We start from the raw sequence: 144,179 nt of genomic DNA, 5'->3' as shown, positions 1-144,179 counted from the left end.
GAGATAAGATTCATCCTTTCGCTCTAGGAATCCCAGCCTACCTTCTGCTTCCCAGCCTGGGATTCTTGGACACGAGGAAGGAGGTGTTTAATTTTACCCTACATCATTTGAGAATGTCAGTAGCGTTCCTTCAGAAGACTAAAAGGTAGGTGACAGAGCCTTATGAAAAGGCTGATGTATCTGATCATGCACCTTGTGTGTTAATTCCCTGTGTATTCTATTTAACTGCTGGGAGAGAGCTTGAGGATGGATGAGGAAGCTAAATGAGAACAAAAGGCGGAAAGACCATGAATGTTAGGGAAGAGATGCCTCTGCAAGCCGTCATGCATGGTCAAGGAAAGGAGGTCTGGGATGCACTGCACTCCAGCTTTGAGGCTGGGAGGTTGTTGTGGGTAACAGTACTCTAACAAAGATGCCAGCTTGATTTTTTTGAGAGCTGATAGTATGAAGAGACCTCCATGGACCTCCATGGACCATGTGACCTCCATGTACCTCCATGAAATCTTTCAGCTGAGTTATCCCTAATGAATTTAGCCCATTAACAAAAATAATGGGTTGCACATTGATGCTTAAATTAAAAACCAAATGATTAAACAGAAACTTGGAATTGGCTCCGTGGTCGGGCCCAGAGGGTGGTGGTTGATGGAATTCAATCGTCGTGGTGCCTTGTGACCAGTGGGGTCCCTCAAGGCTCTGTCCTTGGACCTATATTGTTCAACATCTTCATTAATGATGTGGACATTGGAATCAGAAGTGGACTGACCAAGTTCACTGATGATACCAAACTTTGGGGTAAAGCATCCACACCTGAGGACCGGGGGGGCAATCCAGGCTCAGGAAATGGGTGGATGAGAACCTGATGGTGTTTAGCACCAAAAAAAATGCAAGGTTCTCCACCTTGGGGGGAAAAACCCACAGCATGCTTATAGGCTCAGCAGTGCTAAGCTGGCTAGCACTACAGACTAGAGGGACTTGGGGGTCAGGATTGACCACAATATGAACATGAGCCTTCAGTGTGATGCTGTGGCTAGTAAAGTGAGCAAAACCCTGGCTTGCATCCATAAATGCTTCTCAAGCAAATCCCAGGACATCATTCTCCTGCTGTACTTGGCTTTGGTGAGGCCGCAGCTGGAGTATTGCATCCAGTTTTGGGCTCCACAATTAAAAAAGGATGTGGAGAAGCTTGAGAGAGTGCAGAGGAGAGCCACGTGCATGATCAGAGGTCAGGAAAACAGACCTTATGATGAGAGACTAAGAGCTATGGGACTCTTCAGCCTGGAAAAGTGCAGGTTCACGAGCAATCTGATGGCTACCTATAAGTTTATAAGGGGTGTTCACCAGGATCTGGGGGAACGTTTGTTCACCAGAGTGCCCCAAAGGATGACAAGGTTGAATGGTTATAAACTCCTCCATGACTGTTTCAGGCTGGACATAAGGAAGAACTTCTTTACAGTCTGAGCCCCCAAGGTCTGGAATAGCCTGCTGCCGGAAGTGGTTCAAGCACCTACTTTGAATGCCTTTAGGAGAAATCTGGATGTTTTTCTTGCAGGGATCCTATGACCCCAGCTGACTTCCTGCCTCTGGGGCAGGGGGCTGGACTCGATGATCTTCCAAGGTCCCTTCCAGCCCTAATGTTTATGAAATCTATGAAACAGGATGTAAACTGGAGACCAAGGCATCTGAGGTAGGGCCAACCTGATGAATGTTGTCTGCTGCTTGCAATCCTGCCTTAATAGTTGCCAGTGTTGCTTGTAGTTCTGCATTCTGTCTTTCTAGCCAGGCTGTCTTAGGAGATGAGCTGGGAAGTCAATGGTGGTGATAAGGCTCTTACGTGAGTGGAATTCCCTGATGACAGGTATATGATGATAGAGCAGATACCTTTGGGTCTGTGGGTTAGCGGTGCATTCTACATGACTGACCACTGAGCTTCTAATATTCAAGGGAGATTGGGCTGCTCATGATGCTTCTATAGTGTTCATTCAACATTGGGTCAGTCCTTTTTGGCTGTCCAGATTTCTCCCGTACTCTGTTGCTGAATAGCAGAGTTCCTGTATAGTTGACCGTAGTATGGATTCATTCACTCCCTATCTGGAGCTGGCCTGTTCTTGGATGGAATGTCACACTCATTTGTACCCTGTTTTTCTTTATATGTTGTATGTCAAGGTAACAAGGATGTGAGTGGTGGGTCAATCTTGTACCATTCTGTTTGACATTGAATTCTCATTTTGCACCTACATTCCGACACTCCACTCCAGGGCCCAGCTTAGAGTGCTGGTTGGGTTGGCTTCTGGTTGGTTTTCCTCATAGTATGTTGATGGTTACTGAAGTCACCATCAGGATTGTTGCAACACAGTGAGAAGTCCTTGCCTTGACCTGTCACACAAATATCATCCTCATAAATTAAACTTCTGATCCCCAGGTGACTTGACTCACCATTGATGTATTTATTAAACAGTGATGACACCAAGCTCCTGCTTTGTGGAAGGTTAGTTCTCTGTTGGTGCCAAGAGCTTCACTTTCCATCTAATTCTACAAAGATCCATTGAATTCCTGGCCTTCAGTGGGTCTTTACTTGGTCTGAGCACCTCTGCTGAGGTCAGTTTTCAAAGTTTTGGAATGTCTTGTGTAGCCACACAGACATACATGGATGATGAAAGCTAGTCCCAGGTTTTTTATATCAAGTGCTTGATTTGTTCTGTCCAGATGTCATCCAGGGCTGCTGCTTTACCATTCTTCAGTGATTTGATACCATCTTCTAGACCTCCTATTATTTGGTGAACCTGGGTACTGGGCTTGGTTAAGGTGAAGTTTTGGTTGCCTAGTCTGCCCCCATTCAGGATCAACTGTTGGGGCCACTTGGTTTGTGGTGATGTTGCTTTGCTTTTGTTGGATCATGTATTTTATCCCATGCCTTCTTGCAGTTATGTGCCATATTAATGTATTCAGTCAGCAAAATTCTCAGCATTCCTTTATGAGGGTCATCATCAACGTTTCTCCTATCAACGTTTCTCTTAGTGCAGAGGCATCCTCTGGAAAGGGATTTAAATCAAACTTGTAGTCGTATGACTCATAGAACTGCATCTTCTATGTTGGGCCAAGTGCTGTTTATTCTATAGCCTTAAGGGGTGGTTTTCTTTAATGGTGGTCACACAACACTGATGACCTGGTCCTAATCTTGAGCCAGTTTTTCTCAGATTGATTATTGTACTGAGTCCACCTTTTTTGAAGTTAAACCAAAGGCAGCGTAGGGTGCATAACATGGTGAAGGCTCCTGCCTCTCAGAACCAGTTAGTCTCTTGGGGCCACCCTGCCCTACCTTCTGCCTAACTTCAGCCTAGTATGGCTAACCACCTCTCTAGTTTTTGAAGTTGAAACAGTGATGACATAGCACAGTTTGCAGGGATATTTCTAGATTAAACCAGTTACAAAAGAGGTGTAATACCTAGTCACAATGGCCACTGAGCAGTGGAGGGCCACAAAGACGGATACAAAACCAGACCAACTTAGGTGTGAAGCGAAGTAGCATAAAATAATACCATATTTTCTCACATATACTACATTCCTAAATAAAGATATGCACCTTTGTTTTTGAAAGGCAGAATGAAGGCCAAAAGAACTTTCTTTAAAAATACAGGTAAGTAGCAATATGTAACCAAGTAGCAGCTTCTGAAGTAAGTGGGAAGACCTGAAGGAAGAGCAAGCAGGTGGGGGCAATGGGTGGGGGCAACATTTTTCATACTTTCTGAGAAATCAGGGCAATCGATTAGTTACCTCGGGTGCCTGTACACAAATGCACAGAGCCTGGAAAAAAAGCAGAAAGAATTGGACATCCTCACACAATCACAGAAATATGACGCAATTGGAATAACAGAGACCTGGTGGCAGCTCACATGACTGGAGCACCGTCATGGTTGGGTATCAACTGTTGAGGAAGGACAGGCAGGGAAGAAGAGGAGGAGTTGCTCTTTATATAAAAGAGCTGTATGATTGCTCAGAGCTCCAGTATGAAGCTGGAGACAGGCCTGTTGAGAGTCTCTGGGTTAGGGTCAGAGAGGAGAGCAACAAGGGTGATGTTGTGATGGGGTCTGCTGTAGACCAGGAGGAAGTGGTGGATGAGGCTTTCCACAAGCAGCTAATGGAAGTTTCTCTATCACAGGCCCTGGTTCTCATGGGGGACTTCAGTCATCCTGACATCTGCTGGGAGGGTAATACAGCAGTGTGCAGGCAACCCAGAAAGATTTTGGAGAGTGTTGGGGACAATGTCCTGGTGCAAGAGCTGGAGTGGCCAACTAGGGACCATGCTCTTCTTGACCTGCTGTTCACAAACAGGGATGAATTGGTGGGGGGTATAGTAGTGGATGACAGCTTGGGCAGAAGTGAGCATGAGATGATTGAGTTCAGGATCCTGAGAAAAGGGAAGATGGAAAGCAGCAGAGTAAGGACCCTGGACTTCAGAAAAGCAGACTTTGACTCGCTCAGGGAACTCATGGGCAGAATTCTCTGGGAAGCCAGTCTGAGGGGGAGAGGAGTCCAGGACAGCTGGCTGTATGTTCAAGAAGCCTTACTGGGGGTGCAGGAACAAACCATCCCGATGCGCAGGAAAACTAGCAAGTATGACAGAAGACCAGCTTGGCTTAGTAGGGAACTCTTCAGTAAACTAAATCACAAAAAGGAAGCTTATAAGAAGTGGAAATTTGGACAAATAACTAGGGAAGAATACAAGAGGCATTGCTCAGGCATACAGGGATGAAATCAGGAAGGCCAAAATGCAATTGGAGTTGCAGCTAGTAAGGGATATGAAGGGTAACAAGAAGGGTTTCTACAAGTATGTTGGCAACAAGAGGAGGATCAGAGAGAGTGTCAGTCCCTTACTGATTGGGGAAGGCAACCTTGTGACAGAGGATGCAGAAAAGGCTGAAGTGCTCAGACTTTTGTTGCCTCCATCTTCACAGGCAAGGTCAGCTCCCAGACTACTGCACTGGGCAGCACAGTTTGGGGAGGTGGTGAGCAGCCAATCCTGGTGAAAGAACAGGTTAGGTGCTATTTAGAAAAGCTGGATGTGTACAAGTCCATGGGGCCAAATGGGATCCACCCAAGGGTGCTGAGGGAGTTGGCTGATGTGATTGCAGAGGCATTGGCCATCAACTTTGAAAACTCATGGCAATCAGGAGAGGTCCTGGATGATTGGAAAAGGGCAAACATAGTGCCCATATTTAAGAAAAGGAAAAAGGAGCATCCAAGGAACTACAGACCAGTCAACCTCACCATGTGGAAAAATCATGGAGCAGATCCTCAAGGAATCCATTTCTAAGCACTTGGAGGAGAAGGAGGTGATTAGGAAAGTCAGCATGGATTTATCAAGGCAAGTCAGGCCTGACCAACCTGATTGCCTTCTATGATGAGGTGACTGGCTCCATGGATGTGAGGAGCAGCATTCCCTCTAAGATGTGTGGCGTGCACGGCCATACAGGCACACTTGACAGCATGGCACATGCATGCCTGCGTGGCCACGCACGCTGCACAGCTTAGAGGGAACATTGGTGGGGAGACCAGTGGATGTGGTTTACCTTGATTTTTAGCAAGGGTTTCGATATGGTCTCTCGTAGCATTCTCACAGGCAATCTAAGGAACCATGGGCTGGATGAATGGACTGTTAGGTGGATAAAAAACTGGTTGGAACATCAGGCTTAGAGAGCAGTAATCAATGGCTTAATGTCTAGATGGCAGCCAGTATCAAGTGGAGTGCCCCGGGGTCAGTCCTGGGGCCATTTTTGTTCAATGTCTTCATCAATGACCTGGAAGATGGCACAGAGTGCACCCTCAGCAAGTTTGCAGATGACACCAAGCTACGGGGAGTAGTAGATAGGCTGGAGGCTAGGGCTAGGATTCAGAGTGACCTAGGCAAATTGGAGGAGTGGGCCAAAGGGAACCTCATGTGGTTCAACAAGGACAAGTGCAAAGTCCTGCACTTAGGACAGAACAATCCCATGCACCGGTACAGGCTGGGGGCTGACTGGCTGGGCAGCAGCTCTGCAGAGAAGGACCTGGGGGTTACAGTGGACAATAAGCTGAATATGAGCCAGCAGTGTGTCCTTGTTGCCAAGAAGGCTAACAGCATACTGGGCTGCACTGGTATGTGTGTTGCCAGTAGGTCAAGGGAAGTGATTATTCCCCTCTATTCAACACTGGTGAGGCCACATCTGGAGTACTGTGTTCAGTTTTGGGCCCCCCGCTACAGAAAGGATGTGGACAAATTGGAAACAGTCCAGAGGAAGGCAACAAAAATGGTGACAGGGCTGAAGAACATGACCTATGAGGAAAGACTGAGGGAAGTGGGCTTATTTATTCTAGAGAAGAGAAGACTATGGGGGGGGGATGTAATAGTAGCCTTCAACTGCCTGAAGAGGGGTTTGAAAGAAGGTGAAACTGGACTGTTCTCAGTGGTGGCAGATGACAGAACAAGGAGCAATGCTCTCCAGTTGCAGCAAGGACAATTTAGGTTAGATATTAGGAAAAACTCTCTCACTAGGAAGGCAGTAAGCCACTAGAACAGGTTACCCAGAGAGGTTGTGGAATTTAGAGATTTTCAAGACTCAACTAAACAAGGCCTTGGCTGGGATGAATAGTTGAGGATGGTCCTGCTTTGAGCAGGGGGGTGGTCTAGATGACCTCCTGGGGTCCCTTGCAATCATTGTCTATGATTCTATCTAAGGGACCACTTTTTCCCTTATGCCCCATCATGATCCTTGGTTGCCTAGAGAGGTGGTGGAACAGGTTACCCAGAGAGGTGGTGGAATCTCCATCCTTGGAGGTTTTCAAAACCCGGCACAACAAAGCCTTGGCTGGGATGATCTAGTTGGGGCTGATCCTGCTTTGAGCAGGGGGTTGGACTAGATGACCTCCTGAGATCCCTTCCAGCCCTAACTTCTATGATTCTGCAGCATGAGCATCTGCTGGGAAGAAAGAAGGTGTGCACAGCGAGCAGCTAGGGAGCCCCACATGTTCATTGTCCTGCCCCCTGTGCAGTAAATACAACTTTACTTTTGCTTTGTCCCGGCAGAAGCAGAAGCTGCCATTACCATATTTCCCTGCTTATTATGTGTCTCCAATTTGTAGCAGCTGAATTTTGAAGAAAAAGGTATGTGTTGTATGCGAAAATATAAGGCAATTGGAGGACTGCCAAAAGTAGAAGAGTTAGAACAGGTCTTACAGTAAATAATTTTGCCAAAAGGTGGAGTTCCTCCTGTTTGAAGAAGGATTACTTACTGAAACAGAAGCCTCCAAATAGTTCAGTTAAAAACAGCTTCTATGTGGACTTGTGGCACTTTAAGACAAGATAGCTAACATCCTTGTGTATATAAGGCTTTAAGTTATTTCTTCACTTCCATTCACTGTTCATGATGTGTATTGGATCCTGTAGGTCACAGGGTGTTTCTCATCCTATGTTGGATAACTGTAACCTACAAAATAAGACGATTACAAATAATGGATAGACTTACTTTCTAGTAGAGCTGGTCTGAGTTCTCCAGCTGATGGAAGTCAGTTTCTGATGCAAATCCAGACCTTGCCTTTTTAGACCAATTTAAACACAATTTGCAAATTCAAAGCAGAAGTTAAAAATGTAAACTTTTAAAGTCACTAACTTGTTTGTGAATAAATCAGCAGACACTGGAATCTTTGCACATAATGATTCATGTGGGCCCAAAATCGGGGCTAATATTGATAATACTTATAATCCTGTTCTCAAATCTGACACTCGTTGCATAGAATCATTTACCTTTTACTATCTTCCTTTTACTACAAGTTGGCTCAAGGAGAAGAAGTGTGAACCAGATTCTCAGCTGCTTTAAATCAACCGCGCTCCATTGAAGCCAAGGGAGTTTATATCAGTTTACATCAACTCAGAAAATGCTCCTTTACAACTGTCAGCATGTAAAATTACACCTTCTTGATGCTTTGTGCACAATAATTGGCAATATTTCAGAGTTTTTTGTATGTGTTTTAAGGTCCTCGATTTCCAAGTAAACTAATTGTAATTCATATTCTAATGAGCTGCTCATTATGGGGTTGATAACCTAAATTATTTTGTGGCATTCTCACTATTAGCAGCTTGATGTTAAATGGTTTTAATTTGTTTTGATGCACTTCTGTTGACTTAACTCTCAGGAAAGTAAATAGTTTTCTGCAGATTTGATGGGGGTTGAATTTGGGATATTACTTCAGAATTTTAAATGAAGGGAGCCACCCTCCCACGACTTGCTCTCTTTCAATTTGCCTTATTAAGACTTTCCTTAGATACTGGAGGGTGTATTTTTCCAATATGGTGCACCCACAAAGCTGGTGTGCTAGCGTGGTAATTGGTGTCATGCTGCGCTAATCTGGCCTCCTGTTTTCAAAGCGTCTCCCTAGGTGTTCAGTTCATGGAGTGAATTGATATGGGCACCTATAAAAGGAGAGAAATCTGAAAAGAAACCTGAATAAGGGAGGAGGAGGAGCTGTTCCCAGGGCTTTCATACATAGCTTCTGTTGCTATGGAAATCACTTTGTCTGTACGTGTTCAGAGCAACAGCTTCACTGTGAGTTTTGCATTCAGGCAATTTAGGTCCTTCTGCTTTGGAGTCTGGAGGGGAAAATGAATTGGGAATTTTTCTCCCAAGGAAAAAAAAAAAAGTGTGTGCGCGCATATGTGTGCATCTGAGAGAGCGAGCGAGTGATCATTTCCCTTTGATTAGGGGCCTGCTTCCTGGTCCAAGGAGCTCAGATGTCTTTGTACAGCACCCAGCACAATGATGCCTTCCTCTCAGCTGGCTCTGCGAGGTACTGTGTAATACAGAGTGATAATCAGACCGAGGTTCGGGGAGGCAAGAACAAAAGGCAGCTGCTACCCAGACTCGGATATCTGTGGAGATGTCAGGGAGTGTGTTTCACATCCCAAACTTGCTCGTCTGTACTCAAGGGCTGCAAGGTTGGAAGTGTTCTTTTTGTTACTCGCAGGCTACGTCCTCGGCAAAAGACAGTCCCAGTCAGATTAGTTATGGCAGGAAAATCACAGCAAATAGACATGAAACCAGATCCTATTCCACCCTGCTGGAGTCCCTGGGAAAACATTAATGGAAAAGGTCAATGTGTCCTCCTTCTCATTGTGACTTAAGACTAAGATGGTGGCATGTCACAGGAATGGATGCTTTTGTAGATTTTCAAGGACTTAAATGGGGTGGCATAAGATCACACCTAGGCATCTAAAACCACTTTGATACCTAGTAAGTGGAGTAGGTTTGGGTCTTGGGAAAGCAGAAGATCAAATCACCAGAAACTTTTTATATTCATCTGAGGCCTGATCCTGATGAATTAGGACAGTTTTCTCACTCCACAACATGATCCAGTGAATGTTTTTATTGCTCTAGCACAGATTCAACCCAGCCCTTATTAACACTGACCATCTTGTGCCTTTGTGAAGACAGAATTTGGAAGAAGCTTCCTTTCCAGCACAGAGGTGTCCTGTGTACTGCTTGGGTTATTGCTGTCTTATCTCCAGTGCCTCATGTATTTTATATAATAATAAAGGATGTTATTAAACAGTTGGTGATGCCACAGAAGGTGCTTCTTCCAGTCCAGGATTTGAGAAAATGCTCTGTTTTTTTCATGAGACTCTTTCCTCCTTTTTATATGATTTCAGGGAACCTTGTATTCATTCTTAGCTTGCTGCAGTACAAAAAAACCCCTGAGGGGTTGATTTTTAAGCTCTTCCATCAAACAAGACATGTCCTGTTTAAAAAAGTACACTCTCTGATGTACTGTTTTCCAAGTGCTAGAATTTAAGCTCTGGATGGATTGATGCTATTGCTAAATTCAGCTGGATTAACTCTTCATAAGAAAAGTGGGTCTTGGCACAATTCAGAGCAAAAAAACACGGATAATCCCTGTTGTGTGTTTGCTTTGCGTGTGTTCTCTGAGCTGGTTTTGGTACGGAACAGATTTGATGCCCAAAGGGTTAAATGCAATTGTCATTACAAGGATTTAAATTAGGCAATACATATCTGAGCATAAATCACCCTTCAAATGTGGTCTTAACTAATTGGAAGTGCTTAGAGTTTCAATCTGCACTTCCTCTTTTATGTCACTGCCTCTTTCAGACCCTCTCTTTTTTTTCTTTTATAAAGCTGAACAGTGTAAGCCATGTGCTTGATAAAGTGTTCAGCTTGTGGGACTGCAGACATTTGGCTTCAAACTACAGCTTTACTCCAAGTCAGCCTCATAGATGTCATTCAGAACCAGTAGCCTTTGGACACTCATTGGCATCTGCGTGTGGTCTGTAGGAAACTGCTCCTTTTCACTCTCCCTCTTCCTGTCTGCCAGCATGTTCTGTGATATGCTTGCCTCTGAGCCCGGTTTTGTGCGGGAAAGATTAGTAGGCGTTGTGGGTCTTCTCTCTGATTGCTGGATCCATCCAATATCTTCAGGACAGCAGGATACAGGCAGCTCACAGACATCAAGGAAAAAGGTAGAGGAGGAGTCGTTCCATAAAGCTCTTATGGGCAGTACATTTTCCCCATTGTTTTTAACGATCCCAATTAAACAAATGCGCTGCTCCCCTATCTGCCTCCACACTACATGTGTGTGAAGTTGTATGCCCTCTTTGACTAGAGTAGCCTGCAATCAGAGTTTCCTTTTAAGAAAAATCTCATTTTTTCCAAAGGGCTCCCTTTCACTCTGGAAACCTGCAGATAAGGAAGTGCAGATTAGGTCTGCACTGTGAGGCTGTTTGCATTGGAAAGGACAATAAAATTGATAGTAAGGTCCAAGTGCATGAGACTGAAATGGCAGGATGGAAAATTACTAGTGCGTTATATGTTGTCTTATCTTGGGTAAATGTGATTCCTAGTCCAATATGATATGTATGATATTAGCAGGTTTCATCCTAATGCATGTGAGAGAATTGCTGGCATGACCCAAGTAACACCCTTGCTGGTGTTCCTTTCCACACATGTAGTACAAGAGAGAGGGTGGCTCAGATGGCTGAGGCATGACTAGGGACACGGAAAGGTAGGTTTGAGTCTCTGCTCTATATACTCGTGTGAGGTTGGGCAGGGTACTAAGGTCCTACTCCTGAAAGGTATTTAGAGGAAACCTATCGGTGCATACCTTTTGAGGATGCAAATCTCAGTGGCTTCATCTCCAGTGTTTAAAAATTTAAGTTTTAAAAGAAAGGAATAACAGCACTTCCCAGGCTACAGGGCTGTTGTATAGGAAAATAGCAAAGAATGAAGCAATTACACTCCACACTCTTACATTACAGTCATTTGTGCTCGTTTAACAGAGTAGAGAATCAAGTCTCTCCATCTCTCTCTGTCTGTTCCACCCTCTTCCTCCCCCCACCCCCAGCACATGCTCGTCCTTCCCTCTTTAAACAAAACACACCACTTTCCCATCCTCTGAAATACTGAGGCATTCCAAGTCATTGCCTGGTGCAAATGTGAACCTCTCAGTCTGACTGGGCTAAACAGCAAATTGCATATGCATTGTTTAGGAAGCCTACTCTATGGCAGAAGGAATTCAGTTTTAAAGATCAATAAAAATGGAACAACACACGATATAACCAAACTGGAATTAGGGCAGAGTGTTTCTCATCCCTTTATTTTGTCCCCACTTAGACAAGAATAGGCAAAGGCTGAAGGACAGAAGGAATGAAACCAGCTAGCATTGGAGTGAATAAGTTTGAAGCACGTATCCTTGAGCATTTCGTCATGCATTCCTTTAGAGTTGCAATCTGTGTGCATGTGGTACCCAGTTTTTGCTCCTGATTACAATCCTCTTTCTCTGCTGCCCAGCTTCCAAAATTGTGCTGGGGGAGCAGTCAGCGCTTCATTTCAACCCAGAACATTGCTTTTTTTTTCTTCCAATACCCATTTTCCAGTTGTTCATTTTGTTCACGACTACAACCTCACCATGCTTTCTCACAGTGATTCACTGGAAATAATTTGATCTTAATGAGATAGCTAGTCGCTGAAAACTGGGTTGGTAGAGAAGGAGAAAAAATGTGGGTCGTATTTATTCCTGACTTAAATCTACTGCGATCATCAGAAATGGGCTTGAGCCACTGCCTTTGCTTAGTGCAGGGGCGGAAGGCCGCTTCCTGAGTTTTGTCAAGCCATCGAGGGCTGCATGACAGGCAGCCGGGGGCTGATAAATATGAATTTTCTAAATTTTTTAGGGGCCCCACAGGTCGGATGGAATGGCCTGGCGGACCGCATCTTGCCCACCCCTGGCTTAGTGGAATGACTGTCCTTTTTACAGTACAAGTCTCCCTCTCGTGTGCACACATGCGTATACATGCCACATGCTCCACTCATGCACACAGAGCAGGTTTTTCAGAAGTGATGAGTGATTTGGGAGGGTTTATTATTTTGGTTCCAAACTCAAACCTAAGGCCTGAGTTTCACCGAGTGCTAACCACCTTCTCTCTGAAACATCAGGGCACCTGAAAGGCGTCTGAGGCATCTGAAAGTGCTGGTTATTTAGCCGTTTCTTTCCCAGGTGCTCGCTCTTTAGCAGCCTGGAAGCTGGTAAGGTGGAAAAGCACATTCCCATACCTTGTTCCAATGTTAACTGGCAGGGTGAAATCCAGTACTAGCTTATATCCTTTGCAATTCTATGTACTTTAATTAATCAGCCCAGATATGGATGTCCTGAGTCCAGTTCCTACATATATGGTCCCATTAGTCTAACACTTCTGCTTCTGTTCCCTGCTAACCTGCAAGCTTTAACCCTGGCTAAAGAGTCTCACACAACTTTAACATAGATGTTGTTAGTCATTTCCCGGGGGCATGTTCCCAGACAGCTGTCTGAATGTGTATCTGTTGTTGGTGTTAGTGGTATCAACAGGAGGGCCAGCTTTAGACACCATCTCGAGCTCCCAGGAGCCCTCCTAGCAACAAATTGCCTGCTTGAATCAGCTGACTCAAGTTATCTGATATTAGCCCATCCTCCCCATGTCTTGTGGTTTGCACTGGCTAGCACCAGGCTCCAGACTAGACTAGCAGTTTCATGTACCCACAGTGTTTCTGTGTTGCACTCCCAGACACTTCCTAGAGATCTGCAACTTGGCAGGTAGTGATCATGATATGATAGCATTCCAGATCCTGAGATTAGGATAGCATGAGGTCAGCAAAACTAGGGCACTAGATCTCCAAAAAGCAGATTTCACCCAACTCATGGAGCTAATAGGCATTGTGCAGTGGGAAGATGGACTGAAGGATTAAGGGCCCCAGGAGGGCTGGAAGCTTCAGAAGGGCACAGGATTGGAAGCCCAACAAGAAACTTCTCTGACGCAATGGAAGCACAAGAAGCATGACAAATCACTCATTGCTTCTGAAAATCCTTCTCTGTGTGCATGTGTAGATTGTGTGTGTGTGTATGAGAGAGAGAAAAAAGCCATAGAATCTCTAAAATCTAACCACCAAATAGTAATAAAACCAGCAGATAAAGGAGGAGCCATAGTCATCCTAAACTGTGAGGATTACATAAAGGAAGCCAACAGACAGCTCTCTGACACCACCTAGTACAAAGAACTACAAGAAGATCCAACTCCCCTTTTCACCAAAAAACTCAACGATACCATCAAATCATTTCCAGCAAGACTACAAGAAAAACTACAGACCTTGATCCCCCCGCTACCTAACCCAGGGACTTTTTACATGCTCCCTAAAATCCACAAACAAGGGACCCTGGCAGACCTATCATATCCAACCATGGGACCCTAACCGAGGAAATATCAGGTTTCGTTGAATCAATCCTAAAACTGCTCATCACCCACAGAGCAAGTTTTATACAAGACACTACAGACTTTCTACGGAAACTTAAAAACATAGACCACCTTCCCAGCAACACACTCCTAGCCACCATGGACATTACCAGCCTATACACCAACATCCCACACCAGGATGGCATCCAAGCCTGCCTTACATATCTACAGGAACAAGATTACAACCCAGAATAAAGACCCAAAGATATTACTGACCTTATACACTTCATCCTCACACACAACAATTTCACCTTTAATAATCAACACTTCCTCCAAATGATGGGAACAGCTATGGGCACTAAAATGGCCCCACAGTATGCCAACCTTTTTATGAGCCACCTGGAAGAAGACTTCCTTAAGAACTGCACCATCAAACCCTTGCTGTACTTATGATATATCAATGACATCTTCATCATTTGGAGTGAGAACCAGGAATCTCTAATTGAGTTCCACCAGAAATTCAACAGTCACCATCCCTCCATCCGACTTTCTCTAGAATACTCCAGCACCAACATCCCCTTTTTAGACACGATGATCAGCATCCAGAAGGGTAAAATACAGACCACAGTATACAAGAAACCCACAGACCAACATACATATCTGCACAGAACCAGCAATCACCCTAAACACACCAAAAAAGCTGTGATATACAGCCAAGCCCTCAGATGCCACTGCATCTGTACTGAAGAGAACACCCGGGATCGCCACCTCACCAATCTTAAAAAGACTTTCACCCAGCAAGGACACTGCTCCAGAGAGGTAGATCGCACGTTTGAAAGAGCCACCTGGATACCACGTGAAAAACTGCTGCAGTACAGAAGAAAACCACCCACAAATCGCACACTGCTGGTTATGACGTATCACCCATCCCTTGAACCTGTACGGAAAATCTTCAAAAAATTGCAACCCATACTAGACAGAGACCCTATTCTTAAAAAGTTCTTCCCAGAGCCACCCATCCTAGCCTTCAAACAAGCACCGAACCTCGCCAACCTCATCACCAGAAGCAAACTTCCTCAAGCCCAGAACACACCAAAAGGATCCAGACCGTGCCATGACAAGAAATGCAAAACCTGCCCCCACATCTCCACCACCCCCACTCTTACTACACCCCACAACAGAGCCATCAGCATCCCAGGATCTTACAGCTGCACCTCCAGGAATGTAGTATACCTCATCCAATGCACCAAATGCCCTGATGGAAGATATGTAGGAGAGACCAGACAACAACTGCGCACCAGAATGAACGCACACCGGAAATCCATCAAAGACAGAAATACCCAATTACTGGTGGGGGCACATTTCTCACAGGAGGGCCACTCTCTCTCCAATCTCTCAGTCCTGATCCTCAAGGGAAACTTACACAACACATCCCAGAGACGAGCCTACGAGCTCCATTTCATCAACCTGTTGGATACTAGAGATCAGGGACTAAACCTAGACGGTGGATTTTTGATACATTATAATCTGCCGGGCAACTGACTGCCCAGCCAAGCCCAGCCCAGCCCAGCCCCTGGCTTCTTCACTTTTCATTCCATCCAGGAAGAGCACGCACCAACTGCTGCAGCTTCCTTAGCCTGACGAAGGGTTTTTGAACCCGAAAGCTTGCTTAATAACTTTTCTCCAACTATTTGGGTTGGTCTAATAAAAGATATCAAATTCACCCAAGGAACCTTGTCTGCCTATGAGAGAGAGAAACACTTTTTTCTTACTGTAGAAGGACAGTCATTCCACTAAGCATCAGAGACGATGGCTCAAGCCCATTCATGGTGACCACAGTAGATTTATATCAGGTATGAGTTTAATCTACATTTTTCCCCCTTCCCTACTGCCCCAGTTTATGCCACGCATATCCTTAGGAAGTCCATTTGAAAGCATCTGAAGGGTTGATCACAAGCACCCACCATGGATTTTCTAAGAAAAAAACATGTCAAACAAACTTGGTCTCTTTCTCTGACAAAATAACTACTTGGGTGGATGAAGGGAATGATGTGGAGCTAGTGTATCTGGACTTCAGCAAGGCTTTTGACAGGGTCCTACATAAACAAATTGGAGAAATGTGGTCTGGACAAAACAACTATAAGGTGGATAGAAAACTAGCTAAATAGCCACAAGAAGGGAAATTATAAATGGATCCATGTCAGAACCGCAGGAGGTTTCAAGTGGAGAGTCCCACAGGGGTCTGTCCTGGGCCTGGTGCAGTTCAATGTGTATATTAATTAGTTGGATGCTGGCATAGGAAGCTTCTTGAGCAAGTTTGCAAATGACACAAAACAGGAAAGGGTTATGAACATGTTGGAGTATGGGACCACAATTCAGAAGGATCTTGACAGATTGGAAAACTGGGTTGAAACTAACAGGATGAAGTTCAGTGGTGACAAATGCCAGGTGCTACATCTGAGGAAGAAAAATCAAACACACAAGACAAAAAGGGGGACCTGGGAGTCTTGGTAGATCACAGGCTCAATATGAATCTTCATAGATTGTAAGGGGCTGGAAGGGACCTTGCAAGATCATCGGGTCCAGCACCCTGCACCAGGCAGGAAAGACAACTGGGGTCCGGTGACCCCAGTGAGGTGACCGTCCAGGCTCCTCTTGAAGATTTCCAGGGTAGGTGATTGCACCACCTCTGCAGGGAGTTTATTCCATAGTCTGGACACCCTGACTTTGAAGAAGTTTTTCCTAGTGTTAAGCCTGAAATAGTCTTCCAGGAGTTTGTGCTCATTACTCCTAGTTTTCTCCAAGGGTGCCCTGGTGAACAGTTGTTCACTGAGCCCCTAATGTATTCCCCTGATGTAGCAATAAGCTGCTACCAAGTCCTCTCTCAGCCTTCTCTTTTTTTAAGCTGAAGAGGCCCAACTCCTTCAGCCTTTCCTCGTATAGCTTGCCTTGCAAGTCTCTGATCATACAGGTGGCTCTTCTCTGGACTCTCTCAAGCTTTTCCACATCCTTGTTAAAGTACAGCACCCAGAACTGGATGCAGTACTCACCAATGCTGAGTAAAGTGGAAGAATCACTTCCTTGAGATCATCGGTTGATGCATGCCAAAGTATTGTTTGCCCTGCTGGCTACCGCATCGCACTGACAGCTCATGTTCATACTGTGGTCTATTATTACCCCCAGTTCCCTTTTAGTCATGGTGCTAGTCAGTTTGGTACCACCAAGCCTGTAAGTATGTTGGGGATTGTTTGTCTCCAGATGGAGCACTTTACACTTCTCAATGTTGAGCTTCATCTGGTTCTCATCCGCCCAACTTGCTAGCCTGTGTAGGTCTGCCTGTATCTGCAGCCTATCTTCAAGCGTGACCAAACTCCCCCATAACTTGGTGTCATCCGTGAATTTGGCCAGTGAGCTCTTCACTCCCACATCCAAATAATTGATAAAGACATTGAAAAGCACTGGTCCAAGCACCGACCTCCATGAGGCACCACTGGCCACTTCTCACCAGGATGACACAGATCTGTTCATGAGATTTCTGGGTCCTACCCCACAGCCAGCTTCCTACCCACCTAACTGTTGAGCAGTTAAGCCCACAATCCTCCAATTTTCCCATGAGAGCATCATGGGATACCAGATCAAAGGCCTTTTGGAAGTCTAGGTATACAATGTCAACCTCCTCTCTCTTATCTAGGTGGCAAGTTACCTGGTCATAGACGGAGATAAGATTGGTAAGACAAGACCTGCTCATGACAAAGTCATGCTGGCTGTCATTCAGAATCCTACCTTCTGCAAGCGTATTCCACAGACTCCTTGATTAATTTTTTCAGGATTTTCCCTGGGATAGAAGTTAGGCTAATTGACCTATAGTTACCCAGGTCCTCCCTTTCTTGAAGATGGGCACAACATTGGCCCTCTTCCAGTCTTCAGGGACCTCCCCCAAGCACCACGAGTTTTGGAAGAGTTTCACCAGAGGCCCTGCAATGACTTCAGCCACCTCCTTCAGCACTCTTGGATGAAGTTCATCTGGTCCTGCTGACTTACAGATGTCCAAGTTTCCTAACTGATCACATATGGGCTCAACATCAACAATAGGAAGGCGGTCATTCCCACCATGCCCATTCTGAACATTATCTAGTATGATTTTCCCCTTAGTCCAGTGAAATACCAAATCAAAGTAGTCATTCAGGAGTTCAGGTTTCTCCTGTGTGTTGGTATTCAGCTGTTCCAAGTACTTAAGCAATGGCCCCACACTTCCATTTGTTTTCCTCCTATTCCCTACATATCTAAAGAAGGACTTCTTATTGTCCTTGATTTCTGTAGCTAGTTTAAATTCAGTCTTCGCCTTAGGCTTTCTAATCTTCTCCCTACAAGTGTGGGCTGTTGTTGTATAGTCCTCCTTGGGGACTGTTCCAAGCTTCCATTGTTTATATGTCTCTTCCTTCTTTGTCAAGAGGACCATGATATCTCCATTAAGCCAAGAGGGATTACCAGCTCTTCTGCTACCTTTCCTCCACGTGGGCATGGACTTCTTTTGGGCTTCGAGGATCATGTCCTTGAAGAACAGCGCAACTTCAGTGTGATGATGCTGCACAAAAGGCAAATGCAGTTTTGGTCTGCATCACTTAGATGCATTAGGTACAAGACAAAGGAGATGATATGCCTCTCTACTCAGCACTGGTTAGGCTCATCCAGAGTATTGTATACTGTTTTGGGCTCCAAATTTTAAAAAGCACATGGAGAAGTTAGAGAGGGTCCAGAGGCAAGCAACAAAGATGATCAAGGGCTTGGAAAGTGAGTTATATGAGGAAGGGCTGAAAGAGCTAGGCATGTTCAGCTTGTGGAGAAAGCACTGAAGAGGGGACATGATAGCAGTCTTCAAGTACTTGAAGGGCTGCCATAAAGAAGAGCGAAAACACTTTTTTTTTCTCTTGCTGCAGAATAGAGCACACACCAATGGCTTGAAGTTGCACCAAAGTAGCTTTAGATCAAATATCAGGAAGAACTTTACTGCTAGAACTGTGAGACAGTGCAACAGCCGGCCTAGGGAAGTTGTGGGCTCTCCATCACTGGAGGTGTTCAAGAAGAGGTGATCTAGGCATAGCAATGCCTGTGTTCTACTATAGGTATTTCTCATGCTTCTGGGCTTTGCTGGTTGCCACATGGAGCTTGGAGGGAATTCCCTGATTCTTCCGACACCTCTGGTACATTGGGGTTTTTTGTAAGCCTTCCTCAGAGGCATTGGGTGTTTCCTGCAATCAAAGCTGGGGAGTTTGACGGGACTGTGCCAGTGCTTCTGCTGAGATTTAAACCCAGAGGTTCCTGGCTAAAGGGTCTTGCCCCTCCACTCAGGGTCAGAACGATCACCAGAAGCAATTTACCCCATGGTCAGATTGGTGCAGACTGCAGGGGTTTTTGCCTTCCTCTGTACAGGGGGCCATGGCCCTCTGCCTGGGATTTCTTCAGTGTAGACTACCAACTTTACAGAAGAAGGATATTGGCTGCCATAGTCCCGCACTGTTTTACCTGTGGCAGGTTAGGGTGTTGTCTCAGAGTTGACCGTGGCCAGACACTGGATTTGTATAGGATAGTGTTGCTAGGGATGATCCTGCCTCAGGCAGGGGCTTGGACTAGATGACCTCTGGAGGTCCCTTCCAGTCCAACTTCTCTGATTTTGTGTAGCTGGCAGAACTCCTGCAGCAAGCCCGGCTGGAAGCTCATACCCTTACACACTTCAGAATTTGCCCCTGATTGCGTTAACCATTTCTTGCCACAGTTTTTGTCCCCTTCCATGCATCCCTCCATTGCTGGCATTAGTGGGCCCCTGCTCTGCTGCTTTGGCTATGTCTGTTGCTACTGAACCTGCAGCAGCTGCCAAAGGACAGCCTAGGTCTGCTGTTGCCAGTGATCTCCTTGATAGGAAAGTGTCCTTATTCTAATAGGAGGGACCCACCAGACAGTCTTGCTGCTACCATCTTCTTCCTTTGCTATGGGCTCAGTTTCTCAGCTGCTTATCACCTCCACCACATGCAAGTTGCTGGCCTGGTTCAAAAAAGACTAATACCACACCAGAGGCTAGCCTAAGCCTTCTTTTGGGACCCCATTTATCCTTCAAACATAAAATAAAGCTATTCTTCTGACCTGAGCAGGTTGCAGAAGCCAAGCAGCCAGCCCCAGGGAAATATGTTACATGCCCCTTCCTTCAACTCCTTGCTGCATCGTGTGGCAAGCAGACAAGTATCCCTCAATCCTTTCCTAGGTGGTCCACCCTGTTGCACCAGGGCATTCAAAAGGCATTAATAAAGGACACTGCCATTGATCAAGACAAGGAGCAAGATGGCGGGGGCTCTTAGCATTTGGTCTCACACCTCAAACGATCTTTCATCAGAAGTAAGTCTTTATGAGATAATGAGTTTAGAGGTACCATAGCTATTCTATCTACTCTCACCCAATCATCCCGTAATGCCATATCCTAATTTCTCTTCCTGTTTAATGTCCCATATTGTGACTTTTTTTTAATCTGAAAATCGATTTGTTTTTAAATAAAATTGTGTGGGCTGGAGTCTCAGCTGGTACAAATATGCACAGCACAATCAGCTAGCATAAATGTGAAGTTGCAGCCCAGCATGTCTAATGATGAAAACCGTTTTAGGAAAGCATTGTTGGTAGCCTGGGGTAGTGTTAAGCCACAGAGCAAACTGACAAATAAATCACAGAAAATACTCTACCCACTGAATGCAGTGGCATAAAGTTTGCACAGATTTCCAGTGCTTCAATCCATAATCATTTCTGCCCATAATTCCTGGTGCATTGCTTGCTCATAATCCATTTGTAGTAGTCAGCATTTGAAATTTGAAGAAAGGAACAACTTTTTGATTGGATATGTAGGTCGCATAGGGTTGCTTCTGTCTTCTGATTGGACGAGTATAATTAGAATGAGGGTTTCAGATGCAAATGGTCTCATTCAAGAATTCCGCGGCGATCGCTTTCTGCAAATATTCCTGCTGATGACTTAAAATTCACTGTTACCGCAGATGTTCATGCTGGTGACCTTATGGACTGCAGTATTTGCAGAAAGGGAAATAGGGATTTGAGCACAGCTGATTCAAAATGTATTGTTCTGCTGTTGATCAGCTGAAAATCAAGAGAATACTCTCTGCAACCATCAAGGATTTGATGCGTAGGAGTTGTAAAATTCATAGGAATGTCTTGGATTCAAGCAAAGGACGTGGTAGAGGAAATCATGTCATTCCTTGTTTTGGTATTAGTGATGTCACTTTTACAGCCCTCCTGCCCTTTCTCTTGGGCAGGCTTCTAGAGGTAAAGTCATGACTGACAGCTTTGGTTAGGCAACCAGACATGACGTGCAAGCAGGCAATTTATTCTCTGTTTGTCAGCAAGAAAGAGATTTATTTGCTGTAGGTACATCCGGCGTTGACTTCTTTGTGATGCTCTTTTGTTTGCGCAAAATGCTGGCTGGGGACAGAAGGGTCAAGATCTACATTCAGAATAGGAAATCGGTGCTTGTAAGTAGCAGCTCTGCGAGTTCAGCAGACAAAGGTTCCTCTGCAGCAAAGTTCTTCCTAGCAAAGGGACACAAAAGTTACGGTTTTCACCACATGCAACTTCATGCTTCTGCACTGCAAGGTCAAGCTGCACAGCCATGCAATCAAGTAACTTTGGCACATATATGGGGAGGCAATCCGTTTCATGGACGAGTATTGACAGCTCTATTTTAACAAAATAAATAAAAAGCCCAAGTGTCAGAAAACTTGTAAAACACTGCCAGGTTTTAACTATAATGTCCAGAGCTTTGAGAACTAGAGGTTTTACAGGCGACAGAGTAACCTCTAGCAATCCCTACCAGGAGCCCATGTCCCCTTATTTGAAACTGTACAACTCAGAACAAAATTGTGATGTCTACCAAAACACACATACAACCTAAGTATCATCTATTAAAGTGTCAATCTTATCTTGATGTAACTCCTAACTGCTGCTATATGATAGAGACCTACTGTTTCTTTGACAAGTGATTCCTGACTCTGTTCTGCTATCCTGACTGGCTGAGAGCTCAGTTGGTTTCATAACCAATTTTTCTTTTCTTTTTTTTAAAGTGAAAGTGATTGATGTCCTAGATGCAATAAACCTTTCAGGCAGCCCCACAAACATCAACAGACCTGCATGCATGTTTTGCAGAGTTCAGTAACTCTGTTGGTTTCCCTGTGCTGCCACCTATATGCAAGCTATAGGTAATGCACCAGACTTATGCCCAACTCCAGAACCAGTGCTGGGGAAAAAAAAACTCCATACCCTTGCCTTTAGGACTGGGATGGGCAAAATATGGCCTGCCGGCTGGATCCAACTGACCAAGGTATTTTATCTGGCCCAGGGCCAGTTGCTTGGCCATGCTCGACTTGGGCACGGGGGCAGCCTGAGCCAGGTTGTGAGGCTGGTCCTGCCACCCTCGGGTGTGTAGCGGGGTAGGGACAGCATAGCAGCCATACTCCGCTGCCTGGCATACTCTCTGCAGCAGCGGCTTCTTCTGATTCCTGCCGCTAGCATCTCCGTTGCTGCTGGATCCAGCCCTGCTGCCTGGGCATCCCAGCCTATCCACCCCACGCCTACCAGCCGATGAAGCAGGCAGCCAGGGGCTCCATGGAGACTGGCCCAGGACCACCGTGGGCAGGGTGCGCTTGGCCAGGTAGATGGGATGGGGCCATGGGCAGGCAGGGAGTGGCACTTGGGAGTGAGATAGGCACGCAGGGGCCTAGGCTGGGATCACTGGGCAGTGACAGCCCGGCAGTCCTGGCCACAGCCCTGGCCCCCACCTGCCCACTTCCCCCCACCCCCGACCCGCCCACCTGCCCTTCCCCACGTGCCTGTGGCCCCAACCCATTTGCCTGGCCAAGTGCGTCCTATCTGCGGGGGTCCCAGCCATGGGCACTTGGTCCAGCACCCCCAGCAGTGGGTGTAGGGTTGGACAGGCCTGGGCTGGATAGGATCAATTGCATCTCCCCTCTCCACCATGGTCAGCAGCACCCCTTCCCCCTTCCCTCTGGATTGCAACAGCTCACCAACTCTTCTAAAGTGGCCCTCCAACCAAAATGATTGACTGCTTTAGGGCCATCTGTACAGTGACTCCTTCAGAGTCGACAGATAAGAACCAGCTGTAGCTGGGTCAGCTAGTTTTCCTGCTCTCTTCCTACACCATTTGCAAACTTATTACTCTAGATCATTCCAGCCAGGGCTTTGTTGAGCTGGGCCTTCAAAACCTCCAAGGATGGAGACTCCACCACCTCTCTAGGTAACCCGTTCTAGTCCTTTACTACCCTCCTAGTGAGGGAGTTTTTCTTAATATCCAACCTAAACCTCCCTTGCTGTAACCAGAGACCATTTGCTCCTTGTTCTGTCAATGATAGAGGCACTAGCAGAGAAAGGGTACCAGAGCTTGTGGTTTCTACCACAGGATTACTCAGACATATTCTCTATAGAGTTATACGACACAGTGCTACGTGCATGCTATTGTCCCTGTCATTGCTATACTAGTGGAGCCATGAAATACCGGGGGACAACCCAAAACAGGGGTCTATAAAGGCAGCCATAGTATTTCGGAATCTGGTCTGATAAAAGGAAATCCCTGCAGAAAGTTTTTCCTAGACTGAGTTTAGGAGCCAAAAGGGCTGGTTCCAGTGTCTGTCTCCTGGATGATTTTTCCGTGATACTTGTGATAGTGTAGGCTATCGAGCTGTCCATGTCTTCTTTAATAGTTCAGTTTTGGGGGGATTAGGATGAGGACCATGGTCACTGAATACCTCTGAAAGAAGGAGGAGGAAGCATGCAATCATTTGACATCAAGAGTTCCTTGAAGAGTGAGCGCTAGGGAAATGTCAGGAATAAAAATATAACCGAAAGCTAGGTAATGCCATGAAAACGGCTTGAACCGTGGAAAGGAAACTGGGAAAGTATTTAGTTGGAGGGTCTGTGGCTGTTGAATTATTTCTGAAGCCATGTGAGTGTGCCTGAGTGCTGTACTGAGCTGTAAAACCACTTACCCCGCCACTGAACATCTTATAATCTAAAGTCCCAACCCTCAGACTCGTATATGGGGACTTGTTGATGTCCAATGCATCAACCATTGAGGCTTGGGAAATCTGGGTTCTCTTCCCAACACCTGCAACTCATCTGCTGTGTAACCTCAGGCAAGTCTGTGCTTGTTTTCCTTACCCATAAAAAGGGGAAAAGCTATTACTTGTTTTTGTACAGTGCTCTGAGAGCTATAGATGAAAAGTCCTGTGTGGGCTAAGCCACCCTTTCTCTATTGACTTCAATAGGCTTCAGGTCAGGAGTGAAGAGCTAAGTGCTGCTGACTGTGATGAGCACAGGCATAAACATTGTCCTGTAATTGTTTTGCAGGGCTGGGGCCCGTCTGTCTAAGGGGAAATGTTCTTAGGAGATCAGCCTGAAAATAGGCCTTCGAGGCTGCAGAAGATTTCATTGAGCTGTGTCTGGAACCTCCCGTAGACAGACAGGAATTTTTTTGTGACAGAACTGAAGAAAGCAGACTGAGCATGCATTAATTTGTAACATTACTAACATTTTGAGAAAATGTGATCTGGCCTGGCTGCTCCTTGGTTCTCTGTATGAAACTCTACCCTTGGTGACTCCCTTGAGGTTAAAAATAAATGCTGTCTTTCTATATGTGTCACAAGCGGCTGAAGATGGAAAATCTGGATACGAACAGGATGACCAGGCCTGGGGAGGGCATAAGTAGTGCAGAAATGCTAGGGTGGCTGTTCCTTATTTTGAACCAGGGACTAGTCTGCCGGAGGTCCTTTCCCCGAGGGGGTGAGGCAGGTAGCACTCTAGTGTGATGGCCTTCTTCATTTAGTTTATTCACTGAGGATGGCAAGAAAGGCCAAGGACTTGTAGAAGGTGAGTGGTTAAGGGTGTAGGTAGGAAAGACTAAGCTACGAACACAAAAAACGTTTTCAGAGGGGAAAAATAAATATGGGGAGACTGTAACCAGCACTGCCCATGCTCACCAATAGTTCTTCAGTCCTCTGGTGAATGGGAGGCCTACCAGGGTGATCGTGTTGGGGTGCTCTTCTCAGGTCTAGGGGATTTGGGCCTCTTAGAGCGGAGGTGCTCAACCCCTGGCCCACAGACCCATGTCATCCAGGCTGTGGGTTCCCGATTTGTCTGGAAATTCAGGAGCGGGGGAGCAGTAGCAGATAATTGCTGTTCCCCTGCTGCCAAATTTCCAGACCTGTGGGGAGCCTGCAGGCTGGATAGCATGACCCTGTGCTCTACATCAGGCCAATCAGAGAAGTGCAGGGCTGAACCAGGAGCTCATGGGACCAATCTGGGTGGTACAGAGTGGCATGGGGCTGACTGGGGCAGCATGGGGGCCCAATCCTGCCATGCAGGGCCCAACCCGGTCTATGGATTGTCCCCATGCCACTCATCCAGCCCACGGGGCTGAAAGGTTGAGTGTCACTGCGTTAAACCAACCAGGGGATGCACCGTATCTAGTAAATGCCGGTGTAACAGGGGGAGCAAAAATGCCACTGGGGGATGGGTGTGTGTGTGTTCTGGCTTTCCATTGTGGCATGGCTTTAAGCTGGTAAAAAGCAGGGAGCAACTAGGAGTTATTGAGATTTATATGTTTGCTCTGCTGTTTACTTAAGAAAAGTAACCACACAACAGAACAGATGCTACCTGTCCTAACTCTAGATCCTGGGATCAGCTGTGGTGCATAGTTTTCACTCACTCTGGGGCTGATCTAAGCTTGCCAAGGCAAGTGTGACAAAGAAGTACGCCACAGCGTTCCCAGCATGTTTCTGCAGCTCTTTCTTGTGAGAGGGAGGTGGTCAATGCACAGCAACTCAGATGCCTGCATCTGGGCACATGGCTCCAGCCATGTCACTCTATGTGCATTACTTTGCTTGCTCTTTTCTTCCAGGTTGTACCTAGCTCTGATACTCTCATTTTGATAGGGGGTTTTCCTCCCCTTTATTTCCTGAAGTCCTTGCTGGGTGGTTTTGAAGAGGCTTCTGACATGGGTAACCTCCTCAGGAGGGGTCATTTTTGCTTGTCTGCAAGCTTTGGAGGAGCAATGCTGTTTTCTAAGCTTTTTGGGAGAGCGCTTTGAGTCTTTGCTGTTAGGAAAGCAGGGTTTTATATCCAGGAAGAAGAGGATTTGATCAGGTGTTTCCTTATGCTGCTGCTGACAACGTCCATGTGCCATGTATTAGATCAAAACTTACCCCTGTGATGTGGTTGAATGTTATTCTCAGGGTGTGAAGCGCACATCTGTGCAAAGCCTGCACATGGGCCACCAAACCCTCTGCCACCATGTTTAAGTCTTGCACTGGTCCTTGGCACAGGGTTGTAACTCACCAAAAAAGAACCACATGAAACGCTATTCTGGCCCAGGCCTTCTCCTTACTTTTGACTGCCCCCGGGATCCTCCGTAATGACTGCTCGGTCCAGGCCCTAGGACCTCTGTCTTTGGACAGTCACTTCCACCTCCCTTTATTCCTAAAGGAGATTATAAAATACCGGCAGCCGTGAGTCAGCACAATGCACTATCTCCCCAGTAGTAGGATTGCCTGCAAACAGGATAGGGGTTTTAAGTAAGCACTGACAGCCTGTTACAGAGAGGTGCTTGGGTTTGTTTTAAGAATGTGGGATTGATGAGCTGTTAATATAACACACAACAATCCTGTGACTTCTTGTGCCTGCAGAAGCCTGTAGGAAAAATTGCTCCCAGGTGGAGAGAAGTTGCTGATCCCTTTCCTTAGGGAAAGCATCCATGTTGAGCTGCTGCCCTCTGCTGATACGCAAAGCTAATCGAGTCAGATAATCAGGGTGTGTATCCATTTCCTGCAAAGTTGCTGTGACTTGAGAGACTTTTGCAGGCTATTTAATTGCAGAATCGCTGGAGTCTCCCAGTCTGCTCAGTCTAACAGGAAAGCTTAGCCTGGGTCTGCATGCTACTGAAGGAAACACATTTGTTCCCATTGTCGTGTATTTCTATTGATGGGATATATGGCACATAAGGTGGCAACTGTAGTTCATTAAGGAAAAGGTCATTCTTTTAAGAACTAATTATCTCTTGCAATATTTTGTTGGCCTGACCTGAGCCAAAATGGGGCTCAGATTGGTGAGAAGCGCTACACTAAGAGAAGCACTTCCAATCATTGACAGATCAAGGAGTGCACTTCACTGGAACTTGATCCTTGTCCAACAGCCACCTGCACAGGAGTGAACTCCATTGTTTCATGGTTTCATAGTTTCATAGTAGTTAGGGGTCAGAAGGGACCCGAATAGATCATCTAGTCTAACCCCCTGCCACTGGTTGGAGCACACGCTGGGATCACATGACCCCAAACAGGTGTTCATCCAACCTCTTCTTGAATTTACCCAAGGTAGGAGCAAGGACCACTTCCCTAGGAAGTTGGTTCCAGATCTTAGCCACTCTAACAGTGAAATAGTGCCTCCTAATCTCCAACCTGAACCTATTCTCTAGCAGCTTCTGGCCAGTGTTCCTCATCACCCCAGGTGCTGCTGGGGAGAATAGGACCCTTCCTATTTGCTGCTGATCTCCCCTAACGAGTTTGTAAGCAGCCACCAAATCCCCCCCATAGCCTCCGCTTGCTGAGGCTGAACAGGTTCAGGTCCCTCAGCCTCTCCTCATAGGGCCTGCCCGGCTGCCCTCCAACCAAGCGAAAGAGTTATGCGGGGAAATTACATACACGAACATCTTGTAAACAAGATGCCACATTTGACATATCTCACCCCTAAGTTCCTTTGGCTCTGCTGACCAGTGACCAAAAAGCTGAAAATGCTAAGTTCTCTAGTAGGAGCAATAAGCAAGTAGGAGCAGTAGAGTGGGCAAGGAAGTGAGCAATGGGCACCTAAAGGCACAGCCAGGAGTGACAATTTTTGCCTGATCTGGTCCCTGAAAGTGCTCTACAGCCATAACCTAACACAAATGCACAGCTGCAGAGTGCTTTAGAAGGGGCCAATCCTGCAATCTGAAACCTCATTACAAGAAAGTTCAGATGAAAGTGCTCCAAAGCAGAGTGCCTTAATTAACATCTGAGAGCACATGGTGGGAACAGGGAGGTGTGGCTCCAATGCACCTGCCCCATCCTCCAATGCCAGCTGGGCAACCCCCAGAATGAGCTCCCACCACTCTCTTTCCCTTCTCCCATTCTGAAAACAGCACCTGAGCTGGGAGAGGGGATGGCCTGGGCTAGGGGAGAGTGGCTGCAGACTCACAGCCACTCTAAACTGCAGCTAAATCCTCCAGTTCCCGGGACCCAACAGTGAATGTCTTTTGGGCCTGGGGGAACGCTGTAACTCGTGGCACTTCCTGCAAAGAGCCATGGGTTACAGCCAAGAGCTGCACTTCTGCCTGCATCCTATAATAAATACTCCACTTCTGTCGAGGGGCCTCTTTGGGGCCACTCTTTGGATGCATGGCTGTTCAGATGCCACTAAGAAAGCCATTTCAGTGGTGGAGATGTTTCAGGTAGAGGTAATGATGTCAAGGTCTAGACTGTGGTTTATTATTTTTTTACTATAACCTCCCCAAGTCAGCTCATAGTGGTGCTGCCCCCAAAGCATAACTCCTTTCCCAGCTCCCTCCCCCACACCTTTCAGTGGTATGAAGTAATTTGGGCTTCACTTATTTTTGGTGTGGATTATTCAACCCTTTCCATGACACCTCTAGCTGTGCTGGCTGGCACACAGGAAGTGGTGTATGGAGTTGAGAATTGGCACATTTATGGTCTGCCTCCCATCCATCTGTACTGTATGGGGAGTAGCACTTCCAAGGATGCTCAGTATTCCTCCCTGCTGACCACAGTCTGCCATGTGAACAGCCTGTGCAGGGTAGTCTGTGGGTCCTTTACACCTCTTGTTTCCATGTGTGGTTAGGTAACCCAGGTCACATTGTGTCTTAAGGTCAACAAAGTTACTGTACTATTTCACACCTATCGAAGCCCATTGAAAAAATGGAATATTCATTCTGATCCTGTGTTTTTCCTTGTATCCATTTGTCTTGTCAAGGAGTTTCCATCCAGTGAAAATGTTGGCTGAAAAGTTTCACTTCACTAGATTTGTTTTACAAAGTGGAAAGTTTCAGGAAATGTGTAGATTATATGGGTAAAAATTACTGCTGTATGCTATATCAGTCCATCAGATTATGGGAAAATACAGGATAATAGCTATGGCAAAAACCATGTAAACACAGATTTAAAAAATATAACATGATGTTTCTTAAAATTAGATACAAATTCACAAACTTGAAAGCATCTTTATATAAAATGGAGTTAAATGTCTATAATGCACAATATCAGTGATTACCCATAAGAAAGGTTACAAAATTGGTAGATTTCATGCATAGAATTAGGCTTTTTGTTCCTGAACCAGTGCATCTCAGACATAAAATTATTAGAAAAAGTCAAAATGTTAATGTTTTTGTTAGAATGAAACTTATTCTATGGCACAGCTAGTGGCAACCATTTTAACTCACTGTGTATAACAAGAAATCTAACTTTTGGAGTGTGAAGTAGCAGCATCTTGATTTAAGGGCTCTACTTTGGCAGATTAATGCTGCACTGGTAATCTACACCTTCTGATGGCAAGCTGAGGGACAAGACATCTGCCTGTCAAGAGAACTGTGACATCATGCACAATGGGGAACATTTTTTTATTTTTAAATGTACGAGGAAAAGCTGGAATGAATTTGCAAAAAGCACTTATTGATTTACTGTATCTTGGAATCAATACACAATATAGTTCAGAGAAGGTAATCAGAACAATGTGTTGTAGGACAAAAGACATTAGTTCAGGGACTGTGGAGTGCAGGCTGAAGCCACACCAAATTGGGCATAAGCACAAAGGTGCACAGCCTAGAATTTGACTCCATCTGAAAATGTCAGACTGGGAATCCAGGTTTAAATCCTGACTGATGAGCTGAGCAGATCCTACGGGTGTGTGGGGCCCAGGACATATCAGCCTGTGTGGGGCCTGTGGGGGGATGACAGCGGGATGGTGAGCGGCCAGAGCGTGAAGTCGGTGGTGCACGGTGGCTGCGCAGAGTGGCGGTGCCCTTGGTACATGCCAGTGGTGCTGTCCGTGGAGCCTGTACAGCACTGTCCATGGGGCCCTGCAAAGCACGGGGACCCGGGGTGGTCACCCCAATTCGTGCCCCCCCCTCCAAGGGACAGCTTTGCTGATGAGATGTCTCTCAGTATGCAGGATCTTTGCAGCATGGGTGTGCTTCTAAACTGTGATCAGTGGTTGTCTCAAGCCTGAGGCTAAGCTTATGCACTCCTTACTTTATACCACTTTTATATCACTCCTTAGCCCCAAATGAAGGATGTATTTGTTATCTGTGCTACTAACCCAGAAACGTGTACTCAGCACCGTGCAGAGGAACCCTCATCTGCTATATACTTTCCTGTAGCTGCTGGGTAAAGTGGAGAGGGCTGAGTGCACGACTAATCCCCCAGTTTTGTATCGTGGACTGCTTTGCACTGAAATACTCTGTTGAAGCTGCTACCGAGACTCTTTCAGTTCAGCAGCTTGTAGTCTGCTCTGACAGCAATCGCTCACCTGAGGAGTTCTCCCAACTGTAACGGTCCCGGGCGCGCTCTGCCGTCAGCCACTTGTTTACGCCTCCCTCTGCCACACAATCAAGCACCTTGGGGAGGTCAAGCTGCAAGCCCAAACTTGCCGAGGCTAACACCAGCTGCTATAAAACCTGAATCTTTGGCTCGTAAAGCCACGGTTGAGACACTCTGTACCTGCACATTGACTGGCTTCAGTGATCAGGTCTCTAATCCAAAATCCGGACTCTGTTTTTTGTTTGGGTCGCTCCTTGATCAGTTAGCAGGCTTCCCAATGGGATGTCGCATTATGCTATCTCTATTTGTACAGCACCTATCTGTAGATGCCACAGTGCTGCCTCTGGGTTCAGGTGAAAACAGGAGCTGGTTTAAAGGGACAGCAGCCAACTAGCAGGCAAGTCCCTTAATTTCCAATATCTTCAGGAGTAACCCACTGGCCGTCTCTCGGGGGATGTGTCCTCGTGAGGCGGAAACAAGATAAGCCTGTTTCCTCCCATGTACATTGGACCAGACTCATCCCCAAAGCACAAGCAGAAGTGATTTGTGTGCTGTAATAGAGAAAGGATCCACCTTTTTGGAGTGGACAGGGCTGGACTTCTGCCAAGGAAAAGCAGTTTTTAATACAGCAGGGACTCCCTGCCTGGGACAAGTGCACTGCTGAATTGGCACAAATTCCAGGCTGCTTGGCTCTGCCCACATCAGAGTTGGCTCTGCCTACTTTTTGTGATGTCCCAGTGAAAGTGCTACTCTCTCTTGCTTCTAGTTTTGAGAGATGAGCTGGTGATAGCAGTGCCCCTCTGACAAAGTACTCTTATGAAAGGGCAATTCTCCATCCTTCAACTATGTATAACAAAATTGGGCCAAGTAGACCAGAAAATCCACCCCTCTGAGTGTGTCTCATGTTGGGCACTTTGTCTATAACTTACTATAATATCAAACAGGCACTTTTAATGACTTAGGAAATATTATACAAAACTCTTCTGGATATTGTATGCTAAGAGTTTACCATGTATTGTCCTAAAGTGGTATAGTATTGCATGTTGGCTGATATGCAGAAATCTAACAATGTGACCCTAGGCTGTATTGTACAACTCTCCAGAGCTGAACAGTAATGTTATGTGAAGCTAATGAACTTATAAGAGATGATCCCAAATACTGATAGAGGCTGTACTGTAGTTGTCAGGACACAGAGGATTAGACTCCATTGGTGCTCTAGCAAAGATGGCTTAATGGCATGAGAACAAATTTTAGAGCCTGGGCTTATGACTTGGCATAACCCAGATCATATGTGCCAACATTGTATGTGGGAACGATAGGGTTTGTGCTCAAAGAACACCATTTGCACATGTAAACTGGGTACAGACAAGTTCTGTAAATGCAGAATATGTGTACATATGAAAGTGATTGCACAAATAGAGGCCAGTATAAGGCTTCTTTGAAAAAGTGGCCCCAAGCTATTCATTATTATGTACTGCATTATGCATTGTACTGTACAGTAAGTGGAAAAAGTGCAGTAGCCAGCTCCCAAAACACACTGATCCACTTTAATCAACTTACAGCAAGCTGGTAAAGTTTTACATTTCTTGGTTTGGACAAGAAACATGCTGGTTTGGGGATGCTGTGCGTCATGTTCTTTCACCGTGTCAGGTTTGGCAGCATTTCTAAGGATGAGAAGTGGCAGAACAAAGGGGCACGGTCTCTTGAGGACCATTCTAACCATTGTAAGTTTGGCCTGAGGTCAATGCGAAGAATAAGGAAGCAGAGAAGTGGCTTCCAGGCACTTCTGCTGCTACACTCAGCTGGACTTGGGGATTTGGCTTGGAAATGTACCTACATGGTGAAACAACTATCAAAAATTGTCTTTGTTCAAATCACAGTTGCTGGGATTTGCCATTTAGTGATGAAAGAGATGTATGTAAAGAAATTTGGGTAGGGAACGAAATATGAGTCATTCTGAAAGATGCCTGAGAAAAGGGAAGTTGTTCTAAATAAATTGCCTGTGTGCATCTCTCTGCAAACCTTATTACGCTTCCGGATTAGGCAATCTAACAGTGAGGGGGAATTCTCTTGTTCCATCTGATGCCTTATTGTCCTTCCTGTGTTAATGGATTTGTGGGATTCTCTGTTCCTAGATAATGACTTGATCAAGTAGCCTGGGGACAAAGCCTTAATTTGTATGACAAGAACCCACCAGATTCATTATATTGCATCTTAACGAGGCCAACCACAGGAATAAATTAAATAAGGTCTTGTCTTGTTACTTCCTTATTTTTAATTGCATCCTAGACAGTTCATTTGAATGAAGATGGTTGCATTAGCAGGTTCTGAATGTCCCAAACTGAAGATGTCCTGTTACTGTGACATTTTTAGGGTATTGATTTTGAGGCGGCTGCAGCATGCATTCGTCCATGAGCGCTGCCCTTTACTTCTGGTGAACTTTTGAACAGTTTCTTATGCAAACCTGGCACAGAAGAGCTTGTTGGCAAATGCATAGCTGGCAACTTTGCCTCTTTACTTGCCCAACAGGAAGTTTGCCCTGGGGTCTGGAGGCACGCATGTCTGGTCCAGGGCAGGCATAGCAAAATACAAAGGGCCGTGCTGACTGGGTTCTGAGGAAATCAGTGCCCTCCTGCCCCCTGTAGTTCTGGGATACTGGAGGGGCAGAGTCAGTGCCAGACTCGGGACCAGTGCACAGAGTAATCTAATCCTTTATATAAGGGAAAGTATGTGTTAAATGGAGAAATACTGTAGAATAGCTGTTGCTTCTCCTACTAGAATAGGTCCCTCCCTGCCATAGTATGTAGGAGACCCTGTTTTGCTCCAAGTGTGCATAGTTTGTGTGGGTGTATAGTTCACTTTGCTTAACAAAATTTAACTGAGGGGACCAGTTCCAACTAGTCTGCAGTTTTATTATTTGCAAAAGTCCTTACCCTCATGTGATGTTTTACGTAACAGCCTTATGCATCTGCAAACTATGCAAAGCATTTCCAGCATCAAAGAAAGGCAAAATTTTGAAAAGTATGGTATATGCCAGGAGCTCGTTTATGATGACCTTTTAGCCTCCAATGTGCAGCATAACAGACAGGCTCATAGATATCCTCTCTAGGGAAGGATTTCCCTTGACTTCTATGGAAGATTTTAAAAAAATCAGCTGTTCCATAATTACAAACTCCCATGCCCAGTCATGGGTGCAGTCCAGAAATTAAATTCAACAGTGAGATGCAGTAAGTAGGTATACAAACAGCAGGACACTGGGAGAGTATCCTGGTCTTGGGAAGAAACAATGGTTCCAGAAGGAGCATAGCATTAAGAAATGGGTGGAGAGAGCACTGGAAATAGAAAAGGTGTTAAGGCTGGGTACAATGCGCTGCTACTAAACAGAAAGTAAAGCTTTCCCTATTTCCTGACTGACCTGCCAGAAAACCTGTTGAATGAGCCTGCTTCTTATTTAATACTTTATTTCACTATCCTGTAGTGCAAATATATGAAAATACACAGGGGTTTATCTATGTACATGCATGTATGCAAGTATACATGTGTGTCACTCTGTAGAGAGGCAGAAATCTGGCAGGTACCTCTAGAGTTACTGAACGTGTCCAGAACTATGAATGTGTCCAGAACTATAAAACTATGAAACTACTCAGGTGCAAAATGTTATGAATTTGTTTGTGCAGTTTCTTGTCCAGTCTGCCCGAAGAGACCCACATCACAGTGGGGGGGAAAAAGGAATTGTAGGAAGCATAAAAACAGAGTAGCATCTTTCTGGAACTTGGCATTGCCTCACAGCCCACTCAGGGTGAAGCAACGGGAAGGGACTAAAGGTGAATCACTGAATGATGCCAAGACAGTTGGAGTTGCATAGGGCTGTTGCAAAGTAAGAGATGACCTGTCATTGTGCTGCTTTTCTTTTGAGGTATCGCTTAAGACAAGATCAAACCCCACTACAGAATCCAACACTGCCTTGTTCAACCTATGGCTGCATTTATCATTGTGCCAGCTATGAAATGTTGTTACAGACTCTAGCATTATTCCCCATTTTAAAATGGATAATAGCTACCAACATACAAGGAACTTGAGTGTAACCAATGTAGATGGGCCTTCTGAGTCTCTAAGCTCAGGACCTGATCAGCCAAGTGGTTAACTGCCCAAAATCGGCCCATAATATTATCTATGTTGTTGACCTAATAGTTGGCCTTTGTATCATGAAGTCCTTCAGTGCATCTCTGTGCTCATTTCTGCTGCTTTATACTCTTAAATCAGGTCCAAAGTACCACACAGTAAGCCTTTTTCTCAATACTTTGCTCTCTGATCCCAGACAGGCCAGAAAGGTAAAGAAAGCTAATATGAAAACTCATGGAAAGGTGCCTTTATTTGTACCTCTGAATGCAGTGAGTTTCAGCTCAGATTTAGTTTCAGGCCATGGTTGACAGCAATTTAAACTTTACCCATATCAATTCAGTTAGTCCTATCTGTAACCCTTCTGTTAGGTATTCTTTGTCCCTGTTCCAAAGTCGGCAAAAAGAATCCGTGATGTGCACCCATGTACCATGCTCCTAATACAGTCTTCTCCCTTTCCTGTGTCAGAAGGGCTTAGTGTGCTGGCATAGCAGGGGAAAGGGGGGGATCAGCAGGGGTAGCACAGCTCATCAGTAAACCATGCTGTCAAGGAAGCAGACCAGAAGGTATGCACTATGTAGAGCTGCTTCATGCAGTAAGAAGTCATTCCTCCTGCCTTTGTCACAAAGTCCCTACCCCTCCTCGCCACCCTGAAGAGAAGCTCCACTGCCTTTTCCACACAGTGGGAGAGGGAAGTGGGAGGAAAGTGGAACATTGATTATTTTTCCTTTCCTGTGGTTTTCGCTCTGGGAGGCAGCCTTCAGCCATTGACCGTGTTCAACAAGCCAATGGGCACTTGTATAGTTGCCACTGTGGCTTTGCTTTCGTTCTCCTTGTACCACCATTGTCATGTTCACCATTTGTGGCAGGAGAGAAGTGTGGCCAGGATTCTTTCCTTTTCCTAACTTTTGGGTGGCTTTGTTTCTCTTTACCTCTTTCATTCTCTCCTCCTTTGCTTTTCTGTCCCTTGCAGCCCCCCTGCTGTATTACAGTGTCCAATGTACAATGTCAGTGCAGGTATAGCACGTGGTGAGCCATGAATGAGCAAGCCATGCCTGTTTTCTCATGTCAAAGACCTTTTTGAGTAATCCTTGCCATCCACAGGAATGCATCTTGGTAATGAATGGGGTGGTTCATTCCATTTCTCATGTTTTTAAAGTCTTTACTATCCACTTTGGCCATAGCTTCACTCAGAGAAGGCACGAAGAGGACTGTTCTTGCCTTCTGGGGACAACAGATACCTCCTCTTATGTGGCCAGATTTGGTGACCTTCTTAGTTTCTCACAGCATGCACTGCACATTTGTTCTCTGGAGGGACAACAATCCATGAGCACTGCTGTCCTGGGACCCTTGTCCACAACCACGATGTATGCTCACTTGTGTAGTATAGTCTGTTCTTAGTTCCAGTAAATTATGAATTTTCTCATCTTCCAGCTGTGATGGCAAGCTGTATTTGTACTTCTAGTTAATAGCATTCATCAGCTTGTTATTATGAGCCAATTTCTGCTGCCCCTCCTTGACCATGGTAGGATGTCATTCAGAGCACTCTCAACTAGCAGGGGCCAAGAACCCACCTGTGATATACTGGAAAGTTTCACTGGTGGGGCCATGAAACCTACCCATATTGGGCAGGGTGCCTTTCAAGATACATATTCATTGCCATAGTCTGGTTCTGGATGGTGTGCGCACTTCCCCCTGCTTTATCATAGAGTTTTTGGTGTCTCTGCTGAACAGTTAAATGCTGGTCTATGGGGAGCCCAGAAGACACCTGGCTGAGCAGCGCCTTCTGCTGCCATTCCTCCCTCCATCCCTGAGCCGGTCCCTTCTGTTCTGTTTCTGGCACATCTCTTCCCAAAGAAATCCTGATCAGTACAGTAAAACAGTGAATCCTTACTTCTCCATTTCCTTGTGCCTCCTTGTGCCTTGCATCACTTTTTTTCTATCGGACAGTTTTATTCTGCTGCCCATCAGTATGGTATTTGAGCATCTCCTGCATAAAATCGGGGCAGTTACAAAGTGCCTGTCAGACAGCATGGAGTCTCTGATGCCTCTTTTTGGTTTTTGTTCATATGATATAATGTAAAAGGCCCTCATTTTACCAGGTAAAGTGCAAGTACCTAGTGAGAGGCTGCCCTTCCTTTGAAGGCTCTGCAGTCTAAATGCAGACAGATGGGGACTAGAGATGCAGAGGCACTGACGTGCTTAGGCCACAAAGCCATCTTCCTGGCCTCTTTGTCTCCTCCCTCTGCAGCATGAGAGCGGAGTGAGAAATTAGAGCTCCATCATACTCTCGAAACACCAAGAAAACAAGTTGATTTCTTTCCTTTCTGCCCCAGCATTGCCTTTTCCTCCATTTTTGCAGTAGCCATGTCCCAACATGATCACACTGTAACTGATTAAGCTTCCAGAAATGTTTTGCATGGAGCAGAATTTACTGTTTGACCTTCAGGTCATGCCCTCCCCCATTGTGCATACATTTTATGCTTCCATAAAGCAAATGGAAGCTGTTGTTGGTTGAAGCTCTAAAGGCAAAATCTTGCTCCCAAGGTGAAAGAGGATTTTTCCCCCTCTTCCTTTTTTTGTAAAGCTGGCAAAAAGCCAAACTGCTGATTTTACTTTCTTTTTTCATGTGTGAAATTTTTTTGCACAGCCCTAAAGGAAAAGGATCCCTCAGTCTTAACATCCTGTTCACTTCTGCATACTTTTGAAAGCTTGTTATTAAAAGCTATCTATTTATACATGGGAACAAAGCACATTCCAGTAACCCCTTGTGGCATAACTCTGGATACTGACCATTAAGCCATAGAAAGGTGAATCAAATATATGACAGAGACCTTTTTATAGGGGTTGAATACCCACCGTACATTGACATAGTAATACTTTTTTACAATTTTCTTTGCTACCGCATCTTTGGAAATAAGAAAGGAAATGCTTTCAACAACCTCATTCCATCTGACTCTAATCTTGATTGTGTTGAGAGGGAGTGGGTGCCAGAGAGCTGTATCAGTGGAATTAGAGATAAGCAAGCTGTGCATACCATAAACAATTATATCACCACAATGGTTTTCATGGCCAGATGCAGCGACAAGAACAGGACAGCAATACCAGTGTGACTAGTTCATTTACCTGCCTGGTATGCTTCCAAAAAGATCAAGTTGCTTTTCGTTACAGGATAATGCACAGAGAAGATTCCTAAGGATGTGAACTGGAAATGAGAACAAACCCAGTTACCTAAACATGCGCTATCTGGCAATGCAATGCAATTATATATCCATTAAGGGGAGGTTAATTCAAGGGATGTCTTGCTGTGTCTCAGCGTGGACTGTGGTTGAAAACTAGATGTTAAAGCATTCTGTCTAAACTAAAGAACAAAAGTGTCCTATAGTAGGTTCCAGGTATATCTCCACTTGGCAGATCTTAGGCCAAAAGTTTGTTGTCCAATGTTAAGTCATCACTTTGCTTTAATATCCTCCCAACAGCCTTTTGTGTTCTCATCAAAGGATGGGCCCTTCAGTCTTGGCTTGGCTCATCAGTTTCAGAGCTCAGTGGATCTCACCTTTTAACCTGGATGAGCCCTTCTTCCATGGGATGGTAATGAAAATTCTTTGCCACGGGCATGGCTAGTTTTTAGTCGCAACGCAATTTGCAACTCAATCTCAATTGGTGGTGCTTTCCCCTACCTTGGAGGCATTTAGAAAGAGCTTAGACAAGCACCTGGCTGTGGTTACCTGACCCCAGCACTGTTTCCTGCCCAGAGCAGGGGGTCGGACTTGATCTAATAGGTCCCTTCCAACCCTAGAAATCTATTAAATCTATGGTGACCTGAATGTTTGGTTTGCTTGTTTGGAAAGCAAATCTGTGTCAAAGAACAGCCTTGCATATGGGTCACTTGGTATCCCACTCAGTATCTTTTGTGCTTTGTAGAGTTGTAAAGACTTCATACACGTGAGTTGTCAAATCCTGTAATGCTATAAAATGATTGTTTGTTTGTGGAGAAGCAACATATTTTTCATATTTAACTAGAAGAGATTCATTATTCAGAGGATGTGCAAACATCCTGTTTGCCAGTTCATTCACAGCATCTGATGAAGTAGGCTGTAGCTTATGAGAGTTTATGCCTCTCTCAGTGAGTTAGTCTACAAAGTGCCACATCACCCTGCCTTTATTCTGTATCCTGTTAATACCGAGGAAGATGAGATGATTTAGCAAGATACAAGGTGACAGAACAAGAAGTATAACTGGGGATGTCTACACTATATAGAGATATGTTCAAGCTACCAATTAGCTACACTGAATAATGACAACAGTCCGGCTGTATTGCATGGAGGTCAGAAGGGGACTACTGCCTTAATAGTTACCTAGTTTCTCAGGAGAGTCCGGCAGCTGCCGAAGACTTCCATGCGGCTGTGACTACACTGCTTATTGCACCTCGGCGAGCTGATTCAAGCTAGCTCAAGTATCTCTGCACAAGCTTCAGTTACAGCAGTGACGGTGGTGTCAACATACACTACGCTGCCGTGAATACTCGGTGCTGCACTCTCCTCATTGCTGTCATTCAGCACAATGCTAGAATTAGACACTTGGAAAGTTTCTCTGCTACACTTCATTACACCACCCCATCTTAGCGTGCTCTTGGACTGCAGAGACCCCTCACCACTCCACCCTTCCTACCTCGGGCGATCTGGGTTTGCCTTACGAGCCCAGAATCGCTGCAGCACACCTTCGACACCCACCAGACACCATCTCTCTCCAGTGTGCTCCCCAGGCTGGGGGTGGCAATGGGATATGGAAGACAGCTTCATCGCTTCCTTCCGCAATGTCTGAATAGAGGGAACCAACCCCTGGAAAGAGCATCTAGGGATCTTGTGTGTAGCTCTGTCTCTTTACAGGGAACAAAGCAGTGAGTGGTAGTGGGTAAGGAAACATCCCAAGGTGGCTGTGAAAGCTATTCTTTCTTCTATCCCAGCATGACTTCTGCAGATTGTTATCCATACACATTTCATCTTGCTGTTAACAGCACTCTTTTCCTAGCCATCCCCCCCTCTCCCACCTGCTTTACATCCTTTTTAACCAGGATATGCTGCTGCAAGCTGTTTCAGAAAGCTCTGGTGAGAGAGGAAAAAGTAGCCCCCTTCTTAACCCAGTTTACTTGGCAGTTTCCATAACAACTTGACACCGCTATTTATATAGTTAGAGAATATCATTTGCTTTTCATCATTTTTAGAACTTTTGTTGCCATATCAACCTAAATCCTTTATAATAGAGCACTTTTCCCCTCCATTCAGTCATTGTTTTTCTTCAGGGGGGTGGGGGGAGAAAGAAAAAACACCTTTTCTCTCAATGAAATGCAGCTCTGAGCCAACACCCACATGAGGCCTTTGCTAACATCTTGCCTGAGTTCTGATTTGAATGAGCCTAAAATGGCAGGTCTAGCTCTTGTGTTGGCTGTCCACAGAGGGGTGAAGTTCACTGACTGTGCTGGACAGAAGGAGCTGAAAGGAGAGATGAATAACCAGAGGGATTTAGCAGTTATGGACTATTTCTGTCTGCATGGTGGAGATGTCAAAACTCATTTCAGAACGTCACTGTTAAAGATCTGACCTGGATATTAGTTGGTCGGCACTTTTCTTAGACTAGGGGTTGGGCCGGGGGAATTTTAGGAAAGAGCAGAGTTGGGACAAAGTGAGAAACAGAGATATGAAGGAAAGTCAGGGGAAAAAAACTCCTAATGGAGAAATGGCTACATTATTTACACTAGGAAGGGGGCAGCCAGTGTCTGATACGGTCATTTTGGTGCTTGTAAGTTCTCCTTTAAGATGATCTACATGCCTCCTGGTTGTGTTTACTTCTCTCTCAAGTTTCTGTGCTTTTTTCTTCATGCAGAACTTTTTTTTGCTTGTTCAGCACTAACTCAATGACTGATTCCCTTGCAAGCTGCTTGGGGGTTCAAGTCATGCTCTTCTACTGGCTTTCCCCAGATCAGATCACCTTCTATGTAGACCTTAGTATCTTCACCATAAAAAATGGTTTTATTTTCCATGGAAACATCACTGCCTCTGAACTCAACCCAAATGGCTATCAGAGGAAACTGTGTCCCCCCAAGGGTGGTGATTGAATGTACATAATATGTGCTTGGTTTTTCACTAAGGACATCTGCCAGACCCTTGGTGCTCAAGCCTGGAAAATGACTTGGCAGCCATTGCTCCAAAAAAATTCCCTTTATAGGTAGTGGGAAATATTTCCTTTTACATATTGATTTCCTTCTTTTGGGTCTATACATAAGCAAATGGCTCTGTCCCCCTGTGCCCACCCCCACACCATTCAATGACCAGTGACCCACTGTTTTGGTGTCCCGTCTCTCCCGGAGTGACTTGCTCTAGTCCTACTCTCCGAGTCCTAAGAATGGGAGGTGGGGAGTAGAAAGACTCCTTCAGCTCTTTTCTGTACCCTCAGAGGGTCCCTCTTTCATGGAAAACCTTCTTGAACTCATCCTCGGTTTTGGTTCTTTGCCTCTCTTGAAGCGTGCACCTTCTTGGTGAAAGCCAAGGCTTGATATACCTTTATCCACAGAATGGATGCCCATTTCCCTGGCACTGTTGCAATTTGTACTTTCTCCATGGTATTACATGGACTGAAGCAGGGATTGTGATAGCTATGCCCACACTGTGGAGGCTGCTGCTGCTTCAACGGTGGTGGCACGCAGCAGCACCCGCTGAGGTGGTCCTGGCTCAGCCAGCAAAGTTTTGGTGGCAGGGGCCACCTCCTGCCAGTAAAGCTCCACCCATGGCAGGGGTCTCGCTGGCAGATTTACATCCACAACCAGGCGTGATGCTTCACACCCCGAGTTGATGTAGCCCTGTCCGTGAGTTTTGAGGTATAGATCTGGACTGAAGCTGCAGCAGTAAAGCTTTTCTGTGCAACCAGGAAAATGTCTGTATTACTACCCAAAGGTGAAAGTCAGATGTCATTTCAGGAGTCCAGGAGTCAGCCTTCTGGGACAGCCTTGTAATCCCAGTGCCTTCATTCAGCCATGGCTGTTGTGAGGGATTTTGATGGGCAGTCAGCCTGGTGGAAGTTTGCAGAGAGCTTTTGTGAAAACAAAGTAGTTTGGGATCTTCCCCCTCCTCCTCCTCCTCCTCCTCCTCCTCCAAAGAGGTTTGCAAATGTTTTTACCTGTTTACCCGATATCTTGTTTGCCAAATAACCTGCCTGAATGTTATTGGATTTTACTTGTCCTCCACCCTGCCCCACCACAGCCACTGCAGTGAAGGGACATTTTCCTGTTTGGTAAACAGCTGCATGAGGTCAGTAGCACTTTCACCAAATAAATAGTTGCCCTGCTGAGCTCATAGCCCTTCTGGAGCCTTGCTGATTGGTCCCCTGGCCTCCACAGTGACACGGGGGCTGGGTACTCTCCTACCTCCACCTGACCTGTTGTCACTGTACACACCACCTGTTCAACAGACATGGTCACAAACAGCACGCAGGCCAAAACCCCATGGCCCCTTTCTGCCGGGACCAACCCAATCCTAAAAAATGACATTAGCTAGATTAAGGTAGGACGCAAACTCTCTGGTTTGCACCACAAAAATGATCAGCCTTCCTTGAAAGACCGAACAGTGTTTGCAAGCTAAGAAAAAGAACTGATGACATTGCAACGGCACCATCTGGGGACTCCCACCAAGACCCTCTCCCCCCGCCACCCACCTTACTTCCTTCTCTGCCAATTGTTATTCAACTTTCCAGGCAGGATCTGTCCTCCTACCTGCCTGCAGGAAAGAGCCCTCTTTTTACTGTCATATAAAAATGATAGTTTTCATTTTAAAGTGAGGTGCTTTATCTCTTATAAAGCTGAGCCAGGATCTCCCTTCCTGGGTCTTCAAAGCTCTGTTTCCTTTTCCTTGGTGGAGTAGAGCACTTTCCCTATAAGAGAGTCCTCTTCCATCTCCATCCCTGTTTGAAGCCCTGGTCTGAGCCTGGCTTGCCTTTCACCCTGCCTCCTGCCTGCCTCCTCTCTGCTTCCCTGCCTCCTCTTGTGTCTTGCTGCAGCAACTTTAGGAGTACGTAGCCCCAGACATCCCCTCGACCTCAGGAGCTCTTTGTTCCCTAACTGGGAATCCTCTACAGCCTTGTGCAGCTGATGTGACATCCCTCATCGTCCCCTCCTGCAATTCCTAGTGGAAGCCGTGTCTGAAACCACCCTGCCGAATGTCATCTCCAGTGCAGCTGTGCCTTTCCAGATGAGCCAGGCTGGTTTCCTACAGTAACATCTGGGCAGAAATGTGAGCACTTCTCCTCCCCGCGAGATCTGTACATTTTTTGCTCACATTCAATGCCTGTGACCTCAGAAAAGCAGACTCCTGGCCATGCTTTGCCTTTGATCACAAACCAATACCTTCTGAAACTATAAGAGGAGTGGCTGCCTCTGCACCTTATTTTTTTTTCCCCTCCAAAAAAAAAAGGGGGGGGTGGGGGGACAGAATCAGACGTTGAGCTGGGCCTCGGTGCAGTCTAACGTGCTCCGTTCCATTTATTTTATAGCACTTTAATGCTTTCCTCGGTTGTCTCACAATGCAGACTTCAGGCGGAGTGGAGCCATGTTACTTAGCAACTTGCAATACACATGATAAAATTAACCCAAACGGGTTGGTTTATTAACTCTTCATAGGGCACAAACAAAACAGCAACAGGAGTTTCAGGGCAAGAATGTCTTCCATTTTTGCCCTGTTACTGATGTTGTAAAGAACAAAGTTAGCTTGGGCAACCTTTGGGGATTTTTTAGTTACTTGGTGAGATCCTGTTGGAAACTCACAGATCTTTCACCCTCTCCCTGATTTTTTTTTAAATATTTTATAAGAGAAAAAGATATATAGTAATAGGAAATTAAAAGGGGTTGGGTTGCTGGTACCTGACTGTCCTTTCTATAGAGGCAATGGCCTTTGGTTGTCAAGATTTGGATTTCATGCCTGTCTTGAACAAAGACTTTTTTGTGTGACACTGGGCAAAGTGAATATGACCAGACACTGAAATGCTCACTGCCTACTATTCACACTGAGCTCTTTTGAAAGTCTGACCCCTCGGTACTGTGTCTCTGTTCCCTACCTCTGAAATACATCCCTGCCTCATAAGAATTTTGTGGGGATACATTTATTAATGGTTGCAAGACCATCAGGAGCCAGATTTTGTACAAGTCTTGAGCCCCTAGCTTACTCCCATTCATTTCAGTGGGTAATGAGCACAGAAATACCTTTAGAAATCCAGTTCTAAACTCCAATGGTGATGTGAACCGTGCAAGGTCCCAGAGAGAAGAGCCAAGGTGCCCCGTGTTGAACGCATTGCTTGGTTTATATCAGTCGTTACATGGGTCAGGCATCCTATTTCTGGAATTTTTGTCTTTGGAGTTTAAAGGGGTTTTTTTTTTTTGGAGGGGGAGTTGGTAAAAGTGCAGCAGGTCCCCAGAGGATGAGAACTCTCTGCCTAGTGCTTTGAGGGGACTTTGTGAAACCCCTTTGCCAAGAAATCCAGTCTTGAGAGACTCCTGCAAGATTATTTCCAGATATGAAATCCTTTTCCTGCCATGACGCTGAGCCCTCCCCATCCCACACTTCATGGTAGCTCCTGATAATGAAAGAGCAAAGGCTTCCCTCCCCAGCATTAACTATAACAGCTGAGTGAGGCAGGCTTTTCCGGCTTTTATGGAGAAGAATGAGTGACTTGTGTGTTCTTATGAGAAACTATTTAGACACAAGATATGGTATCTATAGGGTTTTATGGGAGAAGAATGCAGATCCTTATCAGAGTTCATTCTTTTACATGAAATGACAAATCAAGTCCTTGGAAACGTACTTTTTGTGAGCCCATTGAGTGCATGGCATCCTGACTGAGCTGAGGTGGGGCAGCAACAGGCATCTACTCCAGGGGTTGACTCTCATTCAATGCTGAATTGGAAAAAGGGGGTAGAAGCAGAGAGAAGAAAAGGGAGAGTGCTGTGAGACTGAGGAAAGGAAGAATAACCGCTAAGGCTCTGCTCCCAGCGAAGGTCCCCGGCGGCAGAGCCCATCCGATGGGGTTCTGTGCAGCTCCACTCACCTGATTGCAACCGAGGATTGTCCAGGGGTTCCCAAGGCGGGTGTTACCAGTCTTCCTTACTGAAAATCCCTGGACTAAGTCAATAGACTCCTACCACACAAAGTTGCATGGGTGTGGTTATCTCATCCATCCCATCTTCCTGATGGGTTTTCCTGACTGTACATTTTCTAGTGCTTTGACCCAAACTCTGGGGCTTATCATTTCCCATAGGAGGTAGTTTCACAAGCAACTTGATCTCCCTGCCAGGAAGTTTTATTTATTATGCAATCGCAACCCTTTGGCCAGGCATTGTCAGCAGCAAAAAGGGCCATGTTCAAATATCTAGGGCATTCGTCTTGATCTTAATGAATGCCCTGGCATATTCCCTCCACCCAGAAAGCTGGGAAATACTAAGCAGCTTCTCAAGAGGCCCTGAGCTGGCACTGGTTTCCCTCTGAAGAGCACTCGGTAGACAGCAAAGAAAAATTTCTTAAAGGCAAACCATCATTTTGGGAGTACACAACCAACGGATCGCATGTGCATGAATGGGTACCTGGACAGTAAATAAAATACCCATCTGGTGCAGTGTCTTTGGCATTGGTTCTTTGCCTCAGTTTGCCACCTGCTTGTGCAAATGTCCAATTGGCTGATGTGCCTTTGACTTTCCACTAACCTCATGTCTCTTCTGATGCCCCCACTCCTTGCTGGCAGCTGGTGAACTTCCAGAGCCTAAAATGCACTAAGCAAATGGACTGATAGTGTCAAGAGTAGTAACATTCAGCCACACTACCAAGAGCCATCATCTCTCCACCACTAGCTGTCATGCTGCCTCTCCCAGTGAGCCATTGTCTCCACATCATTCCTCATCAAGCTGTTGCTTCTCACCTTTGTCAAAGATCCAGATCTTCCTCATCCTAACCCAGCTAGAGCAGCTGCAACTCATGAAATGCTGGGGTAGGTGCCATGCCTGGAATAATTCAACTCCGCCGTTATGCCGTGGAGATGGGGATGGTAATTAGTCACATGTAGGAACTTTAGACAGTCTCTGCCATTTGGGATTTGCTCCTACACTCCAAATATGACTCCCCTCCCTCTGCCTCTCTGTCCAGTTTCTGCCCAAGCTAAACTGCCCTGTGGCACCTGATTAAAGTTTTGATGAGGTGAACCCCTCTTCATGTTGAGTTCAGGTCTATTGCCCTTTAGTCACATAAGGAAAATAATTTATTACTCGCACTGCCAAAACAAGTGAATTTCAACCACGGGCACCAACATGGGCACAATGGCATAGTGCCGGCCATCCCACATTGGCATGTGCATGCAGTCACTCACTTGGCAGGGGCATTGACTCTCATTCCTGTTGACTGCAGCAAGAAATGTGAACCCTCCACCCCCACCCTTCCCTGGGCCATGGATCTCTGGTTCCAGCTGGACAGCTTGCTCGTGTAGTAGCCCTGCACAGAGTAGGTACAGCAGCTGCATGACATGGATATGTCACGTTCTAGAGTGCATGTACCAAATTCAGAAGGCGTAACTTATACCTCTACAGCACATAAATCACATTAACTTAGACTCTTGTGTGCTTGCTGAAACAATTTCTACAATTTTGCACAGCTCCTTTGAACTCAGCCCTCCCATAAGTGACAACAGTTTTATTAAAATACATGTTTCCTTTCCTTTTGGTGATTAGTTTTCCCCCTAAACACATACACACACACACACACAAACACACACACACACACACACACACACACTTCTATTAGTGAGTAATTTCCCACTGCATGTGCACACACACATCTCATCCATTCTTGAAAATGAAATTATCATAAAGTTTGCTTTGTGTCCCCTGCCCCCCAGCCCCTGCCATATTACTTCTTTTCCTTTCCTTGTCCCCTCAGTCGCATTCATTCAGCTCCATGCCCTACAATGAGGCTGCACAGAGGTAAACAAGGGCAAGCTTGACTTATGCTTGACAACTGTGGTGTCTCCTTGGGCAAACGTGACTCACTTTGAAACCAGCCAGGTTGCTCTTAGCTTAAGACCAGCCATGAACATTCCCCTCAGTCCTGTACAAAGTGCCATTTGACAGCTTGACAGTGCCATGTTGTCAGGCTCTTCTTGCATAACAATGAAAGAGAAGCTGTATGTCCGAGCCATGATGCCCCCCACCTCACACTCTGTTTCACTCCATGTTTTTGGGGTGCTTGTATTTTAAAAATGCTCTGCTGGGGTTGAGTCAGCAGCCTTCCCCATCCCATCTCTGTCCTGTCTCTTCCTCTCTTTGTTTCAGTGGCCTACTCACACCTCCGGCTCACCAGCCTCACGCACGCATGCACACATGCATGCAAGCCAAAAGAGGAAATGAATCATGTGTTGGGGGAGACCATGAATTCTGGACTCCTGTCCTGAAAACTAATGACCACCACAGCTCCGCTGATTCTCACGCCTAGCAGTCTTGAAAATCTCTTTTAACCCAATGGCGACATTTCCTGGGAGTAGGAGAAAAGGCAAAAAAGCTGTCTTCCGTCTGTATTATAAATGCAAATTGGGCATAAGCATGTGGGTTAGGATTGTAATACTTATATTGGGGAAAACCTACATGAGAGCCCTCCCAGCAGAAGACCCCAGTATGGTAGATTCTGTTATCCTCAAAAAAGATGACTGGTTGCAGCTGTCACATGGTTGACATCCATTTGCAGCAATGCACTTCCCAACAATGTGCACCCAGAGACATTTTCCATATTGTGTATTTAAATGACACTTCTTGTAACAGCAACAGACGTTTAGGAACAGCATAGCACCGATATGTTGCTGCTAACAGGTGGTGGGTAAGAATTGCAGACCCAGCTGTCTCTCCATTGACTGGGCTTTGGATCAGGCTGTTGTTCACAAGATAAAAATGTACAGACAAGCTTTTGAAACTCCAACAGGTCCACTGAGAACTTGCAGCTTTGCGAGGCAAAATTAATTAAGAAGTAATGAGCTAAGCTTTTTGATGCCACCATGGAAAGAATGCTGCAGGCACAAACACTGGGAAGAGGGGCTTTTGACTGATTTTTAATTAGAATTTAATAGCACCCTGAGGTCACATATTCCATTTAAAAAATGGTTCAATGGGATTAATAACTAAAATTAGATTTTACCATATGCAAATAGCTGGTTCAAAGAACCTGAATATGATCAGGAGAACTAGGATAGGTTAGACACTTGACCTTTCAAGGTTGATTTTTTTTTTCTTTTCCCTTTAATTGATACATTGTCCACTTGTTTGTTTTGCAATTGAAATTTATAACTGGTGCAGCTAAAAAAAGGCATTGAATAGCCCAGTAAGGTATGGATGTGAACAGCTAGGTCTGTAGTTGGTGTAAATTGGCACAGCTCCACTGACTTCAACAGTGGAGATTAAATCACTGCAGTACCATAGATCTGCTGTGTATATAATGTATCCAAACTCAGGGCACAATTCTTCCCCCTCTACTTGCAATGAATAGTGCTGTATTTGTCAAGAAGTGTGGCTGGCTTCAGCAAAGCTTCATGTGAAGTGAAACCTCTAGTTCTGTAGGCTACTGTAGCGTGTTGGACAGTGAGCTTTATTGTGACTGGGGCACATTTGCAGCGATGGCATCTGGAGATGCCACCAAACAAGACAAGAGATTCCAGTGGTATCCGAGGGTGAGCATTTCCCAGGCTGCTTGTCAAGAAGCCAAGTGAAATGCTTTAGCTCATCCCAAACAAGCAAAAGTGGCTTGTGTGCTTCGCTGTGTAGCATGTAGTGCAATATGTGCATCGTGGAATGAGATTTTCAGCAATTCATTTTCTTCAGGGTACATTCTCTGCAGTGCTGTGTTTTGCGCCACCTTCCTAGAGTGCCTCTGTGTCAAGGCTGACAACCTAAAACACTCTTAAAAACCATAGCTTAACTAAGGCTGGGCAAGAGGGGCACCGGCCCCAGGTGGGTGAGTGGGCAAGTGGAGTGCCCCCCTCCTGGAGTGTCTGCCGCACAGTAGGTGCAGCCCTGGGCCCAATAGCTTATCTGTGATGGGGCGGGGGGAGGCAAATAGGGCACGAGGGGCAGTTTCCAGGGACCGACCCCATGTCACAGGGCTCCTGCAGCAGAAGCTGTAGTAGTAGCATCTGCCTCCCATGTGCAGAGATCTGGGGCAAGTAACTGAGGTAAGACACCCGCCCCCAGTCTCCAGAGCTTACTATGCCTGTGCTTAAATAACTCACATTCAATAATAAATCAGAGTCTCCCTAGATGGGCCCCAGCGACAGACATCATCACTTCACCTCTCATGGAAATGTGGCTGGTTCTGAATACATCAGCTCAGCAGTCTCAGAGCCAAGACCAGAGCTATTGCCAGTGCCTGATAATTATCTGTCATCACAGGACTTTTTACAGAGAAGTTCAGTAAGAAACAACCTGCCCCAGTCAAAGGGCTAGATCTGAGCCTGCTAGCCCTCCCTGAGACATAGCCTGAGAATACTCTCTAAAACGCTACAGGTCTTCATCCCCCTTGCATTCATCCAGGACTAAGCTCTTGTATCTGTTAGGACTGGTCCATAGGGGAGCTGGCAGGGAGTACACACTGAAATAAAAGTAAAACAACAATTGTATTGCAGAGGGTAATGGGTAGTGAAACATCATGGAGAGACTCTGTATCTCTAACCATTTGACACCGTCGGTTCAGCCCTGAGGCCACAAAAGAAACAAAGCTCCAAACTTTTTTTTTCTGGGCCTGGGGGCTTGCTTAATCAGCATGTCTGTGTCTGGTATTGAGTGTTCTCTGCGCAGTGTGCCCATGCAACGCAGCACAGGAACGCTTATTAACACAGTTTACAAGGTTTAAACCTTGAATAGCCTTTCATATGACTTGTGACTAGGTTAATGATTTATTGGTGGAATTCCCAAAGGGTAAGAAGCTGGGTAGAGGTGGGGGCAGCCAGGGGGTAGCAGGCCAGGTGAGAGTAAGGGGCCTGTTTCAGGTCACAGGAAAACAATGTACAAGAGACTAAGGTTGGCGGGGGGAGGTTGTGATACCCATACCCTGTGAAACAAATCTACTTAGAAACAGGTAGTTGGCATCCTCATTGGAAGCTTAGTAAGATGAGGAGGGGTGCATAAGCTCTTATTTCCTCTTATGGAAATGTCCTATAGAGTTTAATAGGAACAAACCAGAAGTGGGTGCTGCAGAAGTTACCCTAAAAATCTATAGAGTGAAATCCTGGCTCTGTTGAAGTCAGTGGGAGGCACGGCAGTTTCTGAGTCACCAAAAGTGCTTCGGAGAGGGCAAGGTGCACAAAATCAGAAGGAGGTCAGTCGAGAAAGAGCTATATCCAGGGAAACTGTTTCATGTGTCTGCCCTCTCTCGTTCTAAATGGAAACTAAACTGTAGCGTCCTAGCACTGAATGAACAGCTGCTAAAAACACCCTGGGCTTGCTTCTAATTACTGGAAGCCAATTTTAACTCCATTGAATTTGTCTGTCTACCACCAGAGAGAGATCCTTTTAGCCATATATCCATAGCAAAGAGATCCTATTGTCTGACTGTTTGTTTTTTGCATTTTCTAGAGGGGTTGACTGAGATGCAAGGAGATCAAATGCCTGCTGCCTGAAGTTTCAAGAGTTTTCTAAAGGCACCTTCAAGACCAACTCGTTCAGAAATGCATAAGCTTTCACAGGCTACAGTCTCCTTCATCAGATACTGTGTTTAAAATATGATGACCATAGGGACTGAATAGTCTATGGACTGAAGTCTAGAACTGCTAATGCACCTAAAATTAAGCATGTACTTAAGTACCTTCTTGGAGAGCCTGTTTGGGGTCTTGGCCTTCCCTGCATTGCAGCAGCACAGCTCCAGTGCCTTAGCTGAGCCACACAACAGTACACCTGGAGTGAGGAACTGGGCCCACTTAAAGGATCTTTAGATAAAGCCAGGAACCAGTTCTGAAGTGTTTTTTGTCTTCCCTTTTCCCTCTTTCCCTTTATGAAATAACACAAAACTGAGCTCTTTTGGGGGTTTGGGTTTTTTTGCTTTTAGTAACCCCCATGACTAGAACCAGCAAATGAAAGTCAACCCAGAGCCTATTTTCTAGTAATATACTAAAAAAACAACAAACCCACTGAAAAACAATGGGGGCTTGATTCTGATGTCCCTTACACTGGGTGCAATCATCTTAGTCAACCTCCTCCTCCTCATAATGAGGACCTCACCCCAAGGGAGGTGGTGCTCTCCCCTACCCTGGGGGTCTTCAAGAGGAGGTTGGATATGCATCTAGCTGGGGTCATCTAGACCCAGCACTCTTTCCTGCCTACGCAGAGGGTCAGACTCGATGATCTATTGAGGTCCCTTCCGACCCTAACATCTATGAATCTATGAATTATTATATCTGTGACATTGCAGTGCGCGGGGGTCCTGACATGAACTGGGCATTCCTGACATGAGTCCACCATGCTAGATGCTCTATGGACAATAAGACGAGAGGCCCAATATTCACAAAGGGACTTAAGAGCTTGGCACCGCAACACCTAACTCTTAGGTGCTGGATCCCTGATGTGCACAGGCTCTTTATACAAAGGAAAGATCCAGTTGCCTAAGGGATTTAATGGATCCCATAAGCTGAGCAGAGGGCTGAGAGTCAGAAATGTAAAAGAGGCAGGTGCCCAGCTCCCTCTACTCAGGATGCTCAGCTACGATCCCTCTCCTTGGGTTATGTGCCTCAGCCAAGTCAGCCCTTTCGCCTCCAAAATGCACTGAGAAAACCTCTTGCCCCGTTACCCCCAGTAGTAAGGGGCACTCAGCTGAGCACTCATCTCCATACAGTCTGATTTGGAGCAGGGGCTTGCATATCCCAAGGGAAAGCTCTAACCACCAGGCTGTTGGGCATTCTGGGGTGAGCCTCTTGAAGCTTTTCCACTTGCATCAATAGTAAAATATTCACTGGAGCCAAGAACTTGCCAGCTGCCTCCCCCACATCAATGCCCTAACCACTGGTCTGGAGGCTCAGCCTGTTGGGGTTTTTTGGTCTGTCTCAATGTACATTTAATCTTGAGGCCCTACTTCTCTATGATTTCTATTATATAATTATTTATGCAGAGTGGAGCAGCATCTCACCGCTGAATATCCGCTAGCCCAGTGGTCTTGGTACCCTTGGTAGACAATGGGCATAGATGACGTGTAAGCGTTGGCAGTAAGGAGGCACAACTCTGCGCTGCTGCCCCCATTGCTGATGCCCCCTGACTCCAGCCAGGCTGCAGCCCTGTGTACCACCATCAGTGCAGAAATCTTGATGGGGGCACGTGACCCACCCCCAGCACATTGCCTATGAAGGGAAATCTGGGTTTAAGTCCCTCCTTATTGAGCAGAGTGGGGTGCAGACTTTGGCCTACTGCCTCGCAGAAGAGCACTGGGACTACAGGATTTCTGTGTTACATCCCTGTTTGCCCATCTTCCTAGTGGTGGTTTGTGCAGAGCAACCATATTCTGAGAACACCTCCCAGATCAGACCCTGCAGGGGTGGGGAATTACAAAGTTTGCGAATCCCACCAAGTTTTGGCTCAGTAGCATCAGTACTTAGCCAGTTGTGGATACACCAGCTGGTAGCATCTTGGTAGCCAATGTAGTTAGGCGGCAGCTGAGCAGGGGGCTGAGGATCCTAGGGGTGTCAAGGTTAGATTTAGTGTCTGTCTATGCTGCTGTGACTGCAGCATAGCACAGATGTACAGTTTAAATGGTCTGGTAGCTGTCTAGCTATGACAGCATACAGTTCAGCAGGGACTAACTGCCCCAGTAGTGACCAACTTCTTCTCAGCATTAGACAGCTACTAATACCCAGTATCCAGCTAATGTGATGGCATGGGGATGTTCACCCAGTGCTGTGGTTACAGTAGTATAGGCATACCCTTAGGTGCCTGAAGTGACACCCTTTCTGAACTAGTTAGTACTGAAGGTGCCACCCTGTCCTGCCTTTTGAATTCAGCCCAGAATAACTGGAGTTTTCCCAAAGCTGATAGTCTCGGGCTTTGACTCACATCAAAACAGGCCCTGGGACAGTTGTTTATACACATGCATCTTGAATGGCAATTAACTGGAATTAGCTGTGATTGTCCCTGGGAAAAGTGTTATCTCGGTACTTCATAGGCTCTTACATGGCACAGTGGGCTTGTGCACGTGTATTCCAGAATAAAAGGCTTCCTCTGAGAGAAATCAGACATCGGTTTTTAGCCTTCCAAGCTTACAGCTGGAGTAATGTGGTATAAGAGGATGACGTGACATGACTGATGGAAACGATAAAAGAACCAGGCCCAAGGATGGGTCCATTTTCATTTTGCCTCTAAACTTTTATTGTAAGTGTAACACACAAAATATGTAGTCCAACGCAAACGGTAAGGTATGATGTCAAGACTGAGAGGCAAGCATCATCCCATGGCCTTGGCTGTGCTGCAGCACCTTGTCTACTTGAAAAGTGCATTGCAGAGTGGGGCTTTACTGTAGCACATTACATTTTAAAGTGCCCACCAAGGTCTTTCCACAGGAAGAAAAGTAGCAGCCTGGAGCAGAGCCAGGTGAAAGGTGCCTACCAGTGCAGTGCAATGCAATGCTTGTAGACTGAAGATAAGCTGCAAGAAAAACCACAGGGTTAGCCTGCCACTGTCTGGCAAAACATGGTATAGACGGAGCCTTCCCTCACCGTCCCTGTTCTGTCCGCGCATTTTGAAACCAACCATCCCTGTGCTGGCAGGAGTGGATTAGGGAAGTGGAAAAGTGGACAAGCCACTGGTTATTGGTTCCTTACAGCAAAGCTCAGGAGTGGAGGCAAAAAGGAGCATTTGGGGAACAGGAAGAGTGTCCATTAGCAGCCACACAACCACCAGTCTCAAACACAGAGAACTTTCTGCAATATGCATTGCATGATGGGCCACATCCTCAGCTGGTGTCTGACTGACTCTGGAGACTGACCCCAGCTGAACACAGGCTCGCTGCCTCTGTCAGATCTTTCCTTCTTTCTTTCCCTTTCCTCTTCCCATGCTCAGCTTGTATTGCATCTTAGTCCTTTCCAGCAGCTGTCTTTATTTTTTTTTTCCTTTCTCCCAGTCATTCCTCTCCCATCATTCCCTCTCCCATTTAACATCTGGCCAGTTCAAGATAAAGGCATTGAAAAGCTCACTGCCTCCTGGAAGCTGATTGTTACCTCGGTCCACTGGCTTTAGCAGACATCACATCTCCCGTCACTCTTGGTACCTGTTTCCTGCATTGTCCACAGCCAAGGAGCCACTATTTTGTAGCTAAACTGAGTCCCAGGATGAGGTTGAGGCAGCACAGGTAAGCTTGTTCTTAGAGAGTGAGTAAATAAGAAGGTTGGTCTTGGAGATGATTTTTTTTTGCAAGTGCCAAGACTGTGATTTTTCAAAGAGGCATAGTAAGACAGTTGGGCACCTAAATCCTTTAGTCTCCTTGGAAAATCTCCTCCTCCAAAGAACGCTTTGGTCAATACCTTAGAATGACAACCTGCCAAAAAGAGTCCGGGGCAGTGCACATTTGCATCAAGGTCAGGGAAATGGCAAATAAACTGCTTGCCTGACTCACTGCCCTCCTTGCCAAGCAAGAATGAATTTTTCATGAGGCTGCAAAGTAACTGTACCACATCTTCCTGAACATCACCGTTCTGAAGATTTTATGCAGAACGAGCATTTTAAATAATTGATGGCCATCTGTGAGGCCAGGGGGTTGCTATTTTCATTTGGTGGTTTGTGGGTGGTTTGCAGGTACAGCAGGAGACATTTAAAAAACCTTGAGGTCCCCCCCAAAAAAAGATGGAAGTGGGAAGAAGTCTAAGATGGCCCACGGTGCCTTATCTCTGACGTGGAAACATAACAGTTCATTCTTTTGTCATAAGAGCTGTTCCTGAGAGAGGAAGAGAGCAGTCTGCAGCAGGGATACTGGGCTCTCTTGACCCTAACCAAAATGTTCAAAATGGCGAGTGTGGACGATCATCTGGAGAAACCTGGAAAGGGGCCTGATTTCCAGAGAGTCATGAGCACTGGTCCAGACCTCTTTTTTTTGCAGCATCTCCGTATGGGCTCCCAAGATCATTAGTTACCATCTCCAAAGATATTGGCCAGGGGTCCTTGTAAATCCTAGATTGTTCTCTAAGTGGCTAATTAAAGCACAATGATCTGAATGATGATGCTTGTCTTCAAGCACCAGGTAGGGGGAAAAGAATGATGTGTCAGTGTGTTCTGTCCCCACATGCTGTTAGCAGCCCTTGCCAAGCCTATTTAATTGTTGGGCTCTAGCATGATATGATATCGGAGACCAGTGGTCCTCAGTTCTGATGCTATGAGCACTTGCGATGAGAGCAAAGTTGTGGGACTTCCCCACCGCCGTGCACAGACACGTGCGTTCTTCAGATGTGTGCCATAAACCAATGCAGGGTGTATGTGATCCCTCCCCCCTGGCTTAAATGCTGCTCTATAGGGATGTGAGTGGGAGGGGAGAACTTGCCTTGTTGCACGCTGAGCCAGTAGGTGACAGAAGAGGCACTTCAGCTCCCAGATCTGGGAGGGAAATAGGGGTCTACCCAGCTGCACAGTGGCCTCTAATCTGCATCAGGAACTGGGAGAACATCTGTTTACCAGGGCACCCCAAGGGAAGACCAGGTCTAATGGTCACAAACTACTGGAAGACCGTTTTAGACTGGACATAAAGAAAAACTTCTTTACCAGCTGAGTCTCCAGAGTCTGGAATAGACTGTGTATGAACATGATATGGTTGGCATATAGGTCAAGGGACATATGGGGCATGCAGACTGGGCCCAGAGGTAACTTGGCTAAACCAGGGAGACAGTTTGCCCTGGACTTGAAAGCAAAATGTAACAGGCTCAGATGTGTACTTGGTGCCCTCAGTGAGAACAGCGCTGGGCCTTGCATTAGCCCAAATGCTCCGTCCCGCTGTTTTCTTCTTTTAATACAGGCACTGCTAACTACCTCCTACCAGCAAAGGAGCTGGCTGTGCATCTTGCCTGGTCTGAGCATGTCTGAATCTGCCTTTTTTTGGAAACTCTTTGATAATTTTCTATACCCCTGAGTAACTTGAATAGTTTTCTGATGAGTGACCCAGAAAAGCTATTCCTGCTTGCATAAGGTTTTGAAAGGCTCTCGCCCCTCTCTCCCCCCTACAGCTTCACTTTCAGATGAGTAAATTGCGGCTGCCTTTCTCAATCACCTACAGTTCCTCTGTGTGTGAAAAGGTGTGGGCTGCTTTCAATCATGTAAGAACAAGACAAGCCCTGCACGGGGAGCAGTCATTTGAAGATATTTATCAAGGCAGCCAGCCTAGCATAACGCATACAAAATGTAAATGAAGGCAACTTAAATGCTCAGAGAGAGAGCGAGAGAGCGAGGGAAAGCAAGTCTCCTTGCAGCAGCTGCAGGGTCTCTTTAATAAATAACCAAGTAAGAAATTAAAAGCAGATTGTATTCAGGCGTGGGTGCCTCTGTCACAACTTCTGGCTGTGCAGGCTTCCCCGTGGCTTTGGGTCTCAGGTTCCACCTCCTGGAAATTTAACAAGAGAGGCAAGATTTAATGAAGGAGAAGGGAAAACTTCCTGAGATGAGAGAGAAAGGAGTGCAGATCTGCTCAAAGAGCCTCACGTTGACCGAAGAATCCCTTCTCTCTCCCTGTCAAGAAAAAAACCAGGACGTTTTGGGGGGATAGGCAGCCCAGCCACGAACCTCAAAATGTGTCAGTCAGGAATGTATTATGCTAGTGCACCCACATTTTGTTCATTGCTGCAAAATAGTGGAAGGTGCTTTTCCTTAAGCATGGCTGCCAAAAAAAGGGGGCTAGGGCAATTGGGTAGTATAGGGCATATCTGAGGGGACTAGAAGAGTAAATACTAATGAGAGAAAGACCACCACTTCACCCATGAAGCTATAAAAATTGGGGCAAGAGGCTTCCACAAGTGTTTCCCTAGGACAGGGCTGTCCAACTTAGCAGGCGGGGCCGCACCAGCAGGGAAGGCACCAGTGGGTGGCCATGGCCTCCCTCACCTCCCTGGCCACGAGCTCCCCTGGCACTGTATGTGTAGGCACTCCTCCCTGCACTGCACCACCTGTGAAGGTAGGCAGGTGCCCCCTACCCCACTGTGATCCATATGGGTGCCCTCTCCCGCTGTGGGCAGGGATCCCCTCACCTCCTCAGCCGTGGGCTTCCCGAGGAATTGTAAACTGCACCATGCCATGGCCCACCATACCACCCCACCCCATACCGCCCTTCGGGAGGAAGAGCCGGAGACCATGGCTGCAGCAGCAGCTGGATTAATGAGGGGAATTGTAGCCAGGGAGGGCCTGAGGCCTGCATGCAGCCTGTGGGCCATCAGTTGGACAACCCTACCCTGAGGGATGTTTTCTGAGAAGCTGCTAATACATTGCTCATGCTCAGTGCAGAATCACCTTCTAGTGACCCATTACTGTTCCAGTTTATCTGACCCGTTTCTCCGGGGTCGGCTGTGTTTGCAGAGCAGCTGCTTGCATTAATCACCGAAAACAAAATCGTAAAACAAGTGAGACCAAACCAGCTGGCCCTGTGCTAAACCAAACAGCTGGCTCGTGCACTGTGCCCTGAAGGTCACTAGACAGTGACTTTCCAAACCGTGAGCAGCCACGTAGGGTCACACGAGGAGTTCTCCCTCCCTCTGCCTCTGTACAGAGGTTGCTCGCAGCAGTTGTCCTCCTCATTATCTCTTTGCTGAAGATATTCAGCATCAACTGAGCTGCTGTGTTTGCTTGAGACCCGGTGCTCTGCTTGGAACAGCAGTGTTAAGCTTTCCTGATACAAAGCTTAAAAGCCCCAGGCAGACCTGGCGTGTCTATTGCTCAACTCCAACAAGAAGTCGTTCCCAAGTGCCTCTCTGTTTTCAGAGTATAGAATAAGCAGTGGCTTCCTAAGTGACTGGGACTCAGATCACCAGGGCTTTCAACCTTCACTTAGGGCAGATATTCTCAAACCGTGGTCCGCAAGCTCCATTCAGGTGGTCCGCAGAAAGGTTGTGACACAATCAAGAAGATCTGTACTTGTAAGATAAGACTACCGATATTAAAATATGAGTTGTGTGCTTTGATTTGCAGAACAAAAAAAAGTTTATTAAGTGGTCCGCCGAGACCCTCAGCAATTTTCAAGTGGTCTGCAAAAAAAAAAGTTAGAGAACCACTGTCTTAGGGCATCTGCTTCACAGAAGCTAATTCATAAACTTCAGTAGAGTTATAGACCTCTTGAAATGGCCCATCTCCGTTCCATGCTTAGGGTGTTAGGTGTGAAACTCTTATGCTTACATTGCTCTGACTGCAGCGTAGTGTAGATCTACCCCAAATGGCTTGAAATTGCTTAGCTTGGGTGCTGATAGCAGTCCAGCTGCAGTGGCCTGGAGCATGGGCTGCTGAGGAGCCGAGCGAATTAGCCCGTGCAGAGTTCTGTACTGCTGTGATTGCTAGTATGATGACTGCTGCCTACCGTATTCACTCGAATACAAGATGACCCTGCATGTAAGACGATCCCTGTATAATTCGATTCTACACACAGAAAATTTATCATTTTTTTAATAATTTTCCATGTATGGGTTCTAATTATTGGAGAATCACCTTAAATTCATGCCCTGCCCCCACCGCTACAGGTTGTGTGGAGAGAGGTGATGAGGGGGGCAGTAGTGGTACAGGTCATGGAGGGCAGACAGTGGGGGTCAGGTGATAGGGGAAAGCAGTGAGAGAGGCAGACAGCTTGCCCCTTGCTGCCTGTGTGTCATGTGTCATCCCTCCCCGTTACCCTCCCGCCACTTATTCCCGTGTGTGTGTGTGTGTGTGTGTGTGTGTGTGTGTGTGTGTGTGTGTGTGTGTGTGTGTGTCCCACAGCCTCAAGTAGCCCTGATTCCCCCCTTCCCTTGTTCTCCCTTCTCCATACCACTTCTGCCACCCGCAGCCTCAGGTCCCCACCCCCTTTTCTCCCAACTCCCCCTTTGAAGTCTTTGCTTTCCTCCCATTTCCCCCCCTCCACCCACCTTTGATTTGTGCCAGCAGGCTGCATCCCTGCTGCAGCTCAGGGCACAGAGCATGGCTTCAGGCTGGCCCCATAACAGCAGTGCTGGGTCCCCACTGCTCTCGCTGTGGGGCTGAGCTGAAACCGCACTGCCGGCTCCATGCCACTGTTATGGGGCCAGGCTGGAGCTGTGCTCCATACCCCAGACTGCAGAGGGATGGAGCCTGCCGCCATGGAGCAAAGGTAAGGAGGAGCATGTGGGAGCTGGGGATGGGGCTGGAGCTGCAGCATATACCTGCCCCTTCCCACCCCCTGCTGCCACATGCTTGATTGTAAGGTAAGGGGTATTGTCCCCTATGTTAAATGGAGGGGGGAGGAAACCTCATCTTCTAATCAAATAAATATGGTATAACATTACCTGAGGTATGTCTGCAGTCACTGCTGTAACGGTATGGTAGATGTACCCTTAGGGCCCCTAAAGGAGGTTGGGTTTGCTCACGCTCATGCTCAGACCAGAAATCTGGTCTTTCATGTCTGTCTGTTGTCCTGCTTGCATGCAGATGTAAGTATCCCAGGCCTCCGTGAATCGTAACGGTAGCAATCACGTCAAACCGAGCTGTAGCTAGTGAACAGGCCACCGTCCCTTTGTTCTTGGGCTAAAGTTTCTTCTCCCAGGCCCATGCTGACTGAGGCAACCCTGGCTGATGTAAAAGAGAGAATTAGATTAGCAAGCCTGGTATAATGCATAATGTTATTCCTACACCTTACCAGTCAAGTGGCTCTAAATTACTGTGCAAGGCTTCTGGCTCTTTACACAAAGAGGCTTTCTACCTTCAGTTTCTCTAGAGAAACCATGACGTTCAGATGTAGCTGGCTTTTTTATTGGGGTGGTGCAGACTTCAATATTGGTTTCTGTACTGCTGTCTTCACCAGCGTTTCCAGCTCTCTTCCTGTCTACAGGCAGGATGTGTCTACCGCACCACAACAACAACAGCGTGTCCCAGCACGTGAGTGTACACTGCTTCTGCTCATGCTCCAAACCTAAGAACAGGCTGGTGAAGCTGCTCCAGGATCATCCCTGCAGCCACTTTCAAACACACTGGACACCCAGGTCTTGAGAGGAACCACAGGGGCAGTGTCCCCACCACGTTCGCAGCTCAGGTTGAGCAGGAGTTGTTAGGGAGTGTCCCTTCCAGGACATATTGCCTGTGGGCACATCTACCCATTCATTAATGTGCTTTTGCTAATGCACATTAAATCTAGTACCTCCATTGTGAGGTACTAGAAAAAGGCTCATTAGCCTATTTTAATGAGCATTAGTGAAAGCATGTGTGGGTTTTTTTCTGATGCTTTAATGCGCATTAAAATAAGCTAATGCGCATTAAAGTACATGTGTAGATGTGCCCAACTGTGGCATAAATATACCCTGAGTCAAGGGTGTCAGACAGCTGACTCATGGATGTGGGGGCGTCTCACAGGGTGAATGCAGCTGGCAGGAACTCTTACCATAGCTGCCAGAGCTATTGCATCAGTGCAAGTCTGGGACACAGGGGTTAACACCTTTACCACTCGCTTCCTTCTGCTCCTTACCTTCCATCAAAATCAGGCAGGGTTTGGTCGTCTTTGGTGACTAGAATCAGTGATGGGGGGAAAAGTGTGGGGGGAGCATGCCGTGGTGGTAAAACCCCCCCAGGGTTCTGGAGCCACACTGACACAGCAGCTTCAAAAGCTATGGGGTTAACACCACTGCTGCTCACCCAAGCACCAGAGGTGAGTCAGTCAACCTGTGAAACTCCCCACAGTCTGCATCTGGCTCAACTGAGAAGCCCAAATGAGTTTGATAACCCCATTTTAGCACTCCTAAGTGAAGTGCTAACACGTCAGATCTAGTGGTTAGTCCTCATCTGGAAACAGATGCAGAAGCCACATCCGATGGCTAGTCCTCATAGCCTACCAACAGATGCAGAAGCCACATCTGGTGGCTAGTCTTCCTAACCTGTGCACTGACGCAGAAGCTCAGTCATCACATATGCAGGGCAGTGTTTTGCTTTGGTTTGATATTTGGTGTCTCCTTGAGACCTTACATCACTTTACAATTCAAAAAATTCTCTTCTTCATCAAGAAGTAAAGCAGGTCTTTTGTTGTCCACATGGAGCATAGAGTAAATCCATTAAAGCCAAACAGTGCAAAAAGGATCAGTAGATCCTGGATACTTCCTTTTCTTAAGTGCTCAGTTTGAAACACTAGAGCTCTCCATTTTTAGAGGGTAACAAGCGCCAGCTGCAAAAATTGACTTCATCGTGGATTGGGAGTGCTCATGCTTTCTGCAAATAAGGACCCAAACATATAAAGTAGGGCTGTGCGAACCTTCAGGTGCTGATTCGATTCGGAAGAGACTCGGCCCGATTCGGTGGCCAAATCTCCAAATCCGAATCGAATCATGGGACCAATAAAAAGATCCAAATCCATTCAAAGCTTTCCAAATCACTTCGGAAAAGAATTCAAGAGCTTCAACGATTCGGGCAGTCCCTGCCCGCTGCAGCAGGGAGCTGGACCTGGACTCCATGCTGGTAAGTAGGGGTGGGGGCCGGGGGGCTGGAGGAGTAGGGAGGGGACCATAGGGGGATCCCTGCCTGCTCCCCCAACCCCCCAACCCCCGCCTGCTCCCCCAGCCCCCCCCCCCCCCCATGGCCGCTCCACCACCCCAACTCCCAGTGCTTTAAAAAAAAGCTCCCACTCACCGGGTGCTGCCTGGCATGGGGGCGATCCCAGCTTCCCAACCACTGCCCCACTCTGCATGGGGGTTTTGTCATGACTCCCCCCGACCCTCCCTGCTGTCCCAGTCTGCACAGTCTAGGGACTTGGGGGCTTTTTTTTCTTAAAGGGCCAGAGCTTGGGTGAGCAGGGCAGCCATGGGCAGGGGGCTGGGACAGCAGGGAGGGGGGGTCACAGGGCTCATGCAGAGCCCCCCACTCAGTGGGAGGCAGTGGGGGGCAGTGGGGATCACCTATCCACTGGGCAGAAACTGATGAGTGGAGGCTTTTTTTTCCAAGTGCTGGGAGCTGAAGCAGGCAGGGCAGCCATTGCCGGGGCTGGGAGAGTGGGCAGGGGCCGGGCCTATGTGATTCAGAGATTTGGCAGCAGCTGAATCTCCGAATCGGATTCAGCTGAATCGATTCCGGACAGTGATTCGAATCACTGAATTCAATCGATTCCCCCGAACTGGTCGAATTTGAATCCAAAGCGAATAGTAGCTGCTTCGCACAGGCCTAATATCCAGGCACCCCAAGTCACTGATTGCCTTTCCAAATTCTGGACCAAATATTTTGCTTCTTGTGACACCCTCCAGAATTGTAACTGGTAGTAAGATCCTTCTGACTATCTCTTTTAACAACACTGTCTCCAAAATGAGTTTGGGCTATGCGGGGAGCCATTTTGAGTCTCATGTCTCTAATGAACATTTTTACACTTAGTCTTTCACTTACATCAGGGCTGTCCAACTTCAAAGTGGCCAGGGACCTCCAACCCCTCAGACCACACTAGCAGGGGCCATGGACTCCAGGATCCTTATGTATCCCTGCTACACCCTATGCTCCCACACTGCACCCAATGCTTCTGCTGCACTATGTACCCTGACTCACCCTTAGTTCCCTGACTGCAAGCTACCCCACTGCACTGCACCACTCGGTCACCCCACACTGCAGGCTGCCCTCCACTGCCCTGCACCACCCACCCCCTGGGGCAGGAGGGGGAAGCCAATCGGAGAAGGAGCCTGGAGCCCTTCACTGGTACTGCAGCCAGAACAATGGTGGGAGCAGCTGGGTGGGAGCCTGAGGCCCACAATTTAATCTCTTGTGGGCCATAGGCTGCCTGTTGGGCAGCCCTGATTCACAAGAATCCTCTGTAATATTGGGCTTATTGTGACATATCTCTTGCCTAATTGTTCCTGAAGCACTTGCAAGGAGGGATGCAACCTGAATGTTTGAGTAATGAGACAGATCTTTTCAGAGCACTCAGAGACCAAAGACCTCAGAGAAAGGGAGGTGACAAAAACTAAATGTATCACCATTTCATCAGAAAGGAACCAAGGAAAATAAGTTGTGCTCATTTTGAATCTGCACTGAGGTGGTTTGCATTACTTCCCTATGTGAGAAGAGTAAAAAAAACTCCAGTTCTGTATCTTGCAGCCAGTTGACTGTTCTTGGGGTTTTACAAAGTTTTACTGGTTCTAAAAGAAATCTTGTGCTTTGGTGAATGCAGAAAATAAATGTTGGTTTAAAAAGTCACAGTGCCCTGAATTGGTACTAGGGCTAGAGACAGACATTACACATAAACCAGTTTAAGTGATCAGAAACTGGTTTAAACCTGTAATAGAACAGATGTTCAGTGCACATAACCCAGTTTGAAAATGGCTGAAACCAGTTTGAGATAAACCTGGTTGAATGTAGTATCAGACTTAACTGATTTGGCTCAAACCAGTTTATTTAGCGTCTGATCCAGACCCCTTGCTGGTTTAAGATAAATTAGACTCCCCCAGCATCCCAGCATGCTCTCTGGGCGGGACTCTGCTCCACTCTGGAGCTGGGCTGGCTCCGCCCCTCCAATCTCTAGCCAGAGTAGGGTCGGAACATGGCGAGACACTGGGCAGCATGGCCCTGTTAAGGCAAAGTGGGCAGGGAGGGGATTAATTCTTCCCTCCTTCCCCTTCTCCCCTACCGCAACTGGGATCTGCCTGTCAGCCAGGGAGCAGAGGGGAGGGGGCTGCAGCAGTGGCCCCTGGGGCTGTCAGACCCCAGCTGCAGGGCAGAAGGGACAGAGGGAAGAATTAACACTTCTCCCTGCCCTCTTCACTTTAATGGTGCCATGCTGACACAGTTGTCCTTCAGGGCAGGGGAGGGGTGGCTCTGTTCTGTTCTGGAGGGGAGGACTCTTCCCCTTCCTCCTCCTCTCCCCGGGTGGAGAAGGGGGGCTCTGTGGGGTGCTGGGCTGGGAGGGGTGCTCTATGCGAGGCTGCCTGGCCCCAGAGGGGGACTCTTCCCCTGCTCTTCACCCACTGTGGCTGTGGCTGTGGCTGCAGCTGTTACAGCCACTCCCCGCACCCTGCACAGAGCCCCCCCCCTTACCTCTTGGGAGGTGGGGAGAAGTAGGGGGAAGAGTCCCCCTCCAGGGCTGGGGCTGAGCCAGGCAGATTCGCATAGAGCTCCCCTCCCATCTTTCCCCTGCTCCTACACCACCACCACAGGGTGGGGAGGGGGGGCACCATGCAATGCTGCCTGGCCTCAGATGGAGACTTTTTCCCAACTCCCCCCACCATGGGGCAGGGAGGGGGTGCTCTGTTCCATGCTGGGGGGTACTCTTCCCCCTCCTTTCCCTGCCCCCACTCCTGCCGCTGAGGGGTGGGGAGGGGGGGCTCTGAGCAGGTTGCTCGGCCCCGCGGGCAGGGGGTCTCCATTCAGTGCTGAGGAGGACTCTCCCCCACTTCCTCCTCCACCTCCCACTATCTCAGGGTGGGGAGGGGCAGCTTTTGCAGTGCTCCCTGGCCCGGCCCTGCGGGGGCATGGGGAAAGGCTTTAACAGAGCTGCTGCTGCTGGGGGTGGCCCCAGCCCCGCTGTTACATCTCAGCTCTGTGTTCTTGGGAACCCTATCACAGGACACAGTCTGTCTGACTCACAAAGAATCCCCCCCCCCCCCCACCTAAACGAAACTGGTTAAGATGCAGTGAGAGACATACCTAAGACCCTCCAGATAAGGGTGACAAGAGTGAAACAACTGCCCTACATCTCATTTGCATCTGAGATGAAACCAGATAACCATTCATTTACATGAGAGATGGAGAACAGAAAGCCTGAAGCAGAGACTGCAGTGAATTCTGGGATCAGAGAAGCAGAGGAGCACTGCATGATGGGAAATCTGTGCTCCAAATGCTAATCAACCCACATTTACACACACCCAGCTCAGCATTTATCAGACCAGTTCTAATCTGGATTTACAAAGGACTTTCCCCACCACCAGACACACACACATCTCTAAGTTTAATAGGCATCTCGGGCTGTACATTCCCCTGTCCCACTATGGGAGGCCTATTTAAATTTAATTGACTAAAACCCATTTGCTGGGTTAGGGAATGCTGAGGCAAGGAGACCAAGTCAGAGGGGGTATGGGCAACATTTGAACAATGGTAAACGGTTCATCACAGCATCCAGCCCATTGGAGCCCTGACCACAAGTGTTGTCACACTTTTCCCAGGACGACTGGTAGAAGTCCTCTCCACAAAAAGTTATGAACACTCCAATAATTGCCTTAAGCCTGTTAAAAGGCTATAGTAAGATCTGGAAAAGTCAGGCTAAGCTGAGTTCACAACAAGTAAAAATCCAAAATCCTGATGCTGCAAGCTATCTATTGTTTCTGAAGAAACCATGAGATATCCCATCAGTATATCTGCTATCCATAGGAATTTCAAGCTGGCTCCCAAGTATCTGGTTACTCCCTAACCTCATGTGTTTCCTGATTATCAATCAGTTTCTTGAGATGTTCCAAACCAGATAACCCCTTGTCAATAGAAAAGACAATGATTTACACTATTGAGAATGCTTTGAAGAAGCTGAACTGAGGGTATAAAAATCTGTAAAAAAGTAGCAGTGTGTGTGCTTCAAGAAGAAAAAATCTCTGATACCATCCACTGTTCTTCTCGAGAGTCTGGAGGAAACATATCGTCTCCCTTCAAGGATTGTGCTACGAACTTTACCTGTCAGCTTTGCAACCTGAGTACCTTGGACTGGTGAGATCCCAGCATTCTCTCTCTCTTTTCTCTCTAGGCATAAATTTCTGAACCTGAACTGCATTAGTTAAGCTTGAGCTAAGTTTCCCCAAATACTTAGTGAAACCAGGGTAGTATTGTAATTGTTTGTGTTTGTTTTTCCTTTGAATGTCTATTACTATTAGTACCATAATATATTTCATATACTTAGCAATAAATAACTTTTATAGTCTAATTGGTAGTAACTGGATATATTTTTCTTTCTCTACTTCTCCTTCCCCACTTGCTCTGCAGCAACGCTTCTTTTACCTAAGCTAAAGATCCCTGTGAAGCCCAGAAATACTGTGGGGTCTGCTCATCAAGAGGCTAAAGAGTGGGACGTGCTGAGTTTGAAACGCATAAGGGGATCAGCTTGTATAGGCTGATGGACCCAGTTTGGCTCAGACGTGCCCTAATGAACTGAATGCTGGCCCAGGAGGGTGTCAGCTGGACACCCTGCTGGATTCAGAGGTATTCTGTTTACCTGTGTGCTTGTGTCTGGCTACAGTTTATTGTTGCTCTGATGAACCGATTCTTGGCATATGAGGGTGTCAGCCTGTCCATGCTGATCAACCCGGCTGGGTCAGGCGTGTCACGTTAATCTGTGTGTGTTTGTGTGTATGACTGATTTAGTGACTGGAGGAACCCAGCCCCATTGAAACGGAGTCCTGCAAGATAGCTCCATTGGCGGTGAGGACTTGCAGAAGGGAGAGATACAGCTCCGTATAGAAACACAAGTAACACAAGCAGCACATTGATAGAATTACCAAGACCCTAGAAACTTGTCCCTAATAAATGAGCAAACCCCAAAGTAATGGGCAAATATGGTAACACCACAGCCTGGCCCAGCCTGGTGGGGCCACCCCTGGTGGGTGCAGCTCAGTGACAGGGAGACCAGGGAGCACTGCAAGAGCTGCCCCATCCCATGATGGTGGGGGGCGGGGAGTGACTCTTCCCTTCCTGTCCTCCCCACCTATCCCCCAGCAGATACTTCCTCTTTCCCCATCCTTTACCCCTGCAGGCCAAGGTGGGGGTTTAAACCCCTACTTAGTCTAACTCAGGCCTGGCGGGACCTGGCCACGCTCGCCCTCAGCTCGGCTTTTCTGTGGAAGGCAAGGAGGGCTGCTCTAGCACCCCCAGGCTTCTGGCCTGAGCTACTGCAGGCCTTTGCCGAATGTCTATCCACTTACAAACTGGTTCACTCTCTGCAGGTTAAACTAACCTGCAATGATTAAATCAATTCAGGCTCAGGCTTTTTGAATGTCTTTCCCTAGCCTAGGTGTCCTGCTAGACAAGAGGCATTAATTGTTTTAATGTCTGCTAGTAACGCTGGGCTAGGGAGAGATTTTTCATAGACTATCATATGTAAGTACATCTCACACATTATCTGTTTAAAAAAAAGTTATTATTGAAAAATAATTCGGTGTTTCTCCAAGATACCATTCATTCCTAACTTTACACTCCAAACAGTGCCTCAAATAGCAGATTTTCTCTTTTCTCTTAATGTATTTATTTTCAAAACTTCCAACTGGGATGGTGGACAAGAAAAGGATCTTGACTGGAGTTATCAGTCTCCTCTCTCTCTCTCTCTCTCTCTCTCTCTCTCTCCCCTGCCCCTTGTCATGATCCCCCAACTTTTTGGATTCTTGATCACTCTTATCATTCTTATTTCATGAGCCTTTGACCCTCTTGACTGCACCAAACCTGCTGTGACTCACTGTGGTCAGACAGGGTTATGCCCAAAACTCTCATTTCTTTATTTTTTTTTCTTGCTTTGTCTCCTGCTTTAGCCCATGTGATCCTTCTCTCCTTAACAGTTCTCCCTCTAGTGGCTTCCAGCGCTCTCCCCTCTCCTGGTTCTCTTCCTAAAGCTGTGCTTCAGCATTGTCTTCAGTAGTTCCACTCACATCAAATGGTCAGCATCCTTAGAGGTTTATTCGTCAGTCCCTTCCTTGTAAGTTTGTTCTGATTTCAGTTTCCATCTCTGAGCAGATGATCCTGAATCCATCTTCCTACCTGGACGTCTTCATCCCTGCCCGATTGTGCATATCTCGCTGTCTCTGTCACTATCTGTATCCACTAGCCTTCCCATCTCCCACGTTCTTATTCCCTCACCAAACCCAATCTAGCTAACTCTTTCTGCTTCTTCCAGTTAAATATCATCAAAGCACATCCCCATTCACCCCCTGCCCTTAACAGATCCCTTACACCCTCAGTGTTCATCTGCTCCCTGACCATAACCCCTTCCTTTCCTGCCAATCCTCCGCTCTCTTCTTTCTCTTTCCCTGTCTGCTGTGCACTTTGGCAGTGGATACACAAGCAGTTTAGCACAAGGTGGGTTCTCATTTTATAAAGCTATGAATGCCTGAGGCAGCCCTGTGGAGTGCTGGAGCAGTAGCTCCGTTGCAACAATGATAAGTGACCTGACTTCCAGTAGAATCAGGGCAGTTTTCCTGTTCTTGCCAGTGTTTTTCAGGGTAGAGTCTGCTCAACTCTCCAGCTTGCTCAGTCCCAGCCTGCTTGTCTGTGCACAGCTCCATGGTATCGTTTGCTGAAGCTTTGCTTCTCCGTTCTTGTACCCATGGCCTTAGATTACAACACGCTCCCCAGCTCAAACTTATGGGATAACCTCTCTCTATTACAACAGCTGTAGACTCCTTGTTGTCACTTTCAAGGCCTGGCATAACCTCTGATTTCCTCTCGTCTTCTTTCCTCTTCATACCCTGAACATATATGCCCTGCCTCAGGGCTGTGTCAGGGAGTGCCACGGAAAGGCATGCTACTTGTCTCCCAAAATGGAAAAAAATATAGCCATCTTAACGCAGTTCTGGGTGCACACCAGACAGCTCACCCATGATGCACATCAGACAGCTTGCCCTCCGGCATGAACAGAGCACACTGGCATTTGCGCCGGCATTCACGCCGGAGAGCAGGCAAGAAGGACCAGGAGGGAGACTCCTGCAAGGGTAGGACGAAGGCACCACACAGAACTCTAAGTAAACAGCAACTTATACAATGGTGTCAACGCTGCTAGGGCTTCTGCCCGGGGGCCACTGCCTACCCAGGGCTTCTCTGAGGCCTCCACCCAGACAGAGCCCATGCGGGGGCTTGCATTCCCCTGCCCCTCGGCCTGCAGAGGATGCCCAGCAGGGCCGGGGGGGCAGGGAATGGGGGCCCCCACACCTGTCCTGCAGGTGCCCATCTTCAGGCCCTGGAGGCACAGGTGAGGGAGCTCCAGGAAGAGGTTAGCAGGCTGAGGGGAATCAGGGAGGCGGAGGATGAAATTGATGGTTATTTCCTTTCCCTGCAGGGTCATGCATCCAAGGAAGAAGCACCCCGGGAGGTGCCCTCCACTGCTGAGTGGCAGACGGTCACATTCAAAACCAGGGCTGCTCACAGCAAAGCGGTACCAGTTCCTCCAGTCCGGCTGGATAACGGGTATGAGGCCCTGGCAACACTGCAGGAGAAGGGAGGAGAGGAGGAAACCTCCAGTGAGGAGGCATCTCCACTCTCTTCATGCTCTGAACAGGCCAAAAGAGCCAAGCAGACCCGGAGGAGGAAGCGTCGAGTGTTCGTCATAGGCAACTCCATCCTGAGAGGTACAGACGGCCCCATCTGTCGCCAGGACCCCTCAACACGTGAGGTCTACTGCCTCCCTGGAGCAAAGATTCAGGACGTGACGGGGATGATCCAGGCCATGATCCAGCCCACCAATTACTACCCCATGGTCCTATGCCATGTGGGTACTAATGATGCGGCCAGGAGAAGCCCTGATCACCTGATGGTGGACTACCATGCTCTGGGGGTGTGCTGAGGGAGATAGGAGCACAGGTGGTATTCTCCTCTGCCCTACTAGTGAGCAGACGTGGAAGACGACATGAGACCTGCATCAGAGAGACCAACTGGCGGCTTCAGGAATGGTGTCTCGAGGCAGGCTTCACCTTCTTAGACAACGACCCACACATCAGGACGAGAGACATGCTCGGGTGGGATGGGCTTCACCTTTCCCCCAAAGGTAAGTGTGTGTTCTCTTCTAGGTTGGCAGATCTCCTCTGGCAGGCTTTAAACTAGGCTCGTCAGGGGATGGGGAAGATGAGGGCGGAGGAAGCCTTGGACCAATAAACCAAGCGACACCCACAAGAACAGCCCAGCCTGGACCAACGACGAGCAGAATGAATAGCCAGGTAAGCAACTGGGGCCTGGGCAGTACTAAGATTAGGGGGCCAGTGCACACATCTTCAGGAGGCCTCAAATGCTTCTACACAAACGCTCGTAGTATGGGGAACAAGCAGGAGGGATTTACCCTCCTGCTAGCTGACACCAAGCCAGGCATAGTGGGGCTCACAGAAACATGATGGGACCCAACGCATGACTGGGCGGTGAATATCAAGGGCTATAGGCTGTACAGGAGGGATAGGACAGGGAGGAAAGGTGGGGGTGTGGCGCTCTACGTCAAGGAGGAACACACATCCTCATCTAGTAGCACAAGGTCAGATGGGCACACTGAAGTGCTCTGGGTTAGAATACAAGGGAGTCGAGGGGAAAGGGACTTAACGGGGGGGTCTACTACAGACCACCCAACCAAGGGGAAGAGCTAGACCAGGAATTCTTAAGTCAGCTCACGGAGGTAGTTAGGTCAAACGACGTCATCAGGGGTGACCTGAACTTTCCAGACATCTGCTGGGAAGAGCAGTCAGCCAGGTCTGACCACTCACGTAGGTTCCTAGCTGAGATACAGGACCTCCATCTAGCTCAGGAAGTGCACAGCCCCACCAGGGGAGACGCCTTGTTGGATCTGGTGCTGGCCATGGGCGACGACCTGGTGGGGGGACTGCGGGTGCTCAACCACCTGGGCGACAGTGATCATTGCCTGCTGGAATTCACCATCCAGCGCAAGGTGGCAAAATCCTGCAGCAAGGCAGCAGCCCTGGACTTCAGGAGGGCAGATTTCAATGAGGAACAAAAAATAGTTGGGGAGGTACTGAGGTCCTGGAGGGGAGGGGAGTTGGGTGTCCAAGAAAAGCGGTCGTTTCTTAAGGAGACAATCCTCCAAGCCCAAAGGGAGGTAATCCCAACAAGGATCAAAGGGGGCAAGAGGGTGCAAAAGCCCCCATGGCTCACCAAAAGCATCCAGAAACATCTCCAAGCTAAAAGGGAGGCATACACCCAATGGAAGGGAGGGGCCATCACCAGGGAGGACTATACCTCGGTTGCTCAGGGCTGCAGGGGGGTGGTCAGGAAGGCCAAGGCGGAGATGGAACTGGGACTAGCGACCTGGAACAAGGACAACAAGAAATCCTTTTTTAAATACATAGGGGGTAAAAAGAAGGTACCGGGTAATGTGGGGTCCCTGCAAGACACGCTAAGAAATCTGGTTATTGCACCAGATGACAAGGCTAACCTATTTAATGATTTCTTTGCCTCCATTTTCCTGAGCAGAGACCAGATCAGCCCATCCGCCGGGACCTCCTCAGGCCCCAGGGGAGGCGCACCTAGGCCTAGGGTCAGTGAACATCTAGTAAGGAAACTTCTGGAGGGACTGGACGTATTTAAATCAGCTGGTCCTGACGATCTCCACCCCAGAGTGCTGAGAGAATTAGCAGAGGTCATTGCGGGACCCCTGGCACGGCTTTACAAGCACTCGTGGTACTCTGGTGTGGTGCCAGAGGACTGGAAAAAGGGCCAATGTGGTTCCCATTTTCAAAAAAGGGAGGAAGGAGGACCCAGAAAACTATAGGCCAGTTAGTCTTACTTTCATCCTGGGTAAGCTTTTTGAGAGAATTATCCTGGTGCATGTCCATGAGGGGCCAGCAGGGGAGATTATGCTTAGGGGCAACCAACATGGGTTCATTAGAGGCAGGTCCTGTCAGACCAACCTGGTGGCCTTCTATGACCAGATCACAGCATCCTTAGACACAAGGGTAGCAGTGGACGTAGTCTTTCTGGACATCAGGAAGGCCTTCAGCACTGTCTCTCACCCCATTCGCATTAAAAAACTAGTGGACTGTAGCGTCAACACCCACACAGTCAAATGGGTCACTAACTGGCTGGAGGGCTGCGCCCAGAGAGTGGTGGTGGACGGGTCATTTTCGACCTGGAGGGATGTGGGCAGTGGGGTCCCCCAGGGCTTGGTCCTTGGGCCCGCACTGTTCAACATCATCAGTGACTTGGACGAGGGGGTAAAAAGCACCCTATTCAAATTTGCAGATGACACGAAGATGTGGGGGGATGTGGGCATGCTAGAAGGAAGGAATAGGCTGTAATTGGACCTGGACAGGTTACAGGGGTGGGCAGATGAGAACAGGATGGGTTTCAACACTGACAAGTGCAAGGTGCTGCACCTGGGGAGGAAGAACCAGCAGCATACCTACAGGCTGGGGAACTCCCTTCTTGTCAGTGCGGAGGCAGAAAAGGATCTTGGAGTCATTATTGATGCCAAAATGAACGTGGGCTGACAAAGTGGGGATGCGGTAAGGAAGGCTTAACCGCACCTTGTCCTGCATCCACAGGTGCATCTCAAGCAGGTCCAAGGAGGTGATCCTCCCCCTCTATGCAACATTGGTCAGGCCGCAGTTGAAGTACTGCATCCAGTTCTGGGCGCCGCACTTCAGGAGGGATGTGGACAGCATTGAGAGGGTCCAGAGGAGGGCCATTCGCATGATCAGGGGCAGCAGGGCAGGCCCTACGAGCAGAGGCTACAGGACCTAAACCTGTTCAGCCTCCACAAGAGAAGGCTGAGGGAGGATCTAGTGGCCTGTTACAAACTAGTCAGGGGGCACCAGGAAGCATTGGGGGAGTCCCTGTTCCCCTGAGCACTCCCAGGAGTGACAAGAAATAATGGTCACAAGCTGGCAGAGGGTACATTCAGGCTAGACATCAGGAGGCACTACTTCACTGTCAGGGCGGCTAGGATCTGGAACCAACTTCCAAGAGAAGTGGTGCTGGCTCCTACCCTGGGGGTCTTTAAGAGGAGGTTAGACGAACACCTCGCTGGGGTTGTTTGACCCCAGTACTCTTTCCTGCCATTGCAGGGGGTCAGACTTGATGATCTGCTCAGGTCCCTTCTGACCCTACCTACTATGAAACTATGAAACTATGATAGCTCAGTGCAGCACATGTCATAGGGCAGTGTTGAGATGGTGCAGACATGGTCCCTGTGCTTCTCCAGCTCCTTATTTGGCCTTGGATTCTATGTCCTGCTGCTCTTTCTTTTCTTGGGATGGTCCCCTATTTCTTGAGCCCATTTCTCAGCTCCTGTGAGAGCCATTTACAGAATTCTGGCAGGGGCTTTAAAATTGGACAAAACTTATCCTTCACGTAAGCCCTCATTCCACCTGTGAAAGCCAGACAGACTCTACATCAATGCCTTCTGGCTAGCAAGCAAGAAACTTGAGAAACAGGTTTCTTTTTCCCATGTGGGTGCACCCTCTTTCTCTATTCTCTCCTGCCTCAGACACATTTTAAGTACTTATTTACAAATTTCCACACCATAGGGCAAGGTAAGGTATTTCCCCTGCTCCAGATATTTTATGCAAAGGTTACAAGGCATGAACTAAATTTCAGGTTTCGTTTTTCATTTAGATATGTCTGATAGAAGAAACACACATTCAGAGCAATGTCTGAATGTTAGTCTGAACTGTTTGGGTTTAAAGATCTTTCCATGAGATGACACATCATCCCTGTTTCCACTCACACCTAGATGTAGTGAGAGAGAGAGAAAAAATAGCTTCTCTTGCTTTTTCTTTTGGCTCCAGTCATTAGAATAAGATATAATCTATTATTTATATATATAAAAAAACTATTGACTCAGTCCTACAAGCAGGACAAGGCAGAGAATACAAGAGGTGCACAAGCTGCTTGAGATATGCATATTCTCAATCTTGCTTCGTGCAGCAGAAACATGGCCTCCAAGAAAGCCAAGGCAAAAGTATTGTCGGCTTCTAAAATGTAGTCTCATCAGCTGACAACAGTATTTCTTTAGAAAAAGGGCCATGTGAAAGATACTGTCTTGGATGTGACAGTAAGGAAAAGCTGGAGCTCAGTGATTCTCAACCAGGGTGCTGAGAACTTGAATGGGGTGACCACCTGCTAAGGGCCATCGTGGGACAAGGCAGCAGACCAAGAGGCAGACTGTGTAGGAAGTGCCTGGATGATGTCACACAGCATGGAGCATTTGGGATCTAAAGGCAATATATCCCAAAATACACAACAGAGCACAACAGTGAGAATTAGAGTACATAGCTCATTTTAGTCATTGGACTATGAGACAAGAGGAAGGAAGGAAATTCAGTCTTCCTTTGTCTTGATGTGATAAAACTTGTAAATATCCAGAGTCCCTGTTCAAAGTAACTGCACAGAACTGGATCCTTAATGAGAATAGCCTAGAAAAACTCTGTTGGTCTCAGTTCAGTTTACAGGGCATGAGTCTAGGTGACAGTCGGGTTCACTTATGTCAATAATGGAAATCTAAACAGGGGTTTTCTTTAATTCTTGTCATCGTAATTACCACATCTGGTTTGTAGTCACCATATGATCTTGAAAGAGGCGGGCTTCCCCCAATTCCTTGTAAACTTTCAGACCTTTCACTTCCTTTTATCTTCATCTTATTCTAATCCCACCCCAACCTCAGACAGCCGTTTGCAACAGCAGCTAAGAGAAGGAACTGTCATCCTATTTTCTTTATTTGGAACCCAGCTTTGTGAGTGTTTCCTGGCTTACTCTTTCTCATCTGGAAAGTCCCTCTAATTATACTGTAAATCAACTCCCAAACAAATGCTAAAATAAAAGTGAACTGATATTCATTGCCAGACTTTGAACATCGCTCAAGTTAATAATTAAGAATCCTCTGTAGTCTAGGAGATGCAACAAAAAAGGCCAAGACCAAGTAAATTCCTGTATTTTAATTCTGGCTGATTTGTTTATTCAACATAGTAGTAGTTAAATTGTTAGTAGACTTTTAAAGTGCTATGTTTGCACTTTGCATTGAATTTTACCTTTTTTTTCTTTGCAGCCAATTTTGATAGGGCTTCAGATATGAAAAGTTCCTTTTCTTAACTCCCGAAATAATGGATTCAGCTTGGAAGACTATGTATCAAACCTGCACCAGCCCGTTTTGAAAGAATTTTGGCACTGGCCACAAGAGGAATGTTTTTGTTCGTATAATTGGAAATAAGACAGACTGTATAAAAGCCCTCTAGTGGATAAATTAAAGACTATGTTGTAATAGAAAATACCTGTAGCTATATGGTTTTGATAACAATCATGCCTGAACCATCAGTTATGACAAAAATATGGAAGAAGAGGCATGCCACATATAACACATTTTATAAAAAACAACTAATATCTCATGGAAAACAGAGAAAGACACTTTTATAGACATGCAGCACACTGTGTTGTTAGAGTTCAAAGCAGCAGGATTAGTTGAAATCTCCACAGCTGAAGGAAGATCCACTTGGATGAAAATCATTTTTTAACTACACAGACATGTGTTAATAGGCACCAATTTTGCTCTAATAAGAATTAGTTTAGTAAGGCAGGTCAACTCAAACTCCTTACAGTCCCCATTCAGTAAAGCACTTAAGCACTTGCTTAATGTGGGCTTACAGTGTGGGCAGAAAAGGGATGAAGAATCCCTGTGCACCTGTTGCTCCATAGTAATGGTCCGTTAACAGGTTCTTACCCTGCAGTAAATGAAAATCAACCAACCCATAGCCTCAGTAAAAGGTGGGTAAGGTACCGCAGTTGTCACTTCTGACAAGGTTAAAGTGTGTACATGGGCAGATACCATGGAGCAGCCGATGTTCATATAACTCCCAACCCCACTTCCTGCCATTTCTCCTTCAAGTAACTTGTTCATATGTCCACACCATAAAGTGTGGACATATCTTGAAGTGTCACACTAAGTTGGAGCCCATACGTCTTTGGTACCTACCAGGAATTATCTTTTTGTTCCATGTTTGGACAGGAGCTAGTGCAAAGGAGTGCTGGTCTATAACCAGGGCTTCTGTGTGTTACCATAATATAACATCTGGGCCTCAACTTGTAACAGTGATTGGCCCTTCCAAGATTCCCTTGTGCTATCTTGATATCTGGGATCAGGCATTTTGACAGATTAGTTTTGTTGACAACACAGGTAGGCAAGGCTGACCAAGACACCTAAAAATCATGTAAGTGCCACTAAGGGTATGTGTGCAGTGAATCCCAGCAGGGATATTCCTCAGGTATGTCCCACCCACCCTCTTCCACTCATGCACTCCAAATGCAAAAATATGCTAGTGAAGCCACTCCAGAGTGATCCCAGGTAGCTGTTCTTAAGCAGGCTAGGTACCAACATGACAGGAATAGGCACAAAGGGACATCCCAGAACAGCCCTGCTTATGCATTTCTGCCTTTGGAACATGCAAGGGGGCATACCTCTTCCATGGTGTGCAGACATAAGCTTAATACCTTAGAAGCAGACCAGAAAATGGGCCTTAGCATCAAATTTCTTGAGGGCATCTGAAAATGCACATATCATGTTGGTGGCAGCACCCACTGACATACGCAAAGGCCGTAAACCCAATGGCATGCACTTATGGAGAATTTGCATAAATAACCAGGACATACTGTTAGATAACTGGGACCTTCTGTGTCTGCGTTAGTTTTCCCAGTTGGCCTTTACAGGTACTGCAGTTTTTCCCTCCCACTGGCAGGGATCCCCTGTAGTCAGGGCAGAGGTCAGAATTCCTATTTTCCTGTGCTGCTTCTTTCTAGGGCACATGGTTCTTAGCAGCCCAAGGAGCCAACCCTAACTTTGACCCTTGTATCTGTCATGTATTTCTACATGGGGTGAAAGCAAATGAGTAATCAGACTGTCTCATAATTTTCTGCCTGTGTCTCTGCACGTTTCTAAACTGGGCCACGACAAAGAAGGAAGTGGATTAGCTAATGGCTGTTGAGATGGTATGGATGTCTGAAACGTGCATAGGGTGAGGCACTGTGATACCCTAGCCAGGCTGAAATCGTTAGGACTCTTAACTTTAAATTCAGTGAATCCTGACTTTTACCCCGTGTTTGTTACACAAAACATAATTGCTGCGGGGCCAGAGGGACATCACTACAGCTCCAGAGGTATGTATTTGGATTTGAGCTGAAGACTGCTCCTCACTGGGTGCGTTTACACGTGCATTTCATCCGGACCCAGCTTACTTTGGAGTAAACTTCTGCAGATTAAGCATTCCCAGGCAGATGTCTACACATGCAGAGACTAGGCAGCAGGAAGCCCCAGGAGACCTGTGCACCTGCCAGTGGGGACCAGGGCACTGGGTGTGGGAGGCCCTGGCAGACCACCTTGTCCAGCCCTCTCCACTCTAGCTTACCTGCACCCTGGCCTATGGACCCCCTACCTCCCCTGCCCACCCCCCAGCACCACGCGTACTGCACACACATCTCACAAGATCAAGATTTTATTTCCTTCACATCAACCACAGCACCCCTCCCTTCCCAACAAGCAGAAAACCCCTCCCCACTCAGCAAACAGAGCTCCTCCACCACCCAAACCATCCACCAACAATAAAAAAAACACTCTTTGCCATGAAAATTATTTACAGTGTCCTTTGTGGGCCATCCCAGGGTTAAGGAGTGTGGGGTGGAGATGTCTAGTGGACAGAGCCTGTGGGCAGGCAGCCAGCACCCCAGCCTCTGGCTGGTCCCTTGTGGGTACAGATGCCACAGCTAATGCAGAGGGGGGGGGTCTCACCCAGGGGTGACAGCAGTTGTTTGTCCCCCACCATGGGCAGCTACTCCTCTGACAGGCAGTGTCCAGGTCCAGCAGGGCCAGCGTGTGGTCCTGGCCCTACTGCAGGCAGCTCCACATGGAGCCAGGGTGAGTGGCAGGGCTGGGGCCAGGCAGGGGGTCTGGGTACCGCTGGACCCAGGGTGGGGTCTAAGGCAGGGGCTCCTGTCTGCTGGAGGTGGCACAGGACCTCTGACCAGGCCCAGGCGGGGGTCTGCTGCTGGGTGGGCAGCTGCCAGGATTCAGGCAGGGCTAGGGTTGGGGGCCGGGCAGCAGGTGACATGAAGGTGGCTGCCAGGGCCAGAACAGTGTCCAGCAGCTGCTGGTCATCATCCGTGGCCTGCACTGCCCTGGCCAGGATGGCTTTCTGTTCCTGGAGCAAGTCAAGCCACTTGTGCTCCAGGGCCAGGAGCTGTGCCCGGAAATCCTAGTTTGTGCAGTCCTGTGTGTCTTCACAGGCAACGTGCTCCACCCACCCGGGGCCAGGGGAGGTGAACAGGCTGGCTCAGCCAGGGGCAGGGGCAGGGGCCAAGGTGGGGAGGGCCTCTCCCCAATGCAGGCCTTACCAAATAGCTGTGGCTGGCATGGCTGGTGGCTCTGCTCAGTCCTGGCTGCTGGCTATGGCGTGCGGCACCATGCAGTGTCCTTGGATGATGGGGCACAGTGTGCAGGCACCTGACAGGTGGCCTCCTCTGGGGAGGAGCTGGAGCTGACGCTGGTGGCGGCCAACGATGTCATGGCCAGCTATTCCTCATGGCTGGTTCTAGGGCTGAGGAGCTGGTGAGGCAGGCCCTGGCCCAGGCTCCCTGTCCTGCTGGTGGAGACTGCAGCTCGGGAGCTCAGTGGGATAGGCCACTGGACACCTGAGGGGCCCTCCTCCAGAGGCCAGGTCAGGGCAGGGGCTTGGGCAGGCCACCTATGCTGCTGTAGACAGCACGGCTGTGGCCTGGGTCCTGGGTCACAAGGATGGCGGCCTGTTGCCTCGTAAAGGGGATAGACTCACGGGCACTGCTGGACTAATGATTGCGGTCACTCATGGCAACTAGGGCTGTGCGAAGCTTTAGTCCCTGATTCGATTTGGGTTGTATCTTGCTTGCTCCCGGGTCGTGTCTACACATGAATAACTGCATAGTAACTAATTCTGCCTAAATTTGCTACTTGTATTTGCAGGTAGCAAATTTACTTGTGATTAAGCATTTTTACTGTGCAGTAAGCACATGGATGTGTAGATGTGCACATTTACTATGCAGTAAACTAGGCTACCACGCAGTTAGACATCTTGTGTAGATGCGCCCACTGTGAATGGGTTATTTGGGCTGGGGAATTAAAGGTGGCCAGGATGCCACACTAACTGTATCTCTCTTTGTGGGCTGCTGACTATAGAAGCTGGCCTGCCTTAGTCCTGCCAGCCGCGACTAGGGTCAAGACCTTCAACTTTTTTTACACAAGTATACCAAAGCATTTACCACTCATGTAATAGTATAGATTTGCCCATAGATCTTAAAATACTTTACAAAGAAGCAAGTTTTCTTTGTGTTCCACATTTTAGAGAAGGGGAAGCTAAGATACTGAGAAGCAAAAGACTTGCCTGAGGTGACCTGTCAAGCTAGAGGGAGAGACAGAATTCAAACATCAGACCTATATGCAAGAGTCTTTCTACAATGTGTAGCCTGGCTGTACACGGATTTGACTTCCCCCTCCAGTTTAGGGAGTTTTTGGCAGGGCAGTGTGCTGCGGAGGGACACAACAGCCCAGCAGCCACCTCCGTCCCCTATAGAGTCAGGTCCAGTCAATCAATTACTTAACTATATACAGATTTATTATTACAACAAAACCATTAAAGGGTAAGGACATAGATTATATAGATAGGTATATATACACACACCCAGTTATCATTTAAAATACAGATGAACTGTAGAACAAACCAGATCAAGGATATTGATTGGGCAATGTTATAACTCTATTCATATACAAACTTTACTTCAAATTATTCACAGTCTGTTAGCTGCTCCTAGTAATGAAGCTCCCATTTCACAGCCCTGCAGATTGTTTTTTAACTTTAGCTAAAAGAATTCATTCAGGTGTGGAAATATTAACTCAGGTGAACGTTAGCTTAGGTGTGGAAATCACTTTCAATGAAGCATTGGAGGCACTGTCCAAATGCTCATGAAGGCTTGATTTTGTTTTATGAATCTGAAGGAGAGACTTACATTTAGCTATAATGACTCCAGGACTAATGAAATGACATCTTTGGATTCTTTTTGCCTAGTTTGTTGTGGTTTTATCCATCTATCTGTCTATCTGTGTATATATAGCAAATTAATACACAGTCCAAAAAAGTTTGGGGCTTTTTTTTGCTTCAATCTTAAATTGAATAGTATAGCTCTAGGCCCCTACCGATTAGTGAAGCTTTTAGTTTATTTTTTAACTGGAGAAAAATGTGTGTTGTGTTATATGTGATGATACCCCACACCATCTACCCCCACTTTTCACAATCCTAGATCTGCCTATGTCCTCACTGTCCTCCTAGTCTGCCTCAGACACTTGGCGCTAGAAGAGACATCCCCAAGAATATAAGAGCTGCTCAGACATCCTGCCCATTTCTACTACAGCTACACAGGAGAGTTTAGAATTAGACTGGGCAATTTGTTTTCCTGAATGCAAGGTTTTCTTGCTGAAAACTATGCATGCAGAGCAGCCAAAACAATTCACAAATTCATATTGGATGGATCTAATTGTTTATGGGGAAAAAAATCCTGGAAAAAAAGTTTAAAAAAACCAAACCCAAAACAACTTTTAATTTTCATTGTAAAACAACAGAGTACTTCAAGATTTCCATACTGTAATTGTTTTTAAAGGTGAAAGAACCTAGAAACAAAATTAAACAACCTAAACCTAAAAACAAAAGTAAACAATTCATTCTGGCCTTTATGAAATGTTTTATGCAACCTGAAATAAAAGTGTAGTTTTAACTCTTTTTAGCCAGCAAATCAAGAAGGCATTTATGGTCTCAACCACAGTACGGCATATTCATTTCATCTTGTACTTAAAAAATGAAGCTATGATGGAAATTATGTGCAGCTTGAGTAAGGAAAGACACAGAGCAAGTAAGCCTAGGTCCCTAAACTCATTCTTACTGCAGACATTTGAGTGACTCATGGCACCTGTTCATAATTCTGCAGCCTGGAGAGATGGTCATAGTAGCTCTACCCTATCCCCTGATTCAACCTCAGTCAGAATTACCACTTCCTCCCACTCCCCTGCTTCCTGTTTCCTTTTCCTGTGATGGATGAGGGGCTGCTACTGTGTATATGGACAAGTGAATCAAACCATTAACAAATTACCATTTTACTTTATCTTTGTTTTACAGAAGGTTTCCTGTTTGTCAGGCCTAGAGCATTCTCCATAATGCATTACAAAAATAAGCTCCGAATAACCACCCAAATGTGTGTATAAAGAAGGCAGGTAACCAACACAAATCTATTTGTTTGGGGTTACTTGCATCCCTCAGATGTGACATAAGATTTCTAAAGCCACGTGCTTCCATTGGAAAGCGTAAACTTATATTTGTCCTCTAAAATGAGATTCGGTCTTCTTTTGGACTAGGACGATATATACAGTCAATTAGATGTCTGTGAAAAGCTTAATACAGACAGTAGTTGGCTTATTGCCCTTTTATTTAGAGAGCTAGAACTAAGAAGCAACAGCAGAAAGGTACCTGATTAGGCTCTAAGGATTTTTTGTAATATAAGCCCTAGTACCCTTCATATCTGTAATATATACTAGCGGCCAAGCATAAATGACTTTGGAGAGAAGAGGGGTACAGGGTTACAGGTGCAACCTAATGTGGCATGTACTGCATAGATAGATGTGTGTGATGTATGGAGTTGTTTGCTGTCCCCAGGGTGCAGAACAGAATGGAGCATGTTTGGTTTTCCCGCGCTTTTGGGCTTTACTGGTCCCCACACAGGGCTAGGAAGAAATTGGTTCCTTCTTCTCTTTGTACAGATGTTGTGGGGGGGGGATTCACCTTCCACAGAAACATTAGGTGTTGGCTGTAGTCAAGGCTGGTGTTTTGACCGGGGAGTGCCAGTGGTCCTGCTTGGACTAAAACCTAGAGATTCCTGGCTAAAGGGTCTTGCCCTTCTGCTTGGGGTCCGACTGATCACCACATTTGGGGTCAGGAAGGAATTTTACCCTGTGGTCAGACTAGTATGGACTGTGAGGCCTTCCTCTGTAGTGGGGGGTATGGGGTGATATCTTTGGATATCTCAAGTGTATTTTAACAACCCTAGTAGGCAAGGTTCTTTGGGTAAATCCAGTATCTTTTATTAGACCTTTTAATAACCCTTGCAGCAGTGGGACATTGACAGTGCTCTAACCCCGTTCTTTCCCTATGGCATGTTAGGGTATGTGACAGGGAGCTTGGTGCGCCTGTCACTTTAAGAGGAGAGAAGTTGCAGGTTTGGCAGGGGCCAATTAAGGTAACACCTGACCAGAAGGGGGCTGGACTTGAGCCATATAGCCCAGAGCCTGAGCTGGTCCGCCAGTCTAGCCCCAGGACCCAGAGAGAGAGAGAAGAGCCCCTGGTAGCAGAGCTCCTAGCAGAACAGCTGAGCTGGGGTGAGCAACACTGAGCGGCACCAGGGACATTGCGACCACCCCTGGGGTGAGCACTTGCTACAGAGTGTCCTAAGTGTTTTGTGGCAGTGTGCCTTGTAGGTGTGCAACGGGGCTGTTGTGTAGTTTTAGGAACGGTTACACAAGGACTTCTATGAGATGGTTTGGATTGAGAAGTTCCTGCCTTGAGCAGAGTTTGGACTAGTGGTTCTCAACCTGTTTTGTACCAGGACCTTTTTCTAAACATCATTGGCCAGTCCCAACCCAGTGCTCCTCACTCCTGACCCACTGTCTCCTACCTTCAGCCCCCCCATGTGTGGGGTAGGGAATGGGTGTTGTTACCAACAGGATTTCTTTTTGCTAGACAAGGACTGACATGGCAACTTGTCTGATACGGTATCAAGTGAACTTTAATAGTAACCCCTAGACAATATTACAGGTTTCCTCCCCCTAATATGACTTGGCAAGTGGCTCCTTTAGATGTTACAGCAGCGACCTTCTGGGGGTACCAGGCCTCGAGTCCTCCGCTGGGTGTGTGAGATATTAGTCTCTGGCTTCCCCACTGTTCAAGTATGCTGTGACCCTGGGAGGACAGATATGGCTGCTGTGTCCCTGCTCAAACAGTGGAGAAGCCAGAAATAAAACATCCCACATACCCAGTGGAGGACCCAAGGCCTGATATGCCTGAAAGTCACTGCTGTAATGTCTAAGGAGCCACTGTCAGGTTGTATTATGGGGAGGAAACCTGTAGTATTGTCTAGTGATTGCTATAAAATTGGACAAGTTGCTGTGTCAGTCCTTGGGGGGGAAGATCTGTCAAACCTATTGGTAACATGTGTGGGGCGGGGGGGTCCCAAGCTGCCCCTTGCAGGCTGGACCTCTAAAAGCCACAGTTTCCCATGTTTTTCTTCTTTAAAGAAGAATCCATTTTTAAAGTTTGTTCGCAACCCTTTCATATATTCTTGCAACCCACTTTTGAGTCGTGACGCACGGGTTGAGAAACAGAGACTTCTTGAGGTCCCTTCCAGCCCTACTACTGTATGATGCTATGGAAGATGATGCTAGTATAGTCCAGTGTTGTTTAATATTTTTATTCTTGACCTGGATGCTGGAACAGAGAGACTCCTGATCAAGTATGCAGACACAGAACTTAAAGGGCCTGGAAACACTTCGGAGGATAAGGTTAAAATTCAAGAAGCTCTTGTCTAGTGCCCAGTTCTTCAGACTGCCAACAGAGTGAAATTAAACAAAAATGCACGTAAGGTGGTTATACATAGGCAAAAACCAAGTGCCTGGCTGAGAAATGTTTGGCTGAGAAGGTTGTGGGGGTTTTGGTAGATCACACCTTCGGCATTAGTCAGCAGCGTGATGCAGTCACCAAACAAATGCCATTTTGGGCTGTGTTAACAGGACCATAGTATGCAAGACACTAGAGGCAATAGTACCAGTTTACATGGCACCAGTTAAGCCTTAGCTTAAGTACTGTGTGCCATTCTGGGCTTTGCATCTTACGAAGGATGTGGAGCAGGGGTGTCAAACTCATCTGTAGTCTGGACCACATCTGGACCCAGGGCCAGATCCTTGGGACCAGCAGTGACTGCAGTAGAGGCAGCAACAGTGCCAGCAGTGATGGGGCAGCAGCAGCAGCAAGGTAAGCAGTGGGCCAGCGGCAGCAGTCAGAGGGCAAGTGGCTGTGGCAGTAGGGTGAGCAGGACTGTGCTGGCACAGCCTTTCTTCACCTGCCTGTCAGCAGTGCCCATGTCCAGCAGGGCCCCAGGTTCCATAGCAGGCCGTGCCCCCAAATTCCCTGCCCCTCCAGGAGCCTGGCAGGCTGGATAGAGCAGACTAGTGAATTGGATTTGGCTCCTATGTTTGAAACCCTGATAGAGGACCTGGAGAAGATTCAGAGGTGAGTGGCAAAGATGATACCGGGTCAGCATGAATGCTGTACAAAGACTGGTTGAGGAAATGAAATGCACTGAGTTTGGCAAAAAGGAGATAAAGGACAATGATAGCAGATAATGATCATTCTCATGGAATTATAATGGTAAAGATAATGCTAGCAGCAAATGTTTGAAAGGCTGCCATAAAGAAAGGGGAAAACAACTGTTCATCTTGGATGCAGAGGGCAAAACACAAAAAGCAATGGGCTTCAATTACAACAAAGCAGATGGAGATTAAATCGGGGGGGAAATGCCTTTGCTGTGAGAAGAGTAGGACAGTGGAACAGCTTCCTCAGGGAAGCTGCAGGATCCTCTTCATGGGAAGTTTTCAGGATGAAGGTGGCTAGAGAGCTGACTGAGTAGGTGCAGAAAAAACACCCCTGGCATTTGTGCAGGAAGTTGGTCTGGCTTGACTCTTGAGGACCCCTCCCATCCTGTGATTTCATGAATTGATAAGGGGTAGAAAAGCAGCCTTCTTTCGTTGTGCTTACATGTGGCTGCTTGAGAGTTTAGACCACACAGAAATGTAGGATCATCAATTTGGCTGGTCTGAAAGTACTTCAGGATTTAGCCTGCAATACCTATTGGTTAGCAGTTAAGACTCTCACTGTAAAAATTAAAAATTAATTTTCTTAGCATTTGTTTTCAGGTCTTGCATCCCACCCCTTTTCTGTATAGCATGTGGTCAGGAAACAGTAACCTCTACACCTTTACATGTTGCTAATTCTGAGTACTGGGTGGAGTATTTTTTAAACAGAATGTTAACTATTCAAGGGATGTTTTTTTAACTATCCAAGTTCTATGAATCAGGATTCAGTTGCTAGGCGTGGAAGCTAAAATTTGACTGTGCCCTGTGGTGAGGTCTTTGACCACCAATTCTTAGTCTATCGATTCTATACAACTTTCAGTTTTCAGTTGGAGCAAAACATCTTTTTCCAGAAGTTTAACCTGTGCTAATAAACGTGTAAAATGATATACAAGGTTGGAGGCCCACATATCCCAATTAAATGGGAAACCTGGATCAATTTAATTTCTGGTACAATGGCAGTAGCCTGAATTTGACCCATTCTATCTGTGTAGCAATCTTTTTTTTTGCTCAGAGATGTAGTATACAGCTGCACCCACGTTAGCATTTTATTATTTGTTTGTACTGAAGTAGCACCAAAGAGCCCCAGAAATGGACAATCCATAAAATTTCTCCTACAAACTGTTTACTCAACTGATGCTTTAAGGAAAGCAACAATTGCTTCTTTTCCTTCTCTCCTAGTGACTAGGCCCCCGTGAATCCATAGATTTCATAGACATTAGGGCTGGAAGGGACCTCGGAAGATCATCAAGTCCAGCCCCCTGCCCCAGAGGCAGGAAGTCAGCTGGGGTCATAGGATCCCAGCAAGATAAACATCCAAATCTCTCTTGAAGTTGTTCAAAGTGGGTGCTTGAACCACCTCTGGCAGCAGGCTATTCCAGACCTTGGGGGCTCGGACAGTAACAAAGTTCTTCCTTATGTCCAGCCTGAAACAGTCATGAAGGAGTTTGTGACCATTTGACCTTGTCATCCCTTGGGTCACCCTGGTGAACAGACTTTCCCCCAGATCCTGATAAGCACCCCTGATAAATTTATAGGCAGGCACCAGATCACCCCTGAGCCTGCACTTTTCCAGGCTGAAGAGTCCCATAGCGCTCAGCCTCTCATCATAAGGTCTGTTTTCCTGACCTCTGATCATGTGCGTAGCTCTTCTCTGGACTCTTTCAAGCTTCTCTACATCCTTTTTGAATTGTGGAGCCCAAAACTGGATGCAGTACTCCAGCTGCAGCCTCACCAAGGCTGAGTACAACAGGAGAATGACGTCTTGGGATTTGCTTGAGAAGCATCTATGGATGCAAGCCAGCGTTTTGCTCACTTTACTAGCAGAAGCATCACATTGAAGGCTCATGTTCATCTTGTGGTCAATCCTGACCCCCAAGTCTCTTTCTTCCATAGTGCTAGCCAATGTAGCACTGCCGAGCCTATAAGCACGCTGCAGGTTTTTCTTCCCAAGGTGGAGAACCTTGCATTTTTTGGTGTTAAACACCATCAGGTTCTTGTCCGCCCATTTCCTGAGCCTGTCAAGGTCAGCCTGGATTGCTGTCCTGTCCTCAGGTGTGGATGCTTTACCCCAAAGTTTGGTGCCATTGGCAAATTTGCCAATCTGCTTCTGAATCCAATGTCCACATCATTAATGAAGATGGTGAATAATATAGGTCCAAGGACAGAGCCTTGAGGGACCCCATTGGTCCCAGTACACCACGACAATTGACTTCCATCAACCACCCCCCTCTGGGTCCGACCACAGAGCCAATTCCCCAGCCAGCAGATTGTGGTGAACCCGAGGCCTCAATTGGCCAGTTTTGCTAAGAGATGATCATGGGATACCAGATTGAAGGCTTTTTTAAAGTCAATATATATGACATCAATCTCCTCCCCCTTGTCCAGGTGATAGGTCACCTGATCATAAAGGAAATAAGATCCACTTTCCTCCCTTTCTTGAAGATAGGCACCACATTGGCCTTCTTCCAGTCTTCGGGCACTTCACCAGAGCGCCAGGAGTTCTCGAAGATCCGTGCCAGGGGCTGAGCTATGATGCTAGCTCCTTGAGTACCCTTGGGTGTAAACTGTCTGGGCCAGCTGACTTGAAGGTATCCAGCTGCTCAAGGTGTTCCTTCATGAGGTCAGCATTGATGGAGGGTAAGGAATCTCCCTCACCCAGGCCTTCCCGTCCCGTAATGGGCTGAGGCGTCCCTTGGGACTGGTGAAAAACGGACGTAAAGTACCCATTTACAAGTTGGCTTTTTCCTGGGTGTCAGTTGTCAGTTGTCCCATCTGGTTTAGCAGAGGCCCAAAGTTGCCCTTGTTTTTCCTCCAGTTCCCCACATATCTAAAAAAGGACTTTTTATTGTTCTTGATACTTGTAGCTAGTTGGAGTTCAGTTGCAGCCTTGGCTTTCCTGGTTCGCTCCCTGCAGGTCCGGACCAGTGCAGAATATTCCTCCTTGGAGGTGGATCCCATTCTCCATCCTTTGTAGACCTTTCTTTTTAGATGCAGGAGGTCCACTAGTTCCCTGCAGAGCCAAGGGGGCTGCTGTGCCCTTTTGCTGCCTTTCCTCTGAGATGGAATAGACTTAGCTGGTGCATCCAGGATCGCTTCCTTGAGGAGTTCGGGAAGAGTGGTTGCTCCCCTCCCCTTTGGGTCGTGGTCCCTTAGGGCCTCACCAACAAGCCTCCTAAGCTTGTCAAAGTCAGCTCTCCTGAAGTCGAGGACTTCTGCACTGCTGACTGACTTGCCAGCTTTACGGCAGATGGTGAAGGTGATCAGCTTGTGGTCACTGTCACCCAACTTGCCTTTGATCATTAGGTCACTGATTAGGTCGCCCCTAGTTGCCAGTACCAGGTCGAGCCACGCTTTACCTCCTGTCGGCCCGTATACTTCTTGTGTCAGATAGAGCTCATCCATGCACTTGAGGAAACTTTGCGACCATTCGGATTTGGCCGAGCGCTCGTCCCGTGCGAAGTTGTTGAAGTCTCCCATGACAACCATAATCCATCTGAAATGCCTCTGGGTTTGGGACACAACCACCAGTCCCAATTCCACAGCTTCTGCAGAGCTGCACTAAGAGATGTCTGACAACAGTGTGCAGGCTAAAACAGGGTTTGATCCAGGACCTGATGGAGTTTAATGGAATTGGTTGTCAATGGGTTGTGCCCGTTGACGCAAATACATGTACATTAATGTGCTTTAGTTAATGCACATTAAATCTAGTACCTGCATTGTGAGGTACTAGGAAAATGCATATTAGCCTGGCTTAATGCACATTAACTAAAGCAAACGAGGGTGTAGGTTGTAGCCATGTTGGTCTAAGGGCATAGGCAGTTCTTTCGGTAACTGATATCTTTTACTAGACCAACTCAGATAGTTGGAAAATTTCCTCTTAGCAAGCTTTTGTATTTCATTAGTCTGAGGAAGCATTTGCAGTTGCTGTTCACAGGTAGTGAGTGAAGATGTAAATTGAGGATTCGGTGGGTGAGAGACAGGCGGGGTGGGGCGGGAGGCGCAGGGAATTAGGGGAATGAATGTAGTAGGAATTTACATCTTCACTGACTGCCTGTTTTGCATGCATACCAGCCCAGCCTCTGGCTTCTTAATTATTACTTCACTATTAATTCCATCTAGGAAGAACACACACCAACTGCAGGTGCTTCCTCAACCTGATGAAAGGTATTTAAACCTGAAAGCTTGCTAAGAAGAATTTTTCCAACTATTTGAGTTGGTCTAATAAAATATATCATATTTACCCAAAGAACCTTGTCTAACTAAAACAAATGCTTTTTAAGTGATGCTTAATGTGCATTAGTTTTTTTTAATGTGCATTAAATAAAAAGCATGGGTTTTTATGTGATGCTTTAATGCACACTAAAGTGCATGTGTAGATGCACCCATATATAGAGAGGGGATTTCCACCCTTGGATCTGAAAAGCAAATGAGGGAATAGTGCTCATTTTCTGAGCCTGCCTAGCCCTGGTCCAGCCACTATGCTGGAGAAGAGCTGTCTTCAGTGTTCAAGACAGTGCAGGTTGCTACTGATGATGTCACTGAGAGCCCCTTCCTGTCTTACTTTTAGTGTTAAATTGTGCACTAGGGATCTTAAGTGATGGCATCACCAACTTCTTGATGTATCTGAACTCTGTTGAATGAGGTCAGTTGGTCAGTGGCCAATTCTTGTTCAAAACTCAGCCAAATAACGAAAAGGAAACCAGGTGATCAGCTTTTTCCTGTCAAGACCACTGCCTTTGGGAGAAGTCACCAGCATCTCTTAAAGGCATCAAGTACCTTCTTTCCTCACCCTAAGCCATGTTTATGTGGGGACTGCATGACTGTAGACTTTGTCCAGGACACCCACAGAATAAGAAGCCCAATTCCTCCCATATGCCATGGTTAGCCAGGTATAGAACATGACTTGTAATCTTGGGGGTGGGCATAATTTCTGTCCTGTTTACAGATTCCTTATTAGTTGTTCAAACTATTTGCCTTTAGGGGCTGGGGCTCTTCAAAATTTTGGATTGTAAAGAAAAAAATGGCATATGTCTTTAGCTCTTTCAAAATGACTAGCTGCAGCAAGGAGAAACAGAGTAAATGACCCCAGGAGATTGTTGGAAGCCTCAGCTGCGGAGTCTGTGTGTGGGGGGGATACCCCCATTCTGACAGGCTGCTTTTGAAATACAGGCAAAAGGACCCAAAAGGTCTGCACTGAGCAAAAATGTCATCACACATTGTTTCACTTCAAACAACAAATAGCTAAAATAAGAACCAACTTGAAGTTTCTCTCCAGACTTGCACCAATCTAAGCCTTTACTGAAATTTGACTAAAATTAAAAAAATAAAACACCTTTTCCCTATCCTCTTCTTGGCTTTGGCCACAAGCATATATCTGGAGGCGAGAGGGGAAGAACCATGGTATTTCCACTCTGGCCAGAAGAGGGAAATACAAAATAGCCCACCAACATTTACTTCTCTCTTGTAATGAAATAGGTGTGGATGACTAATATGACGTAGAGGTTTCATCCACCTCTCACCTTTTCATGTCTCATTTTTCCTGTCACTAACACAAGATGACTTCCCCTATGAGTGTACTGTGAAATCTCATGACTTCTGTGAAGAGCAAAAAAAGTGTAGGAGGAGGGAACAGGGAAGACAGTTTTCTAGTTCCTGGCTCCTTTGTCTTATTATTTTGACCCTGCTGCACTATGAGATACAGAAGTCAAATAAGATTCTAGAAAGGAGCTTTCCTCTGCATCTGTTTATCTAGGCTATGTGATCAGTGCAGGTGCTGATTTATCATGGGGTCTAAGTGCTACACAGCAATCAAAGATAAGACCCTGCTGTATATGGCATTATTTTCACAGGGCCTGACTCTGTTGTCCACCAGTTTCAGTGGGGTTTGGGCAAAAGCCGCCATCTTCCTGGCTACTGCTGAGGATATCTCCTTAGTTGTTGAGTTCTGCCCGGATGCCATTTGGTTGTACATTTGAAATCAGTTGTATATCTGAAGTGCTGATTATGCTAAGTTTAGCTCCCAGTGGAAATGTTTGTAACAAAGAACTGAGTTGAGGTCTGATTTTTTTTTCCAGCTCTGGAAAAGTTGCCAAGCACAACAGAGTCCCATCAATCTAGCCTGCATGTGTCTTGCATTGTTGATTCTTAGCATGTGTTTTGGTTATGTCAAGAACAGTAATGGCATGTGGGTTCCTCTGGGTTCGTTAGCTGAAGAAATGTCCAGCAGCAGAGGGTGTTTGATTGCTGACATTTTCCAAAGCCGGTTTCAGGATCCTAGCCACTCCAGGGAAGTTTGTTTCATGAGCTTGGAAACATCCAGTCTTCTTCCACTTCTTTGCAGCTCTGCAGAAGGGGTAGAGTGAGGAGATCAACGTACATGCTGAAGCCGGAGAAGATGCAAGTGGTTTTCTCTCTGGCCCTACCAGCCTCCAAAACCAGGAGCCAGGGTTTGAGCAGGGTGCGGCCTCCTAGGGATAGCCCTTATCTCATACTCATCTCCTGAAATCTGGCAGGGTTGGGGGCCAATAATCTATATCTTCACACAGCCCTGGCAGGTGGTGAGGTGCTCTCACCCCCTTTGTATGAATGAGGAATTGAGGCAGAGAGGGTAAGATTTTTAAAGACATGCACACATGTCTGGCTCTCACTCAAATCAATGAGATTTGGTCACCTAAACACTTTTAACAATCTGGACCTCAGTGGCTTACCTGAGGCCACGCAGGGAGTGGGTAGTGAAGCCAGAGTCCTTTACTCCTCGCCACATGAACCTGAAATCACTTCACTGAATGACCACAGCTGTTGTTCTTTTCCTGCCAGCAGCTGACTAAAATGATTTGCTCTTGGCTTCATATAGACAGCTCCCTAAGCAGCAGCCGCAGCTCCACTGTGCCTCCTTTAGCCTTTCCATGCCACCATTTCACATTCTTAAATGGTTTCTGCCTCCTTCAATACTGAGAGGCAAGGATTTTTTATGGTGACCCCTTTATTGGACCAACTGTGCAGGTGGGATAGTTTGACAAGCTTTCAAATGCAAGGTGTTCCTTCTCTGGTCTTGTAGCGGGAACAAATTTAGGACTGGAGCCCACTGAGGTTGTGAGCAAGTAGGGTAAGTTAGTGTCAGGTTCACTCGCAGAGTGTGGTATGCTGCACACCAAGAGGTGGGACGTGCCTGCCGAATGCAAGTATGACACAGAATAGACACAGTAGGGATGATCACCTACCAACAGTCAATGTAGATCTGGTGAAAGAACAACTAGAGATGCTAGATATCTATAAGTCAGTAGGACCGGATGAACTCCATTCAAAAGTGCTGAACGAACTAGCCAAAGTCATCGCAGGACCCCTGGCAAACCTGTTTGAATATTTGTGGTGCTCAGGAGAGGTCCCAGAAGACTAGAAGAGGACCAGTGTTGTGCGAGAGGACCCAGGGAACTACAGGCCGATCAGCCTGACCTCAATCCCAGGAAAAGTCCTCAAAATGTCTCAAGGAGTCCAAATGCAATAAGCTAGTTGAAGGCAAAATTCTGAATGACAGCCAGCATGGTTTGTTGTGGGTAGGTCTTGTCTGACTAACCTCATCTCCTTCTACAACCAGGTTACTCACCACCTGGATAAGGGAGATGAGGTCAATGTCATTTACTTGGACTTTAGGAAGGCCTTTGACTTGGTGTCCCATGATGAGGCTCTCAGGGTAAAACTAGGGGTCTATGGGCTCAACAATTCAATGGTCAGATGTGTAGGAAACTGGCTGCAGGGTCAGACCCAGAGAGTACTAATAGATGGCTCTGTATCAACCTGGAGGAAGGTAGCCAGTGGGGTCCCCCAGGATTCAGTACTTGGACCAGTTCTTTTCAACATCTTCATCAATGATCTGGATGTGGGGGTGAAAAGCACACTGGCAAAGTTCACTGATGACACTAAGCTGTGGGGAAGTGTGGCCAGTCTTCAGGGTAGGCTGATGATCCAGGCGGACCTAGACAGATTAGGTAGATGGGCAGACCAGAACCAGATGCTCTTCAACACTGAGAAGTGTAAAGTGCTCCATCTGGGGAGGAAAAATCCTCAACAAACTTACAGGCTCGGTGGCACTACACTAGCTAGCACCATGTTCGAAGGGGACCTGAGAGTCATAATTGACCATAAAATAAATATAAGCTGTCAGTGTGATACTACAGTTAGCAGAGCAAAAAATACACTGGCATGCATCAACTGATTCATCTCAAGCAAAACTAAGGAAGTTGTTCTCCTGCTCTACTCAGCAATGGTGAGAGACCGCATTTGGAGCACTGCATCCAGTTCTGGGCACCGCACTTCAAGAAGGATGTGGAGAAGCTTGAGAGAGTCCAGAGAAGAGCCACTCATTTGATTAGAGGCCTGAAGAGCAAGCCATACAAGGAAAGGCTGACAGATATGGGACTGTTCAGCCTGGAGAAGAGAAGACTTCAGGGGATTTGGTGGCAGCTTAAAAATATATCGGGGGGAGCATCAGGCGCTAGGTGAACAACTACTCACCAAAGTGCCCCAGGGGAAAACCAGGAGCAATGGTCGTAAACTCCTAGAAGAAGGTTTCAGACTGGATATAAGGAAAAACTTCATGGTTCGTGTGGCCAGACTCTGGAACAGACTCCCAGCAGGGGCAGTGCAGGCACCTACCCTGGAGATCTTCAAAAGGAGACCAGATGCACACCTTGCTGGGTTATCTGTCCCCAAGAGTCTTTCCTGCCCAGAGCAGGGGGGCTGGACCCCATGATGTCACAAGGTCCCTTCCAGCCCTAGATTTCTGTGAATCTGTAAACCACTGCCACACTCGAAGCACACTCCCCAAATTCCCCTCACAAGTTCACAAGGCCACATACCCTCTCCAACAATCACACACAAGCATTCAGCACCAAAATGTCTTGATTTTATAGACCACAATCACCCCCTTCTCAACAGCCAGTCCTCTGAGGCAAAGGTCCTGTCACTCAGTGTCAATCTTATCCGATCCAAGCACATCACTCAGGCCACTTTCTCACCAGCTACATTCATTCACCTATCAGTCACACCCTGTCTCTCACCTGCACCTCAGAACAGACACCCATCTTTCCCACCACAAACATTCACTCAACTGGGCATCCCAGGCTGGTAAACCGGGTCAGTGGGTGAAAAGTTTACTCTTTCCAGAGTCTCAGAAAGGATACCGTAAGCAGTTTCACAAGCCACCATTACAACACAGACTAACCATGCAATCACTGGAACAAACTCTCTTCTCTAACCGTCTGACCCTTTTTCTTTTGACGGGCTGGGAATATTTCTCTCGGGGTCTTTTCTTGGTCCAGTATAGGCAGTAGTTGTTTGATGACTTCCAGGTGTAGGTGATCACCAGGGGTGTGCATCACAGGGGGTTTCTTTTTGTATTGCAGCAGGTTACTGCGGGGTATTTCGATGGGTCTTTCAGATATAGTTCATTTCTCTACCAGCGTGTCCTTGTTGTATAAATGCAAGGAGCAACAATTTCTTTGGGTGGTATGTTTTATTGGCCCAACTATGTAGTTGAGATAAAGTTAGAGAAGTTTTCAAATGTAAAACTTTGTTCCTCAGGTCTCTGAATACAGGAAGCCAAACACAGCAAGCTAAGCACAGCACATGGAAGGGGCTGAGAGAAAGTCTCAGATGTAGCAGGTACACAATTAGCAAAAGAGAAGCCAAGTACTGGGAGATCAGGGCCTAACAAAGGGAAGAATGGATGGGTCAGTCTCAACATTCTTGTGTGGAAAGTATTCACAAGTTGGATAAATTGTAACAGGCCATAAATCCAATGTCCGTGTTTAGCCTTTGGTTCTTAGTGTCCAGCCAGCTTATGATTTTTGTTCCCAAGTTCTCCTTTTAAAGGTGTGAGGTAGATTTCCCTTGAGCATGAGAATAGTGAGGTCAGAGACGGAGCAGTTGTTCTGGGAGAAATGTGCTCCTAACAGCGAGTGTGTGTCTCTGTCCTTTACATATTTTTCCCATGAGAGTTCATTGTCTTGCATAGTTGCTGTTTAGTTTCATCCATGTAGTTGCTATGAGGACATTTGGTGCACTGGATCAGGTATACTACATTTTGGGAAAAGCATGTGTAGGAACCATGGATTTTGATAGTTCCTTTGTGGGGGGTGTTGATAGTAGTGGCGGTGAAGATGGCTGACAGGCATTTTTTGCCAAGGCAAGGCTGCGTTCCACTTGATGTCTGTTGGGTAGGGGAGAGTTTGCTTCTGATGATGAGTTGGGCAAAGTTGGGGATCTGCCTGAAAGCCAAGAGTGGAGGAGCTGGGAATATGTCTCTCAATGTCCAGTATTGGTTGTAGTTGTCTGAGGATTCTTCACATTGGATCCAGTGTGGGGTGGTAGGTGATCACTGGGAGGGGGTGGTCGCAGAGGGTTTTATAGGGGGGTTTCTTTTAGTATTATAGCAGGTTACTGTGAGGTATTTAGATAGCTCTTTCAAATATATAGTCTATTTCTTGACTGGAGTGTCCTGCTTGTATAAAGACAGATTTTAGGTGGTCATTGTGGATGTTCTCCTCCAAGCAGAGGTGGTATCTGAGGGCCTGGCTGTAGATAACAGCTATTTTGGTCTGCTTGGGACAATTGCTGTTCCTGTGGACATAGGTGTGTTGGTCTGTGGCTTTTCCCTATGCAGTGGTTTTCAGAGTGCCATCCTGGACATGGACTGTGGTGCCTAGAAGGTTGATGTTAGTGTAGGAGCAGTCCAGAGAAAGTTTAATAGAGGGATGATGGTTGTTAAATCTGTGGTGGAAACTGATAAGTGTGGTTGTATAAAGGCAGAGGTTAGGCTGGCCAAGATGTAACACACCTGACATGGAGACTAACACATGGTTAGCATCATTGGACATAAAAGGTGGGCATCGTGAGTGTTCTCAGAGAACATGCAGTGGTATTTGAACGCCTGGCTGTAGATTACATCGTCTTTGGCATGCTTGGGATGATTGCTGGTGTTGCGGACATAGACTTAGTGGTCTGTGGGCTTCCTGACCTAACAAAGAATGTCATAGATTCATAGATGTTAGGGTCGGAAGGGACCTCAATAGATCATCGAGTCCGACCCCCTGCATAAGCAGGAAAGAGTGCTGGGTCTAGATGACCCCAGCTAGATACTCATCTAACCTCCTCTTGAAGACCCCCAGGGTAGGGGAGAGCACCACCTCCCTTGGGAGCCCGTTCCAGACCTTGGCCACTCGAACTGTGAAGAAGTTCTTCCTAATGTCCAGTCTAAATCTGCTCTCTGCTAGCTTGTGGCCATTGTTTCTTGTAACCCCCGGGGGCGCCTTGGTGAATAAATACTCACCAATTCCCTTTTGTGCCCCTGTGATGAACTTATAGGCAGCCACAAGGTCGCCTCTCAACCTTCTCTTGCGGAGGCTGAAAAGGTCCAGTTTCTCTAGTCTCTCCTCGTAGGGCTTGGTCTGCAGGCCCTTGACCATACGAGTTGCCCTTCTCTGGACCCTCTCCAGGTTATCCGCATCCTTCTTGAAGTGTGGCACCCAGAATTGCACGCAGTACTCCAACTGCGGTCTGACCAGCGCCCTATAGAGGGGAAGTATCACCTCCCTGGACCTATTCGTCATGCATCTGCTGATGCACGATAAAGTGCCATTGGCTTTTCTGATGGCTTCGTCACATGTCTTCCATTTGAAAGTATGTCTGACTCTACCCCAACTACACAGTTAGTTCAATAAAAGATATCTTACAAAATCCTTACCTCACATAATTTTTGGACCATCATGGCTATTGAAGGAACATCACTCCCTCAGCACCAACTAGGAGTGTGCAAAGCGGGCCCTATTCAATTCAGGTTTGGATTCAGCCCAAATCAGGGACGGTGATTCGATCCATTGATTCGGATCGCTGTCCCTGATTTGATTGAGCCGAATCCCAACCTGAAGATTCGATGCTGATTCGGAGAATCAGTGATTCGGATGTAGACACAGCTTTAAATGTTTTTACTACATACCTCTAGGTACCAGGCATGGCTCGTGAACACTGCAATGCTGGAGTGGATGGAGCATCCCACAGGAGCGCAGGGGGACCCTCCACGTACTCAGCAGTGAACCCAGAAGTGGACCAGAAGTACCACCAAGGGGACCCTGATCAACCACAGGGGGACCTCAGGAACTGACCCCTGGAAGGCACGATGGCCTGGGTACTCTACCACCTGCAGTGGTGTTCTGGCAGCAGTGCAATCCACAAAAGGTGGCAGTTCTACTTACAGCAGGGGTTGGCAACAGAAGGCCCACAGAGCCAGCGGATCTGGCCTGCAGAGCTGGAAGGCTCGTCCCCTGCTCACTCCCAGTGACGAGCTGCAGTAGAGCTGGGCACCTGAAAGCTGTGCCCTCATCACTGCTGCTCCTCCCCACCCCTATTTCCTGGGTACAGTGCAGGTCCTCCTTGGCTTGGGTCCCCTGTGCTTTCTTCAGGCGTCACACACTGCCGGCCATCACTCCCTCCTGGCGCCTCTGCACTACACTTCTCTCCCCTGACCTGCTCCCCTGTCAAAGCTGGCCGCAGGGTCTGGGCTGCTGACTCAAACAATCCCCCTGGCCAGTACACACACACCTGCCAGACACTCAGGAAAGGGTTTTGTCACCACCTTGTCCTGACTTTCTATGGGATGCCTCCCCCAGGTAACTAGGGTCTGGCGACCCCTAAATCCACCTTTCCCCACCATGAACCACATGGATGCCATGGCTCCCTGCAGCCTGTGTCCCGTCTCCTTCAACCCTGCACGCAGGTGGACTGGGCCTGTCTCCCTCTGGTCCCTCCTGCTTGTGCACACTCCCCCCCGCGCAGGACATGTGGGTTCCTTCCCTGCTAGGCCCTAGCACTGCTCTCCTCCTTGCCCCAGGGGAGATTCCTGGGTGCAGATGTCTCCCCGAGCCTGCAGCAAGTCCCCCAGCGGCTCTGCACCACACAGGCAGGCTCCCTCCAGCCCCCAGCCTGTGGTGTGGACTGTTTCTCTCCCTTCCCCTAGGGAAGGGGGGAAAAAACCCCTGTTATCCAGGACCTCCCTAGCTAATACCTGACATGGATTTTGTGTGGAGGCTTCCACAATGGCCCCTGTTCCCATTTTTTCTCCCCCAGAATGGGTCCCTCCAGGCGGGCTTCATCCGCCCACACTATAGTGCTGTCTTGGGACAAACATCCCACTTTCGCAGCACATTGTCTCTAGAGGGGCAGCTTTCCCATGCTGCTGCCCAGCTGTGCTCCTCATGAGACACTCCCCCTTTAGGCAATCACAACCTTTCTGCTTGTTACGAATGTAAGAAACGGCTCTAGGAACCCCACTGCCCACATCCCCTCAGGTCGAATAAGACCTGTCCACCACCACCCTCTGGGTGCGGCCCTCCAGCCAGTTATTGACCCATCTGACCGTGTAGGCATCAACACCACTGTCTCCTAATTTCTTACTGAGAATGGGGTGAGAGACCATGTGGAAGGCCTTCCTGAAGTCCAGAAAGACTATATCCACTGCGACACCTGCATCCAAGGACTTGGTGACCTGGTCATAGAAGGTCACCAGGTTGGTTTGACAAGACCTCCCCCTAATGAACCCATGCTGGTTGCCCCTGAGCATAACCTCCCCTGCTGGTCCTTCCTGGACATGTGCCAGGATAATTCTTTCAAAGAGCTTCCCCAGGATCGAGGTAAGACTCACGGGCCTATAGTTTCCTGGGTCCTCCTTCCTCCCTTTTTCGAAGATGGGGACCACATTGGCCCTTTTCCAGTCCTCCGGCACATCACCTGAGCACCATGAGTGCTCGTAGAGCTGTGCCAGAGGTCCCGCAATGACCCCTGCTAGTTCCTTCAGCACTCTGGGGTGGAGATTGTCAGGACCAGCAGATTTAAATACATCTAGTCTGGAGGGTTCCAATTCGATCCAGAGAGATTAAGGGTCCTCTGATTTGATTTGGATTCAGAGATTTGGCCACCAAATCGAGCTGAATCTCCACCGAATTGAATCAGGGACCGAAGCTTTGCACAGCCCTAATACCAACACCTTTTGCTCTAACGTTATCCTTCTCTTCTAACACCACCTTCTTCAGTTTCTCTAAGTGATTATGTCTGCTGTCCTTGTAGTACCTGAGCATCCCACAAAGATTAATAATATTATCCTTACAACTTCCAGGAGGTGGCAAAGAATTATCCCCGTTCTACAAATGGGAGAACTTAAAGGAACACAGAGAGATTTTGGTCCTTCTCCCCATGCAAGCATCCTGTCTCATGGAGGGTTTCAAGTTCCTCATATGTCTTATCTAAGCTTTTGACTGCACTGGTCTCTGCCTGACCCTGACAACCAGCTCTGAAAGGCAGTCCTATCTGATGTACCCCAAGCCAAATGAAAAATGCACTGCATCTCTCACTGCCTTGCTCACTGCAGGTAAAGTGGGGTGAATGGATGCTGGGATCAACTAAGGCACCTTGTATATCTTGTCTTATGCCACAGCCACCTAAGTAAGGGAACCAGCTGAGGTTGAAGTTGTTGGCTATTTTATATAGGGTTATCTCAAATCCCCTGCTCCTCCAATAGCGAATCAGTGATCTGATGCCAAGGAGTGATTGGGGACAACCCTGCCTGGGGACAGCCTACAGCAGAGCCTCTGAGACGTAGCATATAGGTTGGTACGTGCCTGAGAGATGAGCTGCCCCAGAGACCAGCCTTGTGGCTGGACATCATTTTCAGACTCCCGCTAATGGCTGTCTGGCACTTGTGAGAGTCATCAGTTTGCATGCCCCTCCTCCACAATGTGGCTGTGGTTTTAACGTCATGCTCCATTGTAAAAGGCAGTAGCTGTGGGATCTTACCCATACCATATTGCTTGTCTCACTTCTCTAGGACCAAGGACTCAGAGAAGTTTCATCCCAGGACCAAGAGCTGTTTCATCTCTGGAAGCAAGGTAGGGCACAGTTATTTGTGCAGAGAGTCCTGACAACTAAAGACCTTTAGAAACCCATGGCTTTGGGGCATCATGAGAGACAGACGCCGCTTTTTCTATCCCCCGGGCATGTTCCTGCGGGAGAGAAAACACGTGAACCAGGACGGGGCTCCCTGATCTACATTGTGTTAGATTCTACAACCGTCAAACTCTTTCACTTCCCCAGCACCCTTCCTGTTTATCCTTTGCAACACTAACAAACTTTTTCTTTTCTTTTGCCCTTTCAGCCACAGCTGGATGTTCTCTCGCATTTCAGCTCCGACTGGGACGTTTTGAGCGCTGATGCATGCCTAGGTAAAATGTGTTGTGGTGTAGCCAATGTAGATATTTCTTGCTGCAGCGTTTTTGTTCAAATGGAAGCCTTGGGCTTTAGTAGTATTCATGCCTAAGGAGGCTCTGAAAATACGTATCTGGGCTGAGGACCAGCACTCCCTGCTGAAGTCGAGTACACTAGTGAAGAGCAAGGTGTTACTCAAACATGAAATAGCTTCAGAGTTTTTTGGTAAACCGTGAATTACTGAAATCCCTCTAATCTGCACGTTGAGAGGGATTGCTAATTGCATGGTGCATCAGTTTCCTGGAGTTTTTCTCAGACGGAGCAGTCTCTGCCAGTACGGACAAAATCGGAACAGCACTGCCACTCCTCCCAGACAGCGAGTCAAGGAGGAGGACAGAAACAAGGTTGATTTCTGAGCCAGGAGCAAGGTATTGATTCTATTTAACAAATCTCTTTCCTTTTCTTTTTATTACTAATTCTTCATCTTTTGTTTTCAGACATGTGGCAGCTTGCATGTGGTAAAGAAACATAAACTTGTAACTCTACAAAATACAGCTCATCTATATGAGATTGATATTCATCTAGGTTCTAAGGAACAAAATATTCATTAGAGATCCATTAAAGCACTTTTTACCTGTCTTCTGTCAAAATTAAAATGCCTTTTTCTATAGGGAACGCATGCTTTCATTGAAAAGCATCAGCAGTTCCCATCAGTGGTAACTGATAATTTAGTCCACAGTCCACAGAGTAAAAAATATATTACTTAGATCTGGGTTGGTTTAGGGATTTGAGTGAAGTTTGATGTGGAGGTTTTCAACTGGGTGAGGATATAAAATCTCACTTGGCACAAGAAGTCAGATTCTGTTGGGTAAAGTGAGTGGAATCGCATGGATAGAACATTTCCAACCCAAACTGTTCCTTCTTTTTTATTGTGCTAGAAAAACAAGCATTTATTATTAGCTTTATTAGCTGCACACTTGCCACGTGAGTTTTCTCCTCTGCATTTTTAGTTGTAAAGTATTCCTAACCCCAGTTACTCAAATATCATGACTCAGCCTTCCCCCCACTAAAATCATGTGATTGATTTAAAACGCCTCAGATATTTTTTTGAAAGAAATATAATATTTTGTCTTCATCTTATTTATCTTCTGGTTTTAGAAAATTTATGGCACAGGTCTCATTTTAAAGCTTTCCTCAGAAAGCATGAGGTTTAGAAACTTACTTTCTTTTTTAAATGCAACTGAGATTCTTGCAGCTATTTCAGTTTGCTGCTGGGCTGTAAGAATAGCATAAGTCTCGTGAAAAAGTTACAAGATAGCCAAATTACTCATACCACACTAGAAGGGTTAACTAAGTTGTGTTCCTCTCCCTCTTTTTCTTGTGTTAAAATTGTTAGCATCTCAATAGGAAAGTGCATTATTAAACAAGAAGAATGCTGGGGAAATGAAAAAGTTTAAGAGTCATAGAGTCTAATACAATCTTAATTTTGGTGGCTAGGGCCTCTGCTATCAGAGAGGATCTTTCCTTTGCAAACCATTCCCCATTCAAGCCAGGGATTCAGCATAACAGGTTGAACTGACCGTTGCTCTACAAAATCACTTCTGTCACGGCTGCTGGTTCTTTGCACCTGGCTCCCATCAGTTTCCTTTCTCAGATGTGCTTGTAGGCTGGTGCTGAAGCCACTGTAAGTGATGGCCCTTTAAGCCTCCCCTGGAGACCTAGACCTGGAGTCATGGTTGGTCTCCATATTCCTACAGCGAGCTCAAGGCAGCTGGTTGCACCTTGATGCTAGTTTTACACTGACCTTGCCCACAACATAATTTAGAGCAGCCTAAGGATACTAAACCAGTGGTGCTCAACCTTTGCACACCCAGATCTGGACCATGCCACCTCTGCCCAGTCCTATATTTTGGGATTGGGGCCCAGGATCCTGTGTTGCCTCCACTAAGCTCTGCTTGCTGGGATTGGGACCACAGGCCCCCATGCCACCTCTGCCCAGACCCACATGCTATGATTGGGCCCCGTGCTGCCCTACATGCCAGATCTAGCACACAGGGCCGTGACCCAGGCTTCCTCGTGGATCCGTGGGAAGCCCTGACGGCCAGATGACAAGGCACTGGGGGCAGAGGACCTCTGCTGTACCATTTGACAGTGGCTCTTCAGAAAATGACTGAAACGTAGCAGTGCTCCAGCCCTGTTCCTGCCATCCTTTGTGGGGAGCTACCAACTGAAATGCTGAAGGAGGTAGCTGTGTGTTCACTCATGCAGGTAAAGTTCTTGCCTGGACAGTTTTCTGGCTCCTTCTTGCCAATGTGCTGGCCCCAGAGAACCTGGCCAAATACTGTCACTATGTTGGCACGTCCAGGCCTTCTGACTCAAGTGTGCCAGATAACATGCAAGTATTTGGAGCACAGACATGAGGACCGTGTTGGCAGACAAGATCAGGGTGAGATATTGCGGATATTCTTTGAACCTTCACAGGGAACGTGATGAGAACTCATGACGATGTATAAATAAACCTCGCCTTGACCTAGATTTCATCTGACTTGAAAGTAGGCACAGGTGTGCAAAAGCAAAGGCCACTGTTAAAATCTTTTGATACTTGATTTCACAAAAATAAAGTACTGTCTTACCAAAAGGGGTGGGTGTGACTATAAGAGCCACTGTAAGAGCCCTAAAAGAGGTAGAAACACTGTGATTTTAGTATCGGTAAATGCCAAGTCAAACTAAATGTTGTCCTTCAGTCTGAGGACAACTCCAAGATCATCCAGCAGTCGGGATTTTGCGTGGTTATCTATTATTGCATTGCCTAAAGGCCTCTGTCAAGAGTCAGGGTCCTGTCATGTGAGCTGTTGAACAAATAGTACAGAGACTGTCTCTGCCACAAGGAGCTCATCATTTGGGATTTAGACAAGATGTCAAATGCAGTGAACCAAAGGAAAGAGGAGGGCAAGAGGAAAGGAAGCATTTGCAGCAATGGTCTCTTTAGGTGCAAGCCATTGTTGGCCTAAACAGTGCAAGTGAGGAAGAACAGCTCATGGTGTCTCAACTGACCTTGTAAAAGGGGGCACAACTGATGTAAGGGTGTGAAATAGTAAAAATGCAAGTCACCTGGCTTGTAGGCTGTGTATCATGGGGCAAGAAGTAGCAAACAAAAGAAGTCTCATGGGGAGCGGCAAAGCTTCTTAAGAGAAGTAAGTTCCCTGAGCTGAGATGTGATGGTGCCCCAGGGAGAGGGCAGAGTGAAGGAGGCCTGTCCAGCCAGTGGGAGCATGGTCAGGAAATGGAAGAGAAGTTGACTGTGGGAGCGTGTATCTCAAAGCACAGGAGCTGGGTAAGCAGCCAAACCAGGATGAATATCATCTTCTTTCTGGGGTCTGCATTCAAAGGTTTCCCTCACCATGACCAACCAAAAGATTTGCACTATTCTTGTTAAATTAGCATTGACTGAGGGGCTGGTGTATGTGGTTTGTTCAGATTTCCACAGTCTTCCCCTCCCGAGTCAGAAAATAAGAGTGCCTTAAACATTGCCAAAAGGGAGACTGGTGAGACTTGTCCTCTCTTTCCATGACAATAGCATTGTTTTATGAGGCTAGGGTGTTGGACCTGGGGGGCTGGGAGAGCCAGAGCAGACTGCTGTACGTGCTGCGCTGCACTAAGTCTGCTTGCGGTTTAGGGGCTAGTATGCACGAGGCACAGGTGAAGCGTCTCAGCAGGAAACGCCTCACACTATTGACATATGTACAGTCCTTTTCTGGGTGAGGCTGGGACTGATTGCTATAGTGCTTGGTACCACTGTGTTAGGGGTCCAGTCTTCCTTTGGCCTCTTTTTTTGCATTTGTCGGTGTGAAAATATGCTCCTCTGGTGATTGTGCCTTGGTTTGACAATTAGACTCAACCTTAGTGACTTGCAACCTTAGGCTTTGTGATGTGGCTGAAAAACCTCTACTCACCCTTGATGTTCTAACCCCTAGCATTAGGGCTTTGTGACACACTGCACTGTGAGCTGCTCAAAAGCTGATAGGTGTTAGTGCTAGCTTGAGTTTGGAGCAGTCACACCTTAAGGCAAAACATTTTCTTTGACTGTCCCCCCCCACCTGCACAGCTGTCAGTTGCCAGTACAGGGTAAGTGAGCCAGGACAGGTTTCTGTCCCTGCATTAGGTGAGGATGTGACTACACATTAATAGAACATGAGCTGGTAACACAGGTCAGAGAGAAACCTGCCCTGCAGTGGTGAGCTTTAAGCTGCCTAGAGTGTGCTTCAAACCAGTTTCAGGTGTCAAAGTGTGGGCAATACAGGGGTTAAGAGCTCCAGGAGCTGCCTAAAATTAATATGGAACAAGGTCCTTAGAAATCCTTCATATAGAATCTGTTTTGGCCACAGAACGACGCTCATTAATGAGAAACTTGACACCTGTCACAAATGTAAGCTTTGGACCTACTAAGCCAGTGGTTCCCAACCTTTTTTATACTGGAGACCAGCAAACTCACTGTGGACTGGCAATCTAATTTACATATTTACATTTAATATAAAGCACTGGCACCTGCTGCACACCCGGGCGGCTCCATGCTCACAACCAAGTGCCTGGCCGGATCTCTCCTCACCCACTCCTCTGACCCCACTGTGTCATAACCTGGCAGCCAACCCTTTGCGTCCCAGTATCGGGCCATGGCCCAGTGCTTGGGAACCTCTGTACTAAGCCACAGAAAGTGCAATGCTTTATTTGATAGAATACCAAAATTTGCTTCTTTGTAGTCAAAGGATGAACTCAGGAGGGAATGTGGCTGGTAACATTTTGAAACCATGTCATGTATGCTGAAGTTGCACAAGCTTTATTTGCAAGAAATAATTAGCATACTCTCGATTGTCAAAACTATCACTAGAGGTGTGAGCACTTTAAAAAAGCCTCCAAGTGTGAAAAACTGCTAGATTCATGCCTGGGTGAGAACAGGGTGGAATTCACTACTGGGATGCTGCCGCATCGCAGGAGGCTGCATGTGCAGGAGTGTGAGATGCTTTCACCTGCTTACATTCATTTCACGTTCACCTGTCCAGACCCTATCCTTTCCTTTCAGCTTCCCTAGCTTCAGACTTCTCTCCAGGTGACATTTCTAGCCATCTCTCTAGGGGAGTCCATCTAAAGCAGGGATAGGCAAAATGGTGGATCTGGCCAATGGCCAGATTTCATTTCCCAGCAGCTCCTGCCCATGTCGCTTCAGCAGGTCTTCATGGAGCAGTGGGGCTGTTACAGTGTGGGACCAGGGTCTCTACAGAGACCAGCTTGAGCAGCACGCTGGCAGGGCACCCAGCTGGGTAGGGAGCTGCTCCGGGCTGGAGCCAGCATCTTGCAGTGGTGACAGCATAGGCTGGAGCTGGGGCAGGGCCATGATCCACTGCCTGCATGTCCCTGGGGCAGCGGATCATGGCTCTGCCCTGGGTCCACCGCAAGATCCCAGCCCGGCTCTGGAGCAGCTCCCTGCCCAGTCACGTGCCCTGCCAGCGCCGCTCAGACCAGTCTCCATGGAGACATTGGCCCTGTGCTGTCATGGCCCCACCACCCCTGGAGTCTCCATGGAGACCTGCACAATGGGCTGCTGGGAAATGGAGTCTTCCATGGGCCCGATCCAGCCCATGGCCCAACCATGAGCTAAAGACTTTCATCCTAATGCCTTGTTCCCCTTTTCTGCTAGTTCCTAGCTCTCTGTATACTCAGTTTAGCTGGGCCTGCAACTTCCTTGCTTTTCCTCACTGTTAAGATCTATTTTGGTAATGCATTCCACCTTTTCTTCTGCAGATCCAGACAGCTGTTTCACTAGGAGAAATGTGTAAAGCCAGTGGGGTAGTCAGGAGGTATACCAGGTAGTCTGGATAAAAAATATTCTCTTGGGTTTTCCGTTCTGTCTCAATTACATGTGAGCTAATGCAGGAAGTGATAAAAATCTTAGGGCTAGTCACAAGCCTAGTAGAGCAACAACAACTGTTAAGGAAGTCAGTCAGAACAGTGAGTATGTGGTATCCCTTAAAATCAAGCCAGAATTTCTGTTCTTTGACTTCTTTAGTTGCAGTTTGTGAACACTTTAGAATTCAGATCTGAAGTGTTTGGGGCATGAAATCTAAAGCGCCAGCCACCACACTCAGACACACACCCCTGCATCCCTTTGAAGGTAGGTTACCAGGTCTGACATGTGAATTAGCTCCAGAAAGCTCTGTACTCTTCTGAGTCTCTAAGGCATGAGAGCTTTTTCTCTCCCCCTCTCTTTTCAAAAAGACCCCAGCCTAACACAGTGGTGAAACAAAAGTTAATCCCATTGCCAGTGTTTCCTCATCTCCCTAAAGTAAAGGACACTCTTAAATGCTACATAGATTCTGACCCATGTAAGCAATTTAGCTAGTCTGTGAGAAAGGAGAAACTTGCACGTGCTGGTGATGAAATGTGGTGAAAAGGGCCATCTGGAGCTGTGGGTTGAGTTAAATTCAGTGCGCCCTAGGGAACAGAAGCCCCAGATTGTGACTAGACTTAAATTGAGGTGTTGAAGCATGGCAAAACAGAGATGCCCCTGGTGTAACAGCTAGCAGCAACCGCTGTTGCTCCTACAGTCACTGCTTGTGATGGAGACCAGTGAGCTAGCCATTCATGGATGAAAGGCAGTGGCTGCCACACCTAAGATGACTTCAGATGTTCAGTCAGACCTCCAGTTCTCCCAAAGGTCTCCCATCACTGCTGTCATTTTCAAATGAAAGCCGTGAAGAAGCTAGTAGGTTCAATCCTACTGAAACAACCGTTCTTGTGTAACAGCAGCTTCCCCTCTCACTTGTCTTTCAGCATTGTGGCTGGCCTTTAACCTGTTTCAACACATCACGATACTGGCTGGCCACACATCCCTCTGGTCTGTTCTATCATCTGGATCTCCACTGGCTACTTTGTGCTTCTTCTGTATGTAGGACACTCATTAAAGAAATGAAGGAAACCCCTGCATCTCCTCCGGAGACATCCAGGGTCTGAGACATGAAATCTGAAGTATGCAGGGTCTTCTTCTCTACAGCACATTTGACCATTTTGTTACACATGCTTGTGCTTGCTTGTTGTACTTTGCAAGATCTTTCATGTGCCTTCAAGCAGCGGACATTGCAGCAGATGTTGCATAGTCTAAGGCTCTGTGCTGCAGTCACAGGTGGGTGAACCAGTGGTATAGCCCCAGTTCTTCATTATTTTTTCTCTGGAACGTAGGCAGTTGAGACATTACCACCTTTGCTGTGGTTCATCAGCCCCTGGTGGCAAGGATTCAGCTGCTGGAATGCCCATTGTTTTGCTGGTCTTTTCTTCAGTCTCTTGTTCCACAGCCATAATCATGTCTTCTTGGATGTGGCATCGAGAGGTTGAGTGCTGCTGGTGAGGAGGCTACTGTGTGACTTCAGACATTTGTGTGCTGTGGGATGGTCGTACAGTAGGGGCCTCACATCTTGAGTTTGTCTCAATCATTCTGTCTTGCTGGCCACTGCTCTTCTGATGTCAGGCAGAGTGATGCCAGCCAGCAGGTACACATTATTAAGGCTGGTAGGCTTCAGACAGCTTCTGATGCATTGGCAGTTGTCATTCAGAATGAGGTCAAGGCACTTAGCATGTACACTTCGCTATTATACAGGGCATACATGAGGGGCAGAGGAGCTGGAAGCCAGAACAGCGGTTCAGATGGTTGAGGGGCTAGCTCCCCATTTTGAGTTGATGAACTTACATAAAATGTTGTTACAAGTGCTCGCTTTTGCTTTTGTCTTCATGATGTGTTCTTTGTTTGAGAGGGTTTGATTGAAGGTGACTCCAAGGTAAACTGGATGTGAACAGTGGGATAGTGGAGTCCGAGATCATGTAATGTTGAGCTGGTGGTTGGCCTCATGGTTTTTGAGATGCTTGTGTTTTTGCTGGGTTCTCACATAATTGGTTTTCACTTCTCAGCCTCTTGAAGGCTCAGATCAAGTGAGTTTAGGCCAGTTAGTGCCTTTCTTAGGGATTTTTTCAACATGCTCAAAGCCAGAGTTTTGGGCTGTTATGCACAGGTCATCTGCATAGATGAAACATTTTGATTCCAAACTGATTGGTAGATCATTTATGTAGATGTTGTATAACAGTGGTGCAAGTACACTTCCTTGGGGGAAGCCATTAATCTGTCCCCTCCATCTGCTTCTCTTTCCTTTCAGTTTGATTTTAAAAAGGGCTGGTTTTGAGCAAGGTTCATATCAGCTGTGTAAGGTCTAGATCTTTGCCATTTTCAGCATCTTGTGAAGGAGTCGTCAGCAGTTATCTGTATTATAGGCAGCTGTTAGGTTTGTGAACATGGATCCAGTGATTTGGCCTCTTTCCAAACCATCCTCAATATGTTGAGTTAGATTGAGCAGCTAGCTCATTTTTTAGAAATATTCGATGTTCATCCATGTATGGGACAAACCAGTTCAGTATCAGTTGTCCATACAATTTGTATGTGTGGCATAGGAAACAGATAGGTCTGACGCTCTTTGGGTGAGAGAGATCTTTCCCCGGCTTTACAACTGCTACTACCTGAACATGTCACCATATATATGCAATTTTTTGACTGGCTGTGCATGAGTTTTATAGGCAAAGGCATTGGTGATGCATAGGGGGTGCGTGCAAGTGCACGTGCACCCCCTGCGAAAAGTGCCGCTGACACTGTGGGCGGCCGCTGCCCTCTACCCCCCACCCCGCCAAAACCACTGGTGGCATCTGCGTGCGATCCCCAATTGCCACTGGCTGCCACCACCACTGCCGACGGTGTCTGCAGGTGGTGACAACCTCCGCCCCTCAGCCCGCCACTGCCACCGCTGCTTACTGCCGCCACGCCCCTACTGCTGACACTGCCGCCGCCTGTGGGTGGTCACCATGCCCCCGCAGTCTCCAGGGGCATGCAGCATTCATGGGCAAAGGACCCATTCTTGAATCTAGGGGCCAAATTGCTTGATTTGTTCCATAAGCATGTCATCAAGGCCAGCAGCTTTCATGGTTTTCAGTGCTTTAATACCAGCATTCAACTCTGTCGTTAAGAATCGGCTTGTAAAACCCAGGTCTTTAGGGCACTTATACCTTTCCAGCCTAAGTTTATTTGTTTGTTTGTTTTTCGTTTTTGGACTTTTCCCATTGAGAAGTGCCTAGTGAACAATTTGGTTAATGGTGACATTATGATGTTGATCTACCTTTCTTGGGTTGTTGCCTAGTTTATGTACTATCAACCATGCCTTTTTCCTGTTACATGTCATATCAGTTGTATGAATCAGGCTGGCAGGATTTCCTGCATTCTTCTGTGATGGCTAACATAAGCTCCTGGCCTGTAGAGATGGTGGTGGTAGTAAAAAGGTCTAGTTCATACTGTCATCTGTAGTCTTTGTATAAGCTAGCGGTTTGAGGAATAAAGTAGCCCCCAATGCATATGTACATGGTTTTGTTGAATTATTCCTTACTGAAAAGTAATTGGACAGGCTGATGTAAAATAACTCATAACTGTAAGATAATTCTCCAGGCTGTTTGCAAACACTGGATTTGAAGTATTTTTTAAATTGAGTGGTTTTGATTTGTTACATATACCACATGGTGCATTCTCATCCCCTAGATGGGAATAGCTCATAGGGTCATGATTCTCACGTCAGATACTTATGCTTGCAGACATAAAACTTGCTACCTTTGACAAAACTCTAATGCTAACTTAAAAGGTGAAGATATCGCTGAACTATTTTTGAATTAATGCTCCAGGAACATTTATGTTCTACCTCATTGATATAAAAAACTGAGCAATATAGCATGAGCACTGAATTATTTTACTTTTAAAGTGCACATGAATAAGGAAACAGTTTCTCATGAGAAAGCATTGCCCCTTCAGATTCTTTAGAAATGTGATGAGCACTAATGGTTTTAAAATGTTGTTTCTGACAGCGCTTTAGTTGTGTGAAGAGCGCCTGGTGCGGTTATGTGCTACAGAACTACATAAAAAATCAAGCCTCTAGAGGAGGAAACCAACTTATTCTTTGCTTACTCTTATACAATTGCATGCAAACATGTACCTGCAGCAGCTCCTTTGCTGCCTGAGGATGTTCTCAGGACACTGGTTTAAAAATGATGTTCTCAGTAAAGCCAGTGTGTTATATCTATCTCTTTGGGTTTCTTCAATATGCCCAAAACCCCAAAATAAATAAACCTATGCCTGTATAAATCAAAACAGACTCAGACAAATACAATATATCTTCTCTCACAATCCAGACAAACAGAGCTGGGAGGCAAGGCATGGACTAAGGGAATGACAGAGTTAGAATGGGCCACGAGAGTCATCTGCTCCTACCTAGTGTATAGACGTAGGCTTTGCTATTCCTAAGCCTATACAGCCTTTATTTGAAAATCTGCCTCCCACAGCTTCCCTACACCGTTTTTGTATAGGCCCAGTGCTCTGCCACTAAGGAAGTTTCTCCAGAGAGGTTGGACAATGCTTCTCCCTAACTGACTCTCTGAAGGAGACAAACAAGCTGTTCTTTGAGTATCCCAGGTTGTTCCTGGTACCACCTGGGACAAATGCTCGTTAGAGTTCCCATGGGGGAAGTTTTTGCCTTGATCTGTACCTGGCTGCCCTAACTCTTCATGCTGTTCTGCAGCAAATGTCAGCACTACCTGTGCAGAAAGTTTATTCATAGTTTAACACAAGAACCTCTCTCTTGCTTTCTTCTTGCCCATTGAGAGAGATGCTACACTGCAGGTGCTTTAAGGGGAGGTACAGTCTTTTGGAGACTACAAAGCTGCTGGAGGGCGTAGGCAGCACAAAAAAGGAGACATTAAAGCAGTAACTTCAACAAAAATATACCAGGTTGAACACACCCCAAAAGCCACAGAGTTTTTTGCTTAAAATGGTTAGAGCATAACCAAGACAGCTGTGACTATACAAAGCCTCTCTCTTTAATCTTACCATCTGCATATTAATTCACCTTGCTTTCGTTTTGGCTTTGATTTTTCAGCTCTCCAGGAGCAGGGGTAAGCTTTGTGCTATCTCTTTTGCCAGCATCTACACCACCTTTTCTCTTCTTTTTTAAGAAAATAGAAATTGGTTCAATAATATTATATCTGAGGGTAAAAACTTCTGTCAGGTTTCAGAGAGAGGTTTCCTTGGGGTTTGGTCCAAGCCAGTGACTGGGCCAAAGTCATAAATGTAACGGTTATCATGGCCTCTGAACAATTGCTTAGTAGCCTCTAGTCTTCCTCCCAGTCACCAGTGCCTTATTGAGTTAGTTTAATGCCAGATGGTCAGAAGTAAAAGGGCTCTCAAATCCCACTTGAGAGGAACTGGACAAATACACTAGGAAGGCCTACTACTGAACCAACCAAAAGTCCTGCTCCTGGACAAAAATAATGAGCCTCCTTGATGCCTGTCAGGAATAGATGTTAGTCAGCCTCCTAAATGCATCATGGATGGAGAAGGCTTCATCATTATCATCTGAAGAGGGCAGCGTGGTGTGACGCAAAGGGAGGTTGAGCACACATTATAGGGATGCTCTGACAGGTTGCCTCCTTTGCACAAATCTCATTTACAAGCATTTGGCCAGTACCTTTCCTCACACTGGGCACATCTACATGAGACATTTACTGTGCATCTACAGGAGACATTTCCTGCAGCTGTACAGTAGTCTCAGTGTCTACACATGCGGCCTTATTAGGCCACAGTAAACTAAGAAATGCCACCTTAGGATAGTACCTATAAACACAAGTACTATCCTGCAGCGGCATTATTTATTCTGCCACAGTGCACATGTAGATGCTGGTGGAGCTGACTGGGGCATGAGGGTACTTCAGTGTGGGGGCTGCCTATTGGTGAGCCCAACACTGAAGCATCCTTATGCCCCAGCCATCCTCTTCTCGGCATGTTGAACTGGGTCGGAGCAGCCCTGGAATGGCAGGCTGGCCCCCGGGCTCGCTGCACCAAGCCAGCTCAACATGCCATGGTCCCGAGTGCATGTGTAAATGCAGTGCTTGGAAACAATAAACTCCAGCACAAACTGGAGCTTATTCAGTCAAATTAATACCACATGTAGACCTGTGCCCACTTAGGAGCAACTTATTCCTTCAGCAAGGCCAAGACACTTTGAGAAGGGATGTCCTGCTTAGAGGGAAGGAGGGGTTGAGTTTCTTCACTTTATTTCATCCACTCAGTTGTTGCCACTGGAAATTCATCTTCATGCAGATGCTACTGATATCAAGCCAGGCCTCTGACTGTTCTATAAACCAGTGCTATAAATAGGCCCTTCATCTTTCTGCGAAACATTCTTTTACTCCATTTATGTCGTCCTGTTCAGCCTCAGAAGCTCTAGCATGCATTTGCACCACGTTCCCACTGCTGCTGGGGACACCCACACTTGAGCCCACCCCACTCATGGGCCATCGTCTGCGTGCATGAGCCCTAAGTCAGACAGCACCTTCAGCAGCTGCTATAAACCGCACCAGATGCAGTGGTCTGGAGTGAGAGGCTGCACTAGACTAGCTTCCCAGCCTCATTTCTGAGCTGGAGGTGCACAACAATTAAGTAGATGGGCAGCACCAGGGCAGTGCTGCTAGATATGACAGATGTGACCTTATAGCCTCAGGGTGCGAACAGACTTGAACTGTTCTAAAAACTTCACTGATTGGGAACCAGTTCACAATCGCCCCTGGACAGAAGTGTCTACCCATACACAAGGCTAGATTAACCCTTTAGTGGGCCCCAAAGAAACAAACTCATGGTTCCCCTCGAGACAACCCCTCCTTCCCACCCTAGCACTGCTGCCTGCAGGGAGTGGGGCTAAAGCAGCTGCTGCTGCAGTGAGGCCAGGGGAGGGGAGGGGAGAGGAGGGGAAGGGAAGGGAAGGGAGGTAGATGGGGCCATTGGTGCTGCTGCTGTGGAGGGAAGGACCACGGCCCCCTGCAACTCAGGGCCCTAGGCATGTGCCTCGTTTGCCTGTGCGTTAATCCAGCCCTGCCTGTACGCTGCTTAGGGTCCTAAACAGACCCCTTACCTTTTAGGGATTGTATCCCTGACAAAACACCATTGGGAGTGGTAGAGGAGCCAGACCATCATGCCTTCTACAGCAGCGTTTCTCAACCCATGGGTTGCAACCCACAAGTGGGTTGCAAAAATATATGAAAGCATCATGGACAAACTTTAAAAGTGGAATCTCTTTTAAAGGATAAAAATGTTGGAAGCCGTGGCTTTTCCCTTGCAGGCTGACAGAGTTCCCACCTGCAAGGGGCTGCACTGGGGGGCTGGGGCCTAGGGGTGGGGGCAGCAGGTCAGGATTGAGGGGCACTGGGTCAGGACTGGCCATTGATTTTACAAGTGGGTTCTGGGAAAAAAAAAGGTTGAAAACCACTGATCTGGAGGGCAGTGCTCAAATTTTCAAGGATTCTTCTAGAGGGGAGGGAAGACCCAGATTGGGGCAGGAGGTTGGAGTGAAGAGGTAGCCCCTGATTGTGGTTCCTAGGGGGCTAGGTGTTATGCCCTCCCTCTCAAAACTCCCTGGCTTTTCCAATCACTTGTGTACCTTGAATTACTAGCAGTTGCATAGAGATGTGTGCACAAGGTGGACTGGCTGCAAGAGTGTACCATAGAGGGTGAGGAATGATTAACAGGTAATGGCTCAATTCTCTTCCCATTGAGCACAGAAGTGACAGCCATTCTGTTCTAGTAGGTGCCCATTGTGCAATGGCTCTGCTTCCCCCACCACCACCCAGCAGTGGCCAGGTGTTTTCTGTTACAGGAACAACCACCCACCCACCACAAGCAGGGGGCCACAGAGCTCCCCCCAGCAAAACCTAGCTACTCCGCTTCCCGCCCCAAATAAGTCTGGGATACCCACCTAGGGTCCTTAGCAAGGAAGTAAAACTAATACAGAAGTTTTTTGCTTCCCTTCCCCTGAATACTGTGGTCTCTCTAGGCAATAGATCTTTGAGCAGCAGAGTCCTGGTTGCATCCCAGAGCAGTCCCATTATAGGTTGAGGAGAAAGGAGCGGGGCGAGGAGTGGTGCAGTTTGGGATGCCTGGAGGACTGACCAGACACTAGGCATGGAACGCACTATGTCCACACATAACATTGAACTGGTCCAAGGAGAACTGACTCAAAATAGTACTTGGTTTTCCCAGTGTGCTTTTGAAATATTTCAGGTAGTTTAAACTGGTCGAAAGTGGCCTGCAAGAGTTTAAGGTGTATTTAAAATGTTCTATGTGTTGCATCTGTCCACATCTTTAGGGCTTACTATGTCAAGGGGCCTCATTTGCATAATCATGGAGCAGTGCAGGGGTGCTTATGCAGTCCCAGAGGCTGCTTATAACCAAGAGCTAGTATCACAGCTACCTCTGCCCCTGTTGAGACAGTACAGAACCTGACCCTCTGCTGGAATAGCTACATCAGACCTGGTTTGCCAGATTTCATCCATGTCAAACTTATGCTGGGTGCTTTAGAAGAGTTCCTGAAATCTGTGAACCCTTTCAGTGAACGCGGGCCTATTTGAACAGACATGAATTGTTTTTTGGTGTCACTCTGAAAATACAAGCTGTCAACTAGAGCAAAACCAAGTGACAGAAACAATGCTTTGGATTGTGCTTCGTTTTGAAGTTTCTTACATGGTTAGCACCTGAAACTCAGGGATTTCAATACATTTGAATACATGTGGGTTAGGATCAAAGATGTTCAACAGCACCACGGCAGGCCAGACCATGGCCTTCGGTATTACGTGTGCAGCAAAAGCCTCCACTTTATTTGCATGGATTAAAGATGCATTAAAAAAAAAAACCGCAAGCCAGATTGGGGGGCCACAGGCTAGCCACAGGGGATGGAGGGTTAAAAAGAAGCTTCCTTCATGCCAGGAATAGAACTGGTTAAAAACCCACAAAGCTTTTGACAACAGAGAGAATAGTTGAGTGAGATGTTAAAAATTTTGGCTTTTTTTTTTCAAGAGTTCAAATAATTTCAGTTATTTCTGTAGAGATTTTGATGAAGATTTTGGCAATGTTTTCTGATGGTCTCTTCCCCCAAAGATTAATAAAAAATTGATTTTAAAATGTAGCAAAAAATCTAACAGGAATTTTTTAGCAGTTCTTGCATTAGTGATGGCAGTTTTCCTTGCTTATAAGTGTAGGGGTGTCTCATACCCCAAAGCTGTAAGCAGGTGTGGTCCTCCCACACCTTTGGGCAGTAGAGCAAGCCAGCTGAGCAGCAATCAGCTACGTGTAACCCATAAAGGGGAAAAACAGCAAGTATTCTCCCTCTCCTTGGCCAGTAACTCTAGGAGGCCAACTGTGATTCTTTTCCCTGCTACTCAAGCTCTCTTGCAGATGTGCCTACTTCATAGACATTATCTCATAGACATCAGGGCTGGAAGGCACCTCGCAAGATCATCAGGTCCAGCCCCCTGCCCAAAGGGCAGCAAGTCAGCAGGGGTCAAATGATCACAGCAAGATAGGCATCCAAGTGTTTTTTGAAAGTATCCAGAGTAGGTGCTTGCACCACTTCTGGGGGGAGTCTATTCCAGGCTCTGGGGACATGGACAGTAAACAAGTACCTTCCGGGTTCAGTCATGCCTGCTGCCTAATCTTCCACTCACTTCTGCAAGGACACAAACTGGAGGAAAAATTAGTTTGGATCAAACTAAAATAATGATTTTGGAATTTTTTTCCCCCTACTAAGATGAAAAATTCCTCCTGTTAGATGCAAAATGTTCCACTTGTTGGTTGGTTTTACATACTCATTGAAAAGCAAAGTGAATGGGGGAGGAGGCAGATTCATGATATTTACCCCAACTGTGGGAGGCACAGGCTTAAGTCACTCCTTTGCAGGCAGGTCTACATGAGATTATTATTAGTTCCTTAATTAGCTCTGCAGTAAACATCTCAGTGTCCACACATGCAGTGCTATTAGGACAGAATATATTAATTATCTCCGCTGCAGGTTAGTACCTATAAACACAACTACAGCAGAGTTTTTTACTCTGCAGAAATGCACATGTAGATGCTGACAGGGCTGGTGGGGGCACAAGGGTGCTTTAGTGTGAAGGCCACCTGCCAGCTAGCCCCTCCACAACACATTGAGCCAGGTCAAAGCAGCCCCGAGCTGGCAGGATGTCCCCCCCTGATCCCCCTGCCAGCTGGAGCTGCTCCAACCTGGCTCAGCATACTGTGGTCCTAGGTGCACATGAAGATGCAGCACCTGGGAGCAACAAACTGTGGTACAATATGCACCATTAATTGCACATGTAAATGTACTGTGCATGAGGGAATTCAAATTATTGCAGGGCATTCGAGGTGAGGCTCTCAGTCTCTCCAGTCATCAGTGTTCCCCTTTGTATCATTAATTGAATGTTCCCCGAGGAAGGGGACTGAAACACAGATGTCCCACACCCCAGGGGAGGGACTGACCCACCACACCAGGACATGCGTCTCTAACACTTTGTTTTATACAAAGAGCTTTTACAGGCGGGACTGAGGGGCCCTGTCTCAGAGCGCCTGGTAGCAGCCGAGTGCTTGGGGCGCTTACCAAGGAGGTGGCAGACCCAGGCCCAGATCTTTATTCCAACTCAAGCTGCGGGGCAGTCTGCACTCAGATCTCATCAAGTGCTCACTGAGAAAAATGTCCCCAGTTCCAGCTAATCCTGACACAGGCTGTGTGGGGTTTATATAGGCAGCAGGACCGAACGGCCAGTTCTTTTTCACAGTAATTTTATTTTCTTCGTTACTTGGCCTCTGTTTGTTGAATTTGCCTACATCCTTCTCTTTCCTCTCGGCTTTTTGTTCAGCTTATTTTTAAAAACAAGGCTTATTTGTACCATATTACTTCCTGTTGTTTCAAAGAGGTATCAGACAGAGTAGGCGTGGAAAAAATGCTGATTTGCCCTGACTTCACCTCAACTGCTAAGCCAGTCCGCTCTTGTTGGCTACTGCAGAGGAATAAGCTGTGAGGACAAGGGACATAGCATGAAGCCCTGTGTGACAGTAATAGCATTGTATTAAAGGTAAGGAGTAAATGTAAAAGGTCAGGTTGTCAGCCTGTTTTGGGGAGTAGCACTTTGCGCCATGAAGGGTGACTTCGGCAAGCAAGGAGACCACAAGCTGGCCCTAAAGGGCGTTCCTTTTCAGGAACCTACCTCTGTATTGCCCACTAAGGCAGGGACGGGCAATTATTTTGAGCAGAGGGCCGCTTACTGAGTTTTGGCAGAGGGCCGTGTGACAGGCAGCCCAGGTCAGATAAATATTAATTTTCTAAATTTTTAGAGGCCCCATGGGCCAGATAGAATGGCCTGGCGGGCCGCATCTGGCCCCTGGGCCGCATTTTGCCCACCCCTGCACTAAGGTCTAAAATCTTGCTTGGACATTTGCTTCCCGGTTTGACAAGAAGTATTTGCAGAATTGATGCTGTTGGTGTTGCAGTACATGTCCTTTTCCTGCCTCCCACCTGAAAGAAAGCAGCTTTGCTTATAGTCATAGAAAATAGGGCTGGAAGCACCCTCAGGAGGTTGCATCTAGTCCAGCCCCTTGCTCAAGGCAGGCTTCTCCCTGACTAAACCAACCCAGCTAAGTATTTTAGTGAAGAAGCAGCGTGGTTCAGGGCCAGCTTCTGGTTCCTGTTCAGAGACCAGCACCTTGCCCCACCACTACTTGTGCTGAAGCCAGGTGGGGAGGAGACTTCCTGTAGGGGAAGCCCTCAAGTGAGGACATGCAAATCCAGCCCCCGCAGAACAGTGCACAGGAGTGGCAGGTAGGACAGTGGACTAAACTTGTCTCTGTCAAAACTTTCTTTGTGACTTAGGGCACTTCCTTTCTCACTTTCTCTCTCATCGCCCCCCCTCTATTTTTCTCATCTCCTGAGAAGTAGGGTGTTGTGAAACTTAAGCCATTAGGACCAATTTCTACTTGACGCTTACAGGGATGCACATTGTAGGGTTGGCAGAGTAAGGCAGCAAGGACCCCCTCCCACTTCACCTTTCTCCTTGGGTAGGCCACATGCTCCACATTTCTACGGTGTCAGACTGTGGGGAGTGCCAGAGTGAAAGCATGCCCTGCCCATTTTTTTCCCTTTCTGCAGTCACCCAGTGCCCAAAAAAGTCACGTCGCTGCTTCTAGTCACATGCCCAGTGCTGCTGTCTTGGGGGTGCTCATTAGAGCAGCTTAAGGCCTTTTTTTCAGCATGTGGCATGTGCCAAGTGGGAGCTGGAAGACAGAACGTGTCTTCCCAACTGCACTGCCTTGTACAGTTTGACATAGTGTAGACGTGCCCACAAAGGCTGAGCAGAGCTCAGATCTTCATCTCCGGACATGAGCAGCCTCTAAGAAATCAGGCATGGGTAAGAAAGAAGCGGAGCAGTGGCTCTTTCCTCTCCTCAGACTTGCTAGCGGAGCAGACCTGGCCTGCTGGAAGGAGCTGGCTGTGCCTCACTGCAGACAGTGGTGGGTACACTGCTTTCATACATGCACTCATGTCTTGAGACTGAGTCAAGGAGTAGCACAGCTTGAGCACGTTCTGCCTGTAACACAGCTGTAACATTTGTGAGGCATTTTAAGGTGGAGGTAGGCATTCGTTTCCCAATTCAGAACAGAACTGTGCAGATTGCTAGTCCATCTGTTTTATGGCGAGACAATTTTTAATGTGGCATATTGGAGAGTCGTGAAAATTAATCTTCTGCTCTTTGGAAAAATGAATGGTGTAGTGTGGCCCCGTATTTCCAGTGAGTCCCAGCAACCACTTCTTTTCCCTGCCAGTTCCAGAGGAGAAAAAAATGCATCTGTCCAGCCTCCTTAGCAAAGCACTGGTGAATTGTCATGGACACCAGGCAGCTACCAGAAAAAGCCTAGAGAAGTCATTAACCTAGGCTATTTGTCGTAGGGTAAACTGTTTTATCCCTGGACAAAATACAGTCATTCAGACACCAATGTCCATTGTCCTGGGACAAATCCTGGGATTGCACCATTCTAAAAAGATTCATGGGCTAAAAAGTACTAACAGTTTATCCCAGGACATCTCAGTGCATCTGAATGGCTATCCTGGGATTGCACCATTGAATCACCAGCAGAAAAGTGGTACTGAATTCAGCCACTCACTAAACCCTGATTAGAAGAGCAATGTGTGTACACACCAATCCCAGGATATTTCTGTTCCAAGATGAACAAAGACACAACCCATTCAGGGACAAATGCAACAACATCTGTTGCTAGCCTTACTCACCCATTAGGACAAGAAACCCAAAGCCTGGTGTGTATACAAAGAACCTGTAGAGATCTGTTAGGTGCCCAGCAATTCTGGTAATATCTGTGGTTGATCTTCCAAACCATGGGAATAGGAGCGAACACCCTGGCCACAAGGGCAGGCAGTTAGAAAAAGGCAAGTTTTCTTTTATGCTGCAGATTCTCTGGTCTATGTAATAGTTCATAATACAAAGAATGCTTATTAGGTAAGCACCATGTAACAGAAACCATTGCTTAGATCAGTAGTTCTCAACCTTTTTTAGACTTGAGGCATCCTTTGTTTGACTCAAAGCAACGCTGGGAAGATGCCAGCTCTTAGTTTTCATTGTTTTTTTGATTACAGGAAAATAATAGAGTAATTCATTTATGCAAAGAACTCGGAAAGATCACAACAGGCCAGAAAGATTTTAACACTATGGATTCCTGTTTGAAATCTCTGAATTTATCATGTGAATAATGTTTGGGCACCTAACAGTGCTAACATTGGGCACAGACAGAAGTGACGGATTTTGCCCAATCTGCCCACAGAAAGCAGTCTATAGCTGTTACCAAACACAAATGCATGGCTGCAGACCACTTCAAAACTGGCCAGTCAGGTGAAAATCTGAACCCTCGTTGTATGAGGGGTCAGATGAACACATTTCAAGACACAGCAAGTCCTGTAACATCTGTCTGTGCTGCCTGCCAGCCTCAAGCTGTTCAGAGTGGGAGGGGGTAAAAAGGAGCAGAGGGAGTTTGGTCTCAGGGGTTTTCAGCCGTCACTGGAGAGTGGGGAGGGTGTATTGGAGAACCCCCGAGGTGGGGGCTCCACTTGACCCAGCAGGGGCTGGGGAACCCCTAAAATGAGGTCCCTCTGTTCCCTTTCCCCCTCCCATTCTGAAACAGAGACAGTCTGGGAGAGAGGAGGGGCCATTGCTATGGGAAACCAGCTGCAGGGTGGCAGCCAACAGCTAGATTCCCCTCCCCCTGGAACCAACAGTGCACGTCTGTTTGGTCTGGGGGATCGTTGTAATTCAGAACGCTTCCTGCAAAGTGTTCTCAGTTATGGTGGGGACCTGTACTTCTGTCTGCATGTGTGTTATACCCTGTGCCACTCTTGAAAGGATCTCAGACCCCCTGGGTTGAGAATCACTGGACTAGATTGCAAGCCCCTTGCAGCAAGAACTAGCTTCTTGTTCTATATTTGTACAGCACTAGGCCTATGCAAATAGGCAGCTATTCAGTTCGGTTTCAGATCCAGCCAATTCAGATGCCAGCAAACCGATTCAGAGCTCTGGATTGGTTTTCAGCTTCGATTCAGCCGAATTGGCTCCAAAGCTTCGGAGCTGCTTTGGAGATCCGGCCATAGGGTATAATGGGGAATCAATTAAATATTGTTGTTTTCTGTCTGTGATTTGGATGAAACTTGCAGGGATGGTAGCCTCTGCTGAGAGCATGAAGCCTGCCAAGTTTCACGAAGCTAGGTATATGGGTTTGGGGGAACTGCACCCCAAAATTTTGAAAGCAAAACTCATGTCACTTGTATGTGTTAAGCCACAGTGGAGTGAAAACTGCAGGCATGCTAGCCCCTGTGGAGGCCACAAAGCCTGCCAAGTTTCAAGGAGATAGGTGTGGGGGGTTCAGAGAAACTGCACCCCAAATTTTTTAAAGCAAAATTCATGTCACCTGTATGTGTTATGCCACGGTGTGGTGAAAACTGCAGGGGTGGTCACCCCTGCCGAGACCACAAAGTTTACCAAGTTTCAAGGTGATAGGTGCAGGGGGAGTCTGGCTTCTGGGGCCCTGCAACTCTGGCTGCTAACAGGCAAAATTCATGACATAGATGACTCTGTGTGTGTTAAGGCACAGTGGGGTGAAAGCTGCAGACCTGCTAGCTCCTGCTGTGGCCACAAAGCCTGCCAGCTGTCAAGGAGATCAGTGCAGGGGGGCTCTGGGGCCCTGCACCCCTAGCTGCTGACAGACAAAACTCGTGACATGGGTGCTTGTGCAGCTGACTGTCTCTGGCTTGGAGCAGCTGATTATCTGTGTTGATTATGTCCTCTGACTAGTCTGTGGTTTTGTAGGTGTTAATCCTTGCTAATTAACTGGTGACATTAGTACTGTATATTGAGCTAGTCCCTGAGTGAATCATGACTGATTGGTAACTGATAGCACAGTAGTCTAGCAGCCGGGCCTGCAGTAGTCCTGTCCCCCACCCCCCTCCCCTGCCCCATAACAGACATAGTAGCACAAGCACCCATGTCACAAGTTTTGCCTGTCAGCAGCTAGAGGTGCAGGGCCCCAGAAGCCCCCTGCACCTATCTCCTCTACAGCTGGCAGGCTTTGTGGCTGCAGCAGGGGCTAGCAGGCCTGCAGCTTTCACCCTGCTGCGCCTTAACACACACTTCACCCACGTCACAAGTTTCGCTTGTCCTCAGCCTGAGGTGCAGTTTCCCTCAAACTCCTGCACCTATCTCCTTGAAACTTGGCAGGCTTTGTGGCCTGAGCAGGGGCCACCACCCCTGCAGTTTTCACACTTACCCCCCGCCCCCCCGTGGTGTAACTCATACGCGTGACATTAGCTTTGCTTTCAAGAATTTGGGGTGCAGTTTCACCCAAACCCCTGCACCTATCTTCTTGAAACCGGGCAGACTTCATGTTCTCAGCAGAGGCTACCAACCCTGCAAGCTTCATCCAAATCAGACAACAAACAACAAAGTTATAGCTATTTCATTGATTCCCATTATACCCTATGGCTGGATCTCCGAAGTGGCTCCGAAGCTTTTCTGAAGTGGTTCAGAAGCTCCAAACCGCTTCAGAAAGCCTAAAGAAGCCAGCGCTTTGATCCAGACATGCTGCTTTGGCATCCAAAGTGTCTGAATCTTCTCCGGATCTGAAGCCTCACAGAGCCCTACCTAGCACAGTCCATGGTTGGCACTCCTAGTGCTACTGCAACATAAATAATAAGTAATGAGCTCACCAGGCCTAGTCTTCACAAGGTTTTACCAGCTTTGACTTTGATAGAGTTGCACTCACTTAAAACTATTTCCAATACTGCAACATGCACAAACCTTCACATCCTCGCTCAGAAGCAGTCTGTGCACTCTAGCCTTGTGTTGTCAGTCCATTGCCTTTGTAGTCATATTTTAACTCTTCTGCAACTTCTAACTTTCCATTTTGTTTCTTCATCACAGGAAATGTAAATCAAGCAAGACCATATTCACATTTCTGTACACTGCAGCATGATGAATGAATCAAACTGCTCGTGTCAACATATGCCTGTTCAAAAGAGTGAGATACTTCTGGTTGCAGTCTACAGTATTGTTTTTGCCATCGGTCTGCCAGCAAATTGCTTTACTGCCTACTTAACATGGCTACAAATCAAAAAGCGCAATATACTTGCCATTTACCTTTTCAGCTTATCATTATGTGAGCTGATGTATTTGAGTACCCTGCCTCTCTGGATTGTCTATGTACAAAATGAGCACCAGTGGACGATGGGATCAGAAACTTGCATCATAACAGGATATATCTTTTTCTGCAACATATACATCAGCATTCTGATGCTGTGCTGTATATCTATTGATCGCTATGTGGCAGTAGTATACTCTTTGGAATCCAGAGGGACTAGAGATCAGAGAACTGCAGTTTTCATCACAGTTGTTATCTTTGCTCTAGTGGCAGTAATCCACTGTCCAGTGTTTTTTCTTGATGATGGCAAACAGACTTTAGAGAAGAAAACCTGCTTTGAGACCTTACCACTTCAGCCAACACTGGCTTATTTTGGCATTGCCAGGTCCCTATGTGGATTTATCATTCCCTTTGCAATCATCAGTTTCACAAACTACAAAATTTTCCAAAATACGAACAGAAGCAGCGGCTTAAATGTTCACCAGAAAGCTAAAGTGAAGTACCTGGCAATTGCCATCATCATTATTTTCCTCATGTGCTTTGCTCCCTATCATGTGGTGCTCCTAATAAGAGCCGTACACTATTTTTTATCTCCAGTTCATTCATGCTGTTTTGAACAGAAAATATATACCACATTCGTGGTATTTTTGTGTTTCTCCACTGCAAACAGCATCGCAGATCCAATCATCTATGTACTGGCTAGCAACAATGTCAGAAAAGAATTTTACAGCAGTCTGAGAAGCTGGCAACGTAACATGTCCATCACCCTGAGGACCGATAGCGCCAAGTCAAGAGAATCACAGGACGCAGCACATGCAACAGAAAACAAAACTTTAAAGTAAGCTCCCCACGTTGGAAGGAAATCCAGTGGTTCACAACACCTGTGGCATTGCAGTCACGGTCTGGTGGCAGCAATTCAAGTGTTCCCCAAAAAGAGGCTCCACGTTTGGGGCATCACCACACAGGGAAGTTTAGGTGATGACATCTCAACCTCAGCATGGTTTTCTCATCGTGAAAGACACATGTAGGAGGAGTCCTGCTAAGGCTTTGTAATAGAAGAGGCTTCTGCTGACTCGACATCCAAGCTACTTTGAGTAGATGCCCGCCAATATTTCCATTCTAAACCCTGCTCCATAAGAGGCACAGACAGTAAACTGAGGGATTTTGGTTCAATTCCAGTAAAGTTTTAGGCTTTTATTCTGAGGTGAAAACCTTTCCTCAGACACATTCAGCATCAGTATAAGGTTCTGGATGAGACTGTCCTGACTGGGAAGGAAGCTTTCTTGTGTCTCACAAATGCATGCACTTGTGGTATTTATGATTAAATGCTGGAAAATAAGAAACACAGAAATATATTTTAAAGACCTGAAAATGAACCTAATACAAAGGAACCACTGAGTTTACTATACCAGATGTCAGTAGGAGAATGAAGACACCAAGAAGAGTCTTCTGTCCTGACTAGCTGCTATGAGGGGCCAGAATAAGTGACCAGATTAGAACATCTCAATAGGAATAAGCAGTCAGCTCATGGAACACGTTTTAAATGTTTGATGTTATATATATATATATATATATATATCTTGGTGTATATTTTACTTAAGTCTTGTGTCACATTGTTCAATGCACTTACTTTTTTCTAGTAAAAGACTTTGATGACTATGTTCATGACCTCTCAAAATCTTGATTGAACTTGAACCTCACATCTGCAGGTTGGTTGGGGCTCAGTCCATTGCAAAGAGGACCATAGTAAGCTGATTGCTCAGTGTTGGCCTTGTTCCGGATCCTAGCACAGGGGCGGGCAAAATACGGCCTGTGGGCCATATCTGGTCCACCAGGCCATTCCATCTGGCCCGCAGGGCCCCTAAACATTTAGAAAAGTGATCTTTATCTGCACCTCACTGCCGTCAAAGATGACAGGACCCAGGGGCAGTAGGACCCAGGGGAGGCTAACAGGACTCACCAGCAAGGTCAGCCCAGCACCCCCCCAGCCCCTCCCACCCCCGCCCCCCCCCCAATCAGAAGTCTCTGCCTGCCACAGCTTTCATTGTTTCCCTGCACGCTAGCTAGCTGCTCCGGCACCATGTTGTCTCCAACTGCATCACTGGACTGCGGGGGCACAGGGCCAGGAGTGGGAGGGTGTGTGTACAAGTGTGTGTGCGCATGCATGTGTGTGCACATATGCATGTGTGTGTCCCTGCAATGAGGGAGGGGGAGAGAGACAGAGAGAGCTATGTGGGAGGGAGAGACTGTGTGTGTGTGCACGCACAATGAGGGAGGGAGAGACTTTGTGTTGGTGTGTCTATGTGTGTACAAGGGGAGGGAGAGAGAGAGTGTGTGAGCATGTGTGTGTTCATAGGGTAAGTCCCACATGCACACCCTACCATACACATGTACCCCCCTGCACTGCCATACACGCAGACCCCCACACCCACACCACCTCACACATCCCAACCATTTCCCCCACAAACCCCATACCCACCCACACCCCACATATCCACACACACACACACACACACGCTACCTCACCCCAAACTCACACCCCCATACCCCACATACCCACACACTAACAGCCCCCCACAAATCTGTACCCATGCCCCCCCACAATAGACAAGATTAAGGCTTCATTTTTAGCTACTGTTTGATCACCTCTATGTACTCTACACAAACACATATAAATCAGGACAAAAATATTTTTTTAAATCAAATTAATGAATGTTATAGATAGATGTTACATTTTTAGAATATTATTTGGTATTTTTCTGGTTCTGAGATTGCAACACCCCTTGCTGAAAGGAGTACTTCTGGGGCAATAGGAGGGACTTCTGGTGACAAAGGTCGGGGGTTAGGAGGCAGGACTTCCAGGCACAAGATGGCAGCCAGGGGGCGGGGCACCTGTCAAAGGGCAGCACTATCCATGCGACCCTTGACAGCTTGCCAAAACTCAGTAAGCAGCCCTTTGCCCAAAATAATTGCCTGCCCCTGTCCTAGCAGATACAAGTCCACTGCACAGTTGGGGGCTTGGAAACTGAACTACCTTCTCAACAAAGCTAGTAGTTCTTCCAGACTCGGTGGCAGGCTGTCACTGTGATAATGCTGGAAAGCTTAAATTACTCTGCTTATTCTCTATCTGTGAATAAATGGAAATATGGAATATCTATAGCACTTCTGAGAATAATTTAAGAAAAAAACCACTCCAATACATTTCAGATAAAGACATGCCATTAGAGCTTGATATTGAAGTGAGGCATATATAGGATCATACACTCTTCATATTCTCTGGGGTCTCTAGATGCGATGGGTAAAGGACAATGCAAAGTCTGATCTTGAATTGTATGGGTACTTGGTTGAATAAGACCTTGTAAAGTTCTCATAAAACAGTGTCAGTCTACTTCAGTTGAACAAGTGCCTTAGAATTTCCTTTATTTAATCAATGTTACTCAGTAGGGCTGTGCGAAGCTTTACCAGCTGTTTCGTTTCAACTCATTTCAAGCTTGAAACAGCGAAATCAAAACAAAACTAACGGCTTCAAAACAGCCTCAAAACGAAACAAGGCCAGTCAAAACATTTGAAAAGTTTCAAAACTTTTCGAATTTCAAAGCAGCCAGCCAGGTGGTGGGAGGCAGGGGAGAGCTAGGGCTGTGCTCTGAGAGGCTTCGCAGCCCCATGTGGCTCAGCCCAGTGGGGAGCACAGCCCTGGCTCTCCCCACCTCCCGCCACCGGGCTGCACTCCATGGGGCTGGCGGAGCCGATCATAGCATAGTGCCAGCTCTGCCCACCACTAGGCTGCACTCCGATCTGCTCCACCAGCCCCATGGAGCTCAGCCCGGTGGCAGAAGGTGGGCACAGCCAACACTGCGCTCCGCCTCCCACCACTGGGCTCAGTTCCCCAGGGCTGCAAGCCACTGGGAACTGAGCCCAGTGCGGGGAAGTGCCTCCTGCCGCTGGGCTCAGTTCCCCAGCGCTTGACCCCAGGCAGCAGGAGCAGCTTTCTGTCATCCAGCAGGCAGATCGGGGGCCTGCCTGCACCCCCAGGGAGGGATGCGGGGGCTGTGCTGGACTCCTCCCCGTGGTGTGCACCCCCGATCTGCCTGCTGGATCACCAAGGGCTGCTCCTGCTCCCCAGCTCCTGCTTGTCAGCTGCTTGAGCTACAGTTTTGTAGAAACCCCTATACCCATCTCCTTGAAAACTGGCAGGCTTCATGCCCTCAGAAAGGATTACCATCCCTGCAAGTTTCATCAGCATCAAGCAAGAAATGATAAAGTTATAGGCTGTTTCATGCTTCCCTATTATAGCCTATGGGTGAAATGTTGAAACAGCAAAACCATTTTGACAAAACGGAACAAAGCAGCGCTTTTGAAACTAAATGAAACTTGAAACGAAACACTGCTCTGTTGAAACGGAAGTCAAAGCCAAATGCTGCTGTTTCGCACAGCCCTATTACTCAGCCAGAGTGACTGGAGAGCTCTTGTACCATTATTGGAAACGGTACAGCTATTACATGTATAATTTTCCATTCTCTTTTACATTTGGGAAAAGGTCTTTGAAGCAGCAGGACTTAACCTCAAGTTAGTCTATTTTAATTGGGGGGAGGGGTATTTATTTTTATCTGTTTAGTTCATCCCCTGGTGTCTATGCCTGAAATAATTTTCTCCCCAGAAACATCAACCATAAGGATGTCAAACTTGTTTGTCCCCCGCCAGGCCAAAACCAGACTGTGGGGCTTCCTGTGGGCCAGATGACCTGTGAACAAGGATGGCGGCATTAATTCCCATGGCTGCCCGAACCACTGATCCAGCATGGCTCAGGAACCCACTCCATTATGCTGCTGCTCACCCCACCTCTTCCCCTGGCACCAATTCTAGTTACCATGGGTGACTGAACACCCTGATTTTGGCAGTGGGTAGGTTGGGGGTGCCTCCAGAAACCACGGTGACAACCCCCACTGGCTGAATCTGGCCTGCAGAAGAACATGGTCCAGCTCATGAAAAGCACTAGGGACCTAGTGACATTTCCACAGGCCAGATGTTTGACACCTCTGATTTAACACCAAGCTGAATGGAACTTCAGGTTTGTTTCCATGGATAATTGTATTTTTGAAGTCTGGAATAAAATGCCAATGTATTGCTTATCAATAACGTTACTAAGCTCAGAAATGTGCAAGAGATGAAACCCTCTAAGGATCTGTCTTGCTTTTTGGAAGTATCAAATACCTGAACTTCTGATAAAGGGCTATGAAAATCAAGTCTTCTATCACTAACAGATCCAGCCATAGGTGTTGCTTAAAAAGGTCATTTCCTTATGTGTATAAATGCACACACTCATTTAACGTTTTTATATTTACATAAGAAGCCCCATTCAGCTTGGGGCTCACTGTGTTTGACTCAGCAGATACATATGCAAATACTCCTTACCACACACAGTTTACAGACTTAGTTAAGATATTATTAAACATTAAGGCTAAGTTTCCAGGCCCCAAAGAGACTCTCAAGTCCCGTTAAAATGAACAGGAATTGGGTATCCAAATCACCTTGGAAAATTCAGTCCCATGTTTTCCTTCTGCTGTTAAGGCAGTGTTATGCTAACTTAAAAGCTAAGTTACAGATACAGAAGCTGGAGCTCGCTCAGGTTGGGTTTCATAATTGCAGTGTCCGATTGGGTTTGATTCAACAGCTCTTGAATCTCTGGGTATTACATGAAGTCCTATATAGAGATGCCAAGCACTCTTTGCGTTAACTAAGCAGACCCGTGCAGTCCTGTATTTGAGGTAAGAGTTCTTGATGCTCAGCACCTAATCTCCAAATTACTAAAAGAATTCATTTGTTTCTTGTGTTACAAGTTCAAGCATGTGACCTTACTTTTTGTTCCACATAAAGTTTCCGACCATGTCTTGTAGGACACTTAGACAAATAAGGGAACTCAATAATACTGTGTCCAGTTCCAAGCAAATTCCCAGCATGGCAGCACCCAGAAATCAAATCTGAAGGATCTGCTGTTACATGACCATTTCCATGCTCTCCTACTGCAAGAGAATCACCAAGACCTGTAAGATAAAGTTCTTCTCCGATCCACACTCCCTTCTTCACCGCAGCTCCACGACAACTATAGTGCTGCTCAACTAAGCCTATGTTCGGAGATGATTCAGTGAGGATATAGCATCAGTATTAGCTATGTCCCTAAATCAACCCATTTTCTAATTGTCTAATTGGTGTTGCAAGGTTCAGTCCTCTGCTTTCCACCAAATACTACCATTAAGGGGAAAGACAGTGCTCTCACCCAAAGCCAAATTGTGAAGTCCTACTCAGCTTTTATTCAGGCAAAACTCTTCCTGCTTGATTTGGCCCAGAATTGGCTCTTGAAAAAACACTGCATAAATGTTACCCATAAATGTAACTGGACCAGAAGATGTGTGGTTCTCATGTTAATATAAACAGCTATGTGGAGTGTTCGACAAATCATCTTTTATCTAATATTCCAGTTCATCAAATTAGTCATTGCAAATAATTGCTCTGATGGGTTTTTTCTTAGTTATTCATCAGGCTATTTCCTGGCAATCACTTTTAGCCACTTTTTTGTGGTTACGCACTATTGACCTAGAAGTCAGTCTGAGCGCTCCTGAACTCTACGTTGAAAATGGCATTACGTGATATAGCCAATGCCTAGTCATCTTATCAGCAAGAAAAATTGTGATAAGTCATCGGAATGATAAAATGCGGTTTCTCTTTGTGCAGTTATGCTGACTCAGTGTCTGAAAACAGTTCTAATTTGGCAAAATGCTCTTGAATTCAGTAATAACCTCAGGAAACTTAACTCAGGACTGAAATTTCAGAAACGGTCTCATGTTTTAAACTTCTTATTATTATTATGCCCACATCACGTGGCTTCCGAATTCTTTTTTTAATGCTCAAGTAACTCTCACTGGCAACAATTCTGTGCAACTCGTTTGCCTCCCTACGGGACATGAGAAAGGTGTGTCTGTGCCACTCAATGAAGACATAGTTGTCACACAAGTAGGTGTACTAGTGCAAGCTTTAGTCTACAGTACAGATTTACAGTGCGAGTTAACAACCCGAGTAACTACCTACAGTCCCTAGGGGAGTTGTGCAGTACTTCCTGAAATCTGTACTGCCCTGTCTTCACTGCTAAATGAAAGCTTTGCCCCTCTGCAGTGTAGGCACAGGCTGGAGTCCCCTACCTTCCTGCGGGGAGGCATAGAGGTTGCAGTAACCAGATCATTCTGTAGCTAATGTTAGTGATGGTGAGGACATGGGTCTGGCTCTCAGGGCCGGCCCACAATTTTTGGGGGGCCCTGCAAGGCATAGCTTTGGGGGCCCCTGACATGAAGAAGGCATTGGTGGTGAGGGGAGGGGGGTGTCAAGCACAAAGGCAGATTAAGGTGTACTGGGGCCCTGGGCAAGCACAAAATTGGAGGCCTCCTCCCCCATGGGAGCTGGGCTTTGGTGGGGAGAAGGGCCTCTTCCCCTCCTAGTGCTGGCAGGGAAGGCTGGGTGGACCCTGCCAGGCTGGGGGGCACATGCCCATCTCTTCTCCCTGCTCCCCGCTCCCGCTATGGCCAAATGTACACATACACATGGCAGACAATGTTCTTTGGGTGAATCTTATATCTTTTATTGACCAACTAAATAGTTAGAAACATTTTTCTAGCAAGCTTTCGGGTTTAAAAACCCTTGGTCAGGTTGAGGAAGCATCTGCAGTTGGTGCGCGCTCTTCCTAGATGGAACAAATAGTAAAGAAGCCAGAGGCTGGTCTGCATGCAAACCAGTCATTAAAAATGTAAATTGAGGAATCAGTGGGTGAGAGTCAGTGGGTTTCGTGGAATCAATCCTTAAACCACTTGTTACTGAAAGAGCAAGTTTTGTCCAAGATACTACAGACTTTCTATGAAAACTTGAAAACATAGACCACCTTTTCAGCAACACCCTCCTAGGCACCATGGATTTTACCAGCTTATATACCAACATCCCATATCGGAACAGCATCCAAGCCTGCCTTATGTATCTACAAGAGGAAGATGACAACTCTGAGTACAGACCCAAAGATATTACTGAAATTATATGCTTCATCCTCACATACAATTTCACTTTTAATAACCAACACTTCCTTCAGACCATGGGCACAGCTATGGGCACCAAAATAGCTCCACAATATACCAACCTTTTTATGAGCCACCTGGAAGAAGAATTCCTCAAAGACTGCACCTTCAAACCCTTGCTATACTTAAGCTATATAGGTGACATCTTCATCATTTGGACTGAACCCCTGCAATCTCTGGTTGATTTCAATCAGAAATTCAGCAATCATCACCCCTCCATCCGACTATCTTGAGTACTCCAGCACCAACATCTCCCTTTTAGACATGATGATCAGTATCCAGAATGGTAAAATACAGACCAAGTTATACAAGAAACCCACCGACCAACATACATACTGCACAGAACAAGCAATCACCCTAAACACACCACAAAACCTGTGATATACAGCCAAGCCCTCAGATCCCACTGAAACTGCACTGAGGAGAACATCTGGGATTGCTACCTCACAAATCTTAAAAAGGCTTTCACTCAACAAGGACACTCCTCCAGAGAGATAGGTGCACATTTAAAAGAGCCACCCAGATACCACATGAAGAATTGCTGCAATGCAGAAGGAAAACCCCCACGAATCGCACATGGCTATGACACATCATCCCTCCCTCAAACCTATATGAAAAATCCTGAAACAACAGCAACCCATACTAGAAGGACACCTGATTCTTAAAGAGGTCTTCCCAGATCCACCCATCCTAGCCTTCAAACAAGTATTGAACCTCACTAACCTCATCACCAGAAGCAAACTTCCTATGGCCCAAAACATACTGAATGGATCCAGGCCATGCCATGAAAAGAAATGCAAAACCTGCCAACATATCTCTACCACAAAATATGAGATGTGTATTTAAAGGTCTTATCCCTAACATTTCTGAGAGAGGGAAGGGTTTTGAGGGAGGACATTAAAGGCATTATGCAGTAGACAAGGCTCAGAAAAGCCATGTGCATTCAAGTTAAGACTCTCTCCTGCAAAACTTGTGTATGTATTTTCCAGACACGTCAAGTTGCTCACAGATGAGTCACTCTGTCTCAGTTCCCTGTTCATGAAATGAGGAATAATGAACTGATTCACTTTCCCCTCTGTGTCTTTGCTGGCTAGAACGCAGACTCTGGAGCAGCACATATTATCCTCTGTGTGTGTGTGTGTGTCTGTGTGCACTGCCTGGCTTAATAAGACTCTGAGACTGTTACAGAGCTATATAAGCAATCAAAATACTCATTAGGGTTCACTAATGAACAGTGTTTGCAGGGTTAGATTAAAGCATCTTATTTATATTCACGTTTCTGTCTTGAATCTCTGGGACTTTTTTTTTTTCTGACACTTTACTTTTTGGACTTCCTGAGATGCTGGGGCTGCTTCTAGCCTTAGGGGAATTTTTATGATACATTTTTTCTGAGCTATTTTTAGGGCAGATCTTGATTTTTACAGGTTCCCTTACTGCAAAAAGTAAATGAATAATGTAGTGTCTCAGGGCCTGGACATACGACATGTTGACACTAGTGTAATCTGGCTTTACACTGGTATGAAAAAAGAATGGACACATAAAATAACACTCCTAGGTAACCCATTTCCAGGGTAACTTCCTAGAATCCAGTATAGGGTTACCCTGGAGAAAAAAAATGCATTAAATGACATCAGGGTAGGGGGAATGAGTCCATTCTTATTGTAGAATAGCTCCGCGCTCAATGCAAACAAACTATGTTCCTATTCCCCCAACACATGGTAATGTAAAGAGCCTGCTGTGGCAACCTATCTCAGAATAACAAGTCGATTGTTCACTCCAGATATCATAGATGCTAGGGTTGGAAGGGACCTCAACAGATGATCGAGTCTGACCCCCTGCATAGGCAGGAAAGAGCGCTGGGGTCAGATGACCCCAGCCAGATGCCTATCCAGCCTTCTCTTAAAGACCCCCAAGGTAGGGGAGAGCACCACCTCCCTTGGAAGCCCATTCCAAATTTTGGCCACCCGTACCGCGAAGACGTTTTTCCTGATATCTAGCCTAAATCTGCTGTCTGTCAGTTTGTGACTGTAACAGGGGGCCTTCTTGGGGCCGATTTTCCTGATGTCCAGCCCACCTGTTTCTGGGCTAACCGCCTGCCTTCTCGCCCACCACACCTTGTTAATTAATGAATTGATATTAATTAAGCAGGAGACTGCCCGTTTCTTGCCCCGATGCCAGGGGGTGCTATCTGCAGCTCCGTCCCTCCCCTACACCGCAGCCCAAGCCTCGCAGATGGCATCCAGATGTTATGAGTCACACCAGCCCCACACTAGGCTCCACAATCCTCCTGGCAGGACCCTCCTTTGATCTCTCCGCTCAGGCAGCCTACACCACCTCCATTCAGGCTGCTGAGCTCCTTGTAGCTGGCTCTCCTCTCGGGCATGGTCCCCACTCGGGACCTTCAGCCACACGCAGGCCCTGGCCTTACCTCCAAGGCCAGGCGAGGTCCCAGGCCCACAGCTCTGGGTACCCTTTGCAGTGGACGGACACCTGGCCCTTTTGACCTTCTTGGTCCTGGCCCCAGCGTGGACCAGTCGAGGGGGCACTCTACCTCTGGTCTCACTAGCCCCACACTCTCCAGGTCCCCCTTCCTGGATGTGGGGAGATGGGGTGACTCACACCACGGCTGGTGCTCCAGGGTCTCACCGGGGACTCTCACTCCCACCCTGGTGCAACAGGTCATGGTGCTACCCTGAGATCTTACACTACACCCCCTCTGCTCAGGCTCCACCATGCGCCCCCTCTGCTCAGGGTCTTGGGGCTTCCCTCTTCAGGTGGGCTCAAGTGGCCAAAGCTGTGCCTGGCCCCCTCTAACTCTGATGCCCTGACCCACCCGAAGGTGTGAGTTGGGGTTAATGCGCCCTGACCCACCTTTCACCGGGGTGGTAACTGGCCCGGCATTTCCTGGGGGCTCCCGCAGCACTGGAAGCCCCACCAGGGCACCCACACCCAGCAGGGTGCAGTTTTAGGTCATGCCCAGGACCAGGAGCCTCCTGACCATCCCCTACAGCTCCTCCCTTACCGCCGAATGATACTAGCAGCCCTGCAGCCAGGCAATGTTGTTGCCTGGCCTTTCAGCAGCAAAATGCCCTGTTTATATGGGCAGCCCTGAAATCCAAAATGGTTGCCCTCATCAAGCACCTGCTGGCTGCTGTCTTCAGGCCCTTAAAAGTGGCAGCACAAACAGTGCCCTGCCACTGTGACCGTTGTTCCTTGTTACCCCAAGAGCACCCTGGTGAACAGAGCACCTCCGATCCCTTGCTGCACCCTGCTAATGAATTTGTAGGTGTCCACAAGATCACCTCTCAGCCTTCTCTTGCAGAGGCTGAGGAGGTGCAGGTCCCTCAGTCTCTCCTCATAGGGCTTGTCCTGTAAGCCCCTAACCATGTGTGGCCCTCCTCTGGGCCCTTTTAAGTCTATCAACATCTTTCTTGAAGTACAGTGCCCAAAACTGGATGCAGTACTCTAACTGTGGTCTGACCAATGCCGCATAGAGGGGAAGCATCACCTCCCTGGATCTGTTCATCTTGCATCTACTGATGCATGATAAAGTGCGGTTAGCTTTGCTGATGATTTCGTCACACTGACGACTCATGTTCATCTTGGATCCACTATGACTCCGAGATCCCTTTCCGCTTCTGTGCTGCTGAGAGGGTCACTTACCAGCCAGTAGGTGGGCTGGATATTTTTGCACCCTAGGTGCAGCACTCTGTACTTGTCCTTGTTGTACTGCACCCTACTGTGTACTGCCCCCTTGTCTAACCTGTCCAGGTCTGCCTGCAATTGTTCCCTACCCTCTGGAGTGTGCACTTTACCCCACAATTTAGTATCGTCTGCACACTTGGACAGAGTACACTTCACACCCACATCCAAATCACTGATGAAGATATTGAAGAGTACAGGTCCAAGGACTGAACCCTGCCATACCCCACTACCCATGTCCTTCCAGGTCAATACTGACCCGGCTACTACCACTCTCTGGGTGCAACTGCTAAGTCAATTTGCCACCCACCAGACTGTGTAAACTGTTCAGTATTTTTCACATGGGTGCAGAAAATCAAGGTAAGACTGGGGTGTTAAAGTGCTGAGTATCCAGGAACTTAGACTGGAAACTCTCTGGGACAAGGCACTGTATCCATAAAGCACAGGATCAGAGATCCGGGTTTTCCATTCACGATGGAAAAACATGAAAAATCACAGATTTTCTCCTTCAAAGGGGAAAACTGTGGGAAATGGTGGGTTTCCCCTTGCAAGCTGGCAGAGTTCCAACCTGCAAAGGGCTGCTTGGGGCTGGAGGGTAGCAGGAAGAGGGGGAGACAGAGGAGGGCAATCAGGCGGGGGCACCACATGCATGTGCCCGCACACACATGCATGTGCCAGCCGGCAACGCGGAGAGCAGCTCCCGCAGCTCCCTCCAGGTAAGACTATGGGGCAGGAGGGGGGAGGGCAGATTGAGGCTTTCATGGTGACAGAGGGAGGGAGTGGGGTGGGACTGGGGACACTGCCCAGCCAGGGCAGTGTTGGGGGCTGGGTAGGAACGTGCGGCCATGGGGGCCAGGGAGAAGAATGGAGCCGTGGGCTGCTTGTCCAGGGGCCAGTTCTCCGCCGCTGAGTGCACTCCCAGGGCGGGAGTGGGGGGCACATGGCCCCCGGATTTGTGTGTGGGGCAGAGGCAGATGTGGGCTGCCTGCTGCAGCCTTCAGGCTCCCCACCCTGCTGCCCCTCCTCCCAGGGGCCTCTGTGTCCCAGCAGCTGGGACCCAAAGCAGGAGGGCAGATTGGCGCAGGGAGGCTCAGTGCTGCTGCTGGGAGCCCTGTGCTGGCCGCATTGCCATGGCACAGTGATCCCTGCCCACCTGACAACAGCGGGGGGCACAACTCTGTGCCACTGCCCCCACTGCTGCTGGATGGGCAGGGGGTGCCTCGCGCCATCACCCCCGCTGCTGCCAGGTAGGCAGGGGGTGCCTTGCCATAGTGGCGCAGCCGGCATGGGGCTCCTGGCAGCAGCACCAAGCCTCCACCCTCCTGTGCTGGGTTCTGCCTGCAAGCTGTGGAGGCCCCTGGGTGGAGGGAGGCAGGGCGGGGAGCCCCGAGCCCACAGCTGGCAGCCTGCATCCACCCCCCCATGAGCTCCACTCCAGCCGTGCCACACGCAGGGGAGGGGGAGCCAGCCTCCACACTCGGCTCTGACCACAGCAGCTGCCACCTCTCAGTGGTGGCAGCCAGGGCTCGGATGCTGCTGTGGGGATCAGTGGGCTGTGAGCCCTGGCCCTGGTCCCATAGCCCTGGCAGTAAGGCTGGGGGGGCGATAGGGGACTGTGAGTCATGAGTGAGGGGCACCAGCAGGCCTGGAGGTGGTGAGCTGTGGGTGGGGGATGAAGGGCACTGGCAGGCCCAGGGGGCTGTGGATTGGGAGTGAGGGGCACCTGGAGGGGGTGATGAGCTGTGGGTTAGGAGTTAGGGGCACCAGCAGGCCTGGGGGGTGGCGAGCTGTGGATGGAGAACAAGGGGCGCCAGGGAGCTGTGGGTCAGGATTGAGGGCCACAGGCAGGGCCAGGGGGCTGTGGGTCAGGAGTGAAAGACACCAGCATGGGCAGGGGTTTGGGCACCAGCATATCAGGGCTACTCATCACCCCAAAGCTGGGGGAACAGGCGCAGTTGGACCCGCATTCTGGTGAACAAAGAGGGCAGGGGGAGCTCTGATTTTCTATGATAAAAAAACCAAAATCTAACACTGAAATTTAAAGGTATTTAGAATTTATCTTACTATAATGACTGAGGCACTGGTGGGTTTCCACATTGCTTTAAAATTGTAACTATATCAAGAAAATATTGTGTGCAACTGATACATACATATATATATAGTGGCATTTCATTTTAATCATATAAAAAAGGATTTGGGGATTTTTAACCAGAGAATTTTAACTTTTTATCATAGAATTCGTGATTTTTAAATGGAAAACCAGGATCCCTGCATATAACATACCTTTGGGGGCTGTAAAAATAATAACTTGTCATCCTAATAGTATCTGTTCCTCTAACAACTGTGACGGTTCAGGGGTTGGCAATGATCTTTAAAATCCTGAGCACTCTGAGATCTGGTTATCCAGGATCCCCTCTCCCCCTATTGCAGCAGTTAAAGCAGGATGGAAGGCACTCACCGTGCTTTCGCCAAGAGGACCTTGGGTACAGCCCAGCAAGCTGAAGGGCATTGCTCACCTTGCTTTTTTGTTTGTTCGTTTGCATTGCATGTGATTTTTGTTTCCTGAACAACTTCGCTGTGAGCGCTCCTGGTGGCAGCAGCAGTTTGAACTAGTCCAACTCATGTCAGGTAACTTCTACTACGTGCTGGAGCATTTGTAAGCAAGCAGCTGAGACTGATCACAACACAGTCGCAGCTGCAGCAGCAGACAGCAAATTTGTGAATGAGTGCAAAGTAGTCTGGTTTGTATCCTCATGTAAAACTGTTCTGTCTTAAGGCATAACAAGTATGCGATTAGCACCTTTTAAAAGCATGCTTATCCAAAGCATGTCCAGCTGGGTGAAGTGATTCTCTAGAGCTGGGGAAAAAACCTTGTGGCAGACAAATACCTGTGATGGAATTGTCTAGCGTGCGCTTACCAGGGTCCTGTCTGCGAGTGCATGGATGAAGATGAAATCCTGGACACAAAAAAGGGCAGTTTGCTTTCGAACCACTTCCAGATAACCTTCCACCAGTCCTATGCATGGGAGGAAAATGCAGACTGGTGGGAGAAGGCTGTGCCGCAAGTGAAGTGATCAGCAGTGGGAGGGAAATGTTAGGATGAGGAAGGCCGTATTCCTCCAAATGTGTACAGAGCTGTCCTCAGAGCTGACCTGTCCACATGAGTGTCCCACTGAGTATAGAGAATCAGCTGGTGATAGCGATCTGAAAGCTGGCAGTCCCCAGCTCCCACTTGTCTGTCCTGCCAGTTCAGCGTGGGCCAGTCTCCTGCTGAAGTTGCTGTTTATGAGACATGCACCGCTCTCAGGAAAGCGCTCAGTCCATGGTTCCTAAGGCTTTCAGTTCCTGAGGAGGTCTTTAATGTATGCCTACATGTAAGGCTCCATAAATGTATGGGGAGGATCAATAAAATGAATATCCCAGTTCATTGCCCCTCAGCCGGGGCCTGGAACACGTCAACTGAAAGAGCAGTGGTTGGCATGTCTCCCAGCACAGAGACCAATGCTGTGATCGTCCTCACGCTGATTCTTAGCCACCCAGCCAACCCCCTGCTCCTGTGGCTCATGGAAAAGCCCTGCACAGCTGTTCAATCACTGGTTAAGGACAACTGTGGAAGATGCCTTCGGGCAGATACAGCCCAGATGGAGAGCACTTAGTGTTTGGCTGGATGTGTTAGATCATCATCTTCCAAGACGTTGCTGGCTGGCTGCACTTTTAAGTGCTGGGCAGAGGAGACTGAGTCGCTTTCCTGGTAGTTTGAGCACCCACAGCCCTGGCAACAGCAATGAGCAGCAGCATCTAATGGCAAGCTTTGCCCACTTGCCTCAAGGAGAATTAAGGACTGTAGGCTGTCTTCAAAGGGCAAGCTCACCCCAGCCATATTGTGACTTGTACTAGGATGCACCTGCCTAATGAAAGGCGACAATAAAGTTAATCAAATGAGGGTGGTGATGTTCTTAATTTTAACAAGCCGGAAGGACCAGGTGCAAAGCAGCCACAAGACACTGTGCAGTAACATCAAATGTGCTGGGAAGGTGGAGGGGGCAAAGGGAGGGGAATGATGCACGAGCACAAATGAGAAGACAAAGTGTGTTGGAGCGGCAAAGGCAGAAGTAGGGCAATGGGGCGTGAACTATTTACAACAGGTCGTGCAGACATGGTGGAATGTGCAAGGGAGAAGCCCTGATGTCCTTTGCATGATCCTGGGTCCTGAGGACTGATGTGCAGCACAGGTGGGAGCTGGATGAGTTAAAGGAGCTCAAATCCCTGCAGGCTAGGAGCTGGCACTTGCATTTTCTGTTCTCCAGAGGCTGCACCAGACTCAATGACAGCTCCTCACTACAGAAATGTCTGGGAGGGGGCAGTTACCAAGAGCTGCTGAGGCTGGGAAAAGAGGCTGGGACACTGCCTCCTTGCCAGGTCATGCATTTGAGCATGAATGATGCACTTCCTTCTCATCATGCAGAGGCCAGCATTTATCCTGGCCTGCCTGTGAGAGGTCCATCTGGCTTGGATGATGTCCTCCCGCATGCCCTCCAGCAGTGGTCCTGGGGGGACTCTGTCTGTGCCTGCCAACCTTCTGCAGCCCTCACGTGCCTCTCTCATGGGAGGCTGGCTCCGCTAGCGTCTCTTCTTTCTTCTCTTCTTCATGTCCACTCAGGACTGGGCAGCATGTGAGACCTTGGAGCTCTGGGAGTATATATCAAGATATATACACTTGGGGTAGAAGAGAGCCCAGAATAAAGGGGACCCTAATGAGACAAATCAGATCCTGAAGTTTCTGCCAGGGGCATGGAGAGGTAGCTAAAAGTGAGAAATCCTTTTCCACAGACCCATGCTATAGGTGGGTTGGAGGACAGAGACAGTGATTTTTGGAAATAAAAAGGCAGAGAAATATCCCCAGTACATTTGAGAACTCTGCAAAACTGATTTCAACAGAATTGCTCTTATGACTCAACCAGAGAATGTCCCCAGGAGTAAAATTATGATGACAGCATGGGCTTATTCAAATAACCAACGACCACTTCTGATTGGAAATTTTCCCCTCAGCTAAAGCAAATCTGTGGGCATTTTTTACTACCCTATTATTCAGTTTCATATACTAAAACTGGATTTGCTCTTTTAAAGACTGCCCCCTAATTTATTTTTCTTTAAAATGAAATCCACTTATTTATCAAATACCCAAATGAGAAGTAGCAACACACAAGGAATGAAATTCCACCCAGACCTATCACCTATGTGGAGCTATAAAAAAAACATATTGTAAACAGCTCAAGAGGAAGTTAAATCAAAACTGTAGAGCCAGTTATCCCTGAAATCTGTGGAAGCTTGAATTACATTCTGGCTTTTCTTGCTGGCTTCTAGGCCTACTATGATTCCAGTACCTCCACATTTTGAAGAAATTCCTATCTGAATATACCCTTAGCAAAGTTTTCAACACATAACGTGCTTATTAGCAAGATACAGAAAGACAGCCAGTATTGTGAGATGGATCCATAACTGCTTGGATCATCATGCTCAATGAGTAGTTAAGGGGCTGGGGCACATGACTGATGAGAAGAGGCTGAAGGAACTGGGTTTATTTAGTTTGGAGAAAAGAAGACTGAGCAGGCATTTAATAGCAGCCTTCAGCTACCTGAAGGGAGGTTCAAAAGAGGATGGAGCTGGACTCTTCCCAGTGGTGGCAGAAGACAGAATAAGGAGCAAGTCTCAAGTTGCAGCAAGGAAAGTTTAGGTTAGATATTAGGAAGAATTTTCTCACTAGGAGGGTAGTAAAACACTGGAACAGGTTACCCAGAAAGGTTGTGGATGCTCCATCCTTGGAGGTTTTCACAACCTAACTAGACAAAGCCTTGGCTGGGATAATTTAGTTGGGGCTGATCCTGCTTTGAGCAGGGCATTGGACAAGATAACCTCCTGAGGTCCCTTCCAGCCCTCATTTTCTGTGATTCTGTGATTCTAGTCATCAATGGTTCAATATCTAGGTGGGGTTCCCAAGGGGTTTGTCCTGGGTCTGGTGTTGTTTAATAGCTTTATTAATTACTTGAAGGATGAAGTTGAGTATACACTTAGAAAATCTGCAGATGCCACCAAGCTGAGTGGGGTAGTAGAAACTTTGGAGAATAGGATTAGGATTTGGACTGACTGGGATAAACTGGAAAAATGCTCCAAAGCAGGAGTTGGACTAGTTGACCTCCTAAGGTGCTTTCCAGCTCAGTTTTTCTATCTTAAAATATTCCTAGAATGGAGAAGTATAACTACTGTAATAGAGGGTCAGTGGTTCATCATTGTCAACCATTTTCTCCATGTTAATTTTGATAATGAGTTTCCATATGGCTATAGAGTTCAGTTGTTATAAGGAGTGTTTTCCTGTACACATGACAGCAAGTGTCTGGTTGGCCTAAAAGCTGTTTGTTCCTTTCTTCTGAGCTGCCTATTTTTCTTCAACTAGCTAGAGACAAATTGATTAAAATATAGTTGGACCATCATAGATCACCTTCCACCACACTGCTTTATCACAAGCATCATGTGTCCATGTGGCAATAGAAACTCCACATTTTGAGAACAAACAATAGGAAGTCTTTATATCTGTTAAGCCACCCCTGACAAAAGTGTTTATCAAACTTCATTTCACCACAGAATGACTTTTTGAGCAGTCTGGCACCAGGCACATGGAGTGGATGGCCAGCTCACTTCAACCGCACCTTTGTAATTGTTGCCTCTATGGCTGACTTATTTGGTCCTTTTAGGATAGTGGTTCTCAATCCTTTTGGACTCCATCCCTTTGTGAATTGAGTGGCACCCAGTTTCAAAAACAAATGTATATATTACAGTGCTTACTTCCTTGCAGAGGAGCCAGGACGGGGTGGGTAGGGGATCAGCCAGGCAGGGACAAACCTGAGCCTATGCTTAACTGCTTAGCTTATCTTTGTATTTCCTCACACCCTGTGGCACCCTTCATAGGATCTGGCAGCACCTGAGTGTGCCACAGCATCCTGGCTGAGAATCACTGTTTTAGGACCTCGATATCTGGTACCTTGTGCCACCAGTAAACCATCATGTTCTGGCAACTGTAAGTGGTCCTGCTCTCACATGCATGAAGTAAAACTGTTGCTTTAAATACCTTGAGTTTTGTTGCAAGTTTAATGGCACTTTTCCCCCCACAGCTTCACCTGGAGTCTTCCAAAAGCACTGCTGGCTTTGGACAGTTATGGTTTCTTTCCTTATCTCAGAGTACATCACATGACATGGTGCTTCCTGGGAAGATTAATTTATGCATTGCAGACAATTAATCCCTATCAATAATTACGTTAGGCCACATAAGGTTTGCCAAGAGCTGGCCAGTGTATGACTTCTGTCTTCTTGAGACTAACAGCAAGACCAAAATTCTTACAAGCCCTGAAAAACAGTCCATGATGACTTGGACATCCTCCTCCCTGTGGATACAAAGGGCATGATCACCAGCAAACAAGAGCAGGAAGCAGGTCTTACTTTGGGGCTGAAGGCAGCAAAGATCATACAGTTTTCTATTCATCCTGAAATATATATATGCTCCTTTGACAAAGTTGCTGTAGACATGAATAGTGTACAAGCAGACAGGGCATTAGACAAAGCTAAGGCTATAATACTCAGGCGTCCATATGTCCTATTTTAGCCTGGACAGTCCCAGATTTCAGAGGCTGGTCCCAGCTGGCTATTGGGAGTTATAATGGGTGTCCTGGAAATGCAGGGGCACAGGGTGCAGTCCGGCTAGGAGTCGGAGTGCCACAGGGCACCATGCGGGGTGGTAGGGGGGAGCAGTGAGTGCCCTGGATTTGTCCTTGCAGAGAGCAATGTCCTGGATTTCCCAGATGATGTCATAGAATCAAAAAATATTGCCAGGATTTTCATATGATCAGCCTATATAATGCAGACCTGTTTGACCCTGTTAGGAAAATGGTTGGAGGTATCAGAATCACCCACCGGTGACGTGAGTTAACAAACAGTCATGGAACTGAGAGATCACTTGGGTACACTTCATGATAACTCGCTTGAGTTAAAAGGCCCTCTCTGCTGACTGCATCACAACCCTCTATGAGTCAACAAAGGCATAATTACTATCCAGATTTTGTTCTTGATACTTTTCCTGCAGCTGTCTAGCAGTACAGACAAACCTTATCAATTGTATCTTTGCCTTCTAGAAACCTGCACTGACTATTGGGCAAGAATCTCTCAACTACATGTTTAGCCTAATAATCTGAGATAATCTGAGCAGGGATTTTCCCTGCAATGACAAACTGGGAATTTTTTTTTGATTGTCACACATTTATCTGTTGCATTTGTCTTTACATAGATTCAAAGATTCATAGATGCTAGGGTTGGAAGGGACCTCAAAGGGTCATTGAGTCTGACCCCCCTCCCTGGGCAAGAAAGAGTGCTGGGGTCAGATGATCCCAGACAGATGCCTATCCAGCCAGATAGATGATGGATACATCTCTGAGTTCTTGTGGGATGTTTTCCTTCTACCAAAACAGATAGAAAAAAAATCATCTAGTCAAGTCCTCCAGTGTGATATATCACAGAAGGAACCACAACAGAACCTGGTGATCTGCTACCAGAGAGAAACTTTAGCTTTAATAGTGTCTGCAAATGCAGGTTCTTCAGCAAGAGACACCAGGATTATGTTTTTCATATGACTTCATTTCCTATGCTGGACTGTTGATCAAGAGGTTCTTAAAATGACTGGAAGGGTGAATGGACTAACTATTCAGAAAGGTGGAACCATCACTGCTTGTTACTGAAATAAAGTTACTGAACAAGGGGCTGTAGACTTTGTCCTCATGCCTACCAGCATCCAGCTGGATTTCCTTGACTTCATTATTCCACTGCTCAGGCAAGGGGCTGGACTAGATGACCTCTGGAGGTCCCTTCCAGCCCTACCTCTCTATGACTTCTATGTCTACTTATCCTGCCTAGCTCTCAGCTTTGTTTGGAGTTATCTGCACTCACTATTATATGCAGCTTCCATTGCTGTTGATGACAGATCTTACAACCTTGATTGGTACAGAATGAGCTTTTCATCCAGCAATTATACCCGTATAACTTTCATTAAACTACTAATGTTTCCTAATGTTTGGCCTTAGACTCTTACTGGCTGCAGAGTATAAGGCATCCCAAATGTTTTTTCAAGTCTGTTTCTGTAATTCCAGAAGCTGCCATAATACTGCTAAGCTGCTCCTTTACTCCTAAGGCTTCTATTTTCAAAAACACTTAAGTTGGTTGGGGTTTGCTTCTTTGCAGCATTTGAAGCCAAACTATGTTGGTGCTGAAATATTGCTTGGGAAAGTCTATGATCAGTCCAATGTTCTGATCTCCTTGTGGTTCATGCAATCTTAATGTCTGTGACATCTCTCTAACAAACCAACATATAGTTAATCAAATGCCAATGTTTAGAGCAAGGGTGCATCCATGAGGTCTTCTGTTTATTTGGAGCTGTGATGGGGTTCCCTTCCCCACTACTCCGGAAGTATGTAGCAGTGAGAAGGATGGCCCTTTAAAGGCAAGAGATTGGCTCTGCCCACATCAGAGTATATAGGGAGCAACCTAGCACAGGGCCAAGAGTGAGACTTTAGGGCAGCAAGGAGTGATGGGTTCCAGAGCCGGTGTAGGCTGTTCCCAGTAGGCAGGCACAGATTAAGGAGACTGTAGGGCAATGGGAGAAGGCCTGGGGAGATTGTCAAGCAGATGACCAAAGTGGCTGGTCCAGATAGTCATGCTAAAGGGTGAAGGCTGAGGATCCAAAGGTGAGCCTGGACAGGTGACTACATCAGGGGTGGTGAGATGGGAAGCTTACATGTCGGGGAATCACAGATAAGGAAAAGACCCAAGCACTGTAAGGAGTTGTAACTCAACCTGCAGAGATAGACAGAGTCTTGATCGACAGTGATAGGCCCACTTCTCAAGAAATGGCACCACTGAGCGCAGACCTCTCCGGAGACTAACACCACTGTTAGCTGTTGGTATAATTTTAGGAATAGGTTAGGCAAACAATTGTATGAGATGGTTTGAATAGAGATAGTCCTGTCTTGACCACGGGGTTGATGTAGATGACATCCTGAGGTCCCTTCCAGCCCTGTTTTTCTATGATTCCATCATGATTCAAGGCTTGGAAGGTGACGGTAGACAGTGGGGGGTGGATAAGCCACCAGTTACAGAAGCCTAAAGAGTGTGTTGGTGATAGTCAGCTGATATTCTTTACACATTTGAAGATGCAGTATTCCACTTCTGTTACTCTTGACCCTATGGCCAAGTCTACCAATGACTCCTATCTGGACCTGGTAATCATCAACTCCAACACAGCCATTATAGTGACCCATGACAATGAGTTTGTCTTCTCAGGGAGCCTGTGAGATGATATGACATAGGTTTTCATAAAATGTATTTCATCAGGATTTTTCATGGTTGGAGCATAGGTACTAATAATAGTGGCATATCTCTCATCAGTCAATGGGAGTCTGATGGTCAGTTATCCCATTATGTAAATCATTTCAACCTTGGATTCCAACTTGTTTCACAGTGAAACCCAACCCCAGCTTCTCTACATTCTTCTTAGAAGGCCAGATCCAAAGAATGGTATGTCCTGCTGTACTTGTTTGGCTGCATTGTTTTTCCAACCATATTTGTGGGATT

At 47.0% G+C, this 144,179-nt stretch overlaps 1 protein-coding gene across 3 annotated transcripts; it reads left to right on the top strand.

The window, feature by feature from the left end:
- The first annotated feature begins 68,705 nt into the window (after positions 1-68,705).
- Positions 68,706-123,357, top strand: GPR132 (G protein-coupled receptor 132). Of its 3 annotated transcripts, none has more exons than XM_019480021.2 (6): positions 68,706-68,827; positions 68,919-69,573; positions 97,978-98,229; positions 98,686-98,746; positions 99,013-99,079; positions 121,482-123,357. In XM_019480021.2, exon 6 carries the CDS (start codon positions 121,530-121,532, stop codon positions 122,538-122,540), a length of 1,011 nt encoding a protein of 336 aa, XP_019335566.1. In that variant the 5' UTR covers positions 68,706-68,827; positions 68,919-69,573; positions 97,978-98,229; positions 98,686-98,746; positions 99,013-99,079; positions 121,482-121,529; the 3' UTR covers positions 122,541-123,357. The 3 variants fall into 3 exon arrangements, with proteins under 3 accessions (XP_019335566.1, XP_059579279.1, XP_006268081.3); XM_059723296.1 differs by having other exon boundaries at positions 99,013-99,490; XM_006268019.4 differs by having other exon boundaries at positions 68,706-69,573; positions 99,013-99,490.
- Positions 123,358-144,179: the final 20,822 nt, after the last annotated feature.

Source organism: Alligator mississippiensis, chromosome 2 (genome assembly GCF_030867095.1).
Source record: "Alligator mississippiensis isolate rAllMis1 chromosome 2, rAllMis1, whole genome shotgun sequence".
Classification (NCBI taxonomy): Eukaryota; Metazoa; Chordata; order Crocodylia; family Alligatoridae; genus Alligator; species Alligator mississippiensis.
This window is presented reverse-complemented; position numbering and strand designations above follow the sequence as displayed.

Excerpts from the sequence above, each read along its gene's own strand:
- GPR132 (XM_019480021.2), top strand. The coding sequence starts at position 121,530 with ATGATGAATGAATCAAACTGCTCGTGTCAACATATGCCTGTTCAAAAG.